The following is a 121,896-nucleotide window of genomic DNA, read 5'->3' as shown; positions in this document are numbered from 1 at the left end:
GAAACATCCATGAGTTTGCAGAGAGACCGTTGAATTTTTCTGGTATTTCTAGGATAGTTCCTTGCAGGCGGCGCAGGAAGGAGAGTCGTGGAGCAAAAAAAGCCCCCAAGACTGCCAAAAATGGGACTGGCTGGGTTAGGTGAGTCCTGGAGGGACATTGGGGATTGGCCCCATTGGAGTGTGGGGTCAGATGCTTCCCAGCTGCAGGAGGTTGGCATCTCTTTGCGATTTTCCTCTTGTGCTGTTCCTCCACCTTGGTAGCCGATCTCAGCTCTTCTCTCTGTCCCTTAGGGTATCCAAAGTGATGATCTCAGGTGTGTGGATAGGACTGGCTGGGGAGCATTTACTGGAGCTGTTTACTGGAGCCGTGCCAGCCCAGGCTGCTGGTGACCAAGAGCTGCCGTCAGGGAGCAGGGCAGCAGCTCTGGGTGGGCGCGCCGGGCTGGATGGCACTGGGGGCTCCCCACCACGCCTGCCCTCACCGTGGCCTCGGGGTGGCTCTGCAGTCCTGGCAGCGGGGCTGGAGGGGGGTTAGTGTCGGTGCTGGCCACTGTGTAGGGTGCCCAGGGTGATGGATCATGGCTACTGGCACCAGTGCTGAAGAACTGGCAGGGGTGTGGGTGAAATACAGGGGTGCAGGGGGTGGGGTGTGGGGTGGGTGCTGTGGGTTGCATGGGCTGCACGGGGTGGGATGGGGGCTCTGGGGTTGGGATGGGGATTCAGGGGTGTGGAATGGGGGGTGCAGGGGGCGGGATAAGTGTGTGGGGTTGTGTAGGGTGCAAGGTGCAGGGCATAGGGTGCAGACACTGGGCTGCCAAGTCCCAGGCAGAAGGGTTGTTGCAGGTTGTGCAGGTTGTGCTGAGGTGAGGCCAGGGGAGGGAGGTTGTGGGGTGCACAGGAATCGAAATCCCACTGCAGCAGCAGCTGCTCTGCCCCAGAACAAGGATCTCTTGCTCCAGTTGCAATTCCAACACTCTCGCCGTGCTCCTTGCCACCTCCAGCCTTGGGGCCTGCAAGCTGACAGTGCCTGCTCTTGTCTCACTTGGTTGGATTTCCCAAACTTGATCATGAGCCTGTAGGGAGGTTCCTGGGTTCCTGCTGGCAATATTGATCTTTGACGATCAACACTTCCTCTGGCTCTCTGATGCCCCAGGACACGTCTTCGCACCTTGCCCCACGCACAGCCCCATGCCATGGGCAGTTTGCTCTTCTCTGAGGCCCAGAAAGCATTTTTCTCCACTAGCTGCCTGCAGGCCAGGGAAAATGCTGCATTTCAGGCTCTTTCTCAGAATTTCTAACATTTTCTCCATTGCTGTGCTGGGAACCTCCTGACCGAGATGAGCAGGAGCTTCTGCTGGGCAAGATGGACAGGGAGACACCCAGAGGCATACAGGGAGCAGCAGCTGGGCTAGGAATAGATCATGGGGGGCTGCCAAGGCAGCAGTGAATTCCCAGCCACCCACGGGATATCAAGGACACTAATTACAAGAGCTTGGAAGAGCAGCTCATTCCCAGAAGCCGAACATGTCCTACTGGCCAAGGACCAGTAGCAACGGGCACATGCCTACCTGAAGGCAACAGGGATGCCCGTGTTCGGTCCCCTGCTACCAGCACATCTGCAGCACAGGCAGCTCATTTTGCAGTACTCCTGCTGTTGCCTTACAGCCTTCTTCCTCCTCCTCCTCCTCCTCCTCCTCCTCCTAGGGCCAGCGTGGGGGCAGCACTCCTCACTAACTACTGCTTATTTTCCACGTAACTCTAACTGCAGGGCACAAGGAGGTGTGAAACCACCTCACACCACTGGCAGCAAAGAAATTCTTCGGCACTGGGGGTGTAGGGGTGGCGGTGCAGGAGGATGGTGTGTCTCTGCCCCTATATGCGCACAAAATCCAGCATTATTTATGGACAGGAAAAAGTTACAAAGGGGAACATTACAGGCTGAGTATACCTGGAGTAACACAGTGGCTGATTACAATTACTGACACTGCTGGGTGAGGTGTAATTAATATTGCAGAGTAATTACATGGTTACTTCATCTGTTTAAAAATATATAAATATTCTCTGCTGAGTTTTCATGGAAAGCAGCAAACACGAACCCCAAAGTCGGAGCCTCGCACGGCTCCATGCAAGGATCCAGGAAAGCCAGAACACGACACTGGGGAAGAACTGAGGAGGAAAAAGGGAGAAATAGTGAAAGAAAAACAGAAAGTGGCTGGTTCCAGAAGCAGCCAAGTGATGCCAAGGGTACCTCAGGAAGCTGCACACCAGCAAAAACTATAACGGAGTCTGAGATGCTGCACTTTGGCAGGCATGGGCAGCACTGCCATCGCCAAGATGCTGCCAGAGAGTGCTGCTGCCCTCCACCAAACCCAGCAGAAGTGGCATGAAGGCGATGGGCTTTGTTTTAAACAGATGAAGCACCTGCCCCTGCTACCACATCACTTGCCAATGAGCTCCTGCTTGATCCTGGTGGATTTGACACTGCCAACTGGGCTCAGGCAGGGAGCCCAGTTGTGTTCCCAGCACAAGTGGAGGTGGTTGGAGCTGGTGAGGTGTTTCATCCAGCACTTCTGAGACTGCTGCAAAGAGCCCACTGGCTTTGCAAAATGCTGAGAGGCTCCCAGCAGGCAGTGATGTGAGCACCTGGAGACCCCCCCAGCGCCCGGGCTGGCCTGCCAGCCCCATCACTGGCCACCAACACATTGGCTGGGGCAGCCCGTGCGTGGCCCTGCACGCTGTAGGCACTGCTTTCCTGGCTCTGGCATGTGTCTCCAGGCAGGATATGACACTAAGGACCAGAAAGAAGAAGTGTCCATTGCTCTTCCCTGGGTAGAAAACACTCACAGCTCCAGAGAACTCCCCAGGAAGGTTACAGCCAGACATTGTCACCCAGCTGTCAATGTGAAGGGGCTGTCCTGTGGGTCCTGGCAAGGAGATGGGATGGCAGGGAGCATAGGCAGCGTCAGCCAGAGCCTGCATAAGGAACCTCCCACATTGGCATCTGCCTGGTGAGGTTAGGCAATGGTGAGAGGGGCAGGGGGCAAGGGGAGTGCCCCAGGGAGATAAACTCTCCCTCCGGTGTCTCCGTTGCTTCAGTGCTTCTGACTTGGTGTTTTGTTTTGTTTTGTTTTGTTTTTTCAAATGTGAAGACCTGAGATTGAGCGTGGGTTTTCCGTCTGCCACTGGATGCCGCAGCACAGGCTGGCCCGAGGCATCACCTTCTGTCCCCTTCCTTCACCACGTGTAGAGGCACCTGAATGGGGATGCAATTCCCGATACCAAGGCGTTGGCAAAGCTCCGAGCATTGCTCGGCACTGCTGGTCCCACTGGCTCCAGCTGAAGGGTCCTGCAGCGGTTCAAGGACCAGAAGAAAGTTCACAGAGACCTCATGATCTGTGTGGAAATGCTTCCCCTGTCCACAGTGGGGTTGAGGGGCTGCATTTTAGCAGCTGCTTGAGCTCGTGTAAGGGGTGGGGAAGGAGGTGGAGCTGACCCCAATGGGGCTCTCAGAGAGAGGTGTTTGGGGGGTGCCCACCGGCACGCTGACCCCCCGGGCCTCCAGGACGGCGGCAAGCAGGCGCTGCTGCTGCTGGCGCAGCATGTCGGCCATCAGCAGGGGCAGGGAGTTGAAGCTGGCACTGAGCTGCTCCAGCTTGGATTCCAGGCCACTGATCTGCTTTTCCAGGTCCTCACTGCGGTCATTTAGCTCGGTGATGAGGTCGTACATCACGTTCTGCATCTGGGGAGGGGACACAGGGGACAGTGGCAGGGTTAGCACCATGGCTGGAGGGGTTAGTGCTGCTGCTGCTGGCAGAGCTCATTCCTTTACCCCTTTCTGCCCTGAGAGCTGCCCCATCTCAGCCCGCCCCAGGTTGCAGCCCCTCCAAGGGTTCTGTGACTGCAGTTTTGCTCATGCTTGGCCATCAAAGCAAGGAAGCTCTGCTGGCCCTGTGCTGCTGAGAAGTGGTATCCCTTGCAAAAAGGGTTGCAGGGAACCCCTGGCTCATGTACGTGCATTTCCTCCTGCTTTGCAAGGGCAGCTGCCCCATAGCAGCTATTCCTTGCTGACATTTACTGAGTCGGAGCATTTTGAGGTCAGCCAGGCTGCTTTAGTTTTTCCGAGTGAAGAAAAACACTCAGGTAGTCTGGCCAAGCCCCAGGGTCCCTGTGGGACTTGCCTTCGAGAGGTCGACAAGGGTGTTGGCTTGGTCACTCAGCTTCCTCTGCTCCATCTTCACGCTCCGTAACCTGGGGAGAAGGAAAGAGCACATGGCTGTACTCCCTCCCCTGTTTCACAGTGCATCTGGAGACCTGCCTGCATCCCAGGCAATGGAAAACTGTCCCCACACCCCTGCCAGGGACAGGATCCTGGTTTATCTGGAGCTCAGTTTGCCCCCAGCCCACCGCACAGCCTCTTACTGGTGGATGGCTTGTAGGAACTTCCTCTGGTGCTTCCTGACTTTAGCATGGTCGATCTTCTTCAGCAGCTTGGTGTGCTTGTAGATAAGCCATGTTTCCCGCAGGACGTTGGCTGCTGCGTTCTTGATCTGAAAAGGAAGAGTTGCTGCAGGTCACCAGCCATGTGAGATTTCACAGAGACACTGGTCTGGCTCTGCTGTGAACCAGTGTTGCAAGAGCACTTGACCTGCCCCAGCTGGCGTGAGGCGCTCGGCTTTGCACCCGCACGGTGTCCTGGACTGTTGCAAGCGATGATGGGCAGCTCAAGCAGGAGAAAGAGAAGGCAGAGCACCCACATCCCCATCCTACTCTGCACTCATGCTCCAGCACCTGGCTCTTTGCCTACACACAAAGCCTCAAGAAAAAAAAATCCCCAAGTTTTTCTTGATTCCTGCACCCATCTGCCCTCTCGGCAGGTCCCAGTTGTGCTGCTGGCACTGGGACGTGACTCCGCAGACTCCCCAGCTAAACCGCAGCTCTGCTGCTCGTTCCAGGAGGAACCGGCTGTCGTCTGCCTGGCATGGAGCCTGCAGATCCATATCAATGGCCAGTGGAGTGGGGCTGACCAGCTGTTTTGCTTTCCCAGCCCGGTCACACCAAGGTCCTGACTATTCCTGGGGTGTCAGGGCTCTGTCTGGGGCTCTGCTCTCTGGGGTGAAGTGGGTGCCCTGGTTGCATACCACCACTGGTTTCCTTTCCAAGGGCTGCACTGATGCTCATTTTGCCACCATACCCTCTAAAACATATTCTAGTGTGCAGAGCCCATTATATGACACGCCACTGTTGGTTTGCCAATGCTTTGCCATGACAAAGCTGCCGAGACCAGAGACTTCCTGCAGCTCCCGCAGGCTACCAGGGATGTGACACCAGACCCTGTATGACAGTGACCCCATGGATGCCCCACTGCAGGCTCTGGGTCCCTCCTCAGGGGAGCCTCACCATGTGGTTCTTATCTGTAGTGGGCACTTAATCACTGACATCCAGTTTTCTTCCTGACACCAAGAGAAGTGAGATCATGCTCTGGAAGAGGAGGGAGTATGCTCCTAGAGGGAGTGTCACCTAAATCCCTGCAACAGAACTGGTGCTCTTTGTCTCAGCGTAACACTTGTGCCTGTGCTGCATCCACAGCACTTGGACAACATCCTCAGCAGCGGTACCTGCAGGACCCACATCCAAAGATGCCAACACCTTCCTCTCCTGTTGTACCCTCACTCAGAGATGCTTCCACCTTCTTCCACTGTGGTACCCACAGGATCCAGAGGTGCTTACACCTTCCTCCTGCCATGGTAGCCCAAATCCCCAGCTCCTGGCACACAACATGGCCCCCACTCCTGCTGTCCCCCATGGCACCTTACCCGCTTTGTCAGTTGTGTATCCATCATGAAGTTGTGGACGTGCTTCTCAGCTTTGGTGAGCTCCAGCTTCCTGGCCACCACAGCCACCACCAGTGCTGTACATCCAGCACCCTGTGCAGGGACATCAGTTGGGGAAACAGTTTGTTATCTTCTTGTAACACCAGCACTCCCACCCTCATCCTTGCAATCCACTAATTAACTAAAGCTACATGTCCTCCCCATTATCCTAACAAGGAGATATTACAGAGCCTGGATGTCCTTGAGTGGCTGATGATAGGCTGTGTAACTAATGGCAGAGGCCAGGGCTATTAACAAGGTCAGCAGTGGTCAGTGGTGAGCCTGTGCCACTGTGGGCCAGAGATCTGCCCCGTGCCAGTGCCCTGTGAGATGGGGAGCCCTCCACTCCCAAGAGAGGTCTGGAGTGGGAGAGCAGTGGGGAAGCAACAGGCGACATGGGTGAGAGCAGAGAAGAGGCTCCAAATCAGGACCCTTCAAACTGCCGTGCATCCCAACTGCACTAGCTGGGAACTCGCTTATCCCAGCAATCAGGGCCAGATCTGTGTGGCAGCCATCATCTCCAGTGCACATTTGTGCCAAGGTGCTCTTTGCAGAGCCTCCATGCTGTGCTCCTGAGCTCTGCCTGCTGCTGCTCCTACCAGCTGAGTCGCTTCCCCCTAGCGCTCTGGCAGAGTGCTGTCAGCCTGGCAAGCTCTCCTTAATTTAATAAAGAGTCATTAATTAACCTCATACCCTGAGCTGAATCCTTCAGCATCCTCAAAGGTCCTGCTGCACACTCTCAACTCCCGCCACCTCCCTGTTCCTGGCAGGGCGACCACCCCTGGTGCTGGGAGTGGGGAAGCCCAGCAAAGCCTCCAGCTCCAGTGGACACGAGTGTCTCCGTTCCCAGGGGTGGGGGGGCTGTGCTGGGTGTGGGGGGACACTTTGCCAGATGGTGTCTCACTTCAAAGTAACCACTGGTTAGGGAAGAGCTCTGGGAGCCTGCAGCACCGGAATCCCCTCGGCTGAGCCAGCAGCTTCTCCTCTGCTGGCAATTGCTGCATCACCCCATCCACAGGGATTTTCTCCTTTGCTTGGCTCCCACCACTAACAGCAGCCTTGCTGCATCTGACCTCATCCAAGACTGATCAAGGACTTGCAGATAATACAGAATTAATACCCCTTGGTGGAGCCTCCACAGCTGATGGTACTCATGGGGTGTCAGCTCGGGCTGCCCTAGCTGGGAGGAGGGATGGCTCCATCCCCAGGGCCTGGAGCTGAGGCAGGCAGAGCCAGGGTGCTGATGGCTGGGGTGGATCTGTGGAGGAGCTGTGACCACAGGGCCCCCAGCTGCTCCTTCAGCAGCCTGGGCTAGAAAGTTCCACAAGCCAGGAGATCTCATCAGCGCCTTGGGGCAGGTATGCTGGAGGCCCTGGAGAATGGTGACCTTTTGGCCAGAAGGAAAGGAAGCCATGGCAGATGAGCAATGGAAGCCAGATGGTATGGACCGGATGGCCAAGGGATACTCAGGTGCCCTTCTGCTCCCTGGTGACATCCACCAGGGACTCCACCAAGGGCCTCCTACCTTACTGAATGTGGGTCCAAATCCACCTGAAATTCATCAGCCGAGACAACTCTATCAACTTCCAGGCTATGAGACCTCAGACCTGAAGCCATTAGGCCTTGTACGTGGACAAAACAGGTGGGAAACAGGTCCCCGTAAAATCCAGTGGCCCTGCCTCTGCAATGGAGACAGGCAGAGCCCACAGGATGGACAACCAGCTTGGCATGGCCCTTACCATGATGCCAGTGAGCAGGCAGACTCCCTTCCCACAGTAGGTGTGTGGGACCATGTCACCATAGCCAATGGAGAGGAAGGTGATGGAGATGAGCCACATGGCACCCAGGAAGTTGCTGGTTACATCCTGCTGGTCATGGTACCTGCCAAGGAGACACGGACATCAGTGTCACAGCAGGGGACAGGGATGGATGTGGCAGAAATGGGGGTACCTGGGCACCATGGCTTCCCCAGCGCGGGCTGTGCACAGGGTACAGGATTAACAATACAGTGGGATGTGCCATAGTAGCAGTGGTTGCACAATTTCTGGCACTGGAAAACCCGCATGGACAAAATGAGAGCAAAAACTCAGTGGAAAGGGCTTCTGCTTTCAGTCAGGCCTGTCACCACATCCCAGTCCTGTCGGGTGTCCCCAGTGTCATGTGCTGCTGCAGTGAGAACTGGCTGATGGGAGAAAGAGCTGTGGCTCTGCAAAGCCCCTGACCACAGCAGCCCACCGTGGGCATCCTCGCCTGCATCTTGCTGGTGCTGCAGCCTGGGCTGTGCAGCTCCAGAAGACTGTACTGTCAGCAGCCCCAGCAGAACTTCTAGGGATGGATCCTGTCGAGCCTCTGGCATGTGTTTGGCTTTCAGGAACAGGGGAACAGCTCACACGCTCAAGACACAGCACATGTGGAGTGGCTGCAGCTTTGGGAATGCTGCAAATTTTCCAGGTCCCTGCTGAGATGTGAGGTCAATGACCACTCCGGCTGTCTCAGACATTGGCTGTGGCTCCTCCAGCAAACACGCAACCAGGGGCCCCAGCTGCCTCCAGCTCCCCAGGGCTGGCGCAAGCACAGCCAAACCATGCAGGTACGTTTCCTGAGGGATGCGGTGCCGACTCCTGGCAGCGGAGCAGAGCCTGGCCCAGTCTGCAGTGGGACTCAGCCCTAAGTTGGCAGGGGCAGGCAGTGCCTTTACCCCACTATCAACAGGATGGTTGTTCTCCTGCCTCCCTGGCAGGCTTCTCCCAGCCTCTTCACAGAATCCAGAGAGGGAAAACAGATGGAGCTTTTGGCAATCCCGGCTCCAAGATCATCACTCGCAGAGCAGTTGGGTTTTCTCCTCTTCTGAAATGTTTTTCCCTCAACTGGAGACTCAAATGAAATCCTGGTTCAGGAGAAAGCACCCTCAGCCATGGTGAGACTCACTCTGGGCAGGGTTGGCCAGGGGAGCTAGAGCCCATAAGCACAGTGGAGCTCCCCAAAACTCCAGCGCCAGCAGTGGGGCATGCACGCTTATCCCGGCCAGTGTACTCTCCTGAGGAGAGCTGAGCCCACCTCATCCCGCAGGATGGAATGTCCTGAGGGGACAACCCCGAGAGCATCATGCTGGACAAGGGAGTTACAGGCCTACTGGACAGAGGGGCATTTACTCTTCTGAGCAGCACTTTGAGCAAGAGGGGCTGGCATGTGCCACAGCTGGTGTGGGCAGGAAGAGGGGCCACCTGCTTATGCCAAGGGTTGCTGCAATCAGTCAGACCCCAGCACCACTTTCTGTTGTCCCGTTGTCCGCCCGCCCCCACTAAGGCCATGGCCACCCTCACAACTGTGGCGGCTGCGAGCATCACCCTATTGCCACGCCATGCCACTGTGGTAGCACCATCCCGGCTGAACCGACCCCATCGCTTCGGGCAGCCGCAGCCGGTGCTCGGGGCTGGCTGCAGCCCCGTCCGGGAGCGGGCTGGCTGCACGCCCAGGCACTCGCCCAGGCACACGTGCGAGCCCCCGTGCGCGCCGTCGGCGGGCAGCCCCGGCAGCGCTGGCGGCAGCGCAGGCACCGCGGGCGGCGGTGCGGTGGCCGGGCGAGCGGGCGAGGTTGCTAAGCGACTCTCTGCCTTCGGAGAGGTGCGGCCCCGCGGCGCGCACGGGAGGATGCTGCGCCCACAGACACTGGAGACCACAGTGCCGAGGAGACGTGCCACGGCCGTGCCACCCCAGCCCGAGGACCATGTCTCGGAGAGGCACAGCCACCTCTAAGCTGCCTGGCCCCAGCGGGTGCTGGTTGGGAATGGTCCTGCAAACCACAGCAAATTGGTTTCCAGTGCCAGTGACATCGGTGTGCACAGGGGGACACATCCGGGGTAGCCGTTGTGGGAGCTGTGTGAGCCCCAGGGCTGGTGTACGCACAAGGGGTGTTGCATCCCTCACGCATGGAGCATGTCCCAGGGGTTCTGCGTTCCCCCAGTCCTGCATCCCCCAGGACTGACGCATCTCCAGCCCACCTGGGTTCGCTTCTGCCACTCTGTACATAGAGGGAGGTGATGGCAACTGCGGTGCTGATGATCTGCAGTGCCTTGTCGGCAGAATTTCTGGGTTTTTTTGTTTCTAATAGTTCTTAATTGCATTTTCCAGCCTAAGCCTCACCAGGTGTGGGATTACCCTCCCGTGTATGTCCTGGGTGCCTGTCTGCCTGCTCCCTGTTTAGGAGGCATAAACCACAATTTCTCAAACACAATTAGGTAGTGCCTGAGGATCCAGCTCATAAGGAGAGCATCATTAAGGGAGGCAGGAAGGCAAACACAGCCAGTAAAAGCTCATAAAATCTCAGTGTGCCATCCCACACCACTGCTGCAGCACTTACAGCTGCCCTAATGCCCCTTTGCAGCATGACCAGAGCAATGGGTCCCACCCTGGGGAAGAGGAGGGGTGGCCTTCCTCTCACTTTGCAAGCAATCTGGGTGTCCCAGGTAACCCTGGGGTGCCAGCTGGTGTGATCCCACCAAGTTAGTTCCATCCTTAGTTCCAAGGATGACACAAAGCTGCCACAAAAGGACAGCTTGTGGAGGACCTGCCCTCCCTGCCCCAGGTGCTGCTGGCACCTTGCACTGTGGCTGTGGAGAAAACCTTCTGGCACAGCACTGGGATGCCACCAGCGCAGCCCCCTGGTTCCTTCAGTAGACAAAGAGTGGTGGCAGGTCCCTGAGAGATGGAGGTGCAGTGATACCCACCAGGCCGGTCGCCACAGCAACCCCGGTGCTGAGCACGCCGATGCTGGCATCATGCCATCAGGCTGTGGGTTTGTCACCGCAGTGTTGTCATGGCAGTCAGTTTCAGTGATGCTGGAGCCTGAGCCAGGCCCTGTCACTCACCATCAGCACCTCTGGCCTCTCCCCATACACAGCCCCCCAGGCTCCCACCATTCTCCATGTCCCCCACCTGTGCTCCTGGGGCTTCTGGCACCACACACTGTCCCCTTGTACGAGGACCCTGCCTGGCCCAGGTACTGCACTGTGAGGACAGGGCTGACCCTGCTCTGCTTCCTGCCTGTGTAGACAGTTTATCATCTGATAACAACAGGGCTCAGTGGAGGGAACCCGTGGCTGCCGAGGCTCCAGAGCCCTGCATCCCTCCGGCTGGGTGTTGGGACACCACATCTCCATTGAGCATCCCAAACTGCCATGAATCCTGAATCACAAACTGCTGAGCATCCAGAACCACTGCACATCATCATGCACATCCTGAACCATTGCACATCTTGAACCATGGAGCATCCCAAACCTCTGCACATCCCAAACTGCTGCTTGTTGTGCTGTCCTGAACTGCCGAGCATTCCAAACCACCAAGCATTCCAAACTGTTGAGCATCTTGAACTGCCGAGCATCCTGAACTGCCGAGCATCCTGAACTGCCACATACCCCAAACCATTGCTCATGCCAAACCACTGTGAATCCCAAAGCACCCCAATTCCAGTGCATCCTAAACCCCTCTCACCTCTCACACACACGGACTGTCCATGCAGCAATGATCCAGAGGGAAATGCTGAAGACCAGCAGCACTGTCCCAGGGCAGATGGTCATGAGTGTCTTCATGACGAAGCGGGTGTTGAAGTTAATCTTGTTGAGTGCCCCAATGCTGCGTGAGGAGGCATCAGTGAAGAGCTTGCTGTGCAGCAGCATCACCCGAGCAATCAGGTAGAGGCGCAGGAACATGGGGATGGACAGGATGATGTCCACATCAGCCTCTGCCCGAGAAGGTGTGTAGGAGAAAGCCAGGCGAGCTGTCCAGAAGAATTTGTACTCCCCAGGGATGGGGTGTATGGCACAAACCAGCATCTCCAGGCTGATGTAGAGGATGCGCTCATAGGTCATCGCTATCCGCCAGTCGTCAGCTCCGTTGTCGATCACAAAGAGCTACCAAGATGCAAAACCACACGATTACTAGTGGCCCCAGACAACTTGCCCACTGGGATCCCTCCCTCCATAGACAGTGGGGGTCTGACACCAGAGCCAAAAGCAGCTGGATGTGGCTTATCCAGGAGTGCTGGGGATGGACGGAGAAGAAAAATGTGGGAATGAGCCACCACCAACCTCTCTGCTGCCCTGCTAAAGTGTGTTGGGCATGGCCACGTTGCAGGGGACACCAAAAGCTTTAAGGTGCCCAGAGCACACACCCAGGCACAGCATGGGGACAGCTCACTCAAACTCTGTCTGGCAGGAGCCCACCTCCCAAAATGTCCCCCTCACCCAGGCCACGGAGATGGGCAAGCCGTGGTGCCACAGAGCACCAGCATGAGCCACCCCAGCCCCTGTGCTCCTGGTGCTGCACTGATTTCACTGACAGTCACCTGGGTGCCAGGGCAATTTCTGGGGAGTGAACGCCACAGCGAGAGCATCCAGCTGCCGGCGGAGATGGGATCCAGTTGTCATGGCAACTGACAGTTCATCCTGGGTACACCAGCTCCTCTCCCATCATCAGTGATGGAGTTGGGGTCTCTGCAGGAGCTGGGGAGATGGCAGCTCAGTTGGCCTCTCTGGGATGCTGTCAGAGCCCTGGGAGTCACCCACCCTCTCCTGCCTCGGCAGGGCTGTCCTGAGGCTGCCATCGGCTTCTCCCTGGTGTGGTGGGGACACCAGTATCACCCACAGCAGCAGGGATGTGCTCAGGGCCTCTCTGCAAGCAGCACTTGGCAAAGAAGCCACCAGGAAGGGATCCAAGGGGGATGTGGCAGCCGGTGCTACTGTCCACGTCCCCAACCCTGCAAGCATGAAACGATGCTGGCTTGCTCACTGATCCGGGGCTGCACACAGCCAGGGCAGCGGATGACTGGTGGGTGGGGAGCATGGCCCCAGCTGGCACTGAGCCCAGGAACAACCCTCCTGCCCTGCCAGAGGCCTCAGTGCACCTGTGCCAGCCGCCTTGCTGGCATGGCACAGCACTTGGGGCTCTCCCTGGGGATGGCAGGAGCCACCAGGACTGACTCATGGAGTGGCTGTCCCAGCCACCTCCCTTTCTGTAGGGAAAACTCTGCTCCTTTTAGCTGCTTTGTTTGAGAAATTGTTTACAAAAATGCTCCAAGCTGTCAAGGGAGATCCTCAGGCATTTAGCAAGCTGACAGCCTATTCCTTCCTGGAAAAGGGTGTTAAAATAAACAAATTAGCAAGAGGGAAAAGGCAGGAGCCTTTTGACTGCATGGTGGGGGGTTGCCATAAGCCAGGGAAGGGAAGGAGCAAGAGAGGATTTGGGCAGGATTCCCCTGAGCCAGCCCCTCTCAGTTCTGTACCTGTAAAGCATCAATATGGGTTTCCATGGAAACCTAGTGTGGTTCGGTGGTACCCAAGGGGGCATTCCCCGACATATCCAGCATCACTGGCTCCAGCAGGGGAAGGAACAAGAGTGTCAGCCACCACATCTCCGGACAAACAAAGCCCAAGGAAAGCTACCAAGACACCTCATGGGGACTAAAGTTTCACCAAAAGTGTAAACAGCCCCAGGCACTCCAAGTACAGGGACAAGGGGTCTCTGCCCCCCCAAAACACCTTGGCAGGAGATGGCAGCATTGCCAGCACTGCTGTCCTTCACATGTTGTGATGATAGTGTGGTGCTGGCAGAGGATAGCAGAGAAACTGAGGCACAGGAAGACCCTCAAGTATCCCAAAGGACTAATTAACACAATTAGTAGGATGATAGAATCACAGACTGGTTTGGGTTGAACAGGACCTTAAATCTCATCTTATTCCAACCCCTTTCATGGGCAGGGACACCTTCCACTAGACCACATTGCTCCAAGCCCCGTCCAACCTGGCCTTGAACACTTCCAGGGATGGGGCAGCCACAGCTGCTCTGGACAAGAGAGGAAGAGGGAATCCTGAGGGAAGAGGCTGAAGTCATTGTTTCCCAGAGGCTGGGAGGTCTGACAAGTGCCATGGCCAGGGAGCACAGTTCCCCACCTTGGCTGAGAGGTACAAGAAGTTGAGGATTTACAGCTCTGGCAGCCCCATTCCATTCAGCTGGATTATCAACAAGTCCTTCAGAACACTTTATAACACATAGGGCAACCAGCAGCCAGCACAACTTCCTTTGGAGCAGATCAAGTCAAATTCATCTAATTCCCTGTCTTGACAGTGTAACTGGCCTGGCAGAGCAGCCAGGACCATGGTGAGGTTCAGTCCCCATGTGCAGAGGGACAGCAGTGGGACTTTGGCTCTGGTCAAGGCAGGAGAGGTGGGATGACCTGTGTGTCGCCTGGGTGGATGTTGTGTTTGCACAACCCACTGCCAGGAACAACAAGCGGAGGAAACACTGAGCACCAGGGGCACGGCTCGCCCGGCTGACCCCAACCACCGTCATCCCAGGGTAAATATTATTCCAGCAAGAACCAGAGCTCTCAAATATTTGCCTTGAGTACCTCACCCCCAGGCTTGGTCCCCATGCAGGCAGGCTGAGCTGGACTGGGGGCTGCCCGGACGGAGGCAGGCAGGGAGTGGGATGCTGCTGCCAGCAAAACCCCTCAGTCCCCCAGCCCCAGGAGGGACAAGGTGGGATTATGGTGCACTCAGGGCCAGGGGCTTTGACATCCCTTCCCAGGATGCTCCTTCTCCTGACTGGTGATTCATTCCTCCCGTGCCCAAAACAGGCTGGCATTGTGCCAAAGCTAGGTCGCACAGGGAAGCACAGCCTTCCTGGAAAAAACTAGGAGTCCTTTAACTTCCCAGGGAGGAAGAGAGTGTGCAGCCCTGATTAGAAAAGGATTTCATGGCTTTTCTTGGCACTTTGACTGGTCTGAGCCATTCCTGGCTACAGTCTCCCCAAGCCACCAGCAAATCTGCCAGGCACCCGGGGCCCAGACAGACCCCCTTGGTGCCTGGTCTGACTGCCCCCCAAGAATCCTCACTGCCCCCCAAGACCCTGACAAAGAGGAAGGAGTCTCCAGGATGGAGCAGGATGTGAGCTCAGGTACTGTGTCCCACCCAGGTGGTTGGCAAACCCCACAGCAGCCCCTTGCTAGGCACTGGTGATGCCAGGACCTACCTGCACCTCCCGTGTGTGATAGGCGATAATGAGGCCCAGCAGGATGACGGTGGAGAGGCTTATAAGGCATTTCAGGGCCAGGGAGAACATGGAGTCCTGCAGGGTGAAAGCAGGGAAGGCATTAGGAGGTACACAGCTGTGGGACTCTGCTGGCACTGGACTCCACACCCCAAAGAAGATGCTGCCCCCCAACACCTGCTGTCCCTGTCCTCAATAGCACTTTTGCTGCTTCAGCTTCCCCCCCAAGCAGCTTGGCATGGTATTAAGGGCACATAAGTACCACCAGCATCACTGGCACCGCTGGTACCACCAGCACCACATGCCCTCTCTCCAAAACTCTTTTTTAATTCTCTTCTGCCGAGTGCAGTTCCCAGCCTCCCCTCTGAGATGTGCGATGCCAGTGCCCTGGCCCCGTCTAGCCTGAGCCCAGTGTTATGGTATCCAAACAGATGATTTAACTAGACCCTCCTGCTGCTTAGTCTTATGTAAATTAAACCAGCCCCTGATTCGCTGATGGCTGAACTGGTGGGTCCCCAGAACCCCACTGGGAAAAGCAGGAGTCACTGTTCCCTTTGGATACTGGTAAACTCACGTGCGTGCCAGCCACAATCCAGCCCCACTGATGCTAGGGCATTGGCAGCCCTTCACCAAGGTGTTATTCCCAAACCAACCCCCTCACTACTGCACTACACACCTCCACACCATCCCCAGCATGCCGAGCCCCAGCATGGTGAGGCCTGGCACACTCATGGCATGCTAAGACCTGGCACACTCATGGCTCCCCAGCGTGCTGGGCTGGCTTCAGCCTTGCTTGGCTCCCTCTCCCCAGTGCTCCTCATCTCCACAGGGTGTTTGCATGCAGAGAAGGGACTATTTGCTGCGGAGGCGGCACTGCATTGTTAACAACTTGGCTCTGGCTGTGCAATTGTGTGGATATAATGGCTGGTGCTGAGAAAAGTGCTGGGACTAAACACTAGCTATTAACAGGCAAACTCTGAGGCAGCATCATGCCAAGGTGGCTCTAGCAAGACCCTTCCCAGGCACACAAACCCTGCCTGATGCACGGGCACCCACTGCCCCACCTGGCAAGTGTTACATACTATGTTTACCAATGCCTCCTGCCAGTGCTGGGTCTGAAGAGACCTGTCAGGAGGAGCCATTCCTGGATCCCATGCTCGCAGCAAACAACATGGGGTCTTGGCTGAAGTGGGGCAAGACCTTGGCACCCCTGGCACATGTCCTGTTCCACCATGTGGGTGGCAGGATGCTTCACTCTGGTGGTGCTGCACAAGTGGTGGGAAGCAGCAATATTGTCCTGTGGGCAGGAGAGGCCCTGTCCTGCCCACAATCGATTGACAGGCAGGGAGCAGGCAAACCCTGGCCACTTCCCAGTTCAGCCCTGGCACCCTCTGGCTGGGAGCATGAGGTGGCGTGGCTGGGGCCATGGGGCAGAGTTGGAGCTGTGCTGACATCCCCAAATGCACAGAGGCAGCCAGCCCTGATCACACGCACTCCCACACTCATGGTCATGTCCCTGCTGGTGAGTGCTGGTTTCTCACCGGGGGCTGTTGTGGGGGGATTTATACACGGTCGCTCGCTGCTGCAAATCTGGCCAAGGGCCTGCGGAGGCCGGAGCCAGGGACTCTCCTGCACCCTGTGGCTGTCGGCACAATTGTTTGTGTCACAGCGGGGCAGGGGCGCAGCAGCGTGTCACAGCTGCTGCATGGCAGCAGCGCTGACTCATGGGGTCTTCCCCAGCTGACACAGCAGCTCAGAGTCGTGGGGCCAGCGAGCACAGTAGCAGTACTGCTGGCAGCTTGGTAAGAGTGGACAGTCCCCCTGGCAGCAGGCATGCAGGCATGTGGAGCCTGTGAGGGCGGCTGCGACTCAACAGGTAGGAGATGCAGGTTGGGGGATGGTGGTTTGGCTTCGCTCCTGCCAAAGGGGAGTGGGAACCACCAGAAAAAGGTGCTGGCATTGAAGCATCTTTCTCTCTCAGCAAGGGTGCCAGGGATGCCAGCTTGGCACCAAGGCATGCCCCTGCCTCAGACAGAGCAGTGGAACTGCTGCCCGCAGCCCCCACACACCCACTGACCCTGGCAGCCATGGAAAGACGGGGCTCAGTAACCGCCCCATGAGGCACCTCTGTGGGGAGGCAGCAGGGCTCCCCAAACCCACAGGACCCCGGCAACATGCCTCCCTTCCTCCACCTCCTCTGCTCACACTGCCCTCCCCGCTGCCCATGCCGGATAATGGCAGGAAGTGGTGAGCAGCCCCTTCCCACCCTGCTTCTTCCCCTCCACTGGCGGCACCATGGCATGGGGACCCCCGCTGGCTGCACCCCAGCCCCCTCAGCAGTGCCGTCCCGCTGACGCCCATGGGTGCTAGTGGGGGTGCTGATGCCTTCCCCTTTCTGGATAGATATAAATAACATGACAGATGTCTATACAAAGAGTTATTCATATCGCTGCCAACCAGCGCAGCCTGGGAGCAGGAGCTGGAAGGGACGTGGGGGGGAGAATTATAAATAAAAGACACTGTCCTGCAAAAAAAAAATGGAAAAAAAAAGGCAGGAAAGGGTGTGGGGGAGGAGGCGGAGGAGGGAGGGGGTGCTTTGCTGCACCGCCGAGGGCACAGTGTTTTTGAGGAGTGCACTGCCATGCCAGCAACAGGCACCACAGACCTCAGTGGGTCGGTGCCTGCTGCTGCAAGTGCATGGGGCAGGACTCGATAGAGCACCCACCGGCACACAGCCCCCACGCCTCCAGCCAGGTGGTCACCCTGTCCAACACCTGTGGCTGTGGCATGTACTAAAGCTCTGGAACATCCTGTCACTCACCAGCCAGCCTGTCTGACCCTGCTCCACTCCAGATGGGCCAAAGAGCTCCATGTTTATCCCATGGGATACTAGATGAAGCAAATGGCTCCATGCTCACCCCACCAGGCACCATCTGGTGCCACCAGCCCCACACACACACACCCCTGGCCCCGTTGGTACCTTGGAGTAGAGCCCCCAGGAGAGCTCGGTCTCAATGACCATGACGACAATGCCAAACATGCCGAAGATGAGCGCGTAGTCGCTGAGGCGCTTCCTCTTCTCGAACAGTGCCCGGCGGTGCCCAAGCCGGTAGCCAATGTTCTGTGCCTTGCGCTTGGGCCCCTTGGCAAAGGTGGTGGGGGCTGGCCGGGCAGGCGGGCGGGTGGGACGGTGGGTGGCAGGTGCATGGTTGTCCTCGCGTGAGACAACAATTTCAGGCGGTTCCCCGGCACCAAAGAGCTGCAGGGGTTGTGCCTCCGGCTCGGCCTCGATGAGGTTCCGTCGGGATGCGCTGAGTCGACTGAGGGGCTTCATCACCCCCCCGCTGTACTTGCAGGAGCTCATGGCAATCTCGGTGAAGGGGTTGCTGTCCCGCCGATGAACCAAGGGGCTGGGCTGCCGGTGTTTGCTGCTAGCCACCCCAGAGCCCGCTGGGTGGTCGCCGAGGTTGAGCTGGCTGCCGTGGCGGGAGGAAGGGTGGAGGGCGGCGGGGGCGGCGGGAGGAGGAGGAGGGGCCCGTAACGACCCGGGCGAGGAGTGCAACAGGCTGTGCTGGAGCGGCGGCAGCGCGGAGGGCGGCGGCGGTGACCGTTCATCCCCCGGTAACGGGCAGGGACACCGACCATCCTCCTCCAAGTCCCCCACGCCCGAATCGTGGAGATGCCCCGATGTCTCCATGACGGCGGTACCGGCGCCGCTTTACAGGGCACCGGTTCCGCTTTACTTGCCACCGGCCCCGTTCGCTGGATCATGAATGGGCTCCGTGCTCTCGCCGCTATCGCCGCCGCCACCGCCCCCGCCGCTGCCGCTGGCCCGGCCCCGCAGCGCCATTGGCCACGCTGGGGCTCCCCGCAGGCTGACATCATCCCCGCCCGCTCCCCGCTTTGTATCTCCCCCCCCATCACACCCCCGGTTCCTGCATCTCTGCGGGGTCGTTCGGGACTTGTAGTGCACCGGGTTGCACCAGTGCGCCCCGACGGACAAGTCCCGAACGACCCCTCATCTGTTTAACCCACTGAGTGCCCGCACGGGCATCTCCCCTCTTTTTATATAATCCCCTTAATCCTCTTAGAGGCTGGAGATTACGAGCAGCAGCTGGAGCAGGTGTTCCCATTCTGGGGGTGTTGGGGGTGTGTGTCTCACGATGTCCCCAAGGTCGGGGTCAGGCTAATGGTAGACCCAGAGTACGGGATACATATATATATATATATATGTATATATATATATGTATATATAATCCCCCCTCAAAACCCCCAGCCCACCCAAGAACCACCACCCCCACCCCCCCGTGCCCAGCTGTTGCAGGAGAGGAGCAGATATGAGTGCAGGAGTTTGGGAAGCAGATAATCTGTAGAGAATTGGCTGGTAGAAACACTGTTAAAGGACACCATGAAAAATCCAGCTGGTGGACTCCCTGCTTGGACAGAAGGTATTGAACTGCACTTCTGCCTCCCAAAAGCTGGGAAGCCCATGGTGAGGGTGGGGCAGCATCACCTGTGTGTCCCTTCCCCAGAAATGAGACACAGGCCCAGCGTGGCAGCAGTTCTCAGTGTCAGAGCTTTATTCCAGAACAGGAAGCATTAGCAGGAGGTGGAGGGGGAGATGCTGAGGGGCTGGGGGGGGGAATTATGTGGTCCCCAAGCTCCAGTAGAGAGATGTGGAGCTATAGGCTCCTGTGGAGTGACTGCAACAGCATCTCCAGCTGCTCGCCCAGGGCCACCTTATCCCCGTCATTGGTGATCACCCAATCAAAGGCCACTCCCTGGTCCAGGCCGCACTCAGATTCAGCATCGTCCACCCCTAGCAGCACAGAGTCCAGGGAGGCCCCAAGGATGGTCAGGATCTGTCCATCTGTACCCCCACTATGGCCTCACCCTCCAGAGCTGGGGGGCTTGATCCAAAGCCTCTCACTTTGGTAGTGGAGGCTGTGCCCATGGGGCAACCCCAGTTTTGGTGTCACACTTGGGGAAGCTGCCCTTCACTTGCTCACCAGTGACAAAGACCCAGTTCCTCCTCTTCCTCGTCTCCTCAGTAGCCACCACCCGCACAGTCTGCACCACATCCCCATAGACATCCCGGAACCACTCCACATCCGAGAGGCGCCGTGTGTCACTCACCACCTGCGCAGGGGCTCCATCAGCACCTGTCCTCTGCCCCCAGAGCCCCTGTGCACCCCCCAAAACTCACCCACACTGGCTGCAGTGCCCCCTCCACTGCTGCCCGGCAAAAGAAGCCAGGGTCAGTGTGGCGCTTCTCCTCGCCCCAGCGGATCATGTCCTGGCGGAACATCTCCTTGTAGGCGCTGGCATCCAGGAGACGCTGGAAGTCAAGACCATGCTCCTGTGGGGAAGGGGGGTCAGCAGGCATGGCCTGGGCCAATGACCATGGCACAGCCATGGCTGTTGTGACAAGCCGTGCCTCAGCACAGCACGGCAGAATGGCATGGCTCAGTACAGCACAGTGTGCAACAGCTTGGCACGATGTGGTACAGCACGATCAGGGGATGGCACAACTCGGCGCAGCATGTCCTGACACGGCTTGGTGTGGTGCAGCATGGCACAGCTCAGCACAGGATGGCAAAGCATCAGACAGCACAGCACAGTGCGGCAGGGCAGGGCACAGCTCAACACTGTGTGGCATGGTGTAGCGTGGCATGAGCACGGGAAGGCACAGAACAGCAAAGCACATGCCCTGGCACAACTCAGCGTGGCACGGCACGGCTCGGTGTGGTACAGCACGAGCGTGGGACAGCAGAGCCCGGCACAAAATGTCCTAGCACAGGTCGGCGCGGCCGCGGTACCTTGGCGTACTGCTCCTTGAGGGGCCCGGAGAGGCGCAGGACGGTGCAGACGTCGGGGCCCAGCCTGCGGGAGAGGGGTAAGCGGGACGGGCACTGGCACCGGCTCCACTCGGCCAAGTCCCGGCCTCCCCGTCCTCCGGTGCCATCCCCGCAGCCCGCGCCCTCCCCGCGCACACCCCCGGCCTCAGCCGCGCCCCGCCCGGTACCGGCTCCGCAGCTCCTCGGCCACGAAATCCTTGCCCGATTTCCTCTTCCCGCTCAGCAGCAGCACCGCGCGCGGCGCCGCCATCGGCCCTCCGCCCCATGGCCCCGCCCCGCTGGCCCCGCCCCCGGCGGCGCGCCCGCCTCGCGGCGCCCCCTGCAGGGCAGAGCCGGCACCGCAGCGAGGGCGCCGCGCGTCCCCGCCGGGACACGGCGAGCCCGGGCCCCCCCCAGGATCCTGCACCCCAGGCAACCCTCTGTCCCCCTCCCTCCCAGTTCCTCCTTACACCCCCCATTCTCCTCTGAAGCTCCCTCTCCCCAGCATCCTGCTCCCCCCAACACCCCCTTTCCTCCCAGCATCCCCATTTCCCCAGCACTCTCCCCCCAACAACCCCTATGCCTCTTCTGCACCCCGCTTTCTCCCAGCATCCATTTCCCCCAGTACCCCCTTTCCTCTCCGAGCACCCTTCCTCCTCAACACTCCCTATGCCCCCTCTGCACCCCACTTTCTCAGCTGCCCCTCACTTCCTCCAGCACTCCCTTTTCCCCTTCACTGTTCCTCCTCTAAATCCTCATTTTCCCCCAGCACCCCCAATACCCTTTCTTCTCCCCCAGCAACCCCCTTCCCCTCTACTACACCACATTCCTCTCTGTCCCCCCTTTTCATCTGCACCCCCTCTCCCCCAACAGCCCTTCCTCCTCCCTGCACTCCTTCCTTCCCTCTCAGCACCTTTGCCTACAGCACTTCGTTTCCCTCTGCTCTCCCCTTACACTCCCTATTCCTCCTCTGAACCCCCATTTCCCCAGCTCTCTTCCCCCAGCACCCTCCCTTCCCCCCACCCCCAGCACCCCCCTTTTCCCCACATCCACACAGCTCTGCCCAGCGGTGACTTTATTCATGGTGGCAGTGCAGCATCACACAGTGCCTTTGGTTGGGAAAGTGGCCCTACTTGGCCCTACAGGGTGCGATGGTAGCCCCCAGATGCCCACAAACAGCACGCGGGGAGCCCTTGCGTGGGGGTGCTGGCACACTATAACACTGCCCCCCCGGCTCTACCCACCCATGCCATGCTGCCTCTGGGCTCTTTGTCTCCACATGTTCCTGGAGGTGCTGCAAGAGAAGGGGAGGCGTGAAGGGGTGCAGGGGGAGGGAATCCCTGGGGACCCCCGGCACCACCCGCCCCAGCTCACCCACTGTAGTGCTGCAGCATGTACTCCTCGAAGCCATCAACCGCCTCCTTGTCGCCCCACTCCTGCCACGCCACCTCCTCAAGCAGATCCTCCACATCATCCACAAAATCGACAAACCGCAGACGGTCGTGGGCAAAGACACCGTCAGCCCTAAAGGCTCCATCAAGCTGTGGTGCCAGCCTCTTGAAGTGCCTCCCCAAGCCCAGCTGCCCCATGAAGCTCTCCAGCAGCTGCAGGAACTGCACCTTCTGCACCGGCTCCAGTGCAGCCCTGAGCACTTCCTGGCCCTCCTTGTGGGCACAGTCAGTCACCCCAAAGCAGCCCTGTGGTGCCCGGTACCGCCTGAGCCAGGGCAACTCATGGGAACCATGCTGGGGGTGGCTGTGAGACAGCTTCCCCCAGGCTTTGCCTGGCTTGTGCTCATGGGGGGTTCGGGGATCCTTCCTGTGGGGTTTGCCATGCTCTCTCCTCTCCTGCTCGTGGGGTTTGCCATGCTCTCTCCTCTCCTGCTCGTGGGGTTTGCCATGCTCTCTCCTCTCCTGCTCGTGGGGTTTGCCATGCTCTCTCCTCTCCTGCTCGTGGGGTTTGCCATGCTCTTTCCTCTCCTGCTCGTGGGGCTTGCCATGCTCTTTCCTCTCCTGCTCGTGGGGTTTGCCATGCTCTCTCCTCTCCTGCTCGTGGGGGTACCCCCTGGCACCATGCTGTTTGTGCCACCTACTCTCCTTCTCCACCTTGAACGGCTTCTTCCAGGGTGATGGGAAGGACCCCAACCCCTCTGCCTCCAGCACCTGGGCCAGGTGCTGCTCCAGGATGCTTAGTTCCTCCAGAAGCCCCTTGAAATCCCCAGAGCCCCGTGCACGGTCCAGGGTGTCTGCTAGCTCTTGCCGCAATGAATCCAGACTGCCATGCCACCGTGCCGCAGCTTTGCCACGCACGGACGTGCCTGTGGCACGTGGCTGCTCTGCTGCTGGCTCCCTGGGGCTGCCCGGTGCCCCTGTGGCCTGCAGGCGCCGCAGCTCAGCCTGGGCCTCCCGCAGCGCAGTGACCTCCCGCTCCAGCGCCGCGCGCAGCTGTGCATTCTCTGCGGCCAGACTCTGCTGCTGCGCCCCGGCTGCTGCCGCCTCACCCTCGCTCCTGTGCAGCAGGGTCCGCAGATCTTCCTTGTGGGCCTGGGGCAGGGGTGGGGGCTGTGAAAGAGGTGGCAGTGGGAGAGCAGCACCGGGACACAGCACTGGGACATGGCACCGGGCACCAACCTGCAGCTCTGCCTGCATGAGCCGGATCTCCTGATTCTCTTTGGCCAACTTGTCCAGGAGTTGGCTCATGGACTGCACACTCTGGGAGCCCCCAGCATCTGGCAGAGGGGCCTTCTGCTGTGAGTCCTGGAGGACAGGAAGGTTGGAAGCCCTGGGGACATTGAAGACACCCTCTGCCCTCACTCAGCCCTGCTCGAGACCCCTCCTTACATTGCTGTCTACAGACAGCAGCAACTCCTGCTCCCCAGCAGCCAAGTCCCAGCTCCCCACACTCTCCACAGGACCTGCAGAGGAGGACATGGGTCCGAATGTCCAGGCTGCTGCAAGACGTCCCCCTGCCCGGGTGGGCTAGTCCCCTGTACTCACCCTCTGCCATGTCGTAGATACCACCTGGGGAGAGGAGGGGACAATGAGGGGGATGTCTGGACCTCATCCTGTCCCTGGGGCCTCAGCCACTGAGACCCCCCACTTACCAGTGATGATCAGCAGCCCCACAGCGACCAACGCCAAGGCTCCCAGCAGGTACTTGCTCATATTGAGCCCATCCTCACCAGCGTCTGATGTTCCCCGGTGTGGGGAAGGTGTGACTGTGGGGGGCCCAGGATGGGGCTTGTGGCCCTGCCGCCACCGCAGCCCCTCCGTGTCATTGTCACTGCTGGTGCAGCACACGTCTTCCATTGTTGGCCCTAGGGGGAAACGGGGGGACCTCCAGGGAGGGTCTGCACCTAAACACTGCCAGCACAGATTCCCCCAGGCCAGTCCCCTGTGAGGCCCTGACCTGCTTGGGGGGTGTCAGGGCAGGGTTGTGGCTCAGCCTCAGCATTTGGCTCCTGCTTGTTGCCCTCCAACATGCTGGGCACTGCAGAGCCATCCAGGGCAGGCACTGCTGACACTCTGGAGTCCTCACGCTCCTCTGGGTCCTGCAGACACAGGCACTAGCACATGGGGTGTCCCTGTAGGGGGAGCAGCCCACCAGTCCCAGCTCAGCCCCAGCGCCCCGGTTCTGACTCACCCCCTGCCTGCTGCCCTCGGGGCACAAAGTCCAGCTGGGGAAGGTAGTGATGCCATTGGTGGCCGTGGCTGGGGAGAGGCAGAGCATGGGGATGAGACAGTGGCACAGGAAGGTGACACCAGGCTTGCCCCATACCCAGAGTGGCTGCCTGCCTGTGACTGTGTCCTGGGTGCCTTCATCCTCCTCCTCCGGTTCCTCATCCTCAGACCCGTGGGAGGTTGAGTCCTGCTCTGGACCCACCGTGTCAATGGGCAGACCCTAGGGGAAGTGAGGACATATGGAGACACCCTTAGCCCTGACCTCCATGTGCCCCACTCTGCCTGCAGCCCCAGGTAGGCTCTGGAGGGTCTGCCCAGGGGTCTCCAGCTCTGGGGGGCTGCCCTAGGGGCCCCAGTTCTGGGATGTTGTCCTGGAGATCTCAAGTAGTGAGGGTCTGCTCTAGGGGTTGCCAGCCCTCACCTCGCTGCCCGCCAGCACCCAGCTGCTCTCTGAATCTCGGGGCTCCAATTTCTCCGCCATAGGGACAGTCCAGTGCTACCTGCAAGGAGACAGACCAACGGACGCACGGACAGCAGGACATGACCCAGCTCCCAGTGCCAGCTGGATATGACCGGGAGAGCCATGGTGCTGCTGCCAGCCAGTTCCCCCCCAGCCACAGGCTGGGGGGCTTTCAGGGAGCCGTCCCGGTGCACCGGCTCTGCGGCTCCACTCCCACTGACACCAGCTGCCGCCGCTGGGTATTTTTAGCCGGTGATGCCTCCCGGCAGGTGGACGGGTGACGCGGGGCCTGGCGTGGGGAAACCAGGGGCCCCCGGTCCGGATCCCACCGCCCCACAGCAAAACGGCAGCACCGGAAGGGGGTCTCGGGCAGCCCCAGCCTCCCTCTTCCCCCCCCACCCACCCGGGACCCAGAGCCGGCCTGGGAGTGACGGCCCCGCCGGTGACAACCCGCTCCTCTCCCCTCCCCACGGCCTCCTCCGAGCCGCGCCCGCGCCCGCGCCCCCCGCCCCGTCCCGGGGCCAGGTCCGGCCCGGCGGGGGCAGCGCCTCCCCGCGGCCCCGGGCGGTACCTGCGCCGCCGCGTCCCGCCGGGAACTTTCCCCGGGGCCGCCGCCGCCCTCGGGACGGGGCGCGCACGTGACGCGAGCAGCCAATCGCAGCCCGCGGCGGCCGCGGAGCGTCGCAGGGAGGCGCGCGGGGGGCGGGGGGAGCGCGCGCGGCCCCGCCGGTACCGAGCACCCCACCCCGCGCCCCCCCCGGGACCGGACACCACCGACACCCCCGCACACCTTCCTCGGACAGACACCGAGACGCGCGTTTAAGAGTTTTATAACGACGGTACAAAAATTTCCATTAACGATTGGCTAAAACGGACGGAGCTGGGGTGGGGAGCGGGTACCGGGACCATTCCGAGCACCGGAGCAGGGGGCACCGGGACTGCCCCGTGAATGTGGAAGGAGGCACCAGGACCGCTGCACAGCCCAGGAGGTGCCCCCTGCAAGGGCAGTGACCTAACTGGGGGCAGCACTGCGGAGCACCAGGAAGCCTCAGCCCTCCCAAAGCCGCTGCACTGGGGCCTGGCAAAGGCATGGCCAGCACCGTCCCAGATCCCCCGGTGGGTCCCGGTGGCAGGCAGTGCCTGGCGAGCAGCCACAGCCAGTGCATGGCAGTGCCTCTCTGGCTGGTGTGGGGGCAACAGCTACAAAAAATGGGGGTTTGGTCCTAAATCAGTGGGGGAAGCTGTACATGGCGGCTGAATGGTGGCTCAGCCGTCGTTGGCGGTCACCAGCTGTCCCATGCCCTCCCGGATGTAGACCGACTGGATCTCTTTTGTCTTGAGGCAGAAATCGCAGGCCCAGACGGCAGAGGCCTCAGTGGTGAGCAGCCCATAGGCATTCTCGGTCATCCCCGTGCACTCTCGGTGGAACCACTTCTGGCAGGAGGCCTCACACAGGATGGCGTCCTGGTCATCGTTCACCTCGTTGCGACAGGCCCCGCAGGGGTACACAAGCCCCGGTGGTGGCTGGTGCCCTGAGGTGCTGGTGGCCTTGCCGGGGGGCGGAAGTGGGAGGCTGTTGGTCTCCGGAGTGCTGGCACTGCGGCCAGCGCTGTTGGGGGCAAAGCCAGGCTGTGCCCCGTTGACGGTGGCGGGGGAGCCCGAGTGCTGCTCCTGGGCGAAGGTGCTGGGGGGAGGGTTCTTGCCCCCTTCTTCGCTGCTAGCAGGGAAGCTGGGATCCGCCCCAGGGAAGGGACTGGCGGTGGGGGGCAGGGGTGGCATGTTCTGCCCGGGGCGCTGCATGGGCGATTGTCCAAAGAGGTTGCTGGGCTGGCTGAAGCGCTGAGCCACTGCTGGCCCCCCGGGGGGGTTGAGGGCTGGCCCGGGGCCCATGTCCCCCCGGGGGGGCTGCCCCATAGTGGGGGACATCATGGGCCCGAAGCCCGCAACAGGCCCCTGCATGAGCTGCCCCATAGGGGGGCTGAAGTTCTGTCCGAGGGGCTGGCTGAAGGGCTGCCCGGCGAAGGTCAAGCCCCCCGGCTGCACGTAGTTGGGATTCTGGGGGGGAATGCTAAAGGCCGGGCCCATCTGCCCGGGGGCGAAAGGCGGGGGCTGCCTCCGCAGGGGCTGGGGACCCCCGCCGTAACCGGGGGGCACCTGCGGCGACATCCCCCCCTGCACGCGGAAACCGCCGAAGGGGACGGGGCTGCCCAGGAAGGGGGCAGGGGCCGCCCCCACCTTGGGGGCTCCGAAATCATCCTCGAAGGGATTGGAGGCCACCAGGTGGTCCACCATAGGAGTGGGCGGCGGGGCGAACTCCGAGAGATGCGAATAGGCAGGGCCCTGCGGGGAGAAGGTGACGGTCAGGGTTGCCGTGGCCCCCCCTGGCCCCCGCGCCGCCCCTCGCCCGGCCCTACCTGCGTGTTGGACTTGCGCCGCTTCTTTTCGGGGCTCTTCATCTGCAGCCCTGCGGGGACAAGCGAGGCCGCGTCAGCAGGGCCCGGGCGACCCCCACCCACCCCGGTCCCGGTCCACCCGCGCTCACCTGCCTTCCCCTGCTTCCGGCCGGGCCCGCCGGCGGCAGTGCTGCCCGCGGGGTGCGGGGGCCCCGGCGGGGGCGGCGGGGCCGGGACGGGTCCCTCCAGCTTCTCTGCGTGCGGGGCAGCCATAGCCCTCACAGCGCGCGCGTCGCCGCCATGGCCCGACCGGAACCGGAACCCGCGCGGGGCCAATCACACCGCGCAGGGGGCGGGGCCAAGCGCGCGAGACATGTCAATCACCGCAGACTCCCACCCCACCCCTCGGCCGGACCAAACCAAGTGCAGCGCAATGGAAGGGGGGGGGGAGGATGCGTGAAGGGAACAGACGGGACAAACCACGGAGGCGGGCCTGGGGAGGGCACGGGAAAAGGACGAAGGGGAGCACAGGGCGGAGCCCACAGCGAGCACGGCTCACACCGGCCAGGGCCTAGAGAAATACCACCTCTAATACAACCGCCCACCCCACCCCCAGTGACCCGTCCCAGCTCTCACACCAGCCAGGGCCTAGAGAAATACCGACTTTAATACAACCGCCAGTTCCTTTGGTATAGCGGGGCCGGGGGCCTGGGGCTGCGACGGGCGGGGCTACGCTTTGGCTTGGGGGGAGTTACACTGTGCATGCAGGGGGGTCCTCCCGCCAGCCCTCCGGGGCTGCCAGAATTGCCCAGGCCTCAGCCGGGCGGGCAGGGAGGAAGCGGACGTGGTGGCGCGTGTCCTGGAGCACAAGCGTGTCACGGATGGGGTACAGGGTGCTGGGAGCATGGGGGAGGCTCTGTCCCCAGCCCCTGCCCTTGCATAAGAGTGTGGGACCTGCGGGGTCAAGGCACAGTTAACACGTAAAGTGATCCGGTACAGTCGAGGGCCTCGTGCCTGGGGGAGCAGAGCCCCCCCACTGGCCCCCTCCTCGGCCCAGAGATAAGGACAGGCTGTCTCTGGCTCAGGGGGGTTTAGCCCTGCCAGTCCTGAGCCCGTGCTGGTGAGCACAAGAATGGCTGTGGCACGACAGCAGGGCTGGGTTTTGGTAGGAGCTGAGCTGCTCTGCAAAGGCTGGAGCTGAGGGTTAGGGGCTTTGCAAGAACAGTTCCCCACCCTGCAGGCACTCACAGCCTGAGCCCCCCATGGCCACCAGCTCCATGTGGTGAAAGGAGAGAGGCCCTGTTCTCAGCCAAGTCCGAGCTCAGTGCTGGGTGGAGCTTGTAGAAGAGTCTGAGGGCTCCCTGGGGCATTGAACAGGGCCGAGGGCTGCGCATTGGGGGTGCTGTGCACTGGGGCCCCCAGGCGCTCACAATCTCCTCTCCACTGGCTGCTGCAGGCACATCTCACTGCCAGCCGAGATGATGGGCAGGTGATTGTCCATGTGGTAGCTGATGAGGTGGCTGACGCTCTCAAAGCGATGATCTTTTGTCCGCACCTGGGGGGCCAGAAAAGGGGTGCTTCAGGAGGCTGTCAGTGCCCACGTAAGGCCAGAGCCACCACCCTCCATGGCATGGGCTAGGCACAGACCTGTGGTTGCCGTCTCACACCCATGCTCCACCAGGCCCTCTCCATCCTCAAAGCCAGCCCAGAGTTGTCCCCTGATGACCAGCGCACAACCCCAATGCTCTAGTAGCTCTTGTAACCCCTAGGACCCCCCAGGTCCCTAAAAAGACTCACCACTCCCTCGGGATCGACGAGCAGCAAGTGCTTGGGCTGCCCACCCTGCAAGCCAGTCAGCACGTACTGGCCCGGGGTGGTGGTGCTTTCCCGAACCAGAAAGTCTCCGTTCACCTTCAGCAGCTTCTCAGCCTCCTTGCGGTTCATCTTCCCATGGTACCAGGGCTCCCGTCTCAGCTGCTCCTCCATGGAGGCCACCACCTGGGCGGGGGGCAGCCCCACAGGCACAGATGGGGGCACACGCAGGGCATCTTCGAAGGGCTCTGCAGGGAGAGAAGAGCAGAGGGACCATGACCGAGCCCACAGCCACCTACCCCCTGCCCTGGCTGCAGCCACTGTTGCACTCACTCATGTCGAAAAGGTCCCTCTGTGTGCTGCCGTTGGCTGTGGCACCGGCAGCTGAAGCTTGGCGTGTCTTGTCTATGTTCTGCACATTGACGTAAGATGGGTCATCAAACAGGTCCGTGCGGCCAGGTGTGCCTGCTGGAGCTGCGTATTTTTCTCTCGCTGCTACCAGGAACACTGTGGTCAGCAGGGCTTCAGCCCACCTTGTCCCCCCACCAGTGCCCACCATCAGAGCACTCAGGGTCCGTGAAAGAGGATGGAGACTGGCCACACCCATCACATTACCTTGGGCAGGAGTATGCTGCTTCTGGGCGTCATACTCCCCACCGGATGACTGGCCGACAGGCTGCAGGGAGAGGCAGTGATGAGCCCCCACCCCCTTTCCTGCTCCCCACACCCCAGGCTGTTAGAGACGCCGGGGAGACATGAATAACCTTCAGCAGAACCCATGGCCCAGTTGGGGTCCCTACATCTCCCTCACAAGATGGTGCCTCCCCAAAAGGACATGCCCCGAGCCTCACCAGTGTGGCACCCAAGTGATTTGGGGTCTGAGCAGCCCCATCCTGCAGCCGCATGTCCACAACCCCCCCAATGGGAGGTTCCTTGCCAGGGAAGTCATTGTAGTACTGGTGATCCGGGGCTGGTTCCTCCTCTTCTTCGTCCCAGGCAGAGCCATCAAACCCTGCCATCCTGGGAGAGCACAGCACAGATAAGCCTGTGACAGCAGCCATGGCTGCATCCCCTCTCCAAAACCACCTTCCTCCTCCTCACACAACCCTGCCCTGACCTGTCGTGGGGGGTCACCAGCTTTGGGGGATTCTTCAGGTACTGCTTGAAGCGCAGCTCGAAGGCCTGCCCGATGGTGCTGATGACATCCTGTGCCAAGCCTTCAGGACACTCCAGGATATGGCAGGCTGGGTAGAAAAAAGAGGGATGGAATTGTGGAACTCCAGCACTAGAAGGTTCTTCACCCCTGAGCCTGCCCTGTACACCCCAGAGCTTTCTTACAGGTCGCCCAGTTTCCCGCCCTACACTGAGCTGATCCTAAACACCTCCAAAGTGGGGCTCTGGCACTGAGGACCCTTGCAGCACCCTCACCTCTCTGATTGACGGGATCTTTGGCAACATAGGCAACGTATTCGGCTGTGTCCTGTGGGTGAGACAGCAGCAGTGAGACAGGGCTGCTGGGGAGCACTGGGCCTGACACCTTGGGAGAGGGCAGGAGAGGCACCAGTCCCCTACACACGGCGTGGATGGGGACCTTGCATACTCACCGGGTCTCCCCCTGAGGCGAAGGATATAGACTGCATGTGGTGGTTGGCGATGATCTGCGAAGTGGAGAGCTTGTTGGACACAGCCAGGAATTTCTTGTTACCCACCCAGGGGTGGCACATCCCGCTCCTCCCAGGGCTGACCCACCATGGGGGCTCAAAATCCTCCAAAGCCCTGGTTATGAGCCACAGACCACCAGGAAAAGGACTGGGACATCACCAGAAGTGGGGTCAAAACCAGGAGATCTGGCCCCAGGCAAGGGAACTTGGGTCTCACCATCTCCAGGAGAGAGCCCACAAAGCACAAGGGATATTCCTCCCACCTCTTCAGCTCCAGGGACTGTGGGGAGGTGGGCACTCATCACACAGCCCACCCAGACATTCCCTGGGGAGGCTGGGGGCATCCCCTGCCCCAGTGAGACCTGGGGTGAGGTACATGAGGATGCACCTGCGTGTCCAAAGCCAGTCCAACCCCTCCCCACTCTCACCTGCTTGCAGTCTGAAGCCATGAGGTTGAGGCTGCTGGTAGAGATGGTCAGGGTGATGGGCATGCCTGCAAACTTCAGGTTGCTCTTGCCCAGGATGGAGTTCAGGGAGCGGCTGCAGGGCTAGGGGCAAATGGTAGTGTGGAGAAGGGGCTCCCCAGACCAGACAGCCCAGGAGCAGGAGGACAGAGCACATCCCACTGCTTCCACAGCAGAGATGGGCACCTTGTCTTCACCACTGGCCCTGGCCCAAGCCTTAGTTAGGAGATCAGAGCCCTGGGCTGACCAGCATGGCACTGCCAGCTGGGCTGGGATCTGATCCTTGGCCCTGTGCCCAAATCAGCCATGCATGATCCCCCAGCAGCTCCCCAGCCTGGCCTCACCTTCCTTCTCCTCACAGCTCCCTTGGCACCAGGCACAGCCTCACATACCAGCCCAATGGCCTCCCTGCAGGGAGTAAAGTGAGATGTCAGTCCTCACAGTGCCTGCCTTGCCCCAAGACCCCCCCAGCCACAGGACTGAGGACATGGGGATCAGCACAGGAGAGACAGGGTGACAAAGGGGAAGCTCTCAGGCAGTACTAGCTGGGGCTCTTTGGGTGGGCAAAGTGGTCTGGTATTAGTATTTGATGGGCTGCAGCAGCCCATGGCCCCCAGTGAAAGCCCCACGTGCTACCAGGGGCTTGCGTAGGGCTCAGACAACTTCCTCACCCCTCCCCAAAAGGAGCAGCCCCTGGGGAAAGGCAGAGCTCACCTGGTGACCTGTGTCCTGGTGTTGAAATCCAGAGCCCTCATGGACTGAAGCACTTCCACACAGCCCATGTACTGTGCAAGAGAGCAAGGTGAGCTTGGCCAGCCATGGGGTTTGCCCCCATGCAGCAAGGGAGGGGGCTGGGGCCTCAAGCACCCCAGCTCTGCAGCAGTAACTTCCCTGGGAATCCCACTGCCCATTGCCCTGCCCTCCCCCTCCCCCAAAGAGCATGGTGCATCCTACCACCAGGAGGTCCCCAAACCCCCCCAGTGACCCCTCCCACTCTCCCCCACTCCCCAGCACTCACCCGGACATGGTAGGAGACACCGGAGCCCATGACCTTGTCATCGGGATGCAGCCAGCCACGGGTGGGCTTATTGACAAAGCTGCCATGGCGGGTCCATTCATCACCCCCCAGCTGGCCACCTTCCACCCGCGTCTTCTTCCCACAGCTCAGCTTGTTCATATCCTGGGAACAGACAGTGACAGGTCTCGCTGAGCCAGGGCTGGCAGCACCCCCTGGCACCAGTGCTGGCATCCCAGGGGGACCAGGTTCCCCTGGGCTGCTGCTGGCTGAAGAGCCCCGCAAGCTGAGCAGGTTGGCGGGATTGGAGAGCTTCAGGTTGGCCATTTTGGGGAAGAAGGAGCAGAGGGTGGTAGGGCTCTCCTCCAACTCAGGCGAGAGCTCCCCAAGAGGTGCAGCATGGCTGAGGGAGGAGGAGGACAGGGAATCAGGCAGAGACCGCATGCTTGCAAGGGACTCCACTGGGGAGGGCGGGACTCCCAGACCCCCTATGGCCTCCTCCAGAGAGGAGACAGACTCGTTCCGCAGGTGGCTGTATTTGCTCTTTTGCAGGAGATCCATGCTGGAGACAGGTGAGAAGGGCCACTGCCGCCCTGTCCAGAGTGGTGAATGCAGCCAGCTGGGCCTCACAGGGACCCCACCGAGAGTCCGAGTGCCTGCAGCCACCGGGAAGCTGCCCCCAAGCAGAAGCCTTGGCTGAGCTCTGTGCTAGGTCCACGCCAGCCCGGCATGGCTGGCAGGGAGAGCTGGGCCTGGGACGCTGGGCAGCGGGTCCAGGGACTGCCCGGCACCGGCAGGTACAGCCTATCAATCGTGATCGGCGTCAGCAAGGATGTGCAGATCCGTTCAGACTGAGAGCAGCACACCACAGCAGGGAGGAAATGGGGCTGCAGCGACACCCTGGGGAGCCGCTGGCACAGGGAGGGGAGCTCAGAATGCTCTGTCCCCAGCCTGGAGGTCCTCAAGCCCCTTGCCACTCCAACACCAGGCCAGCAACAAATCCCATTGTCTTCATCCAGGGCCAGATCCAGCTCCCTCTGCCCTGCTGCTGGGTTCAGCACGGCCACCCTCCGCCCCACAGCTCACTCCAGCCCCTGTGCCGCTGCCCGCTAAGAGAAAATCAAAAGCATGAATATTTAAAGCCCGGAGACAAGGCAGACACAGAGTGCATCCAAGCCCATCCCAGCCCTGCTCCGAGCAATGTCCAGGAGGGAACAAGGTCCTTCTGTGGCAGCCAGCACCATGCAACCCACGTGCCGGCGGTGAGCAGCTGCTGTTGGCTCGCTGGGCTCTGCCGGGGGGAGCAGCGATGCCGAGATGACACCGCTGCTCGCAGCTTCCTGGAATACAGGGACATGCAGTCCTTTGAGAGCACAGATCTTGCCTGGAGGGCTGGTGGGAGAAAGAGGAGGATGGCCAGGAGCAGGATACAGGTAGGCTGTGCGTTGGGCGAGGCAGGGCTCAGCACGAACCCCCAGCCATGGTGGGGAGCCAGTGGGAGAGGCTGCAGCTAATCACTGCTGCTTCCCGCATCCCAGCTGTTTCTCCCGGGAGAAGAGATGAAGGGGCTGCGGCTGATCGGAAGAGCTGTGCTGACTCACAGGCGGCAGGGCAGGCTCTGCCCGCGGCGGGGGCTGCGCTGGGGCTGAGGCACAGCGCAGGAGGGGCTCCCGGCGAGGGGTGGGGACGCAGCGCTTATCTGGAGCAGAAAAATCAAGGTCACAGGCGGAGCTAGCGGAAGCGGGCGGCGAGAATGTGCCGGGGCAAAAATTGGCCCCTTCAACCTCGGGGAGCTGGGCAAAGCTCCCACCTGTAGATCAGGGGGCTCAGGGGCAGGTCTCTTCTGTTCCCCTATCCTTGATGCACTTGCATGCAGCAGGAACTTGGGCCAGCCCGACTGTGCTGCCCTCCACAGCCTTGGCCCCACTGAGGGACAAGAGCTCTCCCCCCTCCACCACCTACGGGATGAGGCAAGGATTTCAGGCAGAACCCAACCCCTGACACACCACGAGCCAGAGCCTTACCAACGACCAGGTGCTCTGGCCACCAAACCAAAACTGGGGAAATCCAGGCCAAGGAAAGGGCTCTCCCTGCTTGGAGCCTTCACTCACCCAGCGCTGCTTGGTACTGGCAGCTGCCTGCCCCACTTCACAAAGCCTGGCACACTGCCAGGGGGACAGGGAAAGGAAAGCCAGAACAGGGCTGGAAATTGCCACCTACATGATGCAAGGGGCTGTGGCACATGACAGTGGGCCCGTCACTGAATCATCTCCTTGGCCATGCACGCTAGCTCTGTGAATGCCAGCCCCCCCCCCCCCCCCCCCCCCCCCCCCCCCGTCAGCCGTGGTGGTCCCAGAGGCGCAGAGAGTCCGTGCTGGATGTTCTACAAAGTGCTTGTCCCCTCCAGGGGCCCCTGGCTGTTCAGCGCTGTGACCTTCCTGTGGCCGCAGCACCACTCCTCTAAAGAAAAGCAGGAAGCCCGGAGCCAGGAAGCTGCTGGCCCGGTGAGGCACCAGTGCAGCCCTGCTGCTAGGGGAGCCCTGGCTGGGCGGCATCAAGTGGCCACAGGACAGTGGGGTTTGCCCATGAGGGACTGGCCACTGGTTGATGTGGGCCTGGCACGGCAGCTCTGTGAACCCTGATGCTTCCCCAGGATAAGAGCAGGAGGGAATTGCAAGGGGGCAGGAGCGTCTCCTTGGCCCATTCCCACCACTCCAGGGCTTGGAGCAGTCATCACCTCCAGGCAGCAAAGGGCTCCCAGCTGAAGCCCCTGCTCAGACACATCTCTGCTTTTATAAGCTAGAGTAATTCCTGATTTTCTCAGAACCTTCAAGGCCAGTCCACCCACAACATTCAACAGCCTGTGACAAGGTGCATTGCTGCTCCCAGCCCTCAGAGACCAGACGTGCTACCATCACAGCCCCCCCACCCCAGCGTCCACCCCAGGGCATCAGAGCTCCCTCCCAGTGGGCTCTGAGTGCAGAAGGCAAACCTGGAGGTGTGCAAAGGCACAGAACACTGACCCTGCCTGAACAGGCAGCCCCAAGCTCCATCCCACAGGCTGCAGCCCTTCCCCTGGCCAGGCAGATGGCAGGAGCTCCTGCCCCTGCAGCAAAGTATGAGCAGAGCAGCTGGAACAACATGTCCCCAAGGAGCTCGGGGGCATGTCCTGGCCCAGCAGCTCCATGTGCCCTGCCACCACAGAAAGACAACGGATCAGAGAAACACAGGGACGTGGGCTACTTTCAGGCACCTGAGACTGGGACTTCACACACAGCCTGGGGCAAGGAAGAGAAGCGGAGAGGGGACGCTCAGGGCCCCATTACCAACATCCTCCCAGGAAAAAAACTGGGAGCTGAGTCAAAGGCCTGGAACATGCCAGTGGTTTGGCAAGAAATCGCAGCAAGGCAGCCACACATACAAACCTTGCCCTGGGCAGGAGACCCCTCTGTCCAACTGCAGTCAATGCTGAACCTCCGGGGCAGGGATGAAGCAAAGGAGAACACTCAAATCCAGCCAATAGCTGATTTTTCCCCCACACATCACAGCAGCATCACACAACATTTATGCATTCCTGCACGCAACCTCTCCTTCATTCTGAAGAGGGGGTTAGGGGATGCCAGTGGAGATCTGGGGAAGAGGCTGGAACCCTCCTGGAAGGCAGAGGAGGCAGGCAGGATCCACCACCGAAGCCACTTAGCCCTCCACCGAAGTCCTTACCACATACTCCATCGCCGGCGGAGGGCAGGGCAGGCCCCGGGCAGGGAGCAGAGACACACAGCCCCTCTCGTCTGGCACTCCGACCTGCGGTTCGGGGACAAACAGGGAGTTAGCCAGCCCTGTCCCAGCCCGCTGAGGTGGGGGCCATGGTGCCAAGAGGCAGACCCTGCTCCTCCATGCTGTCCACAGGTGGATGGGGCTGTGGCTGCCGTGCAACAAGCTGCTGACACAGGGGGTGAGAGAGACCTGGAAGCCACCTTCTTCCCACTGGCGAGAGGATGGAGCTGTGATGCGCTGGGACAGGAACATGAGGCTGAGCCTGGCCCTGCCCACACTGGCAAATGGTACTGGGGGCCAAGAATCACTCTGTGACCCAAGACAAGTGTCGGAGCCGATCCCTGCACAGCCCAAAAACCAGCACTGGAAAGCCACACACAAGGAGGAAGAGTGGAGGCAACCCAGGGGGGAAGAGCTGCCCCCTCCTCCACCCCCTCAGCTGGCACCCTGATGCAAAATTACATACAGAGCCCCCAGGGCTGTGTCCCTTCCTCTCAGGGCAGCAGTGAAGACAGGAGTCATGGAAAGAGTCTACAAGGGGTGAGCTGGCAGAGGCAGGAAGCTCTGCAAGGGGAAAACAAGGCAAGCAAAACAGCAGCAGCTCCAGAGCTGCTGCTCTTCTCACTCCCACTCCCACTGTCCAGCCAAGGCAGTCGACGCCAGGCCAGTGGAGCAGTGCAGGGCAGCAGACATGATTTACTGCTTGGCAGCAACTGTACCCTTATCTGTGGCCTGTGCCAGCTGTCACCATTAGCTTGGAAGGCAGCAAGATAAGGAGGGCTATACCTGGCAATGGCAGCAGACTGACCCCTGCAGCACTACGCCACTGCCAAGCAGAGCTGGCGACCGGGCCCTTTGGACATCGGGCATCAAGGCTGGTGGCAGGGAAGGAGCATCTGGACCCAGACCAGGGTGCTCAGCCTTACCAAAGCCCACTTGTGTTTCTCCCGAGGATGGGACACTGCTTTGCACAGCTCCAGAGGTGGCCCAGCTGAGGCATTCCCCCACCAAAGGGCAGTGGATGGATCCTCACACCCTGCTTGGCTGGGAAGAGATGGCATCTTCAACTCCTCTGTTACAGTCTGAGACCAGGGCAGCCCTGGCAAGCACCAACAAGAAGTGCCCTTTGCCCACAGAATTCTGCAGTGCCAACGTGGCAAGCAGGGCCCAGGTTACATTTCCTTGGAACCCATGTCCATGGTCTACAAACTGCGCAGGTGACCCCGTTGAAGAGATTCAAGGGGAGAAGCAAGGACAGATGGTCACAACACACTGCGAGAGAGCAGGCACAGACCTGCACGGGGAAACAGCTACCCCTGTCCACAACAGTCGGGTCTGCTCCACGTACTCACCGCTGCCTTACTCTGAAGCACAGAAGGCAGGATGGCAGCAGGGCAGACCCCAGCACGGCAGAGGCCGAGGAACCCTCCAAACCCAGCCGGTGCCCGAGGTCACGCCAATCTCGGGGCTCGGCGTTCCAGCCCTAGACCCTGGAGCACCTCTAGAGCTGGTGTCCTTCCCGTGTATCGCACCAGCACAGGGTGGGGCGATGCACGCCCGAGCCCCAGGCACACACAAGCAGCCACCACGTCGGGTGGGTCACCCCAAGACCTTAACACAGCGCGGCACCGGCTCCTCCAGCGCCCGTCGGGCTGCACACGGGAGGGCTCGGGCCTGCCCCACGGCTAGGCTCCCCCACGCTGGGCAAACGAGGCAGCTGGGAAGGGCGGCCCGGCCCCCGCAGCACTGGGAGCGGCGGCGTCTCGGGGGCGGCTGCGGCAGGGTCCCCACTCGTTCCGCGGAAGGCGGCGGCGGCGGCGAGCGATGCGGCCTAAGTCCGGCGGCACTGCGGCCGCGGGGCACCGCGGGGCCCGGCCTTGGATCCCGGGCCTTGCGCGGGTCTCCCCTCCTCCATCCGCGCGCGCCCTCACCGCCCCGGCCGGCGCGCGCTCACCGGGCACCATCGGTCACGCGCGGGCCTCCCGCCGCTCTCCGCCGCTCCCGCGCCCCCTCTGCCCCCTGCCCGCCCCCGCCGCTCCCGCCGCCACTCACTTCCGGCCCGCGCCCCTCCGGCGTGGCCCCGCTGCGCCCGTGTCACGTGACCCCGCCAGCCAATCGCGGGCCGCGCCCGACCCGCGGGAAGCGGCGCCGCGGCCCGGTCGCGTCGCGCGCGCAACGGCCAATGGACAGCCGGCCCGGCCCGCCCCCGGCGCGGCGCCGCCCAATGGGCGCGCGAGGCGGCGGCGTTTGAAAGCGCCGCGGGGGGCGGGGGCGCCAACGGCCGCCGGGAGGGCAGCGCGGGGCTGTCATGGCGCACAAACAGATCTACTACTCCGACAAGTACGACGATGAGGAGTTTGAGTACCGGTACGGAGGGGAAGGGGTCCCGGTAACGTCTGTTTGATAGGGATGGAGGGATCTCGGTTAAGGGTTACCCGAGCGAGGGACGGAAATGTCTCGCTAACGTAAAGCGGTGGGGTGGAGAGGCTTCTAACGGCTCGCTAGTGGGAGGGGAGTGGTGGGCGAGTCATGGCTCCCTGGGGAGGCGAGAGGGGAATTGTCCCGGTAACAGAGGGTGAAAGGGGGGTCCCGGTAAGGGTTCTGTACCGGGTCACGGTGCTGGTCCCATTAGCTGCTCCCCAGTAGGTAACCTCCGTCCTGGGAAATGAGGGGCTGTGGGGGGTGCCTCGGTGTTGACTGAGAGGTGCGGGGGGTGCAGGCACGTGATGCTGCCCAAGGACATCGCCAAGCTGGTGCCCAAGACCCACCTCCTGTCGGAGTCGGAGTGGCGGAACCTGGGGGTGCAGCAGAGCCAGGGCTGGGTCCACTACATGATCCACGAGCCAGGTGAGCCCCGCGGGGGAGCGGGTGGCGCCCGGGGGGCCCGGCCTGACCCCTTCTTTTGCCCCACAGAGCCCCACATCCTGCTCTTCCGACGGCCATTGCCCAAGAAGCCGGAAAAGTGAGTGGCCCCTGGTGTGCCGAAGCTCCCAGTCCTTCCACGCTGAGAAAGCACCTTCCTCCTCCTTCTCCTCGGCATTCCTCGGGGGCTTCACCCCCTGACCCTCGATGCTGCCTGGGCGCCGTTTTGGCCACTCGGCCCTGGTTCCGGGGGCCCTTCCCGTTGCAAGGCCTCCAAAGCTTCAATAAAGTGATGTTTGGGAACTGTCTGTCTGCAGCCGTGGGGAGATGGGGTAGGGTGGGGTCCCGGTACCGTGGAGCCTCTCCTGCCTGGGTTCCCGGCGGGGGCCTCCCCGTGCCCACCGGAGAGGGGGCCGCACGTGCCCCGGCCCCACGGGCAGGGCCGCGGAGGCGGAGCTGCGCCGGCACCCCCCCGCGATGGTTCCGTCCCCGTAGGTCCCGCCTCCCGGCCAATGGGCGCTGGCGACGCTGCGTGACGGACGTCCTGGCCGGCCCGTGAGCGCGCGGGGCGGTGCCGCGGGGGCGGCCGGGCGGCTCCATGTGGGGGGTGCTGCGGGCTGCGCTGCGGGCTGCGGGGCCAGTGGGCCGGCCCCTCCGCGCTGTGGCCTGTCGCCCCATGGCTGCTTCGGCCGCGGCGGTGGTGGCCCGGGGATCCGCCAGCACCGCCGGCATCATCGTCATCGGCGACGAGATTCTCAAGGTGCGGCCGGGGGTGGGCCTGGGCTTCGGGGGTGGGGCGGGCTGGGCCCGGGGCACCCTGCCGTCATGGGCGTTCCCGTTCCCCCCAGGGCCACACGCAGGATACAAACTCCTACTTCATGTGCCGGCGGCTGCGTGCTCTTGGCGTGAGGGTCGCCCGGATCTCGGTGGTGCCCGATGACGTGGAGGCCATCGCCAGTGAGGTGGCCGCCTTTGCTGCCCGCTTCACCTACGTGCTGACCTCCGGGGGCATTGGCCCCACGCACGATGATGTGACCTTCGAGGCTGTGGCTAAGGCCTTTGGGGAGAGGCTCGTCCCCCATCCCGAGCTGGTGGCCTTGGTGCACAAGTTCTTTGGCAAGACAGAGGTGCAGTGCCCTGAGATGAAGCTGGCTCGCGTCCCCGAGTCCTCCTGCCTCAACTATGGCACGGACGGGCACACTGGCAGCACCTTCAAGTACCCGCTAGTCAGTGTGCGCAACGTCTACATATTCCCAGGCATCCCAGCACTGATGGAGCGTGCCCTGGATGGTCTTGCTCATCTCTTTCGCAGCAAACAGACCCACTTCTACTCCCACACCATCTACGTGGCATCCGATGAGATGCTCATTGCGCCCGTGCTGGACCGGGCTGATGCCGCCTTCCGGGGACGCGTCAGCCTGGGCTCCTACCCAGACTGGACCAGCAACTACTACCGCGTGAAGCTGACCCTGGACTCAGAGTCGGAGCAGGACCTGGAGGAAGCGTACTGCTTCTTGATGAGGGAGCTGCCACCGGGCATTGCTGTGCCGTTGGTGACAGACTGCGTCTCTCCAGCAGCTGTGGAGGTTTATGGCCTGGCTGAGTCAGGTACTGGGAAGAGGTGCTCCAAGCACAGCTCCGTGCCTCCATGCTTCTGTGCAGCCTAGCAGGGCTGGGGCAGTGGGAACACCAGCCTAGGAGCAGAGCTTGCCTGTTGCGGTGTGCTGGGAGGCTTGAGGGGTGCTGCAGCTGCAGTGGGCTTCATCCCGCACAGGTGGGAATGGGACCTGTAACCTCAGCTAGGGCTGTTGGTGGCAGGGTCTGAGAGCACAGTGCGCAGTAGTAGCAGCAGTGCCACAGTCGCCCAGTGCCCTCATGATCCCTGTCACAATGTGGCTCAGATCTCCGGGCTGAACAAGCTCTTGGCTGTGGTGTGAGCAATGGCTTCGCTATGTGTCTGGATATGAGACAGATCCAGAGGGTGAAGTGCTGTAGGCCCTGGGGCCGTGCTGAGGGAACATGATCCGGGCAGGCACCAACTGTCCTGTCCTGGCAGGCTCGGCCCTGGGGCAGAAGGTGGCAGCAGCCTTGCGAACCATCGAGGAGGCTTTGGACCAGTACAGCCTGGTCCAGCTCTGTGTGGGCTTCAACGGGGGCAAGGACTGCACAGCCCTGCTGCACCTCGTCCATGCCGCCGTGCAGAGGTACCCACCCACGGGGCTCCAGGCTGGGGCAAGGCTGAGAGGTCCTACAGACCCTGGCCAAGGCTCTGGGGCTCTTGCTTGCTCCACCCTGGGGGAATGAGTGGATTCCTGGGGTCTGCCTGGTGGGAACTGGATGCTGTCTTGCCTCCAGTTGCCATCAGAGTCCAGCTGCACTGGGTCTCTCTGCAGGCGGTTCCCAGCGAGGCAGGAGAGGCTACAGGTGCTCTACATTCGCACTGTGTCCCCATTCCCTGAAATGGAGCAGTTCATTCAGGCAACGGTCCAGAGGTAGGAGGCAGAGTGGGGTGGGCTGCTGAGCAGAGGGTGTGCAGTGTTGCTTGCAGCCCGCAGGCAGCTGCCCCCCCTGCCTGCACAGGTACAGGGTCCAGCTCTGCACTGTGGAGGGCTCCATCCGGGAGGCACTGGCCCACCTGAAGGAGCAGCAGCCACAGCTGGAGGCTGTCCTGATGGGAACACGGCGGACAGACCCTTACTCGTGCACCCTGACCTCCATGTGTGTGACAGACCCTGACTGGCCCCCTTACATGCGGGTGAACCCCTTGCTGGTACGTGGCCTCCACCTGCTTTGGGGCTGGGACTGCTGCCATAGGGCCTGGCAGGGGGACTTGACAGGGCTGGGAACCAGCAGTGATCCACCCCCATCCTGGACAGCTTCTCTCATAATTCCCACTCTCCCAGAGTATCTGCTGCCCCACTGTGCAGCTGTGGTGCCCCTTGCTGCAGTGAGGCTGCTTGGTGCTGTTGGGCAGGGCTCATTCTGGCCTGCTGGGGGGGTTTCCCTGTGTTTGGGGAGGTGCTGGGAAGGACATTGGTGCTCTGATGACCATCTGGCTCTCCCAGCTGCTCTCCAGGAAGGTCCGACTTGCTTCCCTGGGGGGCAAGGGAGCAGCCTGTTGCCTCTGCCTCAATCCGTGCCCAATTCTGCCTGCAGGACTGGACCTACCGGGACATCTGGGAGTTCCTGCGCAAGCTCTTTGTCCCTTACTGTATCCTCTATGATAAAGGGTGAGTGCCCAGTGCTGCCCTCCTCACATGCGCAGCCAGTGCCCCTGGGTGCAGTCCTGCAGCTGCTTCTTCCCTCCACAGCTACACATCCCTGGGGAGCATGGCCAACACACAGAAGAACCCAGCGCTACGCTATACTGACGCCCAGGGCCGGGAGAGCTACCGGCCTGCCTATGAGCTGGAAAATGAGGAAGAAGAGCGCACCTCCCGCCAGTGAAGGCCACACTCTGGGAGGCTCCACTGGAATGCTGCTGGGGGTGACACTGAATAAAATTGCAGCCTGTCAGCACTGAATAAATGTGCTGCAGTCTGCACTGCACTGGCACGTGGCCTTGTCAAGCCCTGAGGGCTCCATGGGACGGGAGTGGGAGGAACAAAAGGGTCCCCAGGTTGTGCCTCCTCCCTGCACCCACTATTGTGGAAGTTTTGGAAGTGCAGAGAATGTAGCAGGTTCCAGTGCTTGCCAGAGCCCCGCATGTCAGCACTGCTGCCTCTCCCACCGTGTCAGATCCTGCTGATTCCTCATGGGCCATGCACCTCTTCTGGACTGTGGCAGCCTGTCTGCCGGGTACTCCCCGGCAAGTGGCACAGGTACAGGCAGTGGCACTGCCAGCACTCACTGCCACCTCCCTGGGGCTGCGCCTGGGCTCCTGGTTGCTGCGGCTTCTGCGGGAATGCGTCTACCTTCTTCTCTGCAGCTGGTGCATCCGTGAGCTGCTAGACTAGGGAAGGGCCCCCCCTCCCCAGTGTCACAGGACCCTGGCACCCCCCTTGCCTGCTCTGGTGCTGTGGGTGAGTGACCTGCTTGCAGCTTGACTTGACGTGGTGCTTGGAATGTGACAGGGGCCTGGCCATGGTGTTTGGGGGTGATGGAGCCCAACCATGGTGCTCCTGGAGTGAAAAGGGCCTGGCCACGGTGCTTAAGGGGAGACAGGGAGCCTGGCTGTGGTGCTTCTGGGGGTTGAGAGGGTGTAGCCTTGGTACTGGTCAGTGGGTCCTTACCCCTGTGCCTCTCTCCCCTCCTCAGGACTGTGCTTGTTACCTTGTGCTGATGGAACTGATGGACCTCTGGTGCTGAGACTCTGCTCCAGCTTGCGTTCCCCCCAGTCAGACACCCCAATAAACCTGAGCAGTGCCTGACTGGCTGCATCTATTTGGGCAGAGCTCTGGGAATGTGTGTGTCTGTGTGTGTCCCTAAACCTTCTAATCCTAGTCTTGGGTAGCACTAAGGCACTCCAGCACACCCCTTGCCCCTGTCCAGGACTGAGGGTCCCCACACCCCTTGGAGCCAACAGGCAGGCGTGGGGAGCTGGGGTTCTGCTTGCACCTCCCGCCCGCTCCCCCACTCCTGGCCATTTCCTGTCTCAATCTGTGGGAAGCCGCCAGAGCAAAATACCTCCAATGGGCCCAGCCTGGCTGGGGGCTGTGGCAAAGGTCGTGGCTGGTGGCACCAGAGCGTGGCTGTGGGGGTGGCTGTGGGTCCGTGAGCCTACCCTGCCCCAGTGCTGCTTGTGCTGGTGCCTGGCCCTAGCACAGGGGAAGCTCTGCATGCCCCGTCCTCGGCAGCAGCAGTGGCGCCAGTGTGGCCTCCCTTATCTCGGCGGGAAGTCAGGAGCAGGAAGCCTGGCTCGGTGCGGGATAAGGGTCCCGTTTACATTAGCTCCTTTGTTGTGGAGCAGGCTTCCACCCTCACCCACTGCCCACGGGGTGGGGCCCTGGCTGGGCCAAGAAATGAGGGGCAACAGGAACCCCTGCCCAAGATCCATGAGGGGCTTAGGTGGTCTTTGCAATGGTCCCTGTGAGGACACGAGTAGGGATGGGGTCTGCTATGATGGTGCCCTGCCACTGTGCCACATGGCTTCCCCCTGCCCAGATCAGCTACTCAGCTGGACCCTGCCCTGTGGCTGTGCACTGGTGTCTGCAGTGCTGTCTGGGCTCCTGGCTGTGGCCAGCTGCCTTGGTAGCGTGGTGCTGGGCATCCTTGACTACTGGAGCCCACGCATCTGGCACCTGCCACGTCCTGGCGTGGTGGCCCTGATGTGGTGGCCCTGGCAGTGGCTCAGCCCCAGGGCTGGCTGGGATGAGGGAAATCAATGAATTCCCCAAACGGGAAGGTCTGGGGGAGGGGAGAGCGTCCCAGCACAGGAAAAAGTCCAGGCAGTGACGTGTGGTGGGCAGAGCAGTGCCGGCCGCCCTGAGAGCACAGCCCCATGCACTGCCCTGGAGCCTCTCACCCACCTCCGCCACCCACCGTGAGTGAGACCCTCTTCTCCAGGGACCCCTTGCCCAAACCCGTGATAGGGGGGTGAGAGGGGAGTGGGCGGGTGCTGTGGGCAGGAGCATGTGGACCCCTGCCCTCGCTGTCTCAGCACAGGCAGGTTCCCCAGCAGTGGGGGTTGCTTTTGGGGTCATGTCTGATGTGACTCTGGGGATGCCAATACCCCTCGAAGCAGCACCGTGCCGTCACGGTGGGGGTGGCAGCAGCAAACCCAGGCAAAGCAGCCTTGCCAGGGATTGGGGAGGACACAGGAGGCTGCAGCAGGGTCCCCACTGGGACCCCCTGGAGCCACAGCCCTCTCAGGGCACAGGGGCGATGCCTCTCTCTATCCTGCAGGTGGTCCCCACGGCCACCCCATGTTCCGCTCACACCGTGCTGGCCTGATGCGGAGGCTGTGGCGGCAGCGCTGTGCAGCAGCCAGTCCTGAGGATGGCCCCAGTGCCCTCAAACTAGCGGCGCATGCCCTCTTCAAGAAGCTGAAGGATGAGGAGCTGGAGCTGCTGGTGCAGGTGGTGGAGAGCGGGGGTGCCTGGGAGTCTGGCTGCGTTTTGGCACCACGCGGGGACCCACGAGGGGTCAAGCAGGGACTCTCCCCTCAAGTCCTGCTCTGTCGCCTCTTCCGCTGGCCTGACCTCCACCAGTCCCATGAGCTCAAGCACCTCTGCTACTGCGCTGGGGGTCAGGGGGCCTGCGGGGACTTGGCTGTGCTGTGCTGCAACCCCCATCATTTCAGCCGCCTGGCTGTACCTGGTGAGTGCTGGTGGCAACACTGGAGGCTGCCTTGCCCACTCAGGCTCTAACCTCTGCTCTCTGGGGCTGGTTCAGGGCTCCAGTGGGCTCCAGGGGGACAGGATGCACTCCCAGCCTCTCATTTCCTTCTCTCTGCCCTGCAGAAACCCCGCCACCCCCCTACTTGAAGGCATCCTGTGGTCCCTCTTGGCCAGATGAGCCCCAGCACCCCAGCACTCAGCTCCTGGAGTTCAGCTACAACGGTGGGGACTGGTGCGGTAAGATGGGCCCTCCACACTCCACAACCCCCTGCCACACCCAGCAGAAAGGAGAGCACTGGGCAGGGCTGAACCCCTGGGTCAGAAGCAGACATTGGAGGGGACAGATCATGAAAATCAGGGAATGGAGCCAGCAGTCACTCCCAGCAGGAGGAAAAGACTCCGACACGGGATGAGGGGTTCCTGCTGGGGGAGCAGCCTGGGCCCAGCCCCCCCCCCCCCCCCCCGCCCCTGAAGCTCCTGTTGTTATTTTTGGCGGCGCCAGGCTCCCTGCTGGAGGAAGCGCTGCCTTTGGGGACACACACAATGTGCCTTGACGCACACAGCCGCAGCTCCCGCCTGGCTGCTGGCCACCAAGGCTGCCAGCTGCCACCGCCCCACCTTCTCCTGCACCCGGGGACCAACCCCCCTCACAGCCCTCCCCCACCCCTTCACCATGGTACTCGGGAACTGGGAACGGCTCCAGAGACTCATGCCCAGTGCAGGAGCCTGTGCTGAGGCATCCCTGGTGTGCCACATCCATCCATCTGTCCTCATACCCCCTCTGTGCCCACTTCCCTTGGCCCATCCAGCTGCTTGGCTCAGTCATGTCCTGGTGGTGACAGCTTTGCTCTCCCCTGCCAGACACCAGCCTCTCATGGAGCACCATCAAGGATGGCTGCTGGTGCAAACTGGCTTACTGGGAGTACCGGACACGCGTGGGCCGCCTCTACGCCGTGCACGAGGCATCAGTGAATGTCTTCTGCGAGCTGCCATGGGGCAGTGGGTTCTGCCTGGCCCAGCTGCCGGCCGCCTACCGCAGCTGTGCTGTCCGGCGGGCACGTGGCAAGATTGGCCGGGGGCTGCTGCTGAGCCGGGAGCCAGGTGGCGTCTGGGCATACAACCGCAGTGAGCATCCCATCTTCGTCAGCTCACCCACCCTGAGCCCCCCTGGTGCCTGCGGGCTCACTGTCCTCAAGGTGCTGCCTGGCTACTCAGCAAAGGTGTTTGATTATGAGTGGGCAGGGGACAGAGGGGGCTGGCAGCTCCCTGGGGAGGGACCCTGTGACCCTCACAGCATCCGCATCAGCTTTGCCAAGGGCTGGGGACCCTGCTACTCCCGGCAGTTCATCACCTCCTGCCCATGTTGGCTTGAGGTCCTGCTGAACCAGCCATGCTGAGGCTGGGGCTGGAAGGGGGTGCCAGGGAGTTCCCCCAAAGCAGGTTCACAAGCTGGGGGGCCCTTCTGTTCCCCAGCCTGTGTCTTCCAGGGCTGTGTTGCAGCAGGATCATCCTGGCTCTGTGGGACTCTCTGCCCGAGTGCTGACTGGATGCAGTGCCCTGCTTGCATGGCTCACCACCCTGTCAGCACCTGCTTCCCCCAGCCATGGGGCTCTCAGTGACACAGAGCACGATTTTAATTTTTTTTTAAATTTTATTATTTTAATGTTCAAGTTTATATTAATTCATCTATTTTTGTAAAAAAAGCAAAGCATGAGGCAGGAGTCCCCATTGTCAGGGCCAGGGCCGGTGGGGACAGGGGAAGTAGGAGAGACGGGAGGTGGGACAGAGTGAAGAGGAGGGGAGAGCTGTGGGCCTGGGTGTCACAGCAGACAAAGGGAAGGGGAGTGAACTGGCACTGCTGGGGTGAGAACAGCTGGAGTGTGGGGCAGGTGCTGGGGCAGGTTAGAACAGCTGGATAGGTGTTGGGCAGGTAGAATGAAGGGGAGGGCAGGTGAACACTCCTGGGGTCGGGACCAGTTCAGGGTTATCCAAGTTGGGTCCCAGGCCCGGGGGGATCCTTCAACCGTTCTGGCAGCATGGGGGAGCCCCGAGCAAGTGTAACCGAGGGGATCCCGAATTGCCCGAGTCGTGTCTGCAGTTTTTAACCCAAATAAACGGTGCCACCGGCACCAAGAGACCCCCGTGTCTCTACGCGTATCGGTGCCGCCCACGGGGCTCGGCTCCGGGAACCAGCAGTGCCCTCTGCCGGCAGCCGCCACGGGCCGCGATGACCACCCGGTCCTTCCTGCCACGCCGCCGGCCCGGCTGAGCCCGCGGCCCCCGCCCGGCCCCGGTCTTGGCCCCGCCGCGAGAGGTCAGTGCGACCGCGCCGTCGGCGTCGCCTCGGGGGGAGCAGGCAAGGAGAGACACCGGGAGCACAGCCGCAGGCAGTGGCAGAGCGCAGCGGCTATGGCGAACCGTGGCCCGAGGGGACGGGCGGGGAGCGATGGAGCCGGGGGTCGGTGGCAGCGGCGCGGGGATTGAGGTGGTTCTGCGGGTTCTCCCCGCCGCCCCCGCGGAAGCTCGGAGCCTGGCGGGCCGGTGCCCTCGACAGGGATGCAGGTGCACGGACAGAGGGACGGAGCTGGGGGGAGCGAAGCGGGCGGCTGGGCGAGGTACCGGGGCCTGGCGAAGGGGTGGGGGGTCCCGTTCTCAGCCCCGGCGCAGTGCCCCGGCGCGGCCCCCCCACCCACTGACATAACGTCTGCGCGGGGCCGTGTTTGCCTTGGCAGCCCCGGGGCGGCGGTGGCTCCTCACACTTTCCGCTAGCGCCGGGCAGTGGCCGCACTCCGAGCCAGGCGCAGGGGGGGCCGGGGTGAGCCGAGGTGAGCCCCGCGGCCGCCGCTGCCTCCCTGAGCCGGCAGCGGCCAAACAGGTTGCGCGGGGCCCGCGCCCAGGCACCTGCGAAGGAGCCACCCCGCTGGGGGCCGCCGCGCCCCGCTGCAGCGCCGCCGAGAACAGGGGGCTGCTCTCCGCGCCACGCCCGTCCGCCTGCCCGGCACCCTGCGGTGCCACGTTCTCCGTGTCCAGCTCTCCATGTCCCCGTGCCCGCCACTCCAGTCCCCCGGTGCCCGCTTCTCGGTGCCCGGTTTCCCGAGCTCGGCTCTCCACCCGCTACCTCACCCTATGCACGGTGCCCGGTACTCGAAACTCTCCCTCGGTGCACACTTCTCGGTTCTTACCCCCCCCCCCCGTCCCCCCCCCATGCTCGGTTCCCCGCCCCCCCGTGTTCGCGGGGCGGAGAGGGCAGTGCCGTGCCGGCCCCGGCACTCGGCGGCCGCAGCGGGCGGGGCACGCTCGGCGCCTGGCACCGCGCTCGGCGCCGGCGGGGCCGCACTGGGGCCGTCGCGTGCTCTCCTCCCCAGGCCCGGGGCCGACCCCCGCCCGACCCCGTTACCCGCCTCTGACTCAGCTGCCCCCCACCCGCGCACCCCGGTCCCGGGGGCCCGCAAGACCCCCGCCCTCCCGAGGGGCGTGTGGCGGGGCTGATGGGCGGGGCATCCCACCAATCGGACGCGTGACCGCCGGCGCGCTGCCCAATGAGCAGGCGGGGGCGGGCGCTTCCTGGAGCCCCGGTGGCGGCGGCGGCGGCAGTGGCCAGGGGGCGGGCGGGGCGCGGCGGCGGCAGGTGAAGGCGGAGGCGGGGCTGTGGCCCCGGGACCGGTCTGTGGCTCGGGCGGGGCGCGCAGGTGAGCGGCGGTGGGTGGGAGAGGACAGACCCACCGGCGGGGGTTGCGCGGAGGTACTGACCCACCGGCAGCGGGATCGGGACAGGGACCGGTGCGGCGACCGCTTTTGCCGCCTGGTTGCGGTGAGTCGCGTGGATTTGGGATGCTGCGGGCGGCGGGCGGGCACGGTTGGCGCGCGGATCAGTGCACGGTCCCCTGTGTCCCCGCCCGCCGCCGGAGCCGGTGGACACGTCGCCCGTGGGGCGGGGGGTGTCACTCGTGGGCTGTTCCCGGTCCCTGCGCACGGGGCTGCGGGAAATCGGCAGGTCCCCGCTGCGTGCCGGGGCGGCTGCCAAGGCTCCGCTGTGGTCCTGTTGCTGTGCTGCTCCATCCAGCCAGGGTCCCCCGCAGGTCTCCCACGGGTGACTGGGTGCTGCCAACCCCCTTCCTAACCTGGTGAGCAGCTTGGCGGCGTGCCTGGTGCACCGAGTAGGGACGGCATCGTTGCACGGGGAAGGCAACTCAGGGAGTCCCTTCTACGCCGGTATTGGTTGAGTTGGAGGGTATCCCAGTGTCCCGGCACGCTGTGCTACGCTGATGAGCCCCGGACCTGGCACACTGGCAGCAGCAGTGGGTGCCTTACTGCTGGGCTGTGCAGTGGTCCCCACCGGGATCGGTGTCGTGGTAGCACCTGCCAAGCACCGGTGGACTCTGCCCCGTGCGCCCAGCCCTGCCGTACCTGTCCTCGTCCCCCTGGCTGGCTGCCCCCGGCCGCTGTTTGCCCGGGGCGGGGTGCGGTATTTACCCTCCCGCCAGAGCAGATCCACGTCTTGGGCCACAGCCGCCCTTGATCCGTGGCTGCGTTCACCTGGCGAGGGGACACAGTGCCAGCTTTGTCGTGGGGTGAGTCGCGCCGTACCTCGGTTTCCCCCACTACAGCTGGGCTAGTGGTAGTGGGGAGCGGGCTGGGATCCCCGGCGCTTTAGGAGGCACGCGGCAACTGCAGCGACTCAGGGCTTCAGTGGTGATGCTGGTGCTGGGTGCGGAGGGAGGGACTGAGCTCAGGAACTTAAAACTGGGTGCATAGAGAAGGGGAAACTCTGGCGCAGTGGAGGGTGTGGGGCAGCAGGGCTGGGAGTGCCCATGCTGGGGACGGGTGCAGAGGTGAGCATGGGGAGGTGACAGGTGTGTGTGGGGGCACAGCAGTGTTGGGTCCTGGGGACCCTCCAAGACCCCCTGCCTGGGCACAGGCTGCCCCCAGCGCTGTGGTGCTGAGCCCGAGGCTGTGGCAGCACGGCTCTGCCAGCTGGTTCCGTGCACCCTCAGTGCACACGTGGCACGACCGCGACAAGCCCGAGCACCCGGGGGCGGGGAGTGGGCACTGCAGGGGGTGCGGGACCAGCGTAGCCCCTGCTGCACCCCAGCCCTCGAGGAGTGGCTGCTGCCCCGTGCGTCAAGCAGGAACTTCTCCTTCAGGGCAGGCAGCGGATGATGAAACCAGGGAGAAATTTCTCCTGGCAGCGTGTGGGCTGCTGGCGGGAGCCCCCGGGAGCCTGCGCTCCCCCTGCGCCGCCACCACTGCCTTCCCATGGTAACTCCACGGCGGGAGCAGGCAGGGTGCCGGTGGGAGCGGCCGCCCCGTCTGGAGGATCGGCGCCCGCCTGGCTCCCCGTGGCAGCACTGGCGTCCCTGACATGCCCCGAGAGCTGCATGTCCACACCCCAGCAAGCCCCAGGGCGGTCAGAGGACCTGGCGAGGGGCTGGGCTGAGACCCGTCAAACTCGCTTTGTGCCAGGAAGGTGGTGCTTGGGTAGCCATGCGGGCGGGGGGGGTGGTGGTGCCGGGGCTGTAGCTGGTGACCTTCAGTGCACCCGGCCATGCCCCGTGCCCAGGGCTGGGGGGTCAGTTGACATGCAGGGTGGTGCAATGGGAGCCATGGGGCCTGGGTGACTTGTATCCCCAGAGCTAGTGGTATGACTTAATGGAGCCATGGGCGGGCAGGGGGACCAGCCAGGGTGAGAGAAAATGAAAGCAGGTGATGCGGAAGGAGAAGTAGGTCAGGCGAGCTCTGGCCTCTCCCGGCAGCCTCGGTTGTGCTGCGTGCTCCACTCTGCCCGTCTGTCTCTGTCGTGTCCCCAGGCCCCATGGGCAGTAGCTTGAGTGGATACGGGGTAAGGGGGTCCTGCTGCCAGGCACTGGGTCCCAGGCAGGGTGGGTGCTGGGCACTGCCCACCCTGGACACCAGCAGGGTGGAGAGTGTGGCTATGTTGGCTGACATATGCTGGGTACAGTGGCACCCCAGCAGTTTTGCTTTGATTCCCCTCCCATGGGCAACCATCAGGGCACAGGGCTTGGAGCCATAGCAAGGCTGGACAGGAGGATCGTCAGCCCCACTGCAGGGCCAAGGAAGAGAAGGGAAGAGGCCCTTGGGTCCTGCTCGGGTGGCACAAGGCAGCTGGTGTGGTGCAGACATCATGGTGGGCCTTGGGGAGAGCCCCATGTCCCATAGAGGGGCTCCACAGAGGCTGCCCATGCCTGCTCCACTGTGGAGCCATGGGGCCATCGCCCTCCCCTTGGTGCAGGGCTGGTGGGGTCTCACCAGTGGCGCTACGTGGGCCGGAGTGAGTGTGGCGGGCACGGCCTCACTGGCTGTGCTGTGTGGGCTCGGGGGGGGGGGCGGGGGGGGATTAGAATCTCCTGCCCCCCTTCCCTCCCCAGGATCAGCCGTGGGCAGCGGGGAGCTGGCAGCAGGCAGCTGCCGTGGGGGCGGAAGCCGGGCTATTTTGGAGGGTGTGGAGGGGGGGCTGTGGGCTGGCACTGTCCTTGCCAGGTGACCCCACCAGGACCAGCACCACCCTGGTGCCAGGATGGAGCATTGGGGCCCAGCCTGTGCCACTGGCGATGCTCAGTCCCCGAGGTGCTGTGAGGACATGAACCCTGCATATTGAGTAGGAGGTGCCACCAGCTGGGGGGGCCCCTTGGGGCTGTGCAGCACAGTGGGACCCAAGGGGTCTGGCTGCCCTCCAAGGGGTTCCCATGACTGTGCTGCAGGGCCAGCAACTCCAGAGCCAGCTCACCCTGGGACTAGTGAGCAGGCCCAGTTGCAGGTGAGCCTACCTGTCCCAGGCTGGTGGCTGGCAGAGCTTTGTCCTGCTGCCCCACCTTCCTTCCTTCCTTCCTTCCATCCATCCATCCATCCATCCATCCATCCATCTGTCCTTCCCCCTTGCATGTTCCTGCCTGTGCCTCAGCCATCTCCTTGGCACATTGGGAAGGCCAGAGGTGACACACAGAGGCCACATCTGTCCTGAGGGATGTGTGGCCATGGCACCCCATGCCATGGCAGGTCGGGTTGCTGCTCTCTGTCAGGAGGTGATGCAGGAGATGGGGTTGCCCTTCCTGCTGTTGGAAGAGGAGCTGGGATGAGGCCATGTCCCATCATTGGTGACACTGGTCAGGGTGCCACTGGCCAAGGCAAGGGTAGAGCTTGGAGGAGAATGGATGGATGGATGGATGGATGGATGGATGAAAGTTGCCCCTCAGCCCCTCAGCCAAGGCAAGCAGCAGTTTGTGGCCAGCACCTGGGTGGTTGCAACACCCCCAGGGTGGGGGGGCCACAGTGACTCACCCCATCCTGGCCACCAGTAGGAACCCTGACTCAGGGCTGCGTGCCCATGCCGTGCCATGCCCCTCCCTGCCCGCCTCGCCCACCTTATCTCCCGCCCTTAGCACCTGGCACACCTGGGCCAGGGGGGACTGGCGCCGTTCCCCTCCTTTATGGGGAACAAAGGGCAGGGGAAGGGTTGGCAGCAGGTGCCACATCCCTCCCTCCTCCCTTCCGTCCTCCCTCCCTTCCTCTCACGGACACTGTCCAGGGCTGTGCCCTCTTTTGTGCCCCCCACTGGAGCAGCTGGTCAGCCTGGAGCATTGTGGCAGTGTGGTGGGCAATGCTGCCCACAACCCTGCTGCCACTGGCTGTGTGCTGCCTGCACTCCAGGCACTGGGCAACCCGTGGTACCACAGCTGGCTCCTGCCCAGCACATGGTCCACAGTGATGGGAGAGGTGGGATACCATGGAGGGCACGCTGGCGATGCCCCTCTGCCCACCTGCCATCTCCGCTGCCTGCCCACGGGCTCTTGCACAACCCAGCTCTTTCTGTGAGCATTGCTGGGGCTGGGCCAGAGGCCCGTTGCTGTCCAGCTGGTGTGGGGCTCTTCCCCTTTCTGCCTGGCCTCCTGCTACAGACGGCACCAGCATGGTGCCTGGAGCCTATCCAGGGCCATGCCAGGGTGCTGCAGTGCAGGTGCCCCTGACCAGTCTGGCGTGGGTGGCCTGGGCGGGTGCTAGTACTGGTGGTGGGGTGTGGGGCACGCTCTCCAGGCTGCTAATTGCTGTTTAGCTGGGGACACAGAGGGTGTAATTATGGGGGGATTGCGTGAATCTGCAGCCTGGCTGGGGGGCCCACGAGTGCCCCTGCCCAAGGAGCGGAGGGGATCAGGCAGCATAGTCCAGCTGGGCCGGCGTTGCTTCCCACATTCCCCATGGGACCTCAGGAACCTGCTCCAAGGGTAGAGCAGGACAGGAATCCATAGGACCAGGGGGTGGCTCCAGGGCTGGCCGGGCAGGCTGCAGCATGCTGCACCGAGCCCAGCCCTGCTCCCACCAAGCGCAGGCGCCCTCCCAGCTCGGCCAGGCTGGCCACGGCCAGTGGCGAGCACCCAGCACCCTGCCTTGGGGCGGAGGAGAAGGTGAGGGCCTGTATGATTCCTCGGCACAGGGGGCAGGGGCAGACAGCTTGGAGACAATGCCAGTGGTGAGGAAGGCATACTTATGGTACGGAGTGCCTGTCCTGGCAGTGCTGGCAATTTTCTCCCGTGGGACAGGGCCAGGGGATGCCCCCTGCCCGGTTCCGGGTTGGCGCCCCACGGCGCGGTGCCGGCTGCAAAGGGTTAATGCCGTGTGTGTTCTGGGAAGCGGGGCTGGGAGGTGCGTGACCCGGGGTGTGGGCGTCGACTCCTTTTGAGGTGGGATCCTGAGCTCAAGTGCAGCGGGGAGCGGGGCCAAGTTCACACAGCACCCTGCCTTCCCCTCCCTGCCACTCGCGGGCCGCCAGCCCGGCCGCGACGCAGCGCTGAGCCACGCCAGGACCCAGGGCAGGTGAGCTACACACCCACCCTGCCATCACTGGCCGGTATGGTGGAGGAAGTTGCCAGGGTGGTGGGGACCCAGTGTGGTACCACTGGGCACTTAGAGAGCTGGGCCAGCTGCTTTGGCACCAGCAGGCTGCGGGATGTTGGTGTTGCCTGAGCCCTACACCACCCTTGCTGCTGGTGGGATGGGACAGGACGGGACGGGATGGGACGGGAAGGGACGAGTGGCAAGATCTGGGTCACTTTGGTTTGGCAGAGCAGGGCCCACACCCCCCAGTGGCAATGCCAGGCGGCTGGATGTGGCAGTGGGGTAGGTTTTGGCAGCAGGAGGGGGCCAGGATGCCAGCACAGTTCCAGCAGGCTGGGTGGGCGGCATGGCGACTTTGCTTCTTGTCCCTGCCACAGATGCCAGGAGTGGTTCTGGCAACGTCGCTAGTCCTGCTCCACTGTGACAGGGATGCCTGTGCCCAGCCTCCATGGCAGCTATCACACCGGGCTGGCACTGGGCCCCAGGTGCAGTGCTGGCTGGGCGCTGAGGCAGTCCTGGGCCACAGCGCCCCAACCCCTTTTTCAGTGCCGATGGCTAATGTGCCATGGCTGCGCAGCACACGGCTGTGCCTGGGAGCTCTGTGGGTGAGCTGGCCAGTATCAGGGGGTCTGAGCAGTGCCATGGGGCTCACTCTCAGTGCTGTGGGGTGGGGGACTGTTTATCCTCTTTAATCTCCAAACCATTTCCTTTTGTCTCTGCTCGTTCTTTTCTTCTTTCAAAGAGCAGTGCTGCTTTCCCACTCCCTCCAGCAGTGGGACCGCCGGCATGTGCCTGCTGTAGGGTCACCAGCTGAGCCAGAGCCCGGCCGCCACCTTCCCTGCTGGGCAGGCAGAGGGACTGCAAAGCCCCTGCCTTGCAGCCACACCACCCTCCACACTGTGGCCATCGGCACCAGGGCCACTGCTGCTCCCCATCGGCTTCAGCCAGGGCAGTAGCAGGGTGGGGGAGTTGCACAGCCCGGACTCCTGGGTCCACGTTCCCAAAGGGTGAGGGGCCCCACAGGGTGAGGGGCCAGGGCGACGCTGCGCTGCGCTCCCCTTCCTGGGTGACTCATTCTCCCCAATGTGGCTGTGAAGTCCCTCGACAGCATTTGTGACTCTTGTGACTGAAAGCAGGGGTACTTGGCAGCAGCCCAGGGTGGGGACTGTACTCCCCAGGACCTCTGCCCTCCTTCCCCATGGGGGAACAGTTCGGGAGATCCCCCCCAGACACCCCTTTCCACCTCACAACTCCCACCGTCCCCAAGCCATGGCCCAGTGCTCAGCGCAGGCTGGCGTTTTGCCCTCATCCAGGGCACCATCCCAGTTTGGTGGCATGGGATGCAGCCTGTCCCCATGCAGGATGGGTGCTGCAGGGGCCCCACCCCAGTGTCTGTGGCTCTGGCTGGGTGGCTGGACCCCTAGGATGGAGGGAGCTGGCAGGTGGGTGGAGCCTGGCCATGGTTGTTCCAGGCAGCATGGGCTGGCAGAGGGATGTCAGGGTGACCTGGGCAGGCATTGTTCGTGCTGCCACCCGCCCTGCATGGGAGCCAGCTCAGCATGGGGAGCAACTCCCCCTTTCCTCAGTCCCATTTGGCTGCTGCAGCTGAAATGTGCCCAGCCACAGCATTGACATCACTGAGAAAGCTCTGGCATGGTGAGGACATGGGCATCACCACCTGCTCCCTCCCAGCCACCATCTCCAGCACCAGCCAGGGAATGCTGGGGGGCCGGGGGTGGCTCCAGTCCCCTCACACCTCATCCTCCGCCATTTCCTTATCACTGCGGTGATCTCCTCGACGGCAGCGCCCGCTCAGCATGTGACTTCGCTCCAGTGAGGAGGATGTGCGGGGGGGTGGGGGTGTCAGCAAAGGAGCCGTAACAGGCGGTTTAGTGCGATGGAAAATCCCCCTCCTGTCACCGCCACCTCGCCCCCACCCTGCCCCAGCCCTGCAGCCGTGTCTGCTGGCATCGGGTCCTGTGGCTGCTCGCAGGGGTCCCAACTCCCTTACCAGACCTGTGCTGGTGGGTTCTGCGGCATTGGCAGCACTGAGGCTGTGTCCACCTGCACTGTGACATAGTGAGGCTGGTGGCTGTGCCCATCCCTCAGAGCACCCCCCCACCCGCTGGGATATGACAGGGTCTCAGCTGCTGCCCTGCGCCCAGACACCTCCACAGACACGTCCCAGTGGGTGCCATCAGTCTTGTGAGTGCTCTGTGCCCAGAGCTTGTGGGGCTGGAGGTGCTGTGGGGACAAGGGCAGAAGGGAGGCTGTCCTGGTGCCATCGCTGGGGGAGGCAGTGTTGGAAGGGAGGACACAGTGCCACCCTATCCTGTGACCATTGCCTGCAACAGTCCTGGGGGTCTGTGGGGCTTTGGGCCACCCTTGGCAGGTGCCACATCCCTGTCATCCCTCTCCAGCTGCCCAAGCTGTGGCATGGGGTACTTGCCCCCCCATCTTAATCCTGCCCCTGCAGCTAATCCTGCCTAATCCCACTGGGGGCTGTCACTGCCTGTTGGCTCCCAGGGCCCTGATGGTTTAATCACCCCTAATCCGATCACCCCCGCCTCAGCAGGCAGAGGGGACCCCAACCAGTGGTGGGATGGGCTCCTGCCAAGGAGGGGGGCTTGGCCATGGGTGCTGGCGCCAGCATCCCAGGCGGTCGGCACTGCCTGGCTCCCAGTTTCAGGGGCGGCTGCTGCCTGCCATGCCGGTCGGGCCTGCTCGGCAGCGGCTGGGGCGGCTCCGCAGCCGGTTGCTCCGGGGCCGTTCCCAGCTGCCTGCCGAGGCAGCCCCAGCTGGCGGCCGCCCAAGCGCAGGGAGCGGCCGGCTTGGGGATGGGCCCCTGTGCCGGGGGCCGTCGGCCGCGCCGCCCCTCCATGGGCAAGAGGGGGCACGTCCCCCACGCCTGCCTGCCGACGGCAGAGTGTGGCTTGGCACAGTGTGGTGGGTTTGGGGTGGATGGGCCTGGCATGGCTCAGCGTTGCCTGGCATGGCTTGGCGATGCCCAGTGCCACGTGCCGCTGTCCACCATGGCTTGGCTTGGCATGGCACAGCTCTGGCAGCACCAAGAGTCACAACGCAGAGGTGGTACCCACCTCTGCCTCCCCCAGGCTGCAGTTGCTGGATTCCCATTCCACTGTCACCCAGCAGTGCCGGTATCACCCAGCAGCCTGGCTGGCCTCAAGGGCCATAGCTGGGCATGGTGTCAGAGGGCAGGTTGCAGCCCTGGAACTGCCACTGCTGCCTGCACCCTGCCTGCAGGTTGTGAGGGTCATGGGCTCCCCCTTCCCACCTGTGCTGGCTCCACAGGAACATGTGGGTCCTTGGTGGTGCGCCATGGGGACAACAGTGGGAGTGCGAGCAGTGCTGAGTTTAGGGCTGAGGCCAAGCTCTGCCAGCTGCAGCGTGGGAAAGGCCTGACTGGCGCAGGCTGGGCTTGGTTGGGTGAGGAGTGGCCCCGGGCTGGGGCACAGGGGGAGGGAGGGGGCCCAGTCCCGACCAGGAGCGGGGGCAGGAACCGGCGGCACGGGTGCTGATCCTAATCTGCCGTGGCAGGAAGTGTGGCCCCTGTTCCCAGCCCAGCTGGGCTCCATGGGGCGGCCCCCAGCCCTCAGGGTGCTCTTCCCAGCACTCGCCCGCCTACCTGTGCCTGCTGCCAGTGAGGCCCTCGTTCCCAGGATGGGTTGCTGGGAGCCAGTGGCTGCGCCTGGCCATGACAGTGGGCTGGGGGGGGATTGTGGGTGGGCTGGCACAGGAAATGCTGCACTTTGGTGCTGTTCAAAGGCACCACGCTGAGATTTCCCCCTTTGCTGTGGCGGTGCGGGCGGCTGGGTGCTGGTGGTAGTGGAGGAAGCGTGGGGGCCTGTGGCAGGGGGCCTGTGGCAGGGGGCCTGTGCCCGCCAACCTCGACACAGCATGGAGGGGACTGAGGGCAGACTGCGGGCCCCAAGCCTGCCCCAGTTTAGTGTCCCGCTGAAACCCCAGTGCCACCCAGCATGTATATGGAGGGTTCCTTGTGCCCTAGCTTTGTGACAGCGATGCTCCAGCTGCAGTGTTTCTTCCAAGTGCTCTCTCCCAGGTTGTTCCTGTATCAGTCAGGCAGCATCCTATCCTTCCTGCAGGTGAGGACGATGGCCAGCCCAGAGGACGACCTAATCGGCATCCCCTTCCCTGAGCACAGCAGCGAGCTGCTAAGCTGCCTGAACGAGCAACGGCAGCTGGGGCTGCTCTGCGACGTCACCATCAAGACACAGGGGCTGGAGTACCGCACCCACCGTGCTGTCCTGGCTGCCTCCAGCCGCTATTTCAAGAAGCTCTTTGCAGGGCCGGGGCCAGGGCAGGAGGTCTGTGAGCTGGACTTTGTGGGGCCAGAGGCACTGGGTGCGCTGCTGGAGTTTGCTTACACAGCCACGCTGACCATCAGCAGCGCCAACATGGGTGAGGTGCTGCGTGCTGCCCGGCTCCTGGAGATCCCCTGTGTCATTGCTGCCTGTGTGGAGATCCTGCAGGGCAGTGGGCTGGAGGCACCTGGCCCTGATGATGGCGACTGCGAACGTGCCCGCCGCTACCTGGAGGCTTTCTCCGCCCTCCCTGAGGGTGAGGTGCCTGCCCCACCACCCCCCCGCCCCACCGCCCGCCGCAGCAAGAAGACCCGCAAGTTCCTGCAAGCCCGTGGTGCCCGGCTCAACAACCATGCCGAGGAGCCACCCACCGAGGCTGAGGGCTCTGGCAGCCCCCTGCCGCCCCCACAACTGCCCTCACCACCTCTGCCTGAGGGGCTGCCCCTGCCCTATGACAGCTTTGAGCTGCCTGAGGAGGAGGAGCTGCCCCCACACCCCTTCCCCTTCCCCTACCAGCCCCCCCTATCCCCTGATGAGGCCGCTTCTGACGATGACGCCATCGACCCCGATCTGATGGCATATCTGAGCTCGCTGCACCATGAGTCGCTGGCGCCTGGGCTCGATAGCCCTGACAAGCTGGTGCGCAAGCGCCGCTCACAGATGCCCCAGGAGTGCCCTGTCTGCCACAAGGTCATCCATGGTGCCGGCAAGCTGCCTCGCCACATGCGCACGCACACGGGCGAGAAGCCCTTTGCCTGCCAGATCTGTGGAGTCCGATTCACACGGTGAGTGCTGCTGGATGGACTCTCCCTGCCTGACATGTACTAAATGATATCTCCTATGGCACTCCCCCTGCCAGTCCTAGGGGGGCCTGGTCACAGGCCTGGCATGGTCCATGGGGTCTTCTGCATCCCCTGAGTGCTGCTGGGTTGTCTGATGGCATACTGCACAGCACCCCTCTGCCAGTCCTGCCAGTGCAGTGCAGATTCAGAGGGTCTTCCGCACTCCATGAGTGCTCTGGACCAACATAGGGTACCCAATGGCATCCTCCATGGCACCCCCTGCAAGCTCTGTTGGGGTGCAGTGGGTTATGGGGCCTTCTGCAGCTCATGAGTGCTGCTGGACTGATGTAAGGTACCCAGTAGCATCCCTTGTGGTGCCCCTCTGCCATACCTGCTGGTGAAGTCAGGTCAATGGGGTGTTCTGCACTCTCTGAGTGCTGCCAGATCAACCAAGGCTTGATACTTGATGGGCACCCATAACACCTCGTCTGCCAGCCCTGGCATGGTGTAATGCAGGTCCAAGGGAGTCTTCCACACTATGTAAGCACTGCCAGACTACCCAGGGTACCCAGCAGCATCCCCCCTGCCAGCACCCAGCTGCATCTCAGCCATGCAGCCGTTCAACGGTCCCCTGCCCTGTCAAGCCCCTAGACCCCTCTGCCCTGCAGAGCATCCCTGCTCTGGGACTTCCAGCACCACTGCCCTTCCTGCTATGGCTGGGTGGCATGTCAGCTACTCAATGCCAATATCTCCCTGTGTGTCCCAACTCCAGGAATGACAAACTGAAGATCCATATGCGGAAGCACACAGGTGAGCGGCCCTACTCCTGCCAGCACTGCAGTGCCCGCTTCCTGCACAGCTATGACCTGAAGAACCACATGCACCTGCACACAGGCGCCCGGCCCTACGAGTGCTACCTCTGCCACAAGGCCTTCGCCAAGGACGACCACCTCCAGCGGCACCTCAAGGGCCAGAACTGCCTGGAGGTGCGGACCCGCCGCCGCCGCCGCGATGAGCCGCCTCCACCACCCGCTGGGACCCCTGGCCTCGACCTCTCCAATGGGCGGCTGGAGGGGCTGCGCCTCTCCATTGCCCGCTACTGGCCTCCAGGGCAGCCCGAGGAGGAGGAAGAGGAGCCGGAGGGTGAGGAAGGGCCGCAGCCAGATGGCGCCGTGCCGGTGGAGACGGCATAGGGCCGATGCAGCGGCAGGTGTCGTGCCGTTCCATGCCGAGCTGTGCCGTGCCCACTGGGGTTTCTGTTCCTGTTTTTCCCGTCACGGTTCATTCCTAGTTATGCAAAGGGGGAAACTCCCCTCGGCCGATTTGCACAAGGGGGTGGGGGGCCCCTACCACCCCCCAGCGTGCCCGGGCCCACCTGGTCGTGCCCAGGTGGGCGAAGGGGGGATTGGGACTTGGATGTCCCTCCACCAAACCCCTCGTGGATGCCAGGACCGGGCAGGGGCACCCATGGACCGAGGCCCCCCCCCCAGTTGGGGAGAGCCCCCATCCTCTCCCCAGTGGGAGGGCGGCCACTGCCCTGCGCTGTGCATAGCTTGTCCCCACCTCCCCACTCCGAGCAGCCCCCCCCCGGCGAGCCCCCCTCGCCCCTGCACTCCCGGCTGCTTTCTCTTGGTTGCACTATTCGGGTGAGCCCACCCGGGTGCGGGGCAGCCCTGGCCCCCCCCGGCCCCTTTCCCCTTCTGAAATCCCCCGGCCCTGTGGGACCCCCTTTCCCTGGGGTGGCCGGGCCCCCACGGTCACCCCTCTGTCCTTTGCACATGCCCCCCCGCGGGGCGCAGCCTCCCCGGGGGTGTAGGGGACCGGCACTATTTGTCTACAATAAGAGTTTTATCTATATTTAAAAAGATGATGTAATATATTCCCTCTCACAGCCCCTCCGCTGCCAGCCACCAGCGCTGCCCGGCCCCACATCTGCCATGGGGTGCCGGCAGGGGTGATGGGGCCGGGGGGGCTCTGCTCCCGTCATGGCTTTAAAGTGCCTTATGGTGAACTTGAACCTTTTCGGCTACTTGAACCTCTCTGGTGTCAGGAACCAAACAAACCATGGGCGGGCGGCCCTCCGCCCCGCCGGGCCGCCTCTGCCTGTCTGTATGTCTGTTTGTGTTTGTTTGTTTGTTTTTTTTTTAAAACGAAGGCTGCTTGGTAATAAACGGAGAAGCAGGGACTTCCCTCGCGTCCAGCTGTCTGTCCATTCTGCACCCCTGCCCCGAGGCAACTCGAGATTGGGGGCACTGTGGGGCTGGGGACAGGGACATTGAGAGGCTGGGGCACCACAGGGATGGGGAAGGGGCACCATGTGTGGGAAGAGGGACATCGAGGGGTGGGGGGCAGCTTGGGGCTGGGGGCACCACGGGGATGGGAATGGGGACACCATAAGGGCTGGGGACAACCATAAGGGCTGGGGACAACCATAAGGGCTGGGGACAGGGATGTGTAGGGACTGGAGGCACAGTGGGGATGGAGATGGTGGCACTAAGGTGCTGGGGATGGGGGCTGGAAAGTATTGAGAGGCTGGGGTCACAGCAGGGATAGAGCCAGGGGCAGCGTGGAGCTGGGGTATCACAAGATCAGGACCACCATGGAACACTGGATGCCAACTCAGAATACCAACTAGGTACTTTATTCACCAGCCCTTCCCCACCCTGTGGCTCTCAGCTTCTGCCTCACTGGTGGGGCCCCAGCCACATCCCAGCACCCGCACCCATGTTTTTGCTGCCTCATGGCACTATCCTGCTGTCACTGGGCCCTGCCCTCACTTCCACTGCTCTTGGCCTGCTGCTGGTAGTTGAAGTCTTGCTGGGACAGAGGAGCACAGTGTTGGCATCCAGCATCCCCAGTGCCGGGGAGGACAGAGGACATTGCCACTCCCACAGTCAGCCCTCACCTGCAGAGCAATTTGTTCTTGTTGGCCACCCCACTGTTGCCTCCGTCAGTCTCCTTGCTCTTCTCCTTCAGCTGGGCTCACACCCGGGTGGCCGTTCTGAAGGGGAGTCTCCAGCCCTTTATCATGTCCTTGATGCGCTGCTGCAGCAGCCGCCCTCGCTCCTGGCCCCGCGGCGACCGCACAGCTTCCAGCCACAGCCCCGGTGTCTCCTCGTCACTGGAGTCCCTGCAGGGGCAGAGAGGGCAGGGGGCAGCTGCAGCCCCCCACACCTGCTGCAGCCCCCCAGGCTCGGGTGGGCTCCTGGCATCCCTCTGCTCACATCTCCTCATCCCCAGAGTCCGGGTAGCTCAGGGGGGCCATGCAGACGGAGCAGGTGTTGTTCAGGGCTGCGTAGCACTCGCTGCAATACAACCCTGCAGAAAACGGGGCTGTCAGGGGGGACGTGGCATTTTCTGGGGAGAGGGACCCCAAGCTGTGGGAGCTCCTACCTTTGCAGCCGGGTGTGAGGCAGGCGCTGAAGCCCGGCTGCTCTGCCGCCCCGCAGGTCAGGCAGTGTTTGCGCTGGATGCCCACGAAGCGAGCGAGGCAGGTGAGGGCAGGAGACTTGTGGGCACGGGATGATGCTCTGGGGGTCAATGCCATCCTGGGGGTCCTTGACACAGACCCTCAGGGATACCACTGATCTTTTCCATCCCACCAGGGGTAACTTACCTGTATTCACAAATCTGCTGCCACCAACACACAGGTTTTGCCTGGTTCCTGCAAAGGTTCATCCCTTAAATGTGCTTGACTTGGCATCTACCTGCTCCATGGTGTGCAGCCAGTCATATTGAAAAGGTCCTTGCCTTTCAGTAGCGAGCAAAATTACTTCATTCAAAGTTGGTATCATACACATGACTACTTCTCTCCCTGGTTCATTAGCACAGCTTGGTATTTTGCCAGTCAGCTTAAGAGAGATCCAGTGATGTCCCTTTGGATTCCAAACAGCCAGCATGGCATCTGAGACTAGCATAGTTAGTGGTCATCCCAAAGTGAATTTCTGGGACTCCTGTATCATTAGGGTGGCAGCTACTATGGCCCATAAGCATGCTGACCATCCAGTTACTTGGAAAAGGATGCCACTGGCCTTTGCCAACTTCCAAGAAGCTGTGTCATCCCCACAGAGGCTACTTGTTGCCTTTTGTGCACACATCATGGAAAGGGTTTAGTCCAATCTGGAAGGCCTAAAGCTGGTGCTTCCATGAGCATCCTTTATGGTGTTAAAACTGGTTCAACATTCTCGGGGCCATTCCAGCAATTCTTCAGGGCCTTTGATTACCAAATAAAGGGGGTTGGCAATTAGTCCAAAATTTTGAACTCATATGGGGCAAAATCCCGCCACTAATAAAATTCCTGTTAGTTATCTTTTAGCCTTAGGAGCTGCAATTTGGAATATCGCTACTTTTTTTCTTCTCCCAGATCTCGTTGTCCTTTTGATACCTTAAAGCTAAGGTATTGGTCTTACCTTTTTGTCTTGAAATTCCAGCAAGTCCCAAAAAGTTCCCCAGGCTTATGGTCACTTTCAAGCAGGTTTGTTCCTTGTCAGCTCCAATTAGGATGTCATCAACAGGCTGTAAAGGAGGAACACTGTTACCTTTTTTCCATTGTTCTGCTTCTTTTGCTAAAACCACCAAATAAAGTGGACCTATTTTTGAGTCCTTGAGGGAGCACCGTCCAACTTCATCTTTCTTCCAGTCACAGAGATTTTCTCATTCATAGGCAAAGATGGTTTGGCTTTGCTTGTCTATTGGGATACAAGAGAAAGCACCCTTTAAGGCCAAAACAGTATGGTAACAGTTTGTTTTTGGCACTGAGGTTAACAAGACATAAGGATTTGGTACAGTTGGGTGTATATCTGTGCATATTTGATTGATTGCTCTTAAACTTGTACTAATCTGCATGCTCAAGAACAAGGCTTCTTTACTTGTAGGAAGGCATCTAAAAGTCAGATTGACATTGTCTGAGTATGCTGAATTGTAAGAATGTGTATATCAATGGTTTCAGACCTTTCTGTGCTTCTGTCTTTATAGGATATTTATTCATTCTTAATGGTTTAACTTCTGGTTCTGAGCTTTTCCTCTTAACTGGAGACATATTCTTTGCTTTTCCTCATTTTCCTGTAGCCCATGTGGATCACTGCATTTGAAATGGCATCCAGAATATTTTCTCCAACGTCCTCCAATGGTTTACCCATTAACAGGCAGATCTGAGCTTTCCAGCCTGTCTCAGGTGGAAATGTGAAGCTGCGCGGTATTTTCAGAAAAGGTTAAAGGGTTTGTGTGTTTAAGCTACAAAATATATCTCATCCCAGCAAGGGAAGGGGGCATTACAGAAACCGATGAGTTGCTTTAGTGTCACCAACTATACATGCCATGGCTGGTAGGAGTGGCTGAAATGCTGCCCCAACAATCTGTATTGGAACTTTTCTCAGCAGGCCCTTGCAGCAAGTTACTTCTGAAGGTGTGGCACCACTATCAATACAAAAATCTAGTGTTTCATTCCCCAGCTTTACTGGAACCAGAGTATCAACTGGGCATGCCCTGATATTTTCCCCTGGTCCCCTTCCCTCACTGTCAAAATCCTCCACCATCATAACATTTACCTCTTATAACTGACCTCTCCTGTCAACAAATAGCACATTCAGGCCAAGACCCCCAAATGTCCAGCCCATTCCTCTTCTTTCTTCTTCTCTAACACCATTCTTTCTTTTCTACGGTAAAAAAGTTTGACCCTTAAGTAGTTATACTGCTCCCACCCCACTGATTGATTAAGGCCCAGTACCACGTGTTTCCTTGTGACTTCCATGGAGATTGATCCCACTGATCAGTTACACTGATAAACCTACACCTTTTGTAAAAGCAATGGGAAAAAGGAACAACAGTGCACTTGCCAATCCAAGAATTCCATCCACCCCTCCACCCTTGCTTGGATATCTCTGGAGCACTGCATTTTGGATTTGCTCACTGCCATGATGCTGAAGAGGATTTGGAGGAGTCCATGATCATCTGGCTGGTGCCCACTGGAGTCCTGTCTGTTCTGATTCTCCATTGCCAGGGGCAGTAAGATGATCCAGGCAAGGCCTTATGGCCACCCCATCTGAGTCACCATAACGTCCCCAGGGTGGGTTCTTTCCCAGAGTGTGCCAGGAACTGATCCACACCCAGAGTCGGGATATTTGTTTCTTCTAAGTCTGTGCAGAGATGGGTGCTGGGTAGTGAATCCTCTAAATCAGCACCCCCTCAGGTGCCAGTCACCCTCTTTGATACACTTCAAAGAGCAACAGATCCACATTTCCCATAAACACCACAGTCTAAAGCTATGGATAAGCTATGGATAAGGTATCGATCATCTGTAGCCATGGGCTGCAACTTCCTTTGTCTCTTTTTAGAGATCCAGCACACAAGGATTTACTGCACATGCTCTCTGGAGAAGAGCATCAAAACCTTCTTGCAAGTTAGTGGGGAGATGGAGATGGTTGCTAGCTGCCCCTCTTAGAGCTTTGGACCATGAAGTTACAGCATTGCAAAGCAATGTGAGAGTTGGAAAAGGAAGTCAGGACTTTACAAGATGCAGAGGGAATCACACAAGATGTAATTATACTCCAGCAAAGTGGTGCTATGAGCAGCAATGCAGTGTAGAACGACTGTAAAATGGCAATATGTGGTGGTACATATGGCTCACAAACAAAGGCACAGATGTGGGAAAAATAAGATTTATATTTCCCAATCATATTCACAGGATCCTGAGGAATGGGATGGAAATATCTTGAGTGAGTCCTCAGACTCCAAGGTTGAGCTTTAGCTAGATTTAGCAGAAAGGGAGGTGGTAGAAGCACAATCTCTCATACAAATGGAGGGGCAGAGGGATCTGCTAGATGGAGGGGTGCACTTATAATCCAAAATGGAATTTTTGGAGATCTACCAGCAGAAGAGAGCAGAAGAAAAACTGACATGGATTTTGTGAGCTTGGAATAGTGGGGCTGTGTCTGTCCACTTACTAATTGGTGAAAAAATCCATTAAGCCCTATAGGCAGTAAGGATCAGATATACCAGGGATGTGCTTGGGGACAAAGTATCAGGGATCCTGTTTGGCAGGATATTGCCACCCCTGTGCTGTATCAAGGGTTGTGTGCAGCAGTTTTAACAGCATGTGCAGACATTGATGAGTTAGTGCCCTCAGAAGCTGATGTTCAAGGAAGAAGGTTTTCTTTTCCTGCAGCAGATGGGGCTGGCTCATGCTCTAATTACAGGGATGGGGCAGCAGTACATAAAAGTATCATAATGCAGCTTTTGAGAGGGGCACCTGTTTCATTGAAGACCTTGATTACACCAGCAGTCACAGTGCTACTAGTAATATAGGTGTCCTAGCAAATACCTTAGGGGAAATTTGGGCTCTAATTTCAGAACCAGCTGTGTGAGTGGTGAATGAAAATCAGCCGGCAAAACTGTAGACTTACCTCATGTGTGATGAGGACTGAAATGTGGAATGATCTTGCGCAAGCCAGTGTCCCATGATCGGAAATAAATAGGATCTTAACAGCAAAAATGTTTCATCATTGACAGAAGTCAATGCCTATGCAAAAAATTCTTCCCTTTCATCTCTCTGTCAGCTCACACCAAGACACTGTCTGGCAAATGCTAAAACAGCAGAAATGGACCAGGAAGAAAGTTGTTTGGCAATGGACAAAGAAACAAGAAGAAGCCTCTGATACCTGCAAAAACGTTCTGATTGAGCAAGCCAAATTACACACTCCTAGGCAAGGAAATCCTTTTGAACTGAAAGTAACAATTCTAGATGATAAAGTCTCATGGGGATTGTGGCAGACAACTGGGCTGAAAAGTCAGAAAAAATCTGTAGGATTTTGGTCCAAGCCCTTACAAGGCTCTCCTATACATTATAACCCAATGGAAAAATGAATTAAAGCTGTAATTTGGGCATTGCAAGAAACAGAAAAAATTACAGGCTGAAATAGTGTGACTGTACCTCCAGTATAAAACATGGTGAGGACTGAAATTCTTCCCGATAGTGTCTCTTCCAAAATGTTAGAATAAGTGGAATTGTTTATACCAATGGATTCTGTGATGGGACTGCAACCTATTAATCTAGAAATGACCATTTTTTAACAACCCCTGACAATGCAGTATGGTTCTGTACTCTCCTTTCTCCCCTTCTACATCCTCTATTCGTATCATATTCTCAAGTTCCTGTATTTTAGGTATCTTTGATGATTTCCTGTGCCTTATTTAGGGGGGATAGCACTGGAACTCTGTTATTGGTGTCACAAACCAAACATCAAATTAAAATTCAATCTGAAAAAGTGCAAACCACAGCCCTTCAATCTCTGTGGGCAATTATCCTGTATCAAGTTCCCAAGCCTGGAGCAATATTAGCTGGAGGAACTGGAGCAACACTGTATGTATTACTGGACAGAGATGACACTCCTATTTTCCTCCCTTATCACAAGCTGGTTCCTTGTGCTTTGTAAGCCACACAGCAAACACATACCTTGAATACATTTCTGCAAGAACAATATGTAAAAACTTGTGTGTAGGTTTTTACTGTAACTAACCTATTATTATTCTTTCAGAGTGGTGACTACAGAGTAGCCAGCAGGTACCTTCATGGAAGGTTTACCTTGGACATCCAAAGCAGCTTGTCTTAATTTGAGAGTAACTGCTATACACTGAGTAACTTTATAACACTGATTACTGATGAACTACCTTCCTCTGTCACAGGCAGGATGGGAGCTTCAGACAAAATTTGTTAGAGAAGCCCTCTCGTTGTGACATGAGGTGCAGAAACGATACCCTGGCTTTCTAAACTCCTTCTCATAGAGGAGTCTGGGTGTGGCTAAATCCAATCCCAGGCCCAGATGTGGTCAAAGGTTTATGTCTAAAGGATCATACAGGTGTAACCCTACCTTTATACAACTTTGTCTTGCGGGATTAAGGATGGCTAACCAAATATATTTATATATATTGAAAAAATTATTTAATTTGATTACAATACTGATAATGCTTAGACAAAAAGACCTTAGTCAGAATTATCTAGTACACACAATAGGTAGCTGTAACTTCTAACGTAATGCTCTATTTTTGAAACAATATTGAAGCAATTTCATTAAAGCTAGAAAAAACCCAAATTTTAAGTAGAGATTGATGTTCCTCACCCCTATCAGAAACTGTGGGCAAATCGCTTTTGCTCAGCCTCGAGGTATAACCTTGAGGGGCATCCCCACTCATGGGAAAGATCTTCACACACACCTTAGGGACTTCTGCTAGAAGTCTTCACTATGAAAATGTGGGACTGGCCTTTAACAGCATAAAGTGACTGACTGTCAGTCACATTCATTTTTAGATTATGTGTTGCTAGGCTTACTCAGCAAAATAGACTGCTGATGAAAAAGGTGTGATCAGCTCTTTGGTGACACTTCTGCCTCTAACTTCCATATCAGGGCCTGCACATCCCTGCTGCTCCTGGCCTCAGGCAGGGAGCACCTGTTGAGTATATCCTCATGCACTCTGTACATTCCTTCTTGGCTATATCTACCATCATGTTCTTTGGATCCTGGAGTCTAAAGCTAAATGGAATTGTTTCCATGTAGGGCTGAGCTAGGGATATGTATTAGCACAGGTAGCTGTCGCAGCCCTTCCCCCTTAAAACTGATAACTTGAATTTGTCAGGCAGCCAAGTGGCAGCCACGCTCTCCTTGCAGCCTGTACAAGTACACTGCGTGCACAACCATGCTGCTCTGCGGGCTCACTCTTTGCCTTATGTAACATCACGCATTTTCCTTCTCCCAGAGTGGGAAATGTCCATCTACTCCTCGCACACAACAATGTGCCAGCACAGGAGCCGTCCAGCGCACTGCTTCTGTCGAAACACACCAGTGCCATGCACATTCCTTCTCACATCTATGTACTGTCACATTCTGTTACTCTTCTAGTCTGATTCTAAACCAAAAAGTTTTCCGCTGCATCTCACACAGATAAATGTGTGCCAGGAAAAGAAGCTTTCTTGGACCTTGCCCCTTATGTGTGGAAACTTGTATTCGCTCCACAAGAGGCAACAAATTATGGTGTCTTTTAACATCCTGAGGGAATTCAACATTCTCAAAAAGTGATGTGTCAGACCTGAAGGGAGAGAAGGAGGTGAAAGGCTGGGAAAAAAATCATCCTCTTCTGTTGTCCCAGCAGGCTGGGTGCAATCATTAATAAACCCCCAGAAGCAGCATCCCAGACCAGGGCAGGCAAACAACAATGAATGTGCATCCAAAATGATCTTCAGTGCCACTGATGTTATCTTTCCATAAACTGATATCTCAAAGTGTATCCACAAAGCAGTCTTGGTTTCTCTCTCTCCCTGATCTGAAAAAGGACGTCCATCATGGTGGGCAAACGGCTCCACATATACGGACACATATATAAAGTTAGGCGCCACAGCCACATGACCAGACCCAGCAGCATGGTGACCAGGGAGTTCTGTACCCAATATACAAGTATTTTGGACAAAATTGTTATTTTGTCACTTTCTCTCTCAAGCCCCTTTAGTTGTGTGCCAAACTTGTCTTAGTTTAAGACTATTTACGGGGTGAAGCCTGGGAAACAAGCTACCTCTCCTTTAGTTTTAAGCACTCCCCTTTCAACAGAAGGAGAGACAAATGTGAGAAGATAAAAGTGAAAAAATAACAGTTTACTAAAAAACAAAACACCAATTAATAAGGAAACAGCAGTAACCAAACATACAAAGGCTCTAGAGACTCCCTCCTCCCTCCCCCAGAAACAACAAAATGTCAGAGAAGCCCCTCCCCCAGGATAGGGCTTCAGTACCCGAGTGCCGGGCCCAAGGACAAAGCCAGTATGACAGGGAAGCCCCCTCCCCCAGCGTGGCAGCCTCCATAGAAGACCACATGGAGCAGAACACAGGATGGCAGAGAAGCCCCTCCCCCATATGGTGGCCTCCCTAGAAGACCAGGTAGCCCAGGGGACAAAGACAAAATGGAGGAGAAGTCCACAACTCCTGACAATGTGGTGGAGAGGGGGAAGAAAGAAAAACAGCACACCAAAGGATCCTCCAGGTTTACAGAACTGCCTCTTCCCCCCCCAGAAACAACCAACGCAAAACAGCGACAAAAGTAAAGCCTGGAAGAACCCTTTTCTTGTCAAGCTTGGGAGGTGGGTGAGCAAGGCAGTGCCAGGCAGTGGAGTGGAGGAAGGACAAGGGAAGAACACAGAGGGGTCCATAAAGAAATGCAAGGCTGAGGTAGGCATGGGAAGGCAAATCAAAGGAGGGGTAAGCCTTGCAAGAGAAGGCCAGGAATGAAAGCAGTAGACAGGTTAAGGGGCAGATGGGCATGCAAGGTAATGCAAGGCCAGTAAGGGGTAGCAGGGCAAGCCAAGTAAAGGGTTGGGTTTACAAGGCAAAGCAAGTGAGAAGTATGTACAAGGATTGCTCCCAGACAAAAGCTGCCAGGACAGACTGGGCTGCCTGGCATTAATCTCTCCTGGGCTTCCCCTCATCTGCACCTGAAACACTGGGGCTACGTGCTTTACTTCCTGTGGAAAAGAACTCTCATTCTTGTCCAGGAGCTCATGGCCAAAACTTTGATTCCACCTCCAAAATGCAATCCATCCAAGGATTGCTCCCAGATGAAAGCTGCCAGGACAGATGGATCTGGCTGGTCTTGGCCTCCCCTGGGCTGCTTCCCATCTGCACCTGAAACTTTGGGCCTACGTGATTTCCTTCCATAGCAGGGCATCTCACCCTCCCACAAGGGCTTATCTACTGTTTGCTAACCAGCCAGATAACTCAAACAGGACAAGCTGTCTTGTAGGGAGTTATTCTGGCACCATGGGCTTAACACTGGTCTGGCATCTCCCAACTGCCAATAAACTTCTTAATGTTGAAGTGAGATCTGGCAACATCATTTTTTGACTGACAGACACCTCACTTTACAAACTCTAAAAGCCCCACCAAACTTTCACAAGTCAGAAATCTTCTATGCATTTCCCTGGAAATGTGTGGAGATTCTCTTGTGAGTAGGGACACCTGCTTCACCGTTACGCCCCAGGGGTGAAGGTGAAGGAATCTGTGTACATTATCTTCATTTTGGTGGTAAGTTACATTTGCCTCCTAATCAATACTGTTTCTTTTGCTAGCTTTAATACAGGTACTGGTTTATGTTATGCTATAATCTACTAGTAGGTCTTTAGTTTTCTTCTGTGTAGTAAGTAATTCTGAACAGGATCTTTCATCTGTTGTCTCTTGTCTGTTTAATAAAGAATTAATTTTTATAAATAGATCTGATTTGCCATCATTAGAACTTGCAGCCCAGAGTGATCCCTTAAATTGAAACTGTTACCAAAATCTGAGGCTAAGGCAGGGCTTGGCTGAAGCTTCCACTCGTCACAGAAAGCCTTCCTATGGACAAGAACTGTCATTATCATTCAGGACCCCATCGCAGAAATTGGATCCCACCTCCAAAATTCAATACATCCACGGACTGCTCCAAGACAAAAGCCAGATTCATTCTCTGCAAGGAAACCACCACTGAAATTTTGATCCCACCTCCAAAATTCATTATGTCCAAGAATTGTTCCCAGACAAGAGGAGCAAGGACAGAAAGATCTTCCTGTGGGGCCAGGGGCACGGTTTTCAGTGCCTGCCTTCCCCCACTGAGCATTCCTTCCTTCCTTCCTTCCTTCCTTCCTTCCTTCCTTCCTTCCTTCCTTCCTTCCTTCCGCCAGCACAGAAGAGACCAAAACCAGCAGAGTCCATACCAGCTGAGTCCAACCAAGCTGAGGGAGAGCCCAGCTGATGTGAAAAGGGCCCCGTGGGTGGCAGGAAGAGGCAGAGAAGTGCCAAAACTGACCTATACAAACGCCGCTGTTGTCACTGAGAGGGAGCAGGGAAACTGATACCACAGGTCTGGAGCTCACTAGGCAATGGCAGCACCCCCCATCCACCATCAGAATTGCTCCATAAGCCCCTGACATCCCGGGGTTTTTGTTCCAGGGGGAAGTGTTGAGCCAAGAGAACCTCTCCACCATCTCGTCTTTGTCCTCCTGGGCCACACGAGCTGCTAAGGGAAGCAGCAGCCATTTTATCTTTGTTACAAGGGGGCTGCTTAACACCTTGTTTTTTGCTGGTTAAAACATTTCCCTTCATTTTGCACCAATTTCTTTCCATCGTGTATGTCTCATTCCATTGCTTTGTGATTTTATTTTTAAAGAAATTGTTACTTTAAGTCATCATCTCTGATTTATTGTCCCTCCCTTGACGGCAGGAGGGGAAGGACAGTGGCTTGTTTGGAGTTTAGCTCCTCACTGGTTGTTGAAACCAACACGGACATCTTTTGGGGGAGGAAGTTCCCTGTGACCCCCTCATCCTCCTCACACCTGCTCTTCCACTGCACCACTGCCCACCTCCCACTCTGACATTTGGATGTCCCAATAGACATGATCTCACCCCAACTTCCCAAAGAGCCACACAACAAGGGAAAGAGCTCTGACTGGCAGATCATTATTTTTAACAGTGCCATTCAAAATGGACAAACTCCCTCCCTCCAAAAAAAAGGGAGATCCACCCGCCAACAGCTCCAGTCCTTGCACTGGTGCCGCACACCACACTGGCTTGGTCAGTAAAACTGGAACTGAAGTGTAAAACTTTAAAGAGTAAAATAAAGAACAAATCTCAGTAACTCACTTTATCCTGAAGAGGGGTGTGTGTGGTTATACACATCCAGTAAAAATACTCATATGACACAAGTCTTTGATTGTCCTTTTGCATTAACTGAACTTACACAGCTGTAAACTGGTACCATTAAATTTTCCATCCCCAAAATACACGGTTTTACCCTGACTAGGGGTTTTCATGTTACAGAGCTAGCAGGGACATCTGGCCAGCTGCACTGCCCAGCTCCACTGCACTGCTGGCTGCTGGGCCACACACCATGGGAAGCCAGACAATTCACGCAGAAGCAGTGCCAGCAACTTTTGGAAGACGTGCTGCGCTGGGGTCTCTTTCCAACCAAAGTCAAAACTACACACTGGAGGGCAGCAGTCCCTGACCCCTCAGTGGAACTTTCAGAGGGTGGGGGGGTCTGAAGCCATCCTCAACAGAAGCCACATCAGCTAACTGCACCATTCCTGCAGCTGGCAGGTTACTCTCCATCATCTGCAAGAAAAAAACCCAGTCAGAATCACACCGGTCACCACAAAAGTCTTCCACAACAACCCTGCCCTCAAAAGCTCCTGCTCACCTGCTACACACCGATAGGACACTGCAGCCGCCATCACTTGTGGCACCAAAGTTACCAAAAGACAGAAAACTACCCCTGCACTTGCGAGAAATCCCCAGCCCTGAGCTCCTCCTCGCTATGGCCCAGCTCAGCTCAAATACTCATCCAATTCCTAAAGCTGCCCACACAGCACCTGCAAGGCCAAAGGTATGGACACACATTTCTCTGCTCTTAGACGCTGACCCAGCCAACAACCATATCACCTTCTTGGAACCCCTTCTAAGTGTGTGGCTTCACCCCTCCTTAACCCAAGTCAGAGCCTTCCGGAATACAGTTATGTGGGTGGCAGTGGAGCTGTGGCATCTCCTCCTCCGGCCTGACAACCATCACATAGTGACCACCAGCACCAAGAAAGGTGCTTACTGGGGAGGAATGAAACATTTCCCAAAAATGCTCTTGCTTCATAGAAAAAGGTCTGAGGTTCTAAGAGGCAGGACAGGCAGCATATCAGTGTTTTGAGACTGAGAACAGCCTGCCCTGGCTGCAGCAAACCACGCAGAGAGGTGGGGTGTGGTGGGAGAGAAAATGGTTAAGTGGCCTCCGTGGCCAACAAGGGATTGGACCTCGGTCTTGCTTTCCGTTGTCTGCAGCTTGGAGAAGTTCTGTCTGGGGCAGCAGGGAAAGAAGAAAGTGGCTGTAGGAAGAGGTGTTGGCACAGGCTGGGAGTGGAGACCTCCAAAGAAAGGGTTTGAGGCGGCACACGCAGCCAGTGAGAGGGCCCTGGATCGGTGCACACGGGCTGCTCATCTGTGGGTGTGTATGGGCAAAATGTGTGCAGAGGAGGGCCCCGGGGCCCTTTTGCCACCAGAGGGCAGCGGCCTGAGGAATAAGGGCACAGGGAAGCTCTCAAGGCATCCTGCGGTGCTGGAAATGCCAGCAGGGTTGGTTTGGTTACTGACTTCACACCAGGGAGGTGAGGACATGTCCTGATCCACTGTCAGCAGAAAGCTGGAGCCTGTCTAGAGGAGGGGGGTGTGGGTGGGTGTAGTTAAGCAGAGCATCCCCAGTGCAGGAAGGGAGAATTTCCTGGCCTCTGCACCTCCTTCTTGAGCAATTTAACCCTGATCCTCCTCCCTGCACTCCTCCTTCATTGCTTTACAAGTCCACCATGGACCGGGGCAGGCTGGTGGGCCAAAGAACAGCATCAACAGGGCACAGCAGCAGCTCTGACATCCTCTATCAAATCAGACCACTGATGCTGGAATTGAGGTCCGTGGACTCCGGCGGGGGGAGGAATTGCAGTCCAAACCAATATGGTTGACAAAAGCAAGCTCCGTTTATTAGCAATCCAGAGGCACGTATATGGTATACCAGCTTGTTAACTCTTAAGTGGCTAAAAACTTATCAAAGCGCATTTCTGCTTCTACATAATTGGACTTACATTGGCAAGCTTCTACAGTTATGATTAAAAGAATTCAGAGTTCACCCTCCCTTCTCTCCCGGCCAGCACATCTTACCAGCACAGCTGCATCGCTTCAAAACTCCCTTTTTGTTTCCCAGGCCTGTTTCTCACACAGGGATTTTTCTCATGCAGACAGTTTCTCACACTAACCTTTGCTTGTATAGCTCTTTTATTGATCCCATAATTCTATCAATGATCCACATCCCTGATCCTCTAACCATTTCCCAACACACTGATCTGTGGTGTCACCAGAGCGAGCTCTGTCCCGCAGGGCAGGCAGCACCCGGAGGGGGCCCTGAGATACGACACCCTGCAGCAAACTGCAGCAGGCAAACGGGAGCTGGAGGCAGCACAAGGGGCACAGCCCCACAGCCAGGCCCCTCTGGGCACTACCACGCTGCTCGGATTGCTGCGGCTGCAGAGGGGCGAGGGGCTCCGGCTCCAAAGGGGCTGACCAGGCAGTTTGGGACTTTTGGTTGTTCTTTTTTCTGCTTGCTTGTTTCTCCTTTAGAACACAGAGGACACCTCACCACTGCTGCTGCAGCCACCAAGTCCTTTGCCCTGCAGAGGGCTGAAGCACGGCCCAGGCAGCAGCACCTGGCAGGGAACGGTGCCATCCCGACCCAGCCGCTGCTCTTGGCGGTTCAGGATTGTCCTTTGCCGAGCTCTGGGGTGCTGGTGGCATTTGACTCTGCTCAGTTCTTTTTGGTCTTGGGGGTGTCGTACTTCCTCTTGCTCGAGTACCAGAGCAGCAGGGGGATCCCGATGGAGGGCAGGGTCATCACGCCAAAAGCCGCCCAGTCCAGCTGGAGGGAGAAATTGTTAGAGAAAAGTCAAACCAATCCAGTCCACAGGTGTCTTAGAGCAATGACATCAGAGGAGGAGAGTGAGGGGAGACCTCGCACTGTCTGCAGCTTCCTCATGTGGGGAAGCGGAGGGGCGGGCACTGATCTCTGCCCTGTGTGACCACTGACACGACCCCAGGGACAGGGTTTAGGCTGGATATTAAGAAAAGGCTCTTCTCCCAGAGGATGGTCTCCCGGGCAATGGAAGAGGCTCCCCAGGAAAGTGGTCACAGCACCGAGCTTGACAAGAGTTCGAGGACTTTGGACAGGGTCGGCAGGCGCGTGGTTGGGATTCCCGGGGCTGTTCTCTGCAGGACCAGGAGCTGGGACTGCGCGATCCTTGGGGGTCCCTTCCAACCTAGGAGGTCCTAAGATTCTACTCTCAGATTCTCTGGCTCAAATCCCACAGTGCAGCTCCTTCCCAGAGGGAGCTGGGACAGAAACTCAGCTGCTTCTGTGATAATACTCCTCTGGAGAACTGGAGGGAATGAACTCCAGCTCCCGCTGGAGCTCTCCAGGTGACTGCAGGGCAAACCACACACACCACGTGCCAGCAGGAAGCCAGCGCACTGGGCTGCGGCTGCCGTGGTGCACTTTTCCACTATCAATTGAAAGGTACTTACAAAGTGAGGGGAGAACCTCCTGTCAAAGTCGCGCTGAGCCAGGATTCCTCCCTGCCCGGGAGCACTAGTGAAGCCAACCTGGAAAAGGCAGGGAAAAGACAGGCTTTGCCACCTTTCCTCCTCCTCGCTCCACAACTGGGCAGGGTGAGAGCACAGGGACACGCATCCTCCCCGAGCACCCAGCTCCAGCAGCGCGGTCAGCTGTAGCCGCAGGGCTCCTATAAATCATCCACTTACCACGACCTGGGCACCCTCCTGGGCCAGGTACGTGATGGTGGCAGAGGTGAAGTTGAAGTACCCAGCTTTGAGAGGCCGTAGAACCACGGTGTGGGACACGTTGCTCGCTCTGGGAGCCGGACATTAAGGAAAACGGTTGTATTTCATCCCAGCAAGAAAAGTGAGGAGATGGGAAAGGGCAGCCTGGAACCAGGTGCAAAAGTCAGTGCTGCTGACAGATCGGAGGGCTCGTGCTCACAGACAGCCCGGCCCACCCGAGGCTGACCCAGCTGCTCCTCGCATGCTCGTGTGAGGAGCAGTATCTGTACAGAGAAGGGTCCTGAGGCCCTTCTCCCACCAGAGGCGTGTGCCTGACAGACACGGGCACAGGGGAGCTCTCGAGGCTTCCGGCAGCGCTGGAAACGCCAACAGGTTTGTGATGTTACTGGCTTTGCACTGGGGAGGTCGGGACATGTCCTGTTCCGCGGGCAGCAGAAGGTTGGAGCCTGTCTGAGGGCAGCGAGCAAAGCAGGGTGTCCCCAGTGCAGGAAGGGAGACTTTGGCGTTCTGGGCACCTGATTCTCGAGGAATTCAGCCCTGCTCCTTCTCCTTCACTCCTCCCTCACTGCTTTACACATCCACCGTGGACCTGGACAGGCTGCTGGAGTGAGCAGAGCAACTTGTTGTGCCGAGACGCAGCTGCTGCTCTTCCCCAGAGCCTTACCGGAGCCCAGCCCAGCCCGGCCCGCCGGTACCGCCGGTACCGCCGCCCGCGCCCCGCACTGCGCCGCCGGCGAGCGGGGGCAGCGCAGGAAGCGCGTCCTGCGCAGGCGCGGAGTCCCTGCGTGCGCACGGGCCCAGACTCCATTTCCCAGGGGCCCTGGCGCCCCGGAGGGGTGGGTCGCGGGGTCACTTCCGCCGCGGCTGCGCTGACTCGGCTGTGCGGCGTTGGCGGCGGGAGAGACGGTGAGGGGCGGGAGGCCCGGGGCCGCTCGGGGCTGCGCTTGGCCCTGCGCTGCAGGAGAGGCTCGGCCGTGGGCTCGGAGGGGCCGGGAAGGGCCGGCCGGGTTGTGGCGCTGGAGCGTCAGAGTCGGGGTCTTCCGCGGGCAGCGGTGGGTGAAGCCGTGCGGTTTCACCTGCTGAGAGGTGTCCCTGAGCCCCCGTGGGCCCCTGGGCTTCGTGGATGGGCAGGAGCAGCCTGGGCTGGATGCGCTGGGGTGCGGCTGCAGCAGGGCAGCACTGGGGGGAAGGAAGGAAGGAAGGAAGGAAGGGGCTTCTGGCACCGGCACTGGGACAGGCTGGGCAGGCGGGGCTGTGCCAAGCGCAGGAGGTTTAGCGAGGCCAAGGGCAGATGCTGCAGCTGCATTGGGGCAACCCGAAACACGAAGAGACTGGGGAAGAATGGGTGGAGAGCAGCCCCGAGAAGGATTTGGGGGTGCGGGTGGACAAGAAGCTCAGCGTGCCTCGGCGGGGTGCACTGGGGGCCCAGAAAGCCAAACGCTGTCCTCAGTGGGCTCATCCCCAGCAGCGTGGGCAGCATGTGAAGGGGAGGATTCCTACCCTCTGCTCTGGAGAGACCCCCCTGCAGAGCTGCCTCCAGCTCTGGGGCCCCAGCACGGGAGGGACGAGGAGCTGCTGGAGTGAGTCCAGAGGAGGCCACGGAGATGCTCCGAGGGCTCTGGAGCCCCTGTGCTCTGGAGACAGGCTGGGGGTGTTCACCTGGAGAGGAGACGATTCCAGGGAGACCCTAGAGCCCCTTCCAGTGCTGAAAAGGGGCTCCAAGAGAGCTGGAGAGGGACTTTGGACAAGGGCCTGGAGTGACAGGACAAGGCTTCCCACTGCCAGAGGGCAGAGTTAGATGGGATATTGGGAAGGAATTGGTCCCTGTGAGGGAGGTGAGTCACTGGCACAGGCTGCCCAGAGAAGCTGTGGCTGCCCCATCCCTGGAAGTGTCCAAGGCCTGGTTGGACGGGGCTTGGAGCAACCTGGTCTAGTGGAAGGTGTCCTTGCCCATGACAGGGGGTTGGAATTGGATGCTCTTTACAGTCCTGTTCAACCCCAACCGCCCTGTGACTCTGTGGAGGGCAGAGGCCCTGATGTTGAAGCAGTTTTTGCATTTAAAAGTCCCGTCAAGTGTCCTCACTGATCACATCTGTAGTGTCCCTGTTGTCTCCTTGTCCTCTCAGCAGGGTGGCTCCAGAGGCACTGTATTTGGGTAAATTGAGACACGTGGCCTGAAGCAGGGGCTTGTGGGGATCATCAAAGCCACTGGAGGGAGTTGGTGGTTCCTCAGTGGCTGGAAATAGGAAAGAAGAAATGTTGGAAGTGAGGAGCTGGTGTTTTCTGAGAAGAACAAACTCTGTTGTGTAAGACAGTGCTGGAAAGTTGCCAGGCTTTGCAAGGGCAATTAACTGTTAGTTGCTAAAACTGGTGAAATTGTTAACTGCCAAAGCTTTTGCTCTGGAAGTTACTGGAAGAGGCTCAGTGATCTGAAAGCTTTGCCCATTACTGAGATGGGCAGGGCCAGGGGTTGGACTTGATGATCCTTGTGGGTCCCTTTCAACTCAGGATGTTCCAGGATTCTGTAAAGGGGAGTGACACTGGCCAGGGCTTTGAAAGGGGAGAAGACCATCGGCATTTCTTCCACGGCTGCAGATCTGGGGCGCTGCTGTGCCAGTTCTTACGTCCTCACAGGAAGGTGTTCAGAGATTTCAAATGATCAGTGACATTCCATTTCCTTGTGTTTCTAGATGAAGCTCCTGCTTCTTGCTGTGTTTGCCCTGGTGTCTGTGGCTCACTGCGAGGATGGCGCCAGGCTCCTGGCCTCCAAATCCCTGTTAAACAGGTACGCAGTGGAGGGCAAGGACTTGACTTTGCAGTACAACATCTACAACGTTGGCTCCAGGTAAGCCGATTTCTGAGCTCCTTGCTGTGCTGTTGCTTTTGCTCCCTCGGACTCTGAGCTTTCCAGCAGTGCCTGAAGGATTGACCCCGAAATTTGTCTTTTCCTTCCTCTTCCATTGTCCCTGCTTTCACCTCGTGGCTGCTCAAGCTGTCAGTCCAGCATGTGGTGTCCTGTGACACTCTGCTCCCCATGCATGCAGCTCCCTTTCTTGGCTTTGTGAGCTCTTTTTCACGTTTATTCTTTTTAATAAAAGTTTCTTTCTGCTATCAGGACTTAACTAAGGACCTGACAAAGATAAAACAGAACTTCCACAATGCTGGTAAAAAGCTTCATTCGCAGAATGAAAAGCTGAGTGGACAAAATGCAGGAGACTATTAAAGTGCTTTGAGGTTTTGTTTTTAGATTTTTTTTTTAAAGGCAGAATAACGCATGCTGAGGGTAGTATTGCAAAGAGAAGAATATCTGTAATGCTGGACTCATACAACATTAATGAGATACTATAACCTTATATGTGGGATATGGTTATTATTTAGGCCAAAGTGTGTATCCATGGGATGGTATCTGAAGTTGAGCAAACTGCCAAATCCTGTTGTGGAAAAAACGGTGTTTTTCCTGTCTCTGTGGTTGTTTCTCTCAGCTTTGCCTTCCTCTCTCTGCAGTCTCCCTGTAAGACACCTCAGCTCTCCTCCCCATCTTCTACTGGTGACATTTTATCTTTCAAAGATCAGTTCTTTCATTTGGTCAGGATGGACCTGTCAGTGCACTTTGCTGCAGAGCCTGTAAGCAGATGGCAAATCTTAAGATTCCTGTCGCACCCCTCTCTTTGTTGTGTTTAGCGCTGCCCTAGATGTGGAGCTGTCGGATGATTCCTTCCCCCCAGAAGATTTTGGCATCGTCTCTGGCATGCTCAACGTCAAGTGGGACAGGATTGCTCCGTATCTTTTTGTGTTTTGAAATTTCTCCCAACTCTCTTTCTTGCCCCTGAGCATCCTGCAGCTGCGTCCTATCTTCATCTGCTGTCTCCGAAATTCCTTCCAGACAGGGTGCCGAATGCAAACCCCTGCTCTTCTGGACAGTGCTGTGTAAAAATAAAGCTCCTTGCAGAGAGGACCGGGTCCCAGAGTAGTTCCTCTGCCTGGGGAGGAGCAGCTGGGTGGGCCGGGCTGTCTGTGAGCACGAGCCCTCCGATCTGTCAGCAGCACTGACTTTTGCACCTGGTTCCAGGCTGCCCTTTCCCATCTCCTCACTTTTCTTGCTGGGATGAAATACAACCGTTTTCCTTAATGTCCGGCTCCCAGAGCGAGCAACGTGTCCCACACCGTGGTTCTACGGCCTCTCAAAGCTGGGTACTTCAACTTCACCTCTGCCACCATCACGTACCTGGCCCAGGAGGGTGCCCAGGTCGTGGTAAGTGGATGATTTATAGGAGCCCTGCGGCTACAGCTGACCGCGCTGCTGGAGCTGGGTGCTCGGGGAGGATGCGTGTCCCTGTGCTCTCACCCTGCCCAGTTGTGGAGCGAGGAGGAGGAAAGGTGGCAAAGCCTGTCTTTTCCCTGCCTTTTCCAGGTTGGCTTCACTAGTGCTCCCGGGCAGGGAGGAATCCTGGCTCAGCGCGACTTTGACAGGAGGTTCTCCCCTCACTTTGTAAGTACCTTTCAATTGATAGTGGAAAAGTGCACCACGGCAGCCGCAGCCCAGTGCGCTGGCTTCCTGCTGGCACGTGGTGTGTGTGGTTTGCCCTGCAGTCACCTGGAGAGCTCCAGCGGGAGCTGGAGTTCATTCCCTCCAGTTCTCCAGAGGAGTATTATCACAGAAGCAGCTGAGTTTCTGTCCCAGCTCCCTCTGGGAAGGAGCTGCACTGTGGGATTTGAGCCAGAGAATCTGAGAGTAGAATCTTAGGACCTCCTAGGTTGGAAGGGACCCCCAAGGATCGCGCAGTCCCAGCTCCTGGTCCTGCAGAGAACAGCCCCGGGAATCCCAACCACGCGCCTGCCGACCCTGTCCAAAGTCCTCGAACTCTTGTCAAGCTCGGTGCTGTGACCACTTTCCTGGGGAGCCTCTTCCATTGCCCGGGAGACCATCCTCTGGGAGAAGAGCCTTTTCTTAATATCCAGCCTAAACCCTGTCCCTGGGGTCGTGTCAGTGGTCACACAGGGCAGAGATCAGTGCCCGCCCCTCCGCTTCCCCACATGAGGAAGCTGCAGACAGTGCGAGGTCTCCCCTCACTCTCCTCCTCTGATGTCATTGCTCTAAGACACCTGTGGACTGGATTGGTTTGACTTTTCTCTAACAATTTCTCCCTCCAGCTGGACTGGGCGGCTTTTGGCGTGATGACCCTGCCCTCCATCGGGATCCCCCTGCTGCTCTGGTACTCGAGCAAGAGGAAGTACGACACCCCCAAGACCAAAAAGAACTGAGCAGAGTCAAATGCCACCAGCACCCCAGAGCTCGGCAAAGGACAATCCTGAACCGCCAAGAGCAGCGGCTGGGTCGGGATGGCACCGTTCCCTGCCAGGTGCTGCTGCCTGGGCCGTGCTTCAGCCCTCTGCAGGGCAAAGGACTTGGTGGCTGCAGCAGCAGTGGTGAGGTGTCCTCTGTGTTCTAAAGGAGAAACAAGCAAGCAGAAAAAAGAACAACCAAAAGTCCCAAACTGCCTGGTCAGCCCCTTTGGAGCCGGAGCCCCTCGCCCCTCTGCAGCCGCAGCAATCCGAGCAGCGTGGTAGTGCCCAGAGGGGCCTGGCTGTGGGGCTGTGCCCCTTGTGCTGCCTCCAGCTCCCGTTTGCCTGCTGCAGTTTTCTGCAGGGTGTCGTATCTCAGGGCCCCCCTCCGGGTGCTGCCTGCCCTGCGGGACAGAGCTCGCTCTGGTGACATCACAGATCAGTGGTCTGATTTGATAGAGCATTTCAGAGCTGCTGCTCTTTCCAAAAGGGGCACTAAGGGATGTCCGTGTTGATGGTGTTCTCTGGGAAACCTTGATGTGTTTTGTTGAGCAGAGAACTGTGTTGTTCCTCCTCTTTTTTGTTCCTCTGCACACAGTTGAGTTGTGTTGAGGTATTGAGGATTTTGTAAGAAAATGGAAGGAACACCATGACAGAAGCCTTGCTTGTACCAAAGTGCTCTCAAAACCAGGTTGCCTGCAGGTTTTAGTGAGCTGTAAGTCTCTTCAGCCAGGCTCACAACAGGCAATTTCTGCTTCCATGGGCTCTTGTAGAATTGGAGTAAAGTGATAATGGAGTAATAGGGTTAACAGACTGCTTTTGTTTGGAGGGGACCTTAAAGACTATCTAGGTTAAACCCCCTTCCACTAGACTACGTTTCTCTAAGCCTTATTGCAGCAGGCCTTGAACACTGCCAGGGATGGGGCAGCCACAGCTCTCTGGGGCACCTCTGGCAGTGCCTCACCACCTTCACAGGGAGGAATTTCTTCCCAGTATCTCATTCTCTGGACTTGCCCCAGAGCTGGAGGCAGCTCTGCAGGGGGGTCTCTCCAGAGCAGAGGGTAGGAATCCTCCCCTTCACATGCTGCCCACGCTGCTGGGGATGAGCCCACTGAGGACAGCGTTTGGCTTTCTGGGCCCCCAGTGCACCCCGCCGAGGCACGCTGAGCTTCTTGTCCACCCGCACCCCCAAATCCTTCTCGGGGCTGCTCTCCACCCATTCTTCCCCAGTCTCTTCGTGTTTCGGGTTGCCCCAATGCAGCTGCAGCATCTGCCCTTGGCCTCGCTAAACCTCCTGCGCTTGGCACAGCCCCGCCTGCCCAGCCTGTCCCAGTGCCGGTGCCAGAAGCCCCTTCCTTCCTTCCTTCCTTCCTTCCCCCCAGTGCTGCCCTGCTGCAGCCGCACCCCAGCGCATCCAGCCCAGGCTGCTCCTGCCCACCCACGAAGCCCAGGGGCCCACGGGGGCTCAGGGACACCTCTCAGCAGGTGAAACCGCACGGCTTCACCCACCATTGCCTACAGGAGATCCCAACCTTTGGAGGGATTGTCGGGGCAGAGAGAGGCTGGTAGCAGTGGCCTAGCAAGGTCCTGGCCCCTCCAGGTCACCCCCACACTGGGTCTCTGTCCCAAGATCCCTGGCAGTGTCCAGCCCTTGGGCAGAGCCTTTCCAGCATACCTCCCTCCCCATGGGGATTAAACACAGAAAGAGCCTGAAACAATGTATTTATTTTGAGACAAAGAGGAGTTTCAGTCTGGATGCCTCACCCCAGGAGCAGTGTCCACCAGTGCAGGGACACCAACAACCATGCCCTTTCCCCCTGTCCAGGGTATTTTCTATCCCTCCCAGCCTTTAAACAAACTTTTCCCGGCTCAGCCTCAAGACCAGGGCACTGCACTGAGCTCTTCTCCATGTCATCGTCAAGGCGGCTGGTTCTCCCCTGCAGACACTGAACCTCTCACTCCTGGGCTGCCTCTGGTGCTGCGGCCTGCTTGCTTTGGTTGTCACCCTTCTTTTTGTGCCCCGAAACGATGTCATCGATACGGAGCAGGAGAACTGCAGTCTGAAGAGAAACCGCACACCCAGGGCTCATCTGGAGCTCATCACAAAAGACAAAACCCAACCTGCCCAGCTTCCACACCACACAACCATCAGCCTGGGTTGAAATGGTTCTTTCAGCACAGGAGAAGGGAACGGTGCCTCACAGGCTTGCGGGAGCAGCAAGGGGCTGCTTTCCCGCCACCACGGAAACAAGGACACCGGTTTCTTCTTGTTGGCTGACACAGAAGGGATACAGTATCCCTTCGAGGAACAGCCTTTGATCTAACACCAGCTAGGTAATGGCAGGATCTGCAAGGAGAAGGGCAGCTGAGACCTGGCAGCCCCAACCAGGCAAAGGGATACAGCTCCCACAACCACTGATGATTCCAGCATGTTGCTGGTAAGGAATTGCTCAGGCACAGCTCTGGCTGGCATTGGAAGCAGTGAGAGCACTCTGCACCGTGTGCAGGAAAAGGTGGGATGAAACATGATGAAATTTAGCTGCAGGATCAAAAACCCTGGGAAAGCCTGAGTCTGGCTCCCACATGCCTCATTATCCCACCTCCAGCAACAATGAGCTCAGACACACTGGGTGCGTGATGCCCACCCAAACACCCCAGAACACAGGGAAGGATATCCTCCTTTCCCAAATGATATCCACAGAGGCTCTGAAGTTTCCACTTCTCCTTACCTCCACGGCTGTTTTATAGGTCTGAAGTTTGACAGCCAAGGGCTCCCAGATCCCCAGCTCCTTCATGTCAACCAGGGCTCCAGTCTCCCCATTCACCCCCCATGTCTGGCTGCCTTCCTGAGTGTGCTTGGCCTGAAAGCAGAAAGACAAAACAGGTCACCACCAGTGGGGTGAGATGGCAAATTCCCCTCTGGAGTCTCAAACTGACCATGGGCTCAGGAAACAGCAAGAAGTCATTAGAATAGTCTCAATTTTGGAGTTTATACAAGAACATGTTACTGATAGCACGACAAGGGCACTGCTCTGAACGGTGACTGGTCCGAGGAGCTGGGTGAAGCAGGAAAGGGCTGACTCCCTCCTGGTGCCCCTGCCACATGCCTTACCCTGAGTGAGGTCAGAACACGGATAGTGCTAGCGCCACAGTTCTGGATCAGCGTCCGGGGAATGACTTCCAGAGCCTGGGCCACTGCGCGGTAGGGCCACTGCTCCACGCCGGTCATGCCCTTGGACCTCTCTGTCAGTGCATGGGAAACGGCCATTTCAGTGGCTCCCCCACCTGGCACCAGCTGTGGGTCCATGAGGACATTGCGGCACACCTGCATGGCATCCTGCAGGTTGCGCTCCACCTCCTGCAACAGGCACAGAATCGCAAACTTGTTGAGGCTGGAAAGCCCTCTAACATCATCAGGTTCAAACACTCCCACAGCACTGCCAAGGCCACCACTAACCCAAGTCCCAAGCCACATCCACACATTTGCTAAATCCCTCCACTACTGCCCTGGGTACCTGTGCCAGTGCCTGACCATACTTTCCATGAAGAAACTTTCCCTAATATCCAATCTAAACCTCCCCTGGTGCAACTTGAGGCCATTTCCTCTTGCCCTGTCACTTGTTACTAGGGTGAAGAGCCTGACCCCCAGTGGGCTAGACCCTTCTGTCAAGTAGTACTAACCAGGGAGCAATAAGGTCCTCGCTGAGCCCAGACCCATCCTCAGCTCCACTGCCCTTCTCATTATTAACTGGAGCACCATACCAGCTGAAAGCCCAGCCCACAGTCTGCTGGCCATGACTCACACCATGAAGATGGCTGGCACAGGAGGAAGCAGCCCATGCATTCACTCACCGCTAGGATTTCCTTGCTGGCTCCCCGGAGGATGATGGTGCAAGCCTTAGGATCTTTGCAATCAGTGATGAAGGCAAAATACTCATCTCCTATTTTTTTCACTTCAAAGAGCCTAGCACCAGTTCCCACATCCTCCTCCCGGAGCTCATCTGTGCGACTGACAATGCGAGCTCCACAGGCCCTAGCACACCAAAGCATGACATTAGACACTCACAAATCAGAACTGACAAAGGGTGAGATCAGAACAATTCCATGTCAGGCACAGCAGGAACAGGCTCCAGACAGGAGCCAATACCTACCTGGCAATCCGGTTGTTGTCAGTCTTTCGCACCCTGCGGATGGCGGTGATGTTGGCTCTCATCAGGTAGTGCTGGGCCAGGTCTGAAACCAGGTTTGTGCAATTTCAGTAATGAATCAGCAGCATCATGACAAACTTTATCTGTTTATCAGTTATCAATCCAGCTATTTCAGTTCCAGTCTTTGAAGCAAAAGGGGTTACAGAAAAAAAGCACCTAAATGTAGCTTTTTAAACCAGGCTGCAAGGCAAAACAGTAGCACAGCTCTCCAGGGTTTAAGACTCAGCCTCACTTGTATTTTAGTATCTTTCCCAAATGCTGGAAAAGCAAAATATTATTATAAGAGTCTACTTTCACAAAGCAACACCAAGGATGAACTTCAATGCCTGCAGTGTACACTATTTGCTAGAAAGCTAAAATAAAACCCAAACCAGGTTCAACACCAGGTTTGGGGGGAGTTGTATTAGTTTGCTGTTGTGGTGTTTTTTAGTCTTGGTTGGGTTTTTTTAAGTTCCTGAGCAGTGCATTTAACACCATGAACCTCACTGAGATGAATTCAACACAAAGGATCACATGTGCTGTTACCAGAAACTCCTTTTTCCGTGATGACCAGATCTGGCTTGACTCTTATCAGATCCTCGCACATCTGCTGAATGTACTCTTCCTCCATCTGCAGGATGCGGGCAAAGTCTTCCTCCCGCGTAATTTCAATATCAGTCTGTACAAAAGAGGGGTAAACAGCTTAGTGTTCATTCCAACTCTTCACTGCATTAGACACACATCCCCCAGCTTCAAGCAGCTCCTCCAGTTATCACCACGGAAAGTGTCAGGGATGAAAAACACTGATCAAATAAACAGCGACACTGTGTCAGTTGAGCAATAGTCTTAGCTCAAGCTCAGAAATATTTCTTTGCTCTTGACCAGCACTTAGATACACAAATCACTGTAGCTGCTTCAGTGGGTCAAAACGCTGAAGCCTCGCTCCTATTTTTCTGGACCCCATGGCAGAATTAGCCCATGCATGCAAAAGGCCTCTGAAAGGTAGAACACAGAAAGCCTTTCACCACTTGCACTTTCAACAAGCCATCTGCATTTGTTCGTTTTACTCATCCTAAATCAAGAGCTGCGGATGTCTCCAACAGGACTCACTTTACCTGGCTCTCTCCTTTCTTGTACTCCAGTGAACAATCCAGAAGGACGATGCGTGGATTCTTAATAAGGCGACGCATTCTGGGATGGGTTACGTCTTTATTCACCATGATTCCACGCAAAACACACGAGTCTTCACTAAAACCACCTGGAATCTGACAGACACAAGGAAGGGAGAAAATTAAGTGAGTCAGTTTAGTCTACAAAAACCTGTGTATCTGAAAGCATCTCCTGAAGCTGTCCCACGTACAGAAAAGGGAAAACATCTCCCAAGTAACCACGGTGCATCCAGATCACTATACAAGTTTAATTTTAAGCACACGCTGACTTAGATTTTAAGCGTGAAGCCATGAAAGAACTTAAGATTGATATTCTATTGTCTGGCAACATGTTTCATTTCCCATCTTCCAAATCCAACTGAAATTATCTTTTTGACAGGTATTCAAAAAGACTTGAAATAACAGCCCCTGTTAGCATTGTAAATGAGCATGGCTGATACCACTGATTGAAATACCTTCAAGGATTATGTCTGTGGACTGCAGAGAAGTAACACAAAATTCTTCACAACGCACCCTACAATAAACTAGTTCAGAACAAGAAAGGGGCACAAGGGTAAGTAACAGTTCAGGACACACTCACCTTTTCTACTTTTGCATATTTTTTAATATCAATTTCCTTTCTGCCATTTTCTTCAAACTCCACAGTCTTAACAGCATCAAGAGCAATGCTACAGGCCAAGTCAGACCAGCGGTTTATTGCCTTGGTGTTTATCGCACTCTTTATTATTTTAAGCATCATCTCTTTGTTGTTCACGTCCACTGGAGTGCTGAGATAAAGGAAAAACCAAAGAGCAAACTGGGTGTTATTCCAAGCAACAATCTAACCCTTTTGACTCCCTCTCCAATTTTGCTAAGTTATATCTGACTAACACAACTGCCTGAAGGAGCAGCTTGAAGCAGTACAGAAAGTCCACATCCCTCCTCTCTAACTCCCGCCAGCCCATACTTACCCAATTTTCTTTAAAATACTGATCATGTCATCAAGAGCCTTACGATAAGCCCAGATGATCACAGTTGGGTGCATCTGCTGTTCAAGAAAATGTTCAGCAACAGAGAGCATCTCTCCAGCTAAAAAAAAAAAAAAAAATTAAAAATAAATCAAAATCCCCCAAGTAAGTTAGTAAGATAATCAACAGTCAAGAAAGGAGAGCACATATCAAAAAAAATTTATCTTCTATCCATGCAGGGAGCTCTAACATCACCTATACCTTTCTTTACACTTAACTGTGGTTATCATGGGGACAGAACAATTTCCCAAAGCATGGAACTGATCATCTTAGGGTCTCATGAACCTAGCATGCTCTTGCACAGTAAAAAAAGCCCCTCTCCATCTCAAGGTTAGTAAATAACTAAGATGTTTCTCATCATGAGAAAAAAGAGTGAACTTCAGGTTTTATGCAAAGTGTCTGAGTCAATCTCCTTACCAAGGATAATGACAGATGTGGTCCCATCTCCAACTTCTTCATCCTGAGTGCGGCTGATCTCTATCATTGATTTTGCAGCTGGATGCTGGACTTGAATCTGTGTAGGAGCAAGGGGTATGGATTTGTCCCGGAATATTAAAGCAGAAACGTCTCATGTCACTCAATGGAACAAATACCACACCTTTAATACAATCAAAGGCACTCTGTCTAACAACAGCAAGACTTTTTCTTCCTTTTTGAGACCAAAACCAAGCCCTTGTATTTGACAATATTGTGTCTCTCACTGTTTCTCAAGCATTACAGTTTTTAGGATGTTCTTTTAACAGCACTTGCACCAGAGAAACGATAATGATTTCTAGGTCTCGTCATGTGGCACTGTGGACACCACCATCTACTCAGGTCTCAATGCAGCTGATAATAGCTCCAATTACCAAAGAACTTACATCAGTCTTGTAAACACTCCATGAAAACTTCCCAACCTAGGATCAAACCTACATTTCTGTAGAGCAAGAACACTTGCTGGATATGTTTCATTTCTCCCCAGTGAGAACCTTTCTTGGGGCAGCTGGTTAGCACTTGCTGGCTGCCAGGACAAGTGAGGAGATCACACAGCTCCACTGACACCCAAGATTCAGGTACATACTGACTTAATGTTAAGCAAGACAATCCTTTAGGAGAAACTTACTTCTCTAAGAATAGCATTGCCATCGTTGGTCATCACAATCCCACCCATGGGGTCCAAAAGCATCTGCAACCACAAGAGAACCAACATTTGAATGTTCTGCCCCATGTGTTTCTCACTTCTAGTCAGCTGCAGCACAGGTGTTGCAGCATAAATTCTTACCTTCATCATTGCTCTTGGTCCTAAACATGTTCGGATAATGTCAGCAATAGTCTAGGAGGAATCAAAGAAATGAGCTAATTCAGGAGAGCATCAAAAAGTCTAAAAAAACCCCATAGTGCAATCAGCAGCCCCTGCAAAATTTAAGTGACCCAGCAACTCTGCTGTGATTGAGATGCAGCCAAGGTTAAGAATTGTGTGGAAATGAGAATATGGGGATTATCAAGACACTGGCACCACACTAAATTATTATCTCAATCAGATGTCAAAACTGAGACACTTTCAGACTTTGCAGAGAAAGGAGATTTGGTTGGTTAAACCCCCTTCATGGTTATTTACAGGGCACCCATTACATGAACATTTTACTTTTTATACAGAATTTTTATGTAATAGTACAAAAGCATCTTCTGTTAACATAGACAATTACTTTCAATGTTGCTTCTTCTACTCTATATTCATATAGAATAGAGGAAGTATGCTTCACATCCAGCTTTCCCTCTGAAATATATAAATAAACACACACAAAAAAAGGAGCAGAACAGCCTGAGAATTTGGTACCTTTGCAGCAGTGATGTTTCCTGTCTGGACTTTTCTTCCAGATTCACGTTTTGTATTCTGACCTAAAGCACACAGAAAAAATAAAATTAATCAAGTACAATCAAGTACAAAACAACAACAATGCAGCACCTCTCTTAGTCACACACATTCAACATGTGACCACTTCGAAATTAAGAGGTTACAATATAAATACTGCAGTCATTATGAGAAAGACATTGATAGAAAACTGTCAGTGAAAAACAACATTCCCTACTGTAACAGAACTCCTCGTTAGCATCCTGAGACAAAGCTTTGCAACCCTGAAACAGAACCTATTACACCAGAAAATCAAACTCCAGTGACTCATGAGGATCTGCCAGATCTCACAAAGCCAAGAAGCTGCTATTTTACAGCAGTGTTCAGTCAAAAAAAGTTACAGAGGCTCATGTACAGTAAGCAGAACTGGGTGAACACAAAGTGAATCCATCAATGTTGCCTTTAGCACATGAGGGTGAGCAGCAGCTGGGGTACCAACTGGCTCACAACCACAGCTGGAGACCAGCTGTCAACAAACTCAGCCCTAGAGCATATCTGGGCTCAGGAATGCTTCTGCTATGACAAGCCTGGCCCGGCCAGGCCCAGATTTACTCAGGAGCAGATGCATGCGCACAGGGAGGTGTAAGACAGAACAAAAGGAAACAGTAAGAGCAGCACCACGTATCAGCAAGCAGGCTTACAGAAAAGGGGCCCTGGGCTACAACAGTCTGCCTACAGGGTTAATAGAGAGCAGAATGGATGGAGAAAAGGGAATGGGATACCCAAACAGAAAAAGTAACCCTGGGAATGCCTCATGTTGGTGAATGGTGAGAGAATCATAGAACCATAGAATGGTTTGGGTTGGAGGGGACCCTGAAGACTATCTTGTTCCAAAACCCTTTCATGGGCAGGGACACCTTCCACTAGAGTAGTGCTCCAAGCCCTGTCCAACTTGGCCTTGGACACTTCCAGGGATGGGGCAGTCATCTGAGCAACGTGTGTCAAAGCCTCACCGCTCTCACAAGGAAGAATTTCTTCCCAGTATCCCACCTAATTCTGCCCTCTAGCAGTGGGAAGCCATTCCCTCGTATCCTACCACTATAAGCCCTTGTCCGAAGTCCCTCTCCAGCTCTCTTGGAGCCCCTTTCGGCAGGAAAAGTGAGGGAGCTCTGAGGTCTCCCCGGAGCCTTTATTTCTCCAGGCACAACAGCCCCAGCTCTCCCAGCCTGTCTCCAGAGCAAAGCGGCTCCAGCCCTCGGAGCATCTCTGTGGCCTCCTCTGGACTCGCTCCACCAGCTTCATGTCCTTCCCATGCTGGAGGCCCAAGAATTAGGGCTCACATGGGGTTCAAACAGGGCAATACAAAGCATCGTGCTGAGAAAGACGCGAAAACAGCTGAGAACACGGAGGGCTGCCAGAATGACAGCAGCGCGGCTCCGAGATCTCCCGCGCAGGGCGCGGCAGAGGCTGCGGGTAGGGAGCTGCGAGGGGGAGCTCGGGGCGCAGCGGGGGCGGCGGCGGTACCCAGCGGATCCCCGCAGGAGAGGGCCCCGGCCGCGACGGGCTGTGAAAGGGCGCCCGGCCATGAGGAGACCCAACATGGCGGCGAGTCAGGCGAGCGGCAAAGCGGGGCGGGGGTCCGACCCTCCATCCCCTCGCCCTCCGCCCCGGGAGGCCGGGCCGGGCCGGCGGCACTCACTGAGAACCAGGACGGGGCGCGGGCCCATCATCGCGGCGGATGGAGCGCAGCGGAACCTTCTGGAGCCTCGGAAGTGTCGCCTCGCAGGGCCGCGACTCCGCGCACCGCCTCCCACCGCCGCAGTGGATCGCGCGTGAGCGCCGGGCCCAATCCGGGGAACGCCCGCGAGTTCCGGCTGGGAAGTGACGCCGCGCACACGGGGCGGTGCCGCGGGGGCTCCGCGCGAGTGCGGTGCTCGCCGGGCCCGGGGGAGGAGCCCTGCACACACCCAGGGAAGAGGGGGACCCCGCGGGGCGGGCGCGGGTTGGACACCTCGCTGCCGCCTGCCCGTTGCATCCGGAAGGCGCCAGGTCCGGGATGCCACGGGCGACCTCGGCTCGCACAGATAGCCCTCAATGCCCGCCCTCTCCGTCAGCCCAGCCCGCACTGCGGGACCCAGGACAAACGCCGGGCCTTAAGGCGGCACCGCCTGTCCGATAGCACCGGCCGCGCCCGGGTCCAGGAGCAGCGGCTGCTGCTGGGACGAACTGAGCCGGTGCTGGCGGCTCCGGTGTGCCCTCCAAGCACGGCCCTAAGCCCTCCCCGACCGCAAGCGGCCATTTTGAGCCCCGGGCGGTTCAGTGTCACCCAACGGGACCGAGGGTCAGAACGGCACGGGGCGAGAGCTGCTGGCACAGGACATGTCCTGATCCACTGTCAGCAGAAAGCTGGAGCCTGTCTAGAGGAGGGGGGTGTGGGTGGGTGTAGTTAAGCAGAGCGTCCCCAGTGCAGGAAGGGAGAATTTCCTGGCCTCTGCACCTCCTTCTTGAGCAATTTAACCCTGATCCTCCTCCCTGCACTCCTCCTTCATTGCTTTACAAGGCCATCATGGACCTGGGCAGGTTGGTGGGCCAAAGAACAGCATCAACAGGGCAAAGCAGCAGCTATGACATGCTCTATCAAATCAGACCACTGATCTGTGATGTCACCAGAGCGAGCTCTGTCCCGCAGGGCAGGCAGCACCCGGAGGGGGGCCCTGAGATACGACACCCTGCAGCAAACTGCAGCAGGCAAACGGGAGCTGGAGGCAGCACAAGGGGCACAGCCCCACAGCCAGGCCCCTCTGGGCACTACCACGCTGCTCGGATTGCTGCGGCTGCAGAGGGGCGAGGGGCTCCGGCTCCAAAGGGGCTGACCAGGCAGTTTGGGACTTTTGGTTGTTCTTTTTTCTGCTTGCTTGTTTCTCCTTTAGAACACAGAGGACACCTCACCACTGCTGCTGCAGCCACCAAGTCCTTTGCCCTGCAGAGGGCTGAAGCACGGCCCAGGCAGCAGCACCTGGCAGGGAACGGTGCCATCCCGACCCAGCCGCTGCTCTTGGCGGTTCAGGATTGTCCTTTGCCGAGCTCTGGGGTGCTGGTGGCATTTGACTCTGCTCAGTTCTTTTTGGTCTTGGGGGTGTCGTACTTCCTCTTGCTCGAGTACCAGAGCAGCAGGGGGATCCCGATGGAGGGCAGGGTCATCACGCCAAAAGCCGCCCAGTCCAGCTGGAGGGAGAAATTGTTAGAGAAAAGTCAAACCAATCCAGTCCACAGGTGTCTTAGAGCAATGACATCAGAGGAGGAGAGTGAGGGGAGACCTCGCACTGTCTGCAGCTTCCTCATGTGGGGAAGCGGAGGGGCGGGCACTGATCTCTGCCCTGTGTGACCACTGACACGACCCCAGGGACAGGGTTTAGGCTGGATATTAAGAAAAGGCTCTTCTCCCAGAGGATGGTCTCCCGGGCAATGGAAGAGGCTCCCCAGGAAAGTGGTCACAGCACCGAGCTTGACAAGAGTTCGAGGACTTTGGACAGGGTCGGCAGGCGCGTGGTTGGGATTCCCGGGGCTGTTCTCTGCAGGACCAGGAGCTGGGACTGCGCGATCCTTGGGGGTCCCTTCCAACCTAGGAGGTCCTAAGATTCTACTCTCAGATTCTCTGGCTCAAATCCCACAGTGCAGCTCCTTCCCAGAGGGAGCTGGGACAGAAACTCAGCTGCTTCTGTGATAATACTCCTCTGGAGAACTGGAGGGAATGAACTCCAGCTCCCGCTGGAGCTCTCCAGGTGACTGCAGGGCAAACCACACACACCACGTGCCAGCAGGAAGCCAGCGCACTGGGCTGCGGCTGCCGTGGTGCACTTTTCCACTATCAATTGAAAGGTACTTACAAAGTGAGGGGAGAACCTCCTGTCAAAGTCGCGCTGAGCCAGGATTCCTCCCTGCCCGGGAGCACTAGTGAAGCCAACCTGGAAAAGGCAGGGAAAAGACAGGCTTTGCCACCTTTCCTCCTCCTCGCTCCACAACTGGGCAGGGTGAGAGCACAGGGACACGCATCCTCCCCGAGCACCCAGCTCCAGCAGCGCGGTCAGCTGTAGCCGCAGGGCTCCTATAAATCATCCACTTACCACGACCTGGGCACCCTCCTGGGCCAGGTACGTGATGGTGGCAGAGGTGAAGTTGAAGTACCCAGCTTTGAGAGGCCGTAGAACCACGGTGTGGGACACGTTGCTCGCTCTGGGAGCCGGACATTAAGGAAAACGGTTGTATTTCATCCCAGCAAGAAAAGTGAGGAGATGGGAAAGGGCAGCCTGGAACCAGGTGCAAAAGTCAGTGCTGCTGACAGATCGGAGGGCTCGTGCTCACAGACAGCCCGGCCCACCCAGCTGCTCCTCCCCAGGCAGAGGAACTACTCTGGGACCCGGTCCTCTCTGCAAGGAGCTTTATTTTTACACAGCACTGTCCAGAAGAGCAGGGGTTTGCATTCGGCACCCTGTCTGGAAGGAATTTCGGAGACAGCAGATGAAGATAGGACGCAGCTGCAGGATGCTCAGGGGCAAGAAAGAGAGTTGGGAGAAATTTCAAAACACAAAAAGATACGGAGCAATCCTGTCCCACTTGACGTTGAGCATGCCAGAGACGATGCCAAAATCTTCTGGGGGGAAGGAATCATCCGACAGCTCCACATCTAGGGCAGCGCTAAACACAACAAAGAGAGGGGTGCGACAGGAATCTTAAGATTTGCCATCTGCTTACAGGCTCTGCAGCAAAGTGCACTGACAGGTCCATCCTGACCAAATGAAAGAACTGATCTTTGAAAGATAAAATGTCACCAGTAGAAGATGGGGAGGAGAGCTGAGGTGTCTTACAGGGAGACTGCAGAGAGAGGAAGGCAAAGCTGAGAGAAACAACCACAGAGACAGGAAAAACACCGTTTTTTCCACAACAGGATTTGGCAGTTTGCTCAACTTCAGATACCATCCCATGGATACACACTTTGGCCTAAATAATAACCATATCCCACATATAAGGTTATAGTATCTCATTAATGTTGTATGAGTCCAGCATTACAGATATTCCTCTCTTTGCAATACTACCCTCAGCATGCGTTATTCTGCCTTTAAAAAAAAAATCTAAAAACAAAACCTCAAAGCACTTTAATAGTCTCCTGCATTTTGTCCACTCAGCTTTTCATTCTGCGAATGAAGCTTTTTACCAGCATTGTGGAAGTTCTGTTTTATCTTTGTCAGGTCCTTAGTTAAGTCCTGATAGCAGAAAGAAACTTTTATTAAAAAGAATAAACGTGAAAAAGAGCTCACAAAGCCAAGAAAGGGAGCTGCATGCATGGGGAGCAGAGTGTCACAGGACACCACATGCTGGACTGACAGCTTGAGCAGCCACGAGGTGAAAGCAGGGACAATGGAAGAGGAAGGAAAAGACAAATTTCGGGGTCAATCCTTCAGGCACTGCTGGAAAGCTCAGAGTCCGAGGGAGCAAAAGCAACAGCACAGCAAGGAGCTCAGAAATCGGCTTACCTGGAGCCAACGTTGTAGATGTTGTACTGCAAAGTCAAGTCCTTGCCCTCCACTGCGTACCTGTTTAACAGGGATTTGGAGGCCAGGAGCCTGGCGCCATCCTCGCAGTGAGCCACAGACACCAGGGCAAACACAGCAAGAAGCAGGAGCTTCATCTAGAAACACAAGGAAATGGAATGTCACTGATCATTTGAAATCTCTGAACACCTTCCTGTGAGGACGTAAGAACTGGCACAGCAGCGCCCCAGATCTGCAGCCGTGGAAGAAATGCCGATGGTCTTCTCCCCTTTCAAAGCCCTGGCCAGTGTCACTCCCCTTTACAGAATCCTGGAACATCCTGAGTTGAAAGGGACCCACAAGGATCATCAAGTCCAACCCCTGGCCCTGCCCATCTCAGTAATGGGCAAAGCTTTCAGATCACTGAGCCTCTTCCAGTAACTTCCAGAGCAAAAGCTTTGGCAGTTAACAATTTCACCAGTTTTAGCAACTAACAGTTAATTGCCCTTGCAAAGCCTGGCAACTTTCCAGCACTGTCTTACACAACAGAGTTTGTTCTTCTCAGAAAACACCAGCTCCTCACTTCCAACATTTCTTCTTTCCTATTTCCAGCCACTGAGGAACCACCAACTCCCTCCAGTGGCTTTGATGATCCCCACAAGCCCCTGCTTCAGGCCACGTGTCTCAATTTACCCAAATACAGTGCCTCTGGAGCCACCCTGCTGAGAGGACAAGGAGACAACAGGGACACTACAGATGTGATCAGTGAGGACACTTGACGGGACTTTTAAATGCAAAAACTGCTTCAACATCAGGGCCTCTGCCCTCCACAGAGTCACAGGGCGGTTGGGGTTGAACAGGACTGTAAAGAGCATCCAATTCCAACCCCCTGTCATGGGCAAGGACACCTTCCACTAGACCAGGTTGCTCCAAGCCCCGTCCAACCAGGCCTTGGACACTTCCAGGGATGGGGCAGCCACAGCTTCTCTGGGCAGCCTGTGCCAGTGACTCACCTCCCTCACAGGGACCAATTCCTTCCCAATATCCCATCTAACTCTGCCCTCTGGCAGTGGGAAGCCTTGTCCTGTCACTCCAGGCCCTTGTCCAAAGTCCCTCTCCAGCTCTCTTGGAGCCCCTTTTCAGCACTGGAAGGGGCTCTAGGGTCTCCCTGGAATCGTCTCCTCTCCAGGTGAACACCCCCAGCCTGTCTCCAGAGCACAGGGGCTCCAGAGCCCTCGGAGCATCTCCGTGGCCTCCTCTGGACTCACTCCAGCAGCTCCTCGTCCCTCCCGTGCTGGGGCCCCAGAGCTGGAGGCAGCTCTGCAGGGGGGTCTCTCCAGAGCAGAGGGTAGGAATCCTCCCCTTCACATGCTGCCCACGCTGCTGGGGATGAGCCCACTGAGGACAGCGTTTGGCTTTCTGGGCCCCCAGTGCACCCCGCCGAGGCACGCTGAGCTTCTTGTCCACCCGCACCCCCAAATCCTTCTCGGGGCTGCTCTCCACCCATTCTTCCCCAGTCTCTTCGTGTTTCGGGTTGCCCCAATGCAGCTGCAGCATCTGCCCTTGGCCTCGCTAAACCTCCTGCGCTTGGCACAGCCCCGCCTGCCCAGCCTGTCCCAGTGCCGGTGCCAGAAGCCCCTTCCTTCCTTCCTTCCTTCCTTCCCCCCAGTGCTGCCCTGCTGCAGCCGCACCCCAGCGCATCCAGCCCAGGCTGCTCCTGCCCATCCACGAAGCCCAGGGGCCACGGGGGCTCAGGGACACCTCTCAGCAGGTGAAACCGCACGGCTTCACCCACCGCTGCCCGCGGAAGACCCCGACTCTGACGCTCCAGCGCCACAACCCGGCCGGCCCTTCCCGGCCCCTCCGAGCCCACGGCCGAGCCTCTCCTGCAGCGCAGGGCCAAGCGCAGCCCCGAGCGGCCCCGGGCCTCCCGCCCCTCACCGTCTCTCCCGCCGCCAACGCCGCACAGCCGAGTCAGCGCAGCCGCGGCGGAAGTGACCCCGCGACCCACCCCTCCGGGGCGCCAGGGCCCCTGGGAAATGGAGTCTGGGCCCGTGCGCACGCAGGGACTCCGCGCCTGCGCAGGACGCGCTTCCTGCGCTGCCCCCGCTCGCCGGCGGCGCAGTGCGGGGCGCGGGCGGCGGTACCGGCGGTACCGGCGGGCCGGGCTGGGCTGGGCTCCGGTAAGGCTCTGGGGAAGAGCAGCAGCTGCGTCTCGGCACAACAAGTTGCTCTGCTCACTCCAGCAGCCTGTCCAGGTCCACGGTGGATGTGTAAAGCAGTGAGGGAGGAGTGAAGGAGAAGGAGCAGGGCTGAATTCCTCGAGAATCAGGTGCCCAGAACGCCAAAGTCTCCCTTCCTGCACTGGGGACACCCTGCTTTGCTCGCTGCCCTCAGACAGGCTCCAACCTTCTGCTGCCCGCGGAACAGGACATGTCCCGACCTCCCCAGTGCAAAGCCAGTAACATCACAAACCTGTTGGCGTTTCCAGCGCTGCCGGAAGCCTCGAGAGCTCCCCTGTGCCCGTGTCTGTCAGGCACACGCCTCTGGTGGGAGAAGGGCCTCAGGACCCTTCTCTGTACAGATACTGCTCCTCACACGAGCATGCGAGGAGCAGCTGGGTCAGCCTCGGGTGGGCCGGGCTGTCTGTGAGCACGAGCCCTCCGATCTGTCAGCAGCACTGACTTTTGCACCTGGTTCCAGGCTGCCCTTTCCCATCTCCTCACTTTTCTTGCTGGGATGAAATACAACCGTTTTCCTTAATGTCCGGCTCCCAGAGCGAGCAACGTGTCCCACACCGTGGTTCTACGGCCTCTCAAAGCTGGGTACTTCAACTTCACCTCTGCCACCATCACGTACCTGGCCCAGGAGGGTGCCCAGGTCGTGGTAAGTGGATGATTTATAGGAGCCCTGCGGCTACAGCTGACCGCGCTGCTGGAGCTGGGTGCTCGGGGAGGATGCGTGTCCCTGTGCTCTCACCCTGCCCAGTTGTGGAGCGAGGAGGAGGAAAGGTGGCAAAGCCTGTCTTTTCCCTGCCTTTTCCAGGTTGGCTTCACTAGTGCTCCCGGGCAGGGAGGAATCCTGGCTCAGCGCGACTTTGACAGGAGGTTCTCCCCTCGCTTTGTAAGTACCTTTCAATTGATAGTGGAAAAGTGCACCACGGCAGCCGCAGCCCAGTGCGCTGGCTTCCTGCTGGCACGTGGTGTGTGTGGTTTGCCCTGCAGTCACCTGGAGAGCTCCAGCGGGAGCTGGAGTTCATTCCCTCCAGTTCTCCAGAGGAGTATTATCACAGAAGCAGCTGAGTTTCTGTCCCAGCTCCCTCTGGGAAGGAGCTGCACTGTGGGATTTGAGCCAGAGAATCTGAGAGTAGAATCTTAGGACCTCCTAGGTTGGAAGGGACCCCCAAGGATCGCGCAGTCCCAGCTCCTGGTCCTGCAGAGAACAGCCCCGGGAATCCCAACCACGCGCCTGCCGACCCTGTCCAAAGTCCTCGAACTCTTGTCAAGCTCGGTGCTGTGACCACTTTCCTGGGGAGCCTCTTCCATTGCCCGGGAGACCATCCTCTGGGAGAAGAGCCTTTTCTTAATATCCAGCCTAAACCCTGTCCCTGGGGTCGTGTCAGTGGTCACACAGGGCAGAGATCAGTGCCCGCCCCTCCGCTTCCCCACATGAGGAAGCTGCAGACAGTGCGAGGTCTCCCCTCACTCTCCTCCTCTGATGTCATTGCTCTAAGACACCTGTGGACTGGATTGGTTTGACTTTTCTCTAACAATTTCTCCCTCCAGCTGGACTGGGCGGCTTTTGGCGTGATGACCCTGCCCTCCATCGGGATCCCCCTGCTGCTCTGGTACTCGAGCAAGAGGAAGTACGACACCCCCAAGACCAAAAAGAACTGAGCAGAGTCAAATGCCACCAGCACCCCAGAGCTCGGCAAAGGACAATCCTGAACCGCCAAGAGCAGCGGCTGGGTCGGGATGGCACCGTTCCCTGCCAGGTGCTGCTGCCTGGGCCGTGCTTCAGCCCTCTGCAGGGCAAAGGACTTGGTGGCTGCAGCAGCAGTGGTGAGGTGTCCTCTGTGTTCTAAAGGAGAAACAAGCAAGCAGAAAAAAGAACAACCAAAAGTCCCAAACTGCCTGGTCAGCCCCTTTGGAGCCGGAGCCCCTCGCCCCTCTGCAGCCGCAGCAATCCGAGCAGCGTGGTAGTGCCCAGAGGGGCCTGGCTGTGGGGCTGTGCCCCTTGTGCTGCCTCCAGCTCCCGTTTGCCTGCTGCAGTTTTCTGCAGGGTGTCGTATCTCAGGGCCCCCTCCGGGTGCTGCCTGCCCTGCGGGACAGAGCTCGCTCTGGTGACACCACAGATCAGTGTGTTGGGAAATGGTTAGAGGATCAGGGATGTGGATCATTGATAGAATTATGGGATCAATAAAAGAGCTATACAAGCAAAGGTTAGTGTGAGAAACTGTCTGCATGAGAAAAATCCCTGTGTGAGAAACAGGCCTGGGAAACAAAAAGGGAGTTTTGAAGCGATGCAGCTGTGCTGGTAAGATGTGCTGGCCGGGAGAGAAGGGAGGGTGAACTCTGAATTCTTTTAATCATAACTGTAGAAGCTTGCCAATGTAAGTCCAATTATGTAGAAGCAGAAATGCGCTTTGATAAGTTTTTAGCCACTTAAGAGTTAACAAGCTGGTATACCATATACGTGCCTCTGGATTGCTAATAAACGGAGCTTGCTTTTGTCAACCATATTGGTTTGGACTGCAATTCCTCCCCCCGCCGGAGTCCACGGACCTCAATTCCAGCATCAGTGGTCTGATTTGATAGAGGATGTCAGAGCTGCTGCTGTGCCCTGTTGATGCTGTTCTTTGGCCCACCAGCCTGCCCCGGTCCATGGTGGACTTGTAAAGCAATGAAGGAGGAGTGCAGGGAGGAGGATCAGGGTTAAATTGCTCAAGAAGGAGGTGCAGAGGCCAGGAAATTCTCCCTTCCTGCACTGGGGATGCTCTGCTTAACTACACCCACCCACACCCCCCTCCTCTAGACAGGCTCCAGCTTTCTGCTGACAGTGGATCAGGACATGTCCTCACCTCCCTGGTGTGAAGTCAGTAACCAAACCAACCCTGCTGGCATTTCCAGCACCGCAGGATGCCTTGAGAGCTTCCCTGTGCCCTTATTCCTCAGGCCGCTGCCCTCTGGTGGCAAAAGGGCCCCGGGGCCCTCCTCTGCACACATTTTGCCCATACACACCCACAGATGAGCAGCCCGTGTGCACCGATCCAGGGCCCTCTCACTGGCTGCGTGTGCCGCCTCAAACCCTTTCTTTGGAGGTCTCCACTCCCAGCCTGTGCCAACACCTCTTCCTACAGCCACTTTCTTCTTTCCCTGCTGCCCCAGACAGAACTTCTCCAAGCTGCAGACAACGGAAAGCAAGACCGAGGTCCAATCCCTTGTTGGCCACGGAGGCCACTTAACCATTTTCTCTCCCACCACACCCCACCTCTCTGCGTGGTTTGCTGCAGCCAGGGCAGGCTGTTCTCAGTCTCAAAACACTGATATGCTGCCTGTCCTGCCTCTTAGAACCTCAGACCTTTTTCTGTGAAGCAAGAGCATTTTTGGGAAATGTTTCATTCCTCCCCAGTAAGCACCTTTCTTGGTGCTGGTGGTCACTATGTGATGGTTGTCAGGCCGGAGGAGGAGATGCCACAGCTCCACTGCCACCCACATAACTGTATTCCGGAAGGCTCTGACTTGGGTTAAGGAGGGGTGAAGCCACACACTTAGAAGGGGTTCCAAGAAGGTGATATGGTTGTTGGCTGGGTCAGCGTCTAAGAGCAGAGAAATGTGTGTCCATACCTTTGGCCTTGCAGGTGCTGTGTGGGCAGCTTTAGGAATTGGATGAGTATTTGAGCTGAGCTGGGCCATAGCGAGGAGGAGCTCAGGGCTGGGGATTTCTCGCAAGTGCAGTGGTAGTTTTCTGTCTTTTGGTAACTTTGGTGCCACAAGTGATGGCGGCTGCAGTGTCCTATCGGTGTGTAGCAGGTGAGCAGGAGCTTTTGAGGGCAGGGTTGTTGTGGAAGACTTTTGTGGTGACCGGTGTGATTCTGACTGGGTTTTTTTCTTGCAGATGATGGAGAGTAACCTGCCAGCTGCAGGAATGGTGCAGTTAGCTGATGTGGCTTCTGTTGAGGATGGCTTCAGACCCCCCCACCCTCTGAAAGCTCCACTGAGGGGTCAGGGACTGCTGCCCTCCAGTGTGTAGTTTTGACTTTGGTTGGAAAGAGACCCCAGCGCAGCACGTCTTCCAAAAGTTGCTGGCACTGCTTCTGCGTGAATTGTCTGGCTTCCCATGGTGTGTGGCCCAGCAGCCAGCAGTGCAGTGGAGCTGGGCAGTGCAGCTGGCCAGATGTCCCTGCTAGCTCTGTAACATGAAAACCCCTAGTCAGGGTAAAACCGTGTATTTTGGGGATGGAAAATTTAATGGTACCAGTTTACAGCTGTGTAAGTTCAGTTAATGCAAAAGGACAATCAAAGACTTGTGTCATATGAGTATTTTTACTGGATGTGTATAACCACACACACCCCTCTTCAGGATAAAGTGAGTTACTGAGATTTGTTCTTTATTTTACTCTTTAAAGTTTTACACTTCAGTTCCAGTTTTACTGACCAAGCCAGTGTGGTGTGCGGCACCAGTGCAAGGACTGGAGCTGTTGGCGGGTGGATCTCCCTTTTTTTTGGAGGGAGGGAGTTTGTCCATTTTGAATGGCACTGTTAAAAATAATGATCTGCCAATCAGAGCTCTTTCCCTTGTTGTGTGGCTCTTTGGGAAGTTGGGGTGAGATCATGTCTATTGGGACATCCAAATGTCAGAGTGGGAGGTGGGCAGTGGTGCAGTGGAAGAGCAGGTGTGAGGAGGATGAGGGGGTCACAGGGAACTTCCTCCCCCAAAAGATGTCCGTGTTGGTTTCAACAACCAGTAAGGAGCTAAACTCCAAACAAGCCACTGTCCTTCCCCTCCTGCCGTCAAGGGAGGGACAATAAATCAGAGATGATGACTTAAAGTAACAATTTCTTTAAAAATAAAGTCACAAAGCAATGGAATGAGACATACACGATGGAAAGAAATTGGTGCAAAATGAAGGGAAATGTTTTAACCAGCAAAAAACAAGGTGTTAAGCAGCCCCCTTGTAACAAAGATAAAACGGCTGCTGCTTCCCTTAGCAGCTCGTGTGGCCCAGGAGGACAAAGACGAGATGGTGGAGAGGTTCTCTTGGCTCAACACTTCCCCCTGGAACAAAAACCCCGGGATGTCAGGGGCTTATGGAGCAATTCTGATGGTGGATGGGGGGTGCTGCCATTGCCTAGTGAGCTCCAGACCTGTGGTATCAGTTTCCCTGCTCCCTCTCAGTGACAACAGCGGCGTTTGTATAGGTCAGTTTTGGCACTTCTCTGCCTCTTCCTGCCACCCACGGGGCCCTTTTCACATCAGCTGGGCTCTCCCTCAGCTTGGTTGGACTCAGCTGGTATGGACTCTGCTGGTTTTGGTCTCTTCTGTGCTGGCGGAAGGAAGGAAGGAAGGAAGGAAGGAAGGAAGGAAGGAAGGAAGGAAGGAAGGAAGGAAGGAAGGAATGCTCAGTGGGGGAAGGCAGGCACTGAAAACCGTGCCCCTGGCCCCACAGGAAGATCTTTCTGTCCTTGCTCCTCTTGTCTGGGAGCAATTCTTGGACATAATGAATTTTGGAGGTGGGATCAAAATTTCAGTGGTGGTTTCCTTGCAGAGAATGAATCTGGCTTTTGTCTTGGAGCAGTCCGTGGATGTATTGAATTTTGGAGGTGGGATCCAATTTCTGCGATGGGGTCCTGAATGATAATGACAGTTCTTGTCCATAGGAAGGCTTTCTGTGACGAGTGGAAGCTTCAGCCAAGCCCTGCCTTAGCCTCAGATTTTGGTAACAGTTTCAATTTAAGGGATCACTCTGGGCTGCAAGTTCTAATGATGGCAAATCAGATCTATTTATAAAAATTAATTCTTTATTAAACAGACAAGAGACAACAGATGAAAGATCCTGTTCAGAATTACTTACTACACAGAAGAAAACTAAAGACCTACTAGTAGATTATAGCATAACATAAACCAGTACCTGTATTAAAGCTAGCAAAAGAAACAGTATTGATTAGGAGGCAAATGTAACTTACCACCAAAATGAAGATAATGTACACAGATTCCTTCACCTTCACCCCTGGGGCGTAACGGTGAAGCAGGTGTCCCTACTCACAAGAGAATCTCCACACATTTCCAGGGAAATGCATAGAAGATTTCTGACTTGTGAAAGTTTGGTGGGGCTTTTAGAGTTTGTAAAGTGAGGTGTCTGTCAGTCAAAAAATGATGTTGCCAGATCTCACTTCAACATTAAGAAGTTTATTGGCAGTTGGGAGATGCCAGACCAGTGTTAAGCCCATGGTGCCAGAATAACTCCCTACAAGACAGCTTGTCCTGTTTGAGTTATCTGGCTGGTTAGCAAACAGTAGATAAGCCCTTGTGGGAGGGTGAGATGCCCTGCTATGGAAGGAAATCACGTAGGCCCAAAGTTTCAGGTGCAGATGGGAAGCAGCCCAGGGGAGGCCAAGACCAGCCAGATCCATCTGTCCTGGCAGCTTTCATCTGGGAGCAATCCTTGGATGGATTGCATTTTGGAGGTGGAATCAAAGTTTTGGCCATGAGCTCCTGGACGAGTATTACAGCTGGTGATGGGGTCAGTGGCTCTGACCCAGGAAGAGGTGACCGGTCCGGGGAGATGGTCCCGAAAGGAATCGCCTTCCCGAGGCCCAGTGTCTTCCCTCAGCTGCTGGCAGGAGGGCCCTTGCAGAGGCTGTCAGCTCTTTAGTGATTATCAGCTCATGATTTCAGCTCAGCTCTGCAGGGCAGCCTCCAGGCCAAGCCAGACCAGAGAGAGAGACGAGAGGCCCATGTGGCTGGTTCTGCACGGAAGGAGCTTTATTGTTGGTCCCCTCTGGCGAAGGGGAAAGCCAGGGAGGAGAGCTCTCTCTCCACAGGGGCAGAGGGCTTGCTTTTATAGGGATACAGGGGATGGGTGAAGGCCAATGGGTTACAAAGGATCTGCATAGGGTCTCCTAAAGGATTGTGGGTCTGTCTTTTCTTGCTGTGACCAAAGAAGTGGTTGCCTTTCCAGGGAGTCCTGCTGGGCAATTGCGAAATCTCTTATCTCAGCAGAGATCCCTCCAGGGCAGGGGCTGGGCATACCCCACACATAAGGACCACAAGAAAAGTGAGGCCGATAGCTCTGTTCTAATGAAATTGGCTGACGACAGCACAAACACGAACGATTCAAAGTCCTTCCTAACAGAATCTGAAAAGTACTTGAGCTATGTTTGCAATGTCCACACTGCACAACAACAAATGGATGACACGGATTACACACCGGACACAGAACAATATCACTAAGCCCCCGCACACAACTGGGTACCCAGACTAAATCCTGACCTCCCATATGCCATACACAGACACACGTGTGCAGTATTTGCACTGGAGAATTTGGAGTCCAAACCATGATGTGTTTGATGCCCTGATAGTCTGCGTCAATAACCCCTGGTAGCACAAACACTCCTTGACGGGAGGTTGACGATCGGCCCAGCAAAAGTGCACTTAATCCTTTCCCAAATGGTCCCTTTGCATTGGTAGGGACACACTGCGCTTGTGAATCAAGCAGTGTCACTTCCCGGGCTGTGGAAATGTCCACTCCGGCACTCCCTGAGGTGGCGGCGCAGAGGCGATCCAAGCAGCCCTCTGTGGCTCCCTGTATTGGTCCTCACACCGGGGCCCCCCGCGCTCTTCTTCCAGTTTCCCGGTGGGGTACCATCCTTTTTAAAATTTGGCCTGCACTCAAAGGCCCGATGCCCAGTTTTCTGACGATTACAAACCCCGGAAAAGGTAACTTTTTCAATTTTAGAAGCTCGACATTGTGCTTTTACATGCCCTCGTTTCCCACATTTAAAACAATGCAGCCCCTTATCTCCCCGACCTTGTTTTACAAGCAGCTTTACAGCCACAGCAAATGCTTCAGCCATTAAGACAGCATTTTCTGCCAGCGTCCCGACTTTCTCACATACCTCCACCATATCTACTATGGAAGCAGTACCAGGGAGTGCCATCAGAATTCTTTTGCATGCCGAATTAGCATTTTGAACTGCTAGGGACATAAGTACAGAATCCCTTGCTGCTTCAGGAACGCCGGACCTTTGAATACTTTCTCACAATCGATCCAAAAAGGACATGTATGTTTTGGTTGGCCCTTGTGTTATTTCAGTAAAAGGCGGCACTATTTTGCCATCCTCAGGCATTTGCCTCAGAGCCTGTCGAGCTGCGTGGGCTGACTGATGTAAAATCTGTACATGCATTCGGCTCTGTACTTGAGCATCAATAAATGCACCTGTTCCTGTTAGCATTTCTACAGATGCATATTTCAAATTTCATATTCCATCCCTAAGTTAGCTACAGCAGCTTGCTGACATAAATCAGTCCACTTAGACTTCCACAGTATTTATTGTATCCCTGTGAGTAATAATTGCATTAATTGTTGACAATCATAAGGGCAAAAAATATTGGACCCAAAGATGTTATCAATAAATGACTGTGTGTAAGGATTCTGCAACCCATAAACACAAACTGATTTTCTAGCTTCTTTGGTCACCTCCCAAACAAATGGTGTCCAGTGGTTAGGTGTCCAGCCCCCATCAGGATTTGCGCCTCCCAACACTACTGGATAAGCCCCAGGAATAAATTCTCCCTCTATTATGGCATTCTGTATAACTCCTTTCCAGTGTTTTTCAAAATAGCTTGGCCCTGACCCATCACTTGGCCCTGATCCACCACCCGCTGATCCATCCCCCACCCTGTTTGTCTTCCCTCTCTCCTCCGTAACTCTTCTGCTTCCATTTCCTTACGTCAAATCTGCTGCAAACGATCCCAGTCTGACTCTCCCCCCGAACCTTGAGTTACTTGGTTAAGTCTTTCCTCCATCTGGTATTTCTTATGTCATTTTTCCATATGGTTTGCAGCAGTCTCTCCCACTCCGCATTCTGTTGTTCTCTTAAAGGCTGTTCCATTGCCAGCCGTGCACACTCCTGCTCCTCTATCTTCCAAAGCATCTCGAGACCCCAGTCTGCTGCAGGCAGGGGGGTGGTGTGGGAACAGCACAAGGTGGTGGAGGTAGAAAAGTCTCCCCTCGGAGGGGTAGGTGGCAGTGGTGGATACTCAGTGTCAACTTCCATAGGTGCCGCCAGAGGTGGCTCCAATTGTGTTGGGGCTGTAGGTACAGCAGGTGCCTCCTCAGGTGCACTTGGATATGGTAAGGGAGGTTCAAAAGCTGTGATAACAGGCAGGCTATCGGGGCTGCTGCAAATGCCTGCGTGGCCCCATCGGCAGCTGCCTGCTCTGCTTTCATATCTTGCAAGGTCACATAAACTAATTTCCACGCTGTAGACAAAGAACGGGCTTCCTTATCCCACAGCATCCCACAGGCGGTCACCCACTCCCTTCCAAGTTTCTAAATTAAAAGCCATATTTGGCTCGGGTGCAGAGCCGTTTTGTCGGCACCATTGCAACAATCGTCTCAATGTGGACTCCTCATATTTCACCCCTCTCGTAGGAAGGATTTCTAACAGTAACCTGACTATGGCCCCTTCTTCTACAGAAACTTTCTGCCCCATAGCCAGGGGGGCCTCTGTGTCCCAGGGCTCAGGTTTTGTGCCGCTTCAGCACCCCAGAGATGCAGGTCAAGTGAAGAAGCCAAACTGTTTATTAATAGAAGGTGAAAGAAAGGGATGAGCTGGGAGGGAAAAAAGGGGATGGGCAGTGTCTGAGGGCTGGAGGGATGGAGCTATCTACAGGGAGGGAGAGGGCTAAAGCCACTCGAGCTTCCCACAGGCTTAGCTGTGCCCAGCATCAGCTGTGCCTGGAGCTCCAGCAGCATTTGGAGATGATGTCCTCTTCGCTATCTTCTGGTGCTATTCTTGGGACACTGGTTCACGGGATCCAGAAGATGAACCTTCTTCAGCTGTTTGGTCAAAGTGGGCTTGAATTTCCTGATTAGAGCAGGATGGGCCAGCGTCATTCCTCGGGGCTTGAATGGCTGGAAGAGGAAGAGAGCCACGGTCAGAGCCTGGATCTGGGGGAATCCAAGGAGACCATTTTGCCAGAGCCATCTCAGCCTGCTCTTGCCATGGCCACAAGAGAGGAGTGACAAATGGGATCAGCCCAAAGGTGCTGGCCATGAACCTCCCCACCGTGTCCCTGAAGCCTCTCTGTGCTCTGCCCACACCACCCCTCGTCCACACAGGGAATGAAGCCCTCCACAGCCGGCGCAGGGATTGAAGCCTCATGCCCAGGCATTGCAGCTCGCCCCCGCCAGCCCCCGCTGCCAGCCCGCTGCCCTCACTCACCCTCACTGAGGAGCTGGAGCTCTTCCTTGTGCCCCCTCAAGAACACCCTGGCAGTCCCTGGGAGCACAGAGGCGGTCACGGCCCCGCGGCACAGCTCCCTCGCAGCGGCGCTGCCAGCCCCGTGGCCACCCGCTCTCCTGCCCCGGCAGGGCTCAGCCCGGGCCCTTGCCGCATCCTGACGCCCGAGGGCACGGCTGCGAGAGGGCGGCAGCGGCCCCGAGGGCAGGCGGGGCTCCACGGCCCCGGGCCCGGATCCCGCTGCCGGGGCAGCAGCCGGGGCTGGGGCCGAGCTGCGGCGGGGCGGGGAGGGGCCCCGGGCTCGTGGCTCACCGATGAACCTGACGGCCGCCTCTCGCAGGGACTCCTGCGGGCTCTCCACGAACGGCAGCGCCTGGTGCAGGTGCTCGGCCGCTCGGCTCCTGTCCTCTGCCAGCTGCAGAGAGCGCCAGGAGGGAAGGGTTGGCGCGGGCTCAGCCCCTCGGCCGGGCTCTCTGCGCCCAGCCCTGGCCTCCCCTGCCCGCACGGCCCCGAGGCCCGGCCAGCAGCCGCTGGCGCCGGGCTCTGGAGGGGGCCGAGGGCCGGCTGCTGCCCGGGGAGCCGCGGTGCCGCCCCGCGCCACAGCCCAGCGGGGCCGGGGCTCCATCGGCACCCGGCTCGGGGCCACAGGAGCCTGGAGAAGAGCCCGGGGAAGGGAGCAGCGTGTGGGGCGCAGGCTGGCACCCCTGGTGCAGCACAGCTGCCAGCCCCACACACTGGGCACCAGGGGCAGGGGGCTTCTCCAGGCTCAGCTTGGGCTTCCAGGTGATCCTTACCAGGCGCTCGGCAAACTTCAATCTCTGCTCCTTCTTCAGCAGCTGCTCGAGATCTCTCCTCTTCAGAAACTTGGCTGCACAAATCAGTGTTTCACGAGAAGCCTGGAGAGCAGCAGAGACCCAGAGATGGCACCGCAGCCCAGGGCACAGGACCCGCATCCCTGTGCCAAGGCTGGGAGGAGGCTGCAGCCCAGGAGGCGCCAGGGCAGGAGGCAGCCGAGCCCCCTCCCAGGGATGCAGCAGTATCACACAAAACCTTACCTTTGCCACACGCCAGTTCTCATCATCCCAGTAGATTACAAGTGGGTACAGGCTCTGGTTCACAATCGTCTTCAGGGGCTTTTTTCCCTCATCCACTACCAACTCCATCACCTTGGAGAAGAGGTGAATGGAGAGCAGCTGCACATGGCTGTTGTCCTGGAGGAAAGGAAACCAACTTGATGCCATGATGATTTTTTGCCTTTTCTTTCATACCCCATTTATATACCTTTTTATAGCTTTTTGTATTCTTAGTGTTTTTTAGCCTACATTCTTAGACTTATTTTGTTAAGCTAGGAGACTAAACATCTTAGAAACCCCAGACACCAAGGTCCTCTCCAGAACACATTTTGTAAACTAAGATAGGACCATCCAGGGGGAAGGTTCCTTGGGGAGGGGGGCTCACTTGAGCCTCTCACTGGGGAATCTTTGATAGATATGCTAATTAGTAAGATCTATAATGTTATACCCGATCTATCGTGTGTGTGCATTGCAGGGTGCATTTCGGCCCATTCCACCTGGGCGTGGTGTACCTAAGGATCCTTATAATAAATACAGAGGTAAAAGCCCTTTCTCCCTTCTAACTGTGTTTGACTCTTGATTTTAAGACCAGGAAAAGGCATCAAACTACTCCAGGCCTACCTAGGCAAAGGCCTGAAAATGCAAAAGGCACAAAATTTCTGGGCAGCACCCAGTGCCTATGGCTGGGCACACAGAGTCTTACATTATCAAAGAGTGGCAGGAGCGCCTCAGCCAGTTTCGGGGCGGTGGTGCTGGATACCAGGATGTCTTTGTTCTCGAGCACATTCATGAACACAGAGAGGGACATCCTGACCACCTCTCCATCTGCATCGCCCAGTAGCTCCACAAGCCGTTGAGACACGCTGCCCATTCTTCTGGCCTGTGTGGAACACAAGGCTGTGCTGTGAAGCCATGAACGGCTGCACTGCCTATACCACTCTGGCCCTGCAAGCCCACCCTGCTGCCGCAGGGCCCAGAGGCCAAAGGCCTGTCCCGAAGCACTGGGGCAGCTGAGCCGGGAGGCAGGAGAGCTGGGAGCAGCTGCCTCAGCTCCTGAAGCCCAGCCAAGCCCATGTGACTGCTTTCCCCAGCGCAGCTTCAGCCGCTGCCGCCTTCTCACCATCACGGGATCCTTGCTGAGCACCACGAGGCCTCTGAGTGCCAGGCGACATCTCTGCCTGCACTCGCTCAGCAGGTACCTGGACATCATCTCCAGGATGCTGTCACCATATTTACTTAAGTCCAGGCACTCGAGGAGCTGAAAGGCACAGGGCAGTGACAGGGGAGCCGGCCGGCAGGAGCCCGGAACCGCCCAGGGCTGGGCCCAGGCAGCAGCGCAGGGCGCGGGCACGTCCCAGGCAGCTGCGGCTACGAGAGGGCAGAGAGGCGGGAGGCAGCTCAGCGAGGCAGCGCTGGCCGTCAGGCTCACCTCCACAAGGAATGCCAGGAAGGGCAGATTCCAGTGTGGCTCCTCCCTGCTCAGCAGTCCAAGCAGGCGGAGTGCAATCCCAGAACACATGGGGAGGGAGACCCGGCGCATCTCTCTGGCAGAGGGAAAAAGGCATCAAGGCTGTGAGCTGGGGGGGCAAACATCTCCCAGGACTGACTCACAGAGGTCTGGTCTTTCCCCAGCATCCCTGCAGGGGATGTGGGTGCTCTGGGAGGTGGCTGCTCCTGAGCACCCTTCTCCAGCCTTTTCCAGTGTCCTTGGCCATCCCTCATTGACCAGGCCCTCTGGCACATGGCTGCAGGGGCTGTGTGGGGCACCTCGGACACAGGGCACAAGTGCCGGGGGCAGTGGGGAGAAGGGGGTCTCACCTGGCCAGCAGACCCACTGCATAGTGCTGGGTGTCAGCACACAGCAGCGTGTCCCAGCCACGCTTGCGCTCCATAGCCACCACCTCATTGTCACAGCGCAGTCGACAGAGCAGAGCCTTCATGGCCTGCACTGCAAACCTGTGTGCAGAGCAAAGCCCAGGTCACACTGGGAGCACTGGCGCTGGCCACAAGGGCAAGGGAAGGACAGGAGGACTGGGACCTGTTGGGGTTGGTGGGAAGGCGGTGTTCCTCCCGGCACGCTCTCCAGAAGTGATCAACTTCCTCTGGCATCTGCTGTGTGGTGATGACAACTTGGGAGAGCAGAGCCACAAAGATGCGGGAGGAGTAAAGGTTCACTGCCTCGTGGCACCAAGGCACCTGGACAATCACCCACAGCCCCAGAGTTGCCTGCAAAAGAAGCAGCCCGAGACAGCGCTCGGTGCCGAGCTGTCCATGTGGCAGGGCCCGAGGGGAGACGCAGGGGGAGCACCGGGCCTGGTGCCCCCTGAGCCTGCCCCTAGCCCAGGTTTCACCCAGTGCTTGAGGCAGGGAGAGGATGGAGAGCTGCTGGAGAGGCGACCTGGGGGTGAACAAAGGCCAGTTCCAGAAACTCACAGCCAGGGCAAGGACAGGTGTGTCGTCCCCATCAGAGGTGCACATGCTGTGCAGAGGCCAGTCCTCCATCACACAGAGCAGCGTTGGCAGCACCTTCTCCAGTGTGCTGCCTGACAAGCCTAGGAGTCTCCACATCATTGTGGCAGCTCTGTGGGATCGGAGCTCTGAGTCAGGGGCGTCTCAGTCACAGTACCATGCCCTGTGCAGCTGTGGGGGCCCAGGTGACAGAGCCCCGGTGCCCTGAGGGGCAGGGAGGGAGCATGGCAGCAGGCTCAGGAAACAGAGGGGCCCGAGGGTCCTGCAGCTCTCCGCCTGTCTGGCAGACCCCATTGGACAGGCGGCACAGGGCGATGGGCCCTAAGGGCTGGTGAGCCCCGAGCTCTCAAGGCAGCTGGGCCCCGTACCTGTCGCACGATGGGGCACAGCGCAGGAGGGTCAGCACCACATCAGCGGGGTGCTCTTCAGCCAGCCTCAGAATGTTAAAGCCCAGCCTGGCGCCCACAGTGACATGGGACCCGAGACTCTGGTGAATGTTCCTCACCATGGCTGGCACCTGGAGGAGGCATGGGGAAGACTTGGAGCACTGTCCAAGGGAGCAACTTCCCCAGCTGCCCCCAAGAAATGCTTCCCTTCCCACTGCACTGTGCTGGCCTCAAAGGCTGAGGAGGCCCAGTGGCCGTGGCTTGAGGGGGCACACGATCCTTGGAGTCTCCAGCCCTGGCCCCAGGCTGCTTACCTGCTGCTGAGAAGAAACAGCACTCTCCTCAAAAAAATCCAGACTGGGAGCATGAATCCCAGTGGGAATGGGCATAGTGTCAGTATTTGGGATGCCCTGAGTCTCTCTGGTGTCGGTGTTTGTGATGGCCATGTCCTCAGTCCCTGCCATGTCCTCAGTCACTGCCCCGTCAGTCTTCACCGTGTGATCATTCATTGGACTGTCAGAGTCTTCTGAGGGTGCAGTGATATCTGTGCTGACATCAGGCTCTGCCTGGAGCTCGGTCAGCCCAGAGTCAGGCTCAGCTGTGCCCTCAGTTGCTGTGGTGCTGGTCTTTCCTCGCCGAATGCACATGGACTTCTGGAACATCTGCAGGAGAACAAAGGACAGGGAAGGGAGGGCTGTTCCAAGGGGTGCTCCAGGCACGGTGCTCGGCTGAGCAGTGACAGCAGGCCCAGCCCAGGTGGGGATGGCTGCAGGTACCTGCACTGTTCTCCGGAAGCGGCCGTGGGCACGGTCCTGCTCTTGTGTCCGGTCTGGGGCTGCATCTGGCAAAGAGCGAGTGCAGCCAGAGCTGAGGGGCTGCAGGAGAGGCCGGAGAACGCAGCCCAGCCCTGTGCTCCCCAGGCAGGGACAGCCCCAGGATGCCCAGGGGATGGAGCACGGCTGCTGCGGGGGGTCTGGCCCGGCTCCTCTTCTGTCCTATCCATGGGCCTGTTCTCCAGGGATGGGATGGGATGGGATGGGATGGGATGGGATGGGATGGGACGGGATGGGATGGGATGGGACGGCATGGGATGGGACAGGATGGGATGGCATGGCATGGCATGGCATGGCATGGCATGGCATGGCATGGCATGGCATGGGACGGCATGGGATGGGATGGGATGGGATGGGATAGGATAGGATGGGATGGGATGGGATGGCATGGCATGGTATGGCATGGCATAGGATGGGATGGGATGGTGCCAAGCTGGCTGCTGCCATCAGCCCTGTGGCCCAGCTCTGTCACTCACCGTCCTGCCGTGGCTGGAACTGCTCCAGCTCTTCGGGCTGTTGTGCTGGGGCAGCTCCAGGGCCATTTTTCCCCCTGAACACTTTGAACAGGCCACGGAATCTGCCCGCCATGCCACAGTCTGGCCTCGAGGGCACGTTCGAGAGAGATGCCTTCGAAAGCTCTGACTGAACAAGTTCTGCACTTGTGCCTTGAAGGCACCAGCAGCAGAGAAGCCTCAGGAAGGCTACAGGACAGCAAGTCCTGCAGCCTGGTCTCAGAGGGCTCCTGCCACAAGGACAGGAGACTCCTCGTCAAGGATTGTGGTCAGCAAAGCCAACGGTCTGGCCTTGAGGGCACCGGCCACAGGGATGGGAGATACCTCGGAAAAGCTCCGGGGCACCAAGTCCCACGGTCTGCCCTCGAGGGCACCTGCAAGAGAGAAGCCTTGAGAAGGCCACAGGTCACCAAGTCCTGTGGTCTGGCCTCAAGGTCACCTGCAGGAATAACGCCTCGGAAAAGCTCCGGGTCAGCGAGGAACGAGTGCGCTGTGTGGGGGCTCCTCACGGCACCGCTCTGTCCCGTCCTGTCCCGTCGCGTGCTCCGAGCACTGTGGCGTGGCCGCGTCGCCGCCAGCCCCTATGTCAGCACGTGTCACAAAGGGCCCTGGGACACCCTGTCCCGTTCCATCCCACGGTGACCATGCTGCACCGTGTCACAAAGGGCCCTTGCACACGCTGCCACCTGCCCTGGGGCCGCCCCCAGCCCACCCCAAGTGGCCCAGGTTGCAAGGAATGCCTTGCCCCAAGTGTCTAAGGCCGCCCGACAGGAACTTTAGCATCGGCTCCAGCCATAAGCAAGCGCTCCCCTGCTCTGCGGGCTCGGGGCAGCACCAGGAGCCCCCACGGCTGCCGCCGCAGCCACCGCGGGAAGGGCTCGGGGTCTTCCACAGAAGCTGGCACGGCCTTCTTGGGACACGTCCCAGCTGGTGGCCATCCTAAAGCCGGGGCTGTGACACAGACAAGGAACGTGTGGGCCAGGGCGCGAATGCTGCTCTGAGCCCTGGGGCCCGGGGAGTGCTGAAATCAGCAGGTGTGGCAGAGTCCCCTCCGAAGCAGACCTGCCACCCCCGAGCCCTGGCAGTGCTGGTGCCCGTCTCCTGCCCCAGAGACCTGTGCCCCCGGGGGCTTCTCTGCCAGAGGGCAGCCAAAGCCGAGGTGCATTGGGGTCTGTGCTCCTTCCTGCAGGGGGCTGTTGGCAGGAGCACCTGGAGTGACTGGGGGAGCGCTTGGTATCCAGCAGGAGATGTTGCTCCTTTCTGGAGTGAAGTTTTTCATGGAAGGGGTTAGCAGTAGCACCAGAACAGCTTCAGCTGCTGAGTTCCACAGGACAAAGAGATTCTACAGAGACACTGTGATGTTTCCTTGTGCTTTTCTGTCTTTCTTGCATTCTGGAAATGAAAGAATCGGCCCAGCCTCTGATATTCAACATTGCAGTTGCTGCGTGTCTGGCTGTGGCAGCTCACGTCCAAACACAACTGCGTCCCTGCTGAGCAGGGCAGTGGACGGCCACAAACAGGGAGGTTCCCCAGGGAACATCAAGGGAGCCACCTGGGGAAGTGCAGAGGGTAGGGATAGCTGTGGGAGGAGAAGCTGTTCTGTGTCTCTGATGATGGTGCCAGCACCCTGAAGGAGCAGCCAAGACAGGCGCTGGAAGCACACAGGTCCCACCCTTTTCTGCTGTCACATGGACTTGGGACACACTTGTTGCCACAGGTCCAGCAGACGTGATGCAGGAACAATGGAGGGCCATGCATTGGTAGGGAATGGCCTCCAGCAAGAGCAAAGCAGGATCCTCTGGCAGCAAAGCCTGAGCTTGTGAACCGGGCCATCTCCTCTGCACACAACAAAGTGCTTCCCTCCACCCCTGAACGTCTGCCAGCACTCCCTGCTTTTCTTTAGCGCTGGCTGCATCTTCCTTTGTTCCAAGCAAGTCCAGGATTTCATTTGGAAGCTCATGTACGTGTCTTTAAGGGGCCTGCATGGAGGAGAGGGATGGCAGCTGCAGTGCAGGGCTTGTGTCCCATCAGAGTCTCTCTCTCACGATGGCACCAATGCCGCTGCCTTGGGACACCTGATGGTGGAAGGTGAGTCTGCCCTCAAGCACGGCCACTGAAGTCAGTCAGGGGCACAGGCTGCAGCTGAAGCTGCCAAGCGTCGCTGTGAAGCTGGCAAGGCAAGAGGAAGCCATTGTGGCCAATTCTGCTGGAGCCTTTTGCCAAGCCACGTGCAGCTGTGCCCACAGCGTCGCCCCGTTTGGCGTCCCGGCTGGTGCGGATGCCTTGTTGAGCTGGTGCCGGCACTGGGGCTCCTGCTGTTCCTGTGCACACTCTGCTGCTGTTTCTGTGGCATCCAGAGCTGTTTCCGCAGCAGCGACTCGGCAGCCCTGCTCGAGGAGACATTGCCGCCCTCCCCATGGTGGCAGCAGCTGTGCGGGCCCAGAGCTCTGTGTCAGGGGGGCCTCGGTCACAGCTCCGTGGCCTGGGCAGCCGCGGGGGCCTGGGCTGGCCGCCAGCCCTGCCTCTGCCCACTGCCCCTTCTTGGCAGCAGCCAGGGGCCGTGCCCCAGCAGGGCCCCCTGCCCTCCTTGTCCCCAGCCAGCCCAGCCTCAGCACCTCGGGGTGGTCCCCACCCTCGTGCTGAGGCCCGGCCGTGAGGGCTTCTGCCGCAGGCCTGGGAGATGCTCAGGGGAAGCGCCAGAGCAGCGGGCGGCAGGAATGAGGCGGCTGCCTGGAGGCTGCTTATGGCCTCTGACAGCCACTTCCTCGGGCCTTCCCACCACCCCAGCCCCTCAGGGGCCTCCTGTTGTTCTGCCAAGGGGCAGAGGTGATTTAAAGGACACAGACAGCACTGGAAAGAATGCTCTTATTTTACTGTGAAATTAAGGAACCGCAAACGTAAAAAAATACATTCAATAAAACTAGCACAACAAGCAAAAATAAGCAAGGTAATGCACCTAATTATTACTATCCAAGAGAAAGGAGATTGATTTAGAAAGATGCATCACCAATTGCCTACATACCTTACCATCATCCAGATCTGCAGTCATTGGGGAGCCCTGTTTCGCAGCAAGGAGCTGGAGAACCCTTCCCGTCAATTGGGAAAATCCTATGGGTGCATCTACCCCATATGTGAGGCCTCCAAATTTGCCCCAAACATGGTTCCAGCTTTTATAGGCCCAAATCAGGAAGTCCAAGTGACTTGATTGTGTTTTTAGCCCAGAAACACCTGGATCTGATGGCACACTTTGCAACCAGCAGGGGTCACAGCTTGGCCAGTGCCCAGGCCTTGCCTGGGAGGGTTTCCCCTCAAACACCCTGCAAACAAACCTTTATTCATGTCAGCTGGGGAAAGTTTCTTCAATTATCCATTTCTTGCAGATAACTGTACACGGTGATGGGAAAGTTTCTAAAGCAGCCCGTTTGGCGTTAAACAGCTAGCATAAGCATCTTTGTCATCTGTTTTTAGCTAAATAATACTGATGGTGTTAGTCACAGATTGGCCAGGGTTCATCTCGTAGGTCAGCTCTGGCTGAGGCCTGCTGCTCAGGCCTCAGCACATCAGTTGCTCCTCTGACTTACAGGATGAATCATGGTTGTCAGACTGCCTCTGCACTTGTTGCATATAGGGTTGGTTGATCTTGAGGCGTAGCTGCGAGCTGCCTTCCCTGTACTGTGTGCTGGATGAGTCGTACAATACAAGGAACGAAACAAGGAATAAACAAGAAGGTAGCAGCTGCACAAAGGGAAAGGAGAAAGGGCCCCTTTGAGCCACAGACTCCCTGGCAGCCACAAGAATATATCTGGTTCCCAACATTCCCATGTCTGGGTTGGTACATGGGCTAATTTTCTCATCTCCCTAGTTGTCTGTTTTCCTACTTTTCCATTGTCATCAATTTGTAAACAACAGTTGGATTAATTTTCTTTCCTGCAAAGTCCTCCTTCTTCTGCCGGTAGTCTAAAACCACGCGATGCTGGAAAATCGCATTCCGCGTTTGCGTGGATTGGTCGGCCATAAGGTCAGGGGCGGCAGCCGTCTGGTTAGTTATTATCTCCGAGACAGCTTGCAGTCTTATTATCCAGTTCAGATTACAGGCAAGTTCTCTGGCCCCTGACACCAATTGGCTAGGGCTCCATGGAGCCGGTCCATAATGTTGTATGACTCTCTCAGGTGGCCGTTCGTCATGTCCCCGTCTTTGGGAGCTTCCCTTACTTAGGGAGGTGTCAAGAGACCATGTTTCTCTGACCAAATCATGATATGCTTTGACTCTGAGCCCCGTCCCCTGACTTTGTGTCCCTGTCCCTGATGGGCCTATTGTTAAGGATGTGCAGTGCATCAGTGAGATGAGTTCTCCACCAGGACAGGTGTCCATCTCCCAGGTTTCTCAACTGCTCTTTCAATAGCCCATTCATTTGCTCAGGTAATCCCGCAGCTTGGGGATAATATGGTATGTGAAAACCCCACTGAATATTTTTCTGCTCAGTGTACTGCTGAATGAATTTGTTCGGGAAATGAGACCCATTATCTGTTTGACTCGGTAATGGAATTCCGTAATACAGAATTATTGTGTCTATAGTACAGATGGTGCTATGCTGAGTGGCCTTCTCACAAGGATGGGCAATCAAATACCCAGGATATGTGTCTACAGCAGATATATTTACACGCTCGGTCCTGGGGTAGATGTCCAATGTAATCCATTTGCCAAGTTGGTCCGGGCAATTTTCCTCTCCCCAGCAGTCCTTTTGCAATGTTTGGCACTGGGCGTTTGTACATATGTTGGCACACGGGGCATTGAGCAACTCTAGTTCTACTCATATCAAGTGACATGGCAATGCCACGCTCTTGAACCCACCTGTAAGTGGCTTTTTGTCCAAGGTGCACACATTTTTGGTGTGCACATTTTGCCAAGCCTCCTTTGGAGGCAACTCTGGTCTGGCTTGGGAAATCTTTGCCTGGTTGCCGGCAATAGAGTTATAAAGTCGCTCTAAAGTGTCTGTGTTACTATGGGCATAAACATGAATCACAGTCACTCAGTTCTTTGTACCATTTCCCAAAGATCACTCCACAGTTCCTTTCCCCAGACCTCTTTGGAGTATTGTCTTGGTTTTGAAAGACAGGTGTCTGCTAAGGAAGGCAGAAGCCTCCCTTGGAGTGGCAGATGTAACCCCTTTCCCTCTGAGTTATTATAATTTTGAAATCAAGGGCCTTTAGGCAAAGATGTGGGAAATAGGAATAACAGTTCTTTACTATTATATATATAACCAGTCAAACAAAACAGCAATACCTATGGCAGTAACAGCAAACAATCACAAACCCAGTCCCAGCCTTCTCGGCTGTCAGGCCCTTTCCCCTCGGGTGCAGTTCCGCTCGCAGCCGGCAGGGGCGCTGGCGGCTCCCGGTGAGCAGGGCAGGTGCGATGGTTCCCCCGCGGCTGCAGGGGGCGCTCCGGAGCGAGCTCGGGGAGCACACGGCACCGGTGCCCCGGGATCCCGGGAAGGGATGGAACAAAGGCTTCACAAACCGCTGGACAGCTGGCCTCGGTGTCCAGCTGGACCTTTGGGAACAGCAGGCTGGAATGGCAGACTGGAATGGCAGGCTGGAACGGCAGGCTGGAATAGCAGGCTGGAGCGGCAGGCTGGAACGGCAGGGACGGGCACAAATCCAGGGTGGCAGACGTGATGTATCCAAGCAAGGAACACCCCGGAGGTCGGGCAGGCAGGTCGAGCACGGCTACAACGTAGCGAAGGGCTCGAAGCAGCAACGGGGCAGGGCAGCCACAGCCCGGCCTCCAGCAGGGCAGGGAAGGCGGCTTTGGGATCCCGGTGTTGTTTCCAGCAGAAAGAAAAGTAGCCGAAGCAAGCAGACTCCTCTCTCTCGAACCCAGAGAGTGACGGACCCCACACCCAGGTGAAACAAAAGAATAGCCAGGCGCACCCCACCACCAGAGGGTAGCTCTTTGTCTTTCCTTAAGTACAGAGCAATTTGTATCTTAGTAACAGTATGGGGGAAAATTCCTTTAACAGAAAAAACCCTAGAACTCTTAAAACCCCAACAAGTATATTTTCCAGGCTCTGCCTACCCATGTCGGTAGCCATGGAGCGAACCCATTTAGCTACCGACCAAGAAGCAGTATAGGAAAGGCATTCTCCTAGATCTTCTTGTTTTAAAGCCATATCAATTACATAGAATTCAGCATATTGACTGCTTTTCCCCTCTCTGGTCATTTCTAAAAACTTTTCTGAATGAGGATTGTGAAAAACGAGGTTCACTCTCCTGTTAGAATTTAAAGAGTTTAATATAAAGACAATAAGAGACACATAAAATAAAGCAAAGGGATAACGGCCGGGTGCCTTGGCGCTCTGCCAAGAGCACACCTGATGCTAGAGGTGAGTCCTTTTTATACCATTTTTACTGTCTGTTCTCTATTCATATTAAAACTTTTCCTGGAGCTGTTCTGCATGGCCACTCCTTGGGTCCGCCTTTTTAGAGCATGCGTAGTCTTCTGCCTTGCGGTTTTATTTCTTTTGATTCTTGGGGTTGGGCCCGCTAGGTAAGAGTCGATGGTAGGGTGGATCTCTTAATTCTCCAGACAGTCAGGGCTGATTGCAGCTTTGGGCCTCTTTGCCCCCGGGCAGAGCGGTGATAGCGGCTCTCGGACCCTCCTGGCCGCCCGTTCTCTGGGCGGAGCAGCCTTTGGGCCCTTTTGTTCCCTGGACAAAGTGTTGATTAGCAGCTCCTTGGGCCTCATCCTCTGCTCGCTTGGAGGTTATCTTACTTGCTCGCACTTGCTAACATTCTTGCTAAAACGAGAGAAAATTACATCCACACAGAAAAAGCATTTCTAACATTATAGAATAGCTACCTTTATACTTTGCGAGAAGCCAATATTATAATATCTGTTTATAACAATCCCCCCTTTTTCTATTTTATAAATCATTTGCCTTGAGCAATAATTCTTTTTTCTTGGCTTCTAATGTCTGTTCGTTCTTTTCACAGATCAATTTGGCTTCTTCGAGAGGGTCTTTTATATCACTTTGTCTTTTTAATACCATAATTTTTTGTGCTGTTCCAGACATAGCCAACTTTGGGTCAGTAGGCATTGCCACAACTTGCATGCCTTGAGCTACGCTGGTGAATAGCCGAATAAAGCAGGGGATCAAGCAAGGGAGAAATTTTAGACCGGCTGTAGCACATAAGAGGAAGAAATCTAGTTTCTTCTACCATTCTTTCCCCAATATGCCATCCCACCACTTAGCAGTCATCATTGATTCCCATCTTTGGACTGGTACATGGGCTATTTTTCTGATATCGTTGGCGATATCTAGAACAGCATCCCCATTGTCATCATTTTTAAACAACAATCCGATGTATTGAACTTCCTGCACACACCCCCTTCTTCAGCCAGTAAATAGTCTAAAGCCAGCCTATTTTGATATATTGCAGCTCTGGTTTGGCGTTGCTGGCTGACTATTAATTCCATAGCCCCAGCTGTTTCATTGGTTATGATTTCTACAAGGGCTTGGAGTCTGATGATACGATTCAGCATGTAAATTGGGGTTCGATATCCCCAACTTCCATCTTGTGCCCAGGTAGCTGGCCCATATGTTTCTAATATTCGTTCAGGGGGCCATTCCTCATCTTTCCATTTTTGGAATCCTCCAATTAAATCTCTTTTATTTCTTTTGAAGTCTTCATAGACAGGTATTCCTAATTGATCTCCCTCTGGTTCTGGTAAAAGGAAAAACCCTGGTTGAATGATTCCTAATGTACAACTCCCTTTCCAATGTGAGGGGAGTCTCGGGTATGCCCTTTTCCCACATATCCAAAATAAGCCATCTGGTGCTTTCCAATAATCACCTTCTTGTTGATTTATATTCTCCCAAAATTTGGATATTTCTGGGATTCCAAAATAAGGATTTTTCCTTGTGCCATTACACTGAAAGAGTCCAATTTCATTATCATATATACAGCCTTTTCCTTTTTTCTGAGCCCAATACCAAGTTGGTTTTTCTGGGACCCACCACGTTGAAGTTTTGTTGCTCACTTTATACCTTTTACAGGGAGTGTTTCCTACTTCATTAAGAAAGTTCTTCCCAGTTCGCCAGAGGCATTCTTCCCCTATCATTGTTGAACTTAAAATCCACCCCTCAGGTCGGTTCCCCCCTCTTATATTTGTCCAGTTCCATTTAAGGAGTTCTACTGGGCCTATGCTGCTACCTTTCCATGGCCATTCTTCTGTCATCAAAGCTCCTCCACAGACCCAACAGTTGGTTATGTTAAGTTCTTTACCTATCCTCTCCCCCAATTCCACAAACAGGTTTTTTCCTAACCTTGGGGTGTTTTCCTCTTTTAACTGTTGTTTAAGCTTTGCATACAGGTCCTGGCGTGAGGTGAATATAGGGCGAGGTTGCTGTGCTGGCTTTGTATTTTTAGTTACCACTTGTTCTTTTACCAAATCTTGGACTGTTCCCCTGGTGGCAGCTGTGAAACAAATCCATTTTTCTCCTTTTGGACAATTACTTCCTAGTCTGTTTCCACTTGTTCCCAAATTTTCTGTAATCCAATATTTTTCTCCTTTATGCATACAAATACCTAATTTGGACGAGTCATAACAGTGACTGTTGATATGGGTATGA

General features: G+C 57.5%; 13 protein-coding genes and 1 long non-coding RNA gene across 35 annotated transcripts; 5 read left to right on the top strand and 9 right to left on the bottom strand.

Moving 5' to 3' along the window:
* Positions 1-703: 703 nt before the first annotated feature.
* On the bottom strand, positions 704-18,745 carry KCNN3 (potassium calcium-activated channel subfamily N member 3). Its single transcript, XM_048289009.1, has 8 exons — positions 17,896-18,745; positions 14,898-14,993; positions 11,361-11,779; positions 7,610-7,751; positions 5,814-5,924; positions 4,420-4,547; positions 4,179-4,248; positions 704-3,739 (listed from the first exon to the last, which is right to left on the bottom strand). Exons 1-8 carry the CDS (start codon positions 18,610-18,612, stop codon positions 3,443-3,445), a joined length of 1,980 nt encoding a protein of 659 aa, XP_048144966.1. The 5' UTR covers positions 18,613-18,745; the 3' UTR covers positions 704-3,442.
* Positions 18,746-19,472: 727 nt separating this feature from the next.
* Positions 19,473-21,048, bottom strand: PMVK (phosphomevalonate kinase). 2 transcript variants are annotated; one of them, XM_048288817.1, is made up of 5 exons: positions 20,941-21,048; positions 20,735-20,798; positions 20,122-20,274; positions 19,925-20,054; positions 19,473-19,734 (listed from the first exon to the last, which is right to left on the bottom strand). In XM_048288817.1, the coding sequence occupies exons 1-5, from the start codon at positions 21,021-21,023 to the stop codon at positions 19,598-19,600; spliced, it is 567 nt and encodes a 188-aa protein (XP_048144774.1). In that variant the 5' UTR covers positions 21,024-21,048; the 3' UTR covers positions 19,473-19,597. The 2 variants fall into 2 exon arrangements, with proteins under 2 accessions (XP_048144774.1, XP_048144775.1); XM_048288818.1 differs by having other exon boundaries at positions 20,122-20,253.
* A 764-nt stretch (positions 21,049-21,812) lies between these two features.
* PBXIP1 (PBX homeobox interacting protein 1) lies at positions 21,813-25,271 on the bottom strand. Its single transcript, XM_048288703.1, has 11 exons — positions 24,854-25,271; positions 24,547-24,652; positions 24,395-24,462; positions 24,161-24,302; positions 23,856-24,068; positions 23,749-23,772; positions 23,593-23,666; positions 23,383-23,508; positions 22,769-23,295; positions 22,127-22,570; positions 21,813-22,046 (listed from the first exon to the last, which is right to left on the bottom strand). Exons 1-11 carry the CDS (start codon positions 24,911-24,913, stop codon positions 21,989-21,991), a joined length of 1,842 nt encoding a protein of 613 aa, XP_048144660.1. The 5' UTR covers positions 24,914-25,271; the 3' UTR covers positions 21,813-21,988.
* A 435-nt stretch (positions 25,272-25,706) lies between these two features.
* On the bottom strand, positions 25,707-27,652 carry PYGO2 (pygopus family PHD finger 2). 2 transcript variants are annotated; one of them, XM_048288699.1, is made up of 3 exons: positions 27,435-27,639; positions 27,307-27,356; positions 25,707-27,232 (listed from the first exon to the last, which is right to left on the bottom strand). In XM_048288699.1, exons 1-3 carry the CDS (start codon positions 27,556-27,558, stop codon positions 26,159-26,161), a joined length of 1,248 nt encoding a protein of 415 aa, XP_048144656.1. In that variant the 5' UTR covers positions 27,559-27,639; the 3' UTR covers positions 25,707-26,158. The 2 variants fall into 2 exon arrangements, with proteins under 2 accessions (XP_048144656.1, XP_048144655.1); XM_048288698.1 differs by having other exon boundaries at positions 27,307-27,652.
* Positions 27,653-27,934: 282 nt separating this feature from the next.
* On the bottom strand, positions 27,935-38,152 carry SHC1 (SHC adaptor protein 1). 8 transcript variants are annotated; one of them, XM_048288694.1, is made up of 14 exons: positions 38,067-38,084; positions 35,958-36,041; positions 32,241-32,402; positions 31,937-32,007; positions 31,567-31,630; positions 31,187-31,306; positions 30,702-30,755; positions 30,526-30,577; positions 30,215-30,341; positions 29,949-30,117; positions 29,713-29,773; positions 29,431-29,592; positions 29,083-29,345; positions 27,935-28,840 (listed from the first exon to the last, which is right to left on the bottom strand). In XM_048288694.1, exons 2-14 carry the CDS (start codon positions 35,967-35,969, stop codon positions 28,712-28,714), a joined length of 1,446 nt encoding a protein of 481 aa, XP_048144651.1. In that variant the 5' UTR covers positions 35,970-36,041; positions 38,067-38,084; the 3' UTR covers positions 27,935-28,711. The 8 variants fall into 8 exon arrangements, with proteins under 8 accessions (XP_048144651.1, XP_048144654.1, XP_048144652.1 ...); XM_048288697.1 differs by lacking the exon at positions 38,067-38,084 and adding an exon at positions 37,969-38,018; XM_048288695.1 differs by lacking the exon at positions 35,958-36,041 and having other exon boundaries at positions 38,067-38,152.
* Positions 33,119-39,179, top strand: CKS1B (CDC28 protein kinase regulatory subunit 1B). 2 transcript variants are annotated; one of them, XM_048288702.1, is made up of 3 exons: positions 38,274-38,381; positions 38,734-38,861; positions 38,928-39,179. In XM_048288702.1, the coding sequence occupies exons 1-3, from the start codon at positions 38,323-38,325 to the stop codon at positions 38,978-38,980; spliced, it is 240 nt and encodes a 79-aa protein (XP_048144659.1). In that variant the 5' UTR covers positions 38,274-38,322; the 3' UTR covers positions 38,981-39,179. The 2 variants fall into 2 exon arrangements, with proteins under 2 accessions (XP_048144658.1, XP_048144659.1); XM_048288701.1 differs by lacking the exons at positions 38,274-38,381; positions 38,734-38,861 and adding an exon at positions 33,119-33,670.
* A 278-nt stretch (positions 39,180-39,457) lies between these two features.
* FLAD1 (flavin adenine dinucleotide synthetase 1) lies at positions 39,458-43,269 on the top strand. Of its 4 annotated transcripts, none has more exons than XR_007200314.1 (8): positions 39,458-39,636; positions 39,725-40,484; positions 40,933-41,080; positions 41,270-41,368; positions 41,457-41,646; positions 42,033-42,106; positions 42,188-42,697; positions 43,134-43,269. XR_007200314.1 is itself a non-coding variant. In XM_048288773.1 (7 exons), exons 1-7 carry the CDS (start codon positions 39,475-39,477, stop codon positions 42,321-42,323), a joined length of 1,569 nt encoding a protein of 522 aa, XP_048144730.1. In that variant the 5' UTR covers positions 39,458-39,474; the 3' UTR covers positions 42,324-43,269. The 4 variants fall into 4 exon arrangements, 1 of the variants encoding a protein (XP_048144730.1); XR_007200313.1 differs by having other exon boundaries at positions 42,805-43,269; XR_007200312.1 differs by having other exon boundaries at positions 42,188-42,898.
* Positions 43,270-43,363: 94 nt separating this feature from the next.
* LOC125318212 (mothers against decapentaplegic homolog 6-like) lies at positions 43,364-47,292 on the top strand. Of its 2 annotated transcripts, none has more exons than XM_048288782.1 (4): positions 43,364-44,358; positions 44,721-45,134; positions 45,278-45,376; positions 46,016-47,292. In XM_048288782.1, exons 2-4 carry the CDS (start codon positions 44,741-44,743, stop codon positions 46,549-46,551), a joined length of 1,029 nt encoding a protein of 342 aa, XP_048144739.1. In that variant the 5' UTR covers positions 43,364-44,358; positions 44,721-44,740; the 3' UTR covers positions 46,552-47,292. The 2 variants fall into 2 exon arrangements, with proteins under 2 accessions (XP_048144739.1, XP_048144738.1); XM_048288781.1 differs by having other exon boundaries at positions 45,278-45,391.
* Positions 47,293-47,386: 94 nt separating this feature from the next.
* Positions 47,387-61,311, top strand: ZBTB7B (zinc finger and BTB domain containing 7B). 6 transcript variants are annotated; one of them, XM_048288776.1, is made up of 3 exons: positions 47,387-47,468; positions 58,126-59,129; positions 59,899-61,311. In XM_048288776.1, exons 2-3 carry the CDS (start codon positions 58,135-58,137, stop codon positions 60,317-60,319), a joined length of 1,416 nt encoding a protein of 471 aa, XP_048144733.1. In that variant the 5' UTR covers positions 47,387-47,468; positions 58,126-58,134; the 3' UTR covers positions 60,320-61,311. The 6 variants fall into 6 exon arrangements, with proteins under 6 accessions (XP_048144733.1, XP_048144732.1, XP_048144737.1 ...); XM_048288775.1 differs by lacking the exon at positions 47,387-47,468 and adding an exon at positions 48,770-48,843; XM_048288780.1 differs by lacking the exon at positions 47,387-47,468 and adding an exon at positions 48,851-48,965.
* A 16,014-nt stretch (positions 61,312-77,325) lies between these two features.
* On the top strand, positions 77,326-82,010 carry LOC125318392 (translocon-associated protein subunit beta). 2 transcript variants are annotated; one of them, XM_048289059.1, is made up of 6 exons: positions 77,326-77,421; positions 79,206-79,360; positions 80,197-80,295; positions 80,659-80,767; positions 80,927-81,004; positions 81,667-82,010. In XM_048289059.1, the coding sequence occupies exons 2-6, from the start codon at positions 79,206-79,208 to the stop codon at positions 81,775-81,777; spliced, it is 552 nt and encodes a 183-aa protein (XP_048145016.1). In that variant the 5' UTR covers positions 77,326-77,421; the 3' UTR covers positions 81,778-82,010. The 2 variants fall into 2 exon arrangements, with proteins under 2 accessions (XP_048145016.1, XP_048145017.1); XM_048289060.1 differs by lacking the exon at positions 77,326-77,421 and adding an exon at positions 77,494-77,567.
* Positions 82,011-83,503: 1,493 nt separating this feature from the next.
* Positions 83,504-91,849, bottom strand: CCT3 (chaperonin containing TCP1 subunit 3). Its single transcript, XM_048288821.1, has 14 exons — positions 91,692-91,849; positions 89,978-90,039; positions 89,423-89,473; positions 89,264-89,326; positions 88,579-88,675; positions 88,105-88,222; positions 87,735-87,921; positions 87,101-87,250; positions 86,532-86,664; positions 85,950-86,031; positions 85,651-85,831; positions 84,911-85,156; positions 84,528-84,659; positions 83,504-83,858 (listed from the first exon to the last, which is right to left on the bottom strand). The coding sequence occupies exons 1-14, from the start codon at positions 91,720-91,722 to the stop codon at positions 83,754-83,756; spliced, it is 1,638 nt and encodes a 545-aa protein (XP_048144778.1). The 5' UTR covers positions 91,723-91,849; the 3' UTR covers positions 83,504-83,753.
* Positions 91,850-92,873: 1,024 nt separating this feature from the next.
* On the bottom strand, positions 92,874-97,557 carry LOC125318238 (translocon-associated protein subunit beta). Of its 2 annotated transcripts, none has more exons than XM_048288822.1 (6): positions 97,462-97,557; positions 95,524-95,678; positions 94,589-94,687; positions 94,117-94,225; positions 93,880-93,957; positions 92,874-93,217 (listed from the first exon to the last, which is right to left on the bottom strand). In XM_048288822.1, the coding sequence occupies exons 2-6, from the start codon at positions 95,676-95,678 to the stop codon at positions 93,107-93,109; spliced, it is 552 nt and encodes a 183-aa protein (XP_048144779.1). In that variant the 5' UTR covers positions 97,462-97,557; the 3' UTR covers positions 92,874-93,106. The 2 variants fall into 2 exon arrangements, with proteins under 2 accessions (XP_048144779.1, XP_048144780.1); XM_048288823.1 differs by lacking the exon at positions 97,462-97,557 and adding an exon at positions 97,316-97,389.
* Positions 97,558-107,382: 9,825 nt separating this feature from the next.
* LOC125318239 lies at positions 107,383-108,546 on the bottom strand. The gene is made up of 3 exons (XR_007200316.1): positions 108,300-108,546; positions 107,970-108,026; positions 107,383-107,659 (listed from the first exon to the last, which is right to left on the bottom strand). It is a non-coding gene; the product is annotated as an uncharacterized LOC125318239 (long non-coding RNA).
* Positions 108,547-108,753: 207 nt separating this feature from the next.
* LOC125318047 lies at positions 108,754-113,627 on the bottom strand. Its single transcript, XM_048288403.1, has 13 exons — positions 113,225-113,627; positions 112,692-112,756; positions 112,230-112,577; positions 111,898-112,046; positions 111,494-111,641; positions 111,099-111,286; positions 110,879-111,016; positions 110,490-110,604; positions 110,181-110,318; positions 109,764-109,940; positions 109,043-109,198; positions 108,798-108,883; positions 108,754-108,763 (listed from the first exon to the last, which is right to left on the bottom strand). Exons 1-13 carry the CDS (start codon positions 113,334-113,336, stop codon positions 108,754-108,756), a joined length of 1,830 nt encoding a protein of 609 aa, XP_048144360.1. The 5' UTR covers positions 113,337-113,627.
* Positions 113,628-121,896: the final 8,269 nt, after the last annotated feature.

The sequence above is a fragment of the Corvus hawaiiensis genome, chromosome 29 (genome assembly GCF_020740725.1).
Source record: "Corvus hawaiiensis isolate bCorHaw1 chromosome 29, bCorHaw1.pri.cur, whole genome shotgun sequence".
In the NCBI taxonomy this organism is placed as follows: Eukaryota; Metazoa; Chordata; class Aves; order Passeriformes; family Corvidae; genus Corvus; species Corvus hawaiiensis.
This window is presented reverse-complemented; position numbering and strand designations above follow the sequence as displayed.

Bases quoted from the DNA above. Each gene is read 5' to 3' on its own strand.
- LOC125318238 (XM_048288822.1), bottom strand. From the start codon at position 95,678: ATGAAGCTCCTGCTTCTTGCTGTGTTTGCCCTGGTGTCTGTGGCTCAC. The intron at 94,226-94,588 runs GTATCTTTTTGT...TCCGGCTCCCAG, and splicing joins AAGTGGGACAGGATTGCTCC to AGCGAGCAACGTGTCCCACA. The intron at 93,958-94,116 runs GTAAGTGGATGA...TGCCTTTTCCAG, and splicing joins AGGAGGGTGCCCAGGTCGTG to GTTGGCTTCACTAGTGCTCC.
- KCNN3 (XM_048289009.1), bottom strand. From the start codon at position 18,612: ATGGAGACATCGGGGCATCTCCACGATTCGGGCGTGGGGGACTTGGAG. The intron at 14,994-17,895 runs GTACCAACGGGG...TTCACCCTGCAG, and splicing joins CCTGGGGGCTCTACTCCAAG to GACTCCATGTTCTCCCTGGC. The intron at 4,548-5,813 runs GTAAGGTGCCAT...CTTCCTTTTCAG, and splicing joins ATACACAACTGACAAAGCGG to ATCAAGAACGCAGCAGCCAA.
- LOC125318392 (XM_048289059.1), top strand. From the start codon at position 79,206: ATGAAGCTCCTGCTTCTTGCTGTGTTTGCCCTGGTGTCTGTGGCTCAC. The intron at 79,361-80,196 runs GTAAGCCGATTT...TGTTGTGTTTAG, and splicing joins ATCTACAACGTTGGCTCCAG to CGCTGCCCTAGATGTGGAGC. The intron at 80,296-80,658 runs GTATCTTTTTGT...TCCGGCTCCCAG, and splicing joins AAGTGGGACAGGATTGCTCC to AGCGAGCAACGTGTCCCACA.
- PYGO2 (XM_048288698.1), bottom strand. From the start codon at position 27,558: ATGGCTGCCCCGCACGCAGAGAAGCTGGAGGGACCCGTCCCGGCCCCG. The intron at 27,233-27,306 runs GTAGGGCCGGGC...TTCTCCCCGCAG, and splicing joins GGCGCAAGTCCAACACGCAG to GGCCCTGCCTATTCGCATCT.
- SHC1 (XM_048288690.1), bottom strand. From the start codon at position 32,798: ATGGATCTCCTGCAAAAGAGCAAATACAGCCACCTGCGGAACGAGTCT. The intron at 30,756-31,186 runs GTGAGAGTGGGG...TCCACTTCGCAG, and splicing joins TGGCTTCAGACTGCAAGCAG to ATCATCGCCAACCACCACAT. The intron at 29,593-29,712 runs GTAATGTGATGG...TGTTCCTGGTAG, and splicing joins GCAGCATACTCCTGCCCAAG to CAGCGAGAGAAAAATACGCA.
- CKS1B (XM_048288701.1), top strand. From the start codon at position 33,119: ATGGGGCTGCAGCGACACCCTGGGGAGCCGCTGGCACAGGGAGGGGAG. The intron at 33,671-38,927 runs GTAGGCTGTGCG...TTTGCCCCACAG, and splicing joins TGGCCAGGAGCAGGATACAG to AGCCCCACATCCTGCTCTTC.
- PMVK (XM_048288817.1), bottom strand. From the start codon at position 21,023: ATGGCGGCGCCGCGCGCGGTGCTGCTGCTGAGCGGGAAGAGGAAATCG. The intron at 20,275-20,734 runs GTACCGCGGCCG...CCTTCCCCACAG, and splicing joins TCAAGGAGCAGTACGCCAAG to GAGCATGGTCTTGACTTCCA. The intron at 20,055-20,121 runs GTGAGTTTTGGG...GCCCCTGCGCAG, and splicing joins GGGCACTGCAGCCAGTGTGG to GTGGTGAGTGACACACGGCG.
- PBXIP1 (XM_048288703.1), bottom strand. From the start codon at position 24,913: ATGGCGGAGAAATTGGAGCCCCGAGATTCAGAGAGCAGCTGGGTGCTG. The intron at 23,509-23,592 runs GTAAGGAGGGGT...CCTGTCCTCCAG, and splicing joins TGCTGTCTGTAGACAGCAAT to GACTCACAGCAGAAGGCCCC. The intron at 22,571-22,768 runs GCAGGAGAGGAA...CAAACCCCACAG, and splicing joins GAGCATGGCAAACCCCACGA to GAAGGATCCCCGAACCCCCC.
- ZBTB7B (XM_048288774.1), top strand. From the start codon at position 58,000: ATGTATATGGAGGGTTCCTTGTGCCCTAGCTTTGTGACAGCGATGCTC. The intron at 59,130-59,898 runs GTGAGTGCTGCT...TCCCAACTCCAG, and splicing joins TGTGGAGTCCGATTCACACG to GAATGACAAACTGAAGATCC.
- FLAD1 (XM_048288773.1), top strand. From the start codon at position 39,475: ATGTGGGGGGTGCTGCGGGCTGCGCTGCGGGCTGCGGGGCCAGTGGGC. The intron at 39,637-39,724 runs GTGCGGCCGGGG...CGTTCCCCCCAG, and splicing joins TCGGCGACGAGATTCTCAAG to GGCCACACGCAGGATACAAA. The intron at 41,081-41,269 runs GTACCCACCCAC...GTCTCTCTGCAG, and splicing joins GTCCATGCCGCCGTGCAGAG to GCGGTTCCCAGCGAGGCAGG.
- CCT3 (XM_048288821.1), bottom strand. From the start codon at position 91,722: ATGATGGGCCCGCGCCCCGTCCTGGTTCTCA. The intron at 89,474-89,977 runs GTACCAAATTCT...GATTCCTCCTAG, and splicing joins GAAACATCACTGCTGCAAAG to ACTATTGCTGACATTATCCG. The intron at 83,859-84,527 runs GTAAGGAGAAGT...GTTTCTCTTCAG, and splicing joins CCTATAAAACAGCCGTGGAG to ACTGCAGTTCTCCTGCTCCG.
- LOC125318047 (XM_048288403.1), bottom strand. From the start codon at position 113,336: ATGGCGGGCAGATTCCGTGGCCTGTTCAAAGTGTTCAGGGGGAAAAAT. The intron at 110,605-110,878 runs GTGAGACCCCCT...TCCCTCTGCCAG, and splicing joins GCAGTGGGTCTGCTGGCCAG to AGAGATGCGCCGGGTCTCCC. The intron at 109,941-110,180 runs GTGAGAAGGCGG...TGTTCCACACAG, and splicing joins TCAGCAAGGATCCCGTGATG to GCCAGAAGAATGGGCAGCGT.
- LOC125318212 (XM_048288781.1), top strand. From the start codon at position 44,741: ATGTTCCGCTCACACCGTGCTGGCCTGATGCGGAGGCTGTGGCGGCAG. The intron at 45,135-45,277 runs GTGAGTGCTGGT...TCTGCCCTGCAG, and splicing joins CAGCCGCCTGGCTGTACCTG to AAACCCCGCCACCCCCCTAC. The intron at 45,392-46,015 runs GTAAGATGGGCC...CTCCCCTGCCAG, and splicing joins CAACGGTGGGGACTGGTGCG to ACACCAGCCTCTCATGGAGC.